The sequence below is a fragment of the Sphaerodactylus townsendi genome, linkage group LG03 (assembly GCF_021028975.2).
Source record: "Sphaerodactylus townsendi isolate TG3544 linkage group LG03, MPM_Stown_v2.3, whole genome shotgun sequence".
NCBI classification, from domain to species: Eukaryota; Metazoa; Chordata; class Lepidosauria; order Squamata; family Sphaerodactylidae; genus Sphaerodactylus; species Sphaerodactylus townsendi.
Genome location: NC_059427.1, coordinates 96,962,155 through 97,084,823, shown reverse-complemented (window position 1 = coordinate 97,084,823; position 122,669 = coordinate 96,962,155). Strand labels below are relative to the sequence as shown.

General features: G+C 42.5%; 4 protein-coding genes across 8 annotated transcripts; all 4 read left to right on the top strand.

Annotated features, from left to right (window-relative positions):
- The first annotated feature begins 1,059 nt into the window (after window positions 1-1,059).
- Window positions 1,060-8,608, top strand: RPL26L1 (ribosomal protein L26 like 1). Its single transcript, XM_048490903.1, has 4 exons — window positions 1,060-1,193; window positions 3,459-3,631; window positions 5,614-5,754; window positions 8,434-8,608. Exons 2-4 carry the CDS (start codon window positions 3,464-3,466, stop codon window positions 8,560-8,562), a joined length of 438 nt encoding a protein of 145 aa, XP_048346860.1. The 5' UTR covers window positions 1,060-1,193; window positions 3,459-3,463; the 3' UTR covers window positions 8,563-8,608.
- A 2,649-nt stretch (window positions 8,609-11,257) lies between these two features.
- Window positions 11,258-23,683, top strand: ATP6V0E1 (ATPase H+ transporting V0 subunit e1). 2 transcript variants are annotated; one of them, XM_048490039.1, is made up of 4 exons: window positions 11,258-11,442; window positions 13,939-13,986; window positions 21,448-21,559; window positions 23,319-23,683. In XM_048490039.1, the coding sequence occupies exons 1-3, from the start codon at window positions 11,339-11,341 to the stop codon at window positions 21,539-21,541; spliced, it is 246 nt and encodes an 81-aa protein (XP_048345996.1). In that variant the 5' UTR covers window positions 11,258-11,338; the 3' UTR covers window positions 21,542-21,559; window positions 23,319-23,683. The 2 variants fall into 2 exon arrangements, with proteins under 2 accessions (XP_048345996.1, XP_048345994.1); XM_048490037.1 differs by having other exon boundaries at window positions 11,260-11,442; window positions 21,448-21,563.
- Window positions 23,684-26,572: 2,889 nt separating this feature from the next.
- Window positions 26,573-82,150, top strand: CREBRF (CREB3 regulatory factor). Its single transcript, XM_048489950.1, has 9 exons — window positions 26,573-26,705; window positions 63,132-63,318; window positions 64,992-65,117; window positions 65,640-66,708; window positions 68,298-68,492; window positions 69,779-69,968; window positions 70,477-70,550; window positions 70,973-71,095; window positions 76,523-82,150. Exons 2-9 carry the CDS (start codon window positions 63,205-63,207, stop codon window positions 76,636-76,638), a joined length of 2,007 nt encoding a protein of 668 aa, XP_048345907.1. The 5' UTR covers window positions 26,573-26,705; window positions 63,132-63,204; the 3' UTR covers window positions 76,639-82,150.
- A 3,735-nt stretch (window positions 82,151-85,885) lies between these two features.
- On the top strand, window positions 85,886-100,135 carry BNIP1 (BCL2 interacting protein 1). 4 transcript variants are annotated; one of them, XM_048491506.1, is made up of 6 exons: window positions 85,886-86,024; window positions 87,401-87,493; window positions 88,480-88,571; window positions 92,922-93,023; window positions 93,694-93,812; window positions 97,628-100,135. In XM_048491506.1, the coding sequence occupies exons 1-6, from the start codon at window positions 85,941-85,943 to the stop codon at window positions 97,822-97,824; spliced, it is 687 nt and encodes a 228-aa protein (XP_048347463.1). In that variant the 5' UTR covers window positions 85,886-85,940; the 3' UTR covers window positions 97,825-100,135. The 4 variants fall into 4 exon arrangements, with proteins under 4 accessions (XP_048347463.1, XP_048347467.1, XP_048347465.1 ...); XM_048491510.1 differs by having other exon boundaries at window positions 85,943-86,053; XM_048491508.1 differs by lacking the exon at window positions 85,886-86,024 and adding an exon at window positions 86,045-86,165.
- The last annotated feature ends 22,534 nt before the right edge of the window (window positions 100,136-122,669 follow it).

The following is a 122,669-nucleotide window of genomic DNA, read 5'->3' as shown; positions in this document are numbered from 1 at the left end:
ATAGCACTTTACTAGAAGAAGAGTTGGAGTTATATCCCTCTTTTCTCTCCTGTAAGGAGACTCAAAGGGGCTTACAATCTCCTTTCCCTTCTCCCCTGCCCGCCCCGCCCCAACAAACACCCTGTGAAGTAGGTGGGGCTGAGAGAGCTCAGAAGAACTGTGACTAGCCCAAGGTCACCCAGCTAGCATGTGTAGGAATGTACAGGCTAATCTGAATTCCCAAGATAAGCCTCCACAGCTCAAGCGGCAGAGCGGGGAATCAAACCCGGTTCCTCCAGATTAGAGTACACCTGCTCTTAACCACTATGCCACTGCTGCTTAAGAAGGTGAATTGTTCAGTGCTTTGTATATCTTACACTCTCACACTTACATTTTTGGATGTTTAAATTGTTATTCTTGATCTTCCACATGCGAGTTGCCAAAACCAGGATGGGAAATTCCTGGAGATTTAGGGGTGGAGGAGGGGAGGGTGGGGTTTGTGGAAAGGAGAATGTCATAGCCTCCACCTTCCAAAGCAGTTGTTTTCTCCAGTGAAACTGATCTCAATAGTCTGAAAATGACTTGTAAGTCTGGGAGATCTGCAGGTCCCTCCTGGAGGCATAGCCAACATGCACATTCTCAGTGTCTCTAATTCACTGGGCTTAAGAAAACTGCATCAAAATGAGAAAAGGAGACAACAACTCGAGTTTAAAGCTAGAGTAGCAGGATCTGGATAGCCCCAGATATTAGAAAGAAGGACTGGCCCTAGTTAGAATTTGGATAGGTGATTTCTAAGGACTATCAGAGTTGTGATATGGAGATTCGCAGTGGCAAACCATCTCTGAGCGTCTCTTGCATGAAAACCCTATGAAATCGCCATAAATCGGCTGGGATTTGATGATACCGAAAAGAAAACAAAAAAACCCGAGAAGCAGCCCAGGACAGCCTTGTTAGGCGGATCAGTCGGTGTTAACCCTCCACCTGCAGGAGGGTATTCATTCATTTTTACTCAGTCGTGTTAACATCCATCCGCGCTGTCAGCCAGCCCGATCGCAAAGAGCAGCACTCGCGCAAAACAACAGCCTGCAGTTCCCACTAAAGGGCGCACGATGGCGATGCGGCGCCTAGACCTCTCGCGAGACTTGAAGTCTCGGGCGTGCGGGCGGAAGCGCGTCATCTCTCTTTCCGGGCGGCCATTGCGGAGGTAGCTGCTGGTAAGAGTGGGGAGAGTTTCGGGCAGTTTGCAATCCGGTGTAATCTGTTCGTCGCATGGTCGATACCCGGCTGTAGCGTGCAGGGGAGCCCAGGGGGGAGTTGGCCTCAATCGGTGCCACCTTCATTTGTGCTGGGGGGAAAGTGCGGTCGACTTTTTCCTGCCGGTCTTGATCTGCATTGGCCTCTTTTCTGGCTTAGGAATTCTGAGCCTTCCGATACTTAGCAGTGAAGTCCTTGATCTCCTAATACTGTGTGAGGTGGAGGGGAATGATTTTTTTAAAGGCTGCTGGTAGAACTTCTTGGCCAGGTTGACTCGGGGTCTCTGCTTTGGGTGGCTTCTTAGTTTAGCAGTCGAGTAATTCCTGTGTCTTTGGCTGCTCGTTCCTTGCATGTACTTCACGGTATGGTTTCCTGTAGCACACTTTATGGCCTTGCTGCTGTATCGAATGAATATTTTGCAACATGCTTTTTCTGACATTCACTTAGATATTGTATTGACTGTCACTGAGCCAGTCAATACAGCGTTTCATTCAAAGTGATTGTATTCCTGATCCCAGGGGAGTAATAGAGAATATAGAGTATCAAAATTTGACATTTCTGAATCGTGTTGGCCTGTGGGGAAAGACAGAAAGCCCTTTTACTGTGCTGCTGATAACCTATCTATAATTAGGATAGGTGCTCGAAAATAGTATTGAATGACGGCTAGACTTCATAATTGCAGAGAGTACCTTGCAATTAGAATGTTTATTAAACTTGGAAAGTAAGGTGGTATTGGTACTGCTAAGCTATTACATGCTTAAAGTCCCCTGTACATCATGGAGCTGATGGAAATTGTAGTCCATGAACATCTGGAGAGCCACAGGTTGCAGACCCCTGTTCTAGATCTGGCCACAAGTTCTGAAATGAAGTCAAAATCCACTCTGGGTAAGATCTGTGAATATTAAGCACATGCATAGATGACATGAAACAGCATGTGTAACTGTGGGATTGCTTAATGATGTACAGGGCACTTTAAGCACATAATAGCTTAGCAATACCAATACGGCCATGGTGGCAGGGACTTATGGGAATTGTATTCCATGAACATCTGGAGAGCTGCAGGTTGCAGACCCCGATCTAGAATTACTGTCGAACATCAGTGTTGTGTAGAGTAGGTGCTCTCAAATTTTAGCAGCCTGATTTCCCCTTCTCCATTCCTGTGCCGTGCACCCCTTTTTCAAAGTGTTTGTAGTGACCTGTGAGCTTCCAGTGGATATTGCCTTCCTCTTGTGAGCTCTGAATAATATAGTGCGAACCAGATGAACTCCACTTTAAAAACTCTTTTGAAGAAAAAAATGGCTATTGGCTACCAATTCAGCTCCCAGTGCTCAGCTTATTCTGCTGGACCACAACTCAGGATGCCCAGATGCAGGTTCTAATTTGTCTCACCCTTTCACAAGAAGAGCTGTTACACTGGAGAAAGCAAAAAGCTTCCTTGTCATTTAAGAACTTCTAGCTACAGACTAGCTGAATAGGGGTAGGAAATGCCTGGAAATGCTTTCTGAATTAGGAAAGAACCAGCATCATATAAAATGGGAGCTTTTGATACTCCATTTAAAACTTTGGTTGACTGCTTGTCAGTGGGTGCAGAGTGGCAACTCACCATAGGATGCGGATTCCTTTGCACTGGGAAATGGAGTGGAAACTTGTTCAGTTTTACACTGAAACTAAGACTGCATTTGCCTAGTGATGCTCCATCAATCAGAGTTCCTATGTTGCTTTCTGGTTCATATTTTGAGATAATGTTAAAGTTGGGTGGCTGTACGTGGTAGCAGCTCAGGGAGCTCCTGCCCCTATTTCTTGAAAACTGGGTGGCCTCTGTTTTCATTTTTGTCAAGTGGGTGAGTCCCAGGTGGATTCTGCATGGGCCAAAAGAAGCAGTGTGAAGAAGCAGTTTACACCATTTTCACACCGCTGCTTTTTGCCCATGCGGAATATGCCACAAACCTGCGGGAGAGCCTTTGAGATTTTAATGAATAGTTGCCATCATGTAACTGACAGATTGCACCTGGTTTGTTTTTTTATTTGCTTGCTTTCAGTATGAAAATGTGTGCATTTTTTCAAGGTTACAAGAACAGTGTTTTCATTAGACATTTGGAAATCATTCCCTTAGTGGCTCAGGTACAAGTGTTGAATGGATGCAAGTGTATAATACCCACTTAACTTCTATACCGGCTTAATTTCTAGGAGATACACACATGGCTTTGTCTTTTGTCTTGCTGCAGGCAAAATGAAGTTCAATCCGTTTGTGACCTCAGACCGCAGCAAGAATCGCAAACGGCACTTTAATGCACCATCTCACATTCGCAGAAAGATCATGTCTTCTCCTCTGTCCAAGGAATTGAGGCAGAAGTACAATGTTCGTTCCATGCCCATTCGAAAGGATGATGAAGTCCAGGTATTTGTTTTGATTATAATATTCCATTAATAATTTATTTAAACGTTATTTATAATCTGCCTTTTCCAGTGAGACTCAATGTGGGTTACGCGAGATAAGTCAATACAGTAAATAGGATGGGACATTCAATAAATAGTGCATCAGATGTGGACTGCAGAAATCTGAGAGCTGAAATGAAACATAAATGATGCAGAATTATAGAGTAAGATCCTACTTACAACAGTAGACATTACAAACTATGCACAGGAGTATAGTCCACAGTCTGTAGCCCTTTATTCAAGCATCTTTCTGAGTCATTGTGCTAAAGTTGGCTCTGTGTTTTTTTTTAAAAAAAAGTCCTTGTAAATCATTCTGTTTTGCATAGTTTGTTGGAAGCTAGGAGAGTGGGAGCCTCTGTAACCTCGTAAGCCAGACCATTCCAAAAGGTGAGTGCCACAACATGGGCAGTTTTTTATTTCCCCCATTTGAAGAGTGACACCTGCTCTGATGAATGAAGCTGCTGTGGTGGAGTACAGAGAAGAGATGGTTCTGCAGAGGTGAGGGACCAAGGCCAGTATGAGCTTGGTATACGATAGCCAGCTCCCTAAATTGAGCTCAGTAACTGATGAGCAGCCAGTGAGTGACGGCAGTACTTTGTGTCCTCCATCATCTTTTTTCCATCAAGTCACAACTGACAAGTCACAAATGACACTCCTTCATCACCATCCTGGTATTCCTTGGTAGTCTCCCATCCAAATGCTGACCGAGACCAACCCTGCTTAGCTCTGAGATCTAATCAAATTGGGATAGCCTAGACTATTCCAGTTAGGGCATGCTCCATCTGGCTCCTGATAATAACTGAGTTGTTGTTCTCTTCACCAACTGGAGCCTCCGAGTTGACTTTTGAGGGGAGACATATGTTGAGTTCATTACAGCAGTCTAGTCTCTAGTAAAATGATGTAGACCCAAGTGATCAGATCAGCCATATCAAGGTAAAGAGCCGTCTTCCAGGCTACAGGAAGTTGGACTAAAAAATGTTTGACAGCTACATTAACTTTCTTTCCCAGCAGTAATGTTATATTCAGTATGACCCCAAGGCTTTTAACTGAGTCATCAGTAAATGTGCTTTTTCATCTTTAAAAAATTATAAAAACCTGCAAGAAAAACAAACTGTACATTTAGGTGGTATTCAAGTCACATAAGCCTAGTGTAACCAGATGTGACCTGTACAACATGAGAAGCTGAAAGTAATAGTTAACTTCTATGAATATATCTGTTATGGCAAAAATAGCCCCGTACTTTAGTTGTGGTATGCTTAAATGAAAGCAAACTCGCTCTAATTTATACCACCATAAATACCGTAAATTCACCATACAGCTTCTTATGTGATGCAGCACCCATCTTTTTGGGTTAGCAGGCTCTTCATTGTTGGGTGAAGTGGTTTTGGCAGATGTCATTCATCCTGTCACACTCTTCAGTGTGTGTGTTTGAAATCTGCTGGAGATTTTGTCAAAAGACTTTCACAGCTGGAATCAACTGGCTGTGGTCTGGTAGTTTTTGCTCCTAATATATCACCTGCATCTATAGCTGGCATCTTCAGAGGCTTGTCAAAGTAAGGTATTTTTTCTTTTCCTTGGCCACTCCATGCCTCTGAAGATGACTGCCATAGATGTTGGCAAAATGTTAGGAGCGAATGTTAGGAGCAGCCATCCCTAATATTTTAAGGTTGACTTCCTGTGAGTGCCTAGAAAGAAAAGTTGCAGGTTGATATGTTGGTTGAATGAATAAAAGTGTAAATCAAGTTTCCCTCAATCTCATTTATTCTAGAAGCCATGTGAAATATGCATATTTTCTGTGGCATCGTACATTTTACTTATACTGCTTGGCATTATATTTTCTGTGATAAGTTCTGTTACAAGGCTTTCATTCTTCACTGTGTCTGTACAGCTCTGGAAATTTCAGTATTGTTGAATGTAACATCTCGTTTGTTTATGTATTTCAAGGTCGTCCGGGGCCATTACAAAGGGCAGCAGATTGGCAAAGTGGTCCAGGTCTATAGAAAGAAGTATGTCATCTACATTGAGCGTGTACAGCGTGAGAAGGCCAATGGCACTACTGTTCATGTGGGCATCCATCCCAGCAAGGTAATATTTGATGCAAAACCGATCTGTTTCCTGGGAGGCTTTCTTATATACCTGAGAGTAATGGAGTAAAATCCAGGTGTCTACAGAAACTTAGTTTAAACACAAATGAAACTGCCTTATACTGGGTCAGACCATTGATTTATCTAGGACGCTATTGTCTACTCAGACTTCCAGTGGCTCTCCTGGGTCTTGGGTAGAGGTCTTTCACATTATCATCTACTTTTTAACAGGAAATGACACTGATTGAATCTTTAGATCCTTTGTATTGTTGAAGGCTTTCACGGTCGGATTCAACTGGTCCTGGTGGGTTTTCCACGTCTAATAGGCCACGTGATCCACCAGACCACGGCCACACAGTGCAGAAAACCCACCAGAACCACTTTAGGTCCTTTGTTTGCCAAGCAGAAGCTCTCTCACTGAGTCATGGCTTCTCCCCAAACTTCTTCATATTTCATTGTGCAATGATTATGTAGTCAACACTCATAGGCTCTTCAAAAGGCATTATAGAAGACCAAAAATTTAATAATCCAGTTATATTTTCAAAAGCATAAAATTGTTATATTTTAAAGAATGCAGTTTATAGGAAAGAAATGGTTTCTGTAAAGCAATAGCTAATACCTCCTTCAGGCTCTGTCTAAAGTATTGATCTCCAAATGTATACTACCAATTTTGCAAATCATGTAATAGTTGGTCAGGAAAATTGATGATATTTTTATTAAAGTTTTCATGGTTTAAAGCAGAGGTAGAAATGCCTATTTGATGTTCATGGAACTACTTGAGATGTAGTAGAAATTTTGGGTTAAAATCAGCTGTAACAGCAACAGTTTTGAGTGAGTATGTGTGCGCTGTAATAGAGTGTTTCTTTCCTATATACATTATTTATTTCCAATCAGCAAAACAAAATTAGTCTGATTTGGGTTTATGCAACCTATGGTACATATTTTTGTGGAAATTCCAGAACTGTGTCTTTAACTTTGTTATAGTTCACACATTGGGCATGTTTATCACAACATTAAAGCATATTACGAACTCTTACATTAACTGAGTAGTTGGCTAAGGATGATACAAAGATCAGCATACTGAATAAGTGTAATGTTCATTTTCTTCAAAGGAGAAGCCACATTTCTTGAACTTAGCTTACTTGCAGCAAAATTCAGTGTGTGTATGTTGGAACTTGCTGTATGTTAACAGCCCCATTCTAGCTTTCTGCTTAGCATTATGGGAGCTTCCCTATCGTGAGATCCTGTGCAGTTGCAATAAGTATGTGAACGTAGGAGCCACATGATCTGGGCCACTAAAGTAGGAAGAGCTCAAACTTTAACCCGCACATAATTTCTTCATGTAGGGTCTTATTGGAATGTTGCCATGGGGAAGCAGCTTCTGTATCACTTCTACTACAGCACCACCAAATTCAAGTAGACTGGTTGAGGCTCCATTCACATGAAGCACCATATGTCATAGAAGATTGGGATCTCTACATGTCAGGAATTCCCCCTCCTCCCCCCAGTTTTAAACCATGAGAACAATTTATGTATTTGTAGCTAGTTTTTGTACTTGCACTAGATCAGAATGAAATTCTTGAAAATATATTTGGCTATTGGCCCATGGTATCATAGCTGTAGTTGTCATAATGCGAAAGACCCTTGTAAGTCTGGCACTTCATCCTACTTCTGTACATCTTGACACTTCTAATAGGCCACGTCTGAACAGCTTTGGCAGTGTTCCAGAAGGAAAGGGATAAATCTATGAGCATTATCATTTTTGTCATCATCGTTGCTCATTTTCAGTGAAACAGAAAGAATGAAGTAGTCTGCATTGTAACTAGTTGCTGTTAATTTTTTATGAGAAGCAGGACGGTGTGTTAGACATAGTAGAAGATTAACTGTTTTAAACAAATCATGATAAGATGTGAAACTCACTTAAGTAGCTTTGAACAGGTCATTCTCTTTCATCCTAATACCCTTGAGGTTGTTAGGGAAAGCAGCATATATGTTATCCTCAGTCCTTGGGGGGAAGTGTAGGAGTTTATTCTTTGACTAGACTTAACAATTTAATATCTTGCCACTGCAAGCTTTTATATTAATATGAAACAAAATTAGTTATGCCAATAAACTAGTGGGATTTGTTAACCAAATAGCAAAATCTATTTTGACCTAACGGCCTGTTGTAAATTGAACGGAGGCTAACCAATGGAAACGTGAGCTGTTTGGAGGGATTTGATTAAGTGAGCTTTGACTCACAAAGGCTTTATACCCTAGAATACTTTGGAGGTCTTTAAGAGGCTACTGGACTCTGATTTGGAGTTTAGTGCCCCCATTGCCTTTTGCTAGTATTTTTCAGGATTCCTGCTGAAAGAAAATAAAAAATATTCAAAGATTTCTTAAAAGACGTGTAGAAAATATGATAATTATTTGATTGTGTGGAATGTAATAATGGATGAGTTGGAAAGCTTTCTGTATCCTTCACTATTAATGAGTCCAAAGCTGGCATTATTTAGGCACAGTACTTCACTTCTTTCTTAGCTGCTTAATTTCTCTAATCAAAATAGATGCAGGAATAAACATTTGATGTGTGTGATGCAGTAAAGTTGATCTTTGGGGATTTTTAAATTTACTTTATAGACTGCCTTTCTTCTGAGACTCATGGTGGAATACAAATGCATACTTTTTGTCTCCATAGGTGGTCATCACAAGACTAAAACTGGATAAAGATCGCAAAAAGATCTTGGAACGCAAAGCAAAGTCTCGCCAAGTTGGAAAGGAGAAGGGAAAATACAAGGAAGAAACAATTGAAAAGATGCAAGAATAAAATAGACTTCTTGGTGATTTTCATTAAAATTCCACTAAAATGAAAAGTGTGTATTCTAAATTTTTGGTGTTTTAGCAGAGAAAGGAACAGCTAGCAGCGTGAATGAGATTAAAACGTGGGCTCCAGAAAAATGGCATAATCTGGAGAAGTCTTTGTATCTCTATTCGAGCATAAGTTAGGCAGAGACTGCCGGATCTCCCATGGTAGGAATGCCAGAGAGTGGAAGCCTCCTTGATCTTACTTCTTTAAGCAGACACCTTCACAGCAGAGGTTGCTGGACAGAAAGCTAAATCTCAGTCACTCTTCTGTAGGGAGGACATCCAAGAGTTATGTCTTATGGAAGTGACAGTCAAGAAGCAGGATCCAGCAAACCAGTTAAAATCTTTATAAATTACTAAGTCTGGACACAATAGTGTTGGGAGTTCTTAATCAGCTCATACAGAAAATTGTTGATCTCGTAAAATATTGTACACATAATGTCACTAAAATTGGCTGCCTTGCAAGATTAGTAGGTGGTGTTTTTTTAAAAGGAACCTGAAGAGAAAGTGTGATTCACGCACATGCACACAGACCCAATGATTGGTTGCAAGTGGTTTTTGACATTTCACACAGTAAAATCCAATTGCAAAGTGCATTGTTCAGTGTTTCAAGTGACCCTACTTAGGTAACAGACATATTATTTGTCCTAGGGAAAAGGTGTGTGTGTGTGTGTGATTAAACATATAGCAGGAATTCTTTTGCAGGAAAGAATGGTCACAACTTCTGCAGAGGAAAATGCCTTCCGAAAAGTCTGAGTATGGAGGAGGCAAGGATAAGTTGCATCAGAGGCTTCATAGAAGTTCACGAACTGCAAATATGCCAGCAAAGGTTTCGATGGGTGCTACGGAGAAGGACCACTCTTACAAACAGACAGAAAACAAAGGAGTATATTTTCTTTGTCTTGATTGCTACCTTTCTGTCTTCAGTGAATTGTATATGGAGAAACGTTCAAGATTGGAATCTCATCAGGCTTTTGAGTCAAAGGGGAAAGATTATTGGTTGAGGCATATGAGTTTTACAAAATGCATAGCACTGGGAAGAGGAATAGAACCCCGCCCCCCCACCCGTCCTCCCATACCTTTGAAAGTTAATGGGCAACAGATTCAGAACAGATAATCAGAAGCAAAGGAAATTCACAAAGTAAACTGTCAGTTGATAGAGTTATGGCCATTAAGCGACTAAGGCAATGAAATATCAGAGTTGGAAGAGACCACAAGGGCCATCAAGTCCAATCCCCTGCAATGCAGGAGCACACAATCAAAGCACTCCTGACAGATGGCCATCTAGCCTCACTTAAAAAAACCTCCAAAGAAGGAGACTCCACCACACTCTGAGGTACCGTTGTGCATTCCACTGCCGAACAGCTCTAACTGTCAGGAAGTTTTCCTGGTGTTTAGGTGGAACATCTTTCACCTTGAGCCCATTACTCCTGGTCCTAGTCTCTGGAGCAGCAGAAAACAAGCTTGCTCCCTCACCAACATGACATCCCCTCAAATATCTAAACATGGCAATCATGTCATCTCTTAACCTCTTCACCAAACATACCCAGCTCACTATCATCGTAGGGCATGGATTGCAGACCTTAGCCCTCCTCTGGACCTGTTTTAGGTTGTCAATATCCTTGAATTGCAGTGCCCAGAACTGTACACAATATTCCAGGTGAGGTCTAACCAATGCAGAATAGAGAGGTACAATTACACCTCTTGATCTAGACACTATACTACTATTGATACAGCCCAGAATTGCATTGGCTGTTTTGACCGCTGCATCACACTGCTGACTCATGTTCAGTTTGTGGTCTACTAAGACTCCCAGATCCCTTTTGCATGCAGTTCTCTATTTTGCCCTCTATCCCATCATCCAAGTCAATTAAAATATTGAATAGCACTAGGCCCAGGACAGAACCCTGTGGCACCCCACTAATCAGTGGAGAGCCAGTGTGGTAAGAGAGGTGGAACTCTATTCTGGAGAACCTCATCTACATAAAGTCTGCTGTGTGGCCTAGGGCTAGTCACAGTTCTTTCAGCCTAGCAATGGCAAACTACCTCTGAACATCTCTTATCAAGAAATCCCCAAGGGGTTGCCGTTTCTTCAGACTTCTTAAACGTGCCTATTATCAATAGCTACTAGCCATAGTCTGGCATTAGACATAAATACACTAGGAGGCAACATAAGATCTCGTGTTTTGTGTACAGGGCAACTGCTTGGCCACTGTTGAAATGGGCTGCTGGACTACATGGCCCACTGTTCTGGTCTTACGTAAAACTTAATTATAGGGCATATTTCCCGGCAAGTTAAAAGAGGGACATCCCGCTCTTAGGAATGGAATTCAGAGCCAGGCATCGGTCCACCTAAAGCCCTCCTCAAGACAGATTCCCAACAGGGGAGAAGGGATAAGACGTGTTTATCGAAAACATATATTTTGCAAAGGTGCAGAACAAGGCCTAGACTCTAGAGAGCATGGAGCCCAGCATTGCACTTGGCGGCATAAACAGGGGCGGAAGGCGTCCTTCGCATCTCGAATAAAGGACGCATGCGCACCCATTCTCGTGTTCGGCTCCGCCCCGACTCCGCTCACTGTCGAAGGGGATTGGTGGGACCCTCCACCCTCTTAGTCACACGGCTGTGTTGTGAGGATACTGATTGGATAAGGTTCCGAGGAGGCGTGGTTTGCAGGGAGGTATACGGAGAGGCCATTGTGGTGGGCCAGAGCTGGCCGAGAGAGAAGGACGCGGCCATGGCGTACAGCGGCCTTGCGGTGCCCATCACGGTCATGACGGTGTTCTGGGGGGTGGTCGGTGGGGTCCTCCCGTGGCTCGTGCCTAAAGGGCCTAACAGAGGGTAAGTGATAGGAGCGGCGGTGGGAAGGAAGGAAGGGAGCGTCACGTCTGCACCGGGAAGGGGGATGGGGTGGGGGCTCCCCCTAAGCCTCCCCCCTAAATCTCCCCCATTTCGCCTGCGGTGGAAATTCTCGAGTGTTCTGCTTTATTTTCTGCCTATTGGGAATCATCAGTCTCCGTCGCCCGGGTTTGCAGACCGTTGAGAACCACCTAAAACCATGTTTTGCGGAACCTTCTGCTGCTGCCATCATTTGTAGTCGAGCTCTGAGCCTTGTTTGTCGATTCCATTTAATCTATAGCCCCCTCCCCTTCCCCTTTCTCACGACTGCGCCAGATTTATCTCTGTGCGGCACTTAAAACTCTGCCTGCGAAATGTTAATTCAAAATCGTAATGCCTGGGATGGTCCTGGGAATAGTTTTCCTAGGATTTGCGTGCATCGTGTGCATTACAGATCCATTGTAGTGTACGCAGTGCGTGCTGGTTACATGCGCTCTGTTTCTTGTGAGCAACGGTTGGGTCGGGTGGTTGATGAAGGGTCTCTCTCAAGTAGGAGTGTTTAAGTTTGGTCATGTGGTTGCCAAAGCTTTGTAGAATCAGACGGAAAGTATCCATGTCTTGTGATGATTTCTCTTTCCTGTCTGCTCAGCGTGTAATTTTTTTCCTTCTGATCATGAGTCCATTAGATGGGTAAAAAAGAGTGGAATTGTCTGACAACTGGATTCTCCACTGTATCTTACTAGTAGTTGTTGTGATCTTCCATGTGGAAATGTTCAATTCAGATCACTTTGTGGTCTGGGGTAACTTCCCCTTTGAAGTATCACCCTCAATGAAGTATCACCCTCAATGTGAGATTCTTTTTCATCCTGTGTCCCTAATCCTGGTGCTAAACCTTACCCCTAGCAGAGTCTGTTCTGATCTTCCTGCTGCAGCTATGAACTAACAACAGGCCTAGTTCATTGTAGAAGTTGTTTCAATTAGAATGAATGTTGTAAATATTGTTTACTTTCTTTGTATATGATCCAGTTGCTTGATCAATATTTTGTACATTCCATGCATTGTTAAAAATAATTATCTTTAAAACTGGGATGCTTTACCACTTGTCTTTAAACTTTCAAATTCTAGGAAAGCTGCCAACTGGACAATTCAAGTGTGTCTGAATCCTTATAAAGGAATTAATTACTATTTAATGTGTGATATTTAAGTAGTATTATGGTAAGAAGGATCTGGGGCAGAACACCATTTATATTTCAAATTATAGGGCAGTAATCTAGCAGTAATCTTGGAATTAACTTCCATAACTGGAGGTCATTGTGAAGGGAATACTAAACAGTATGACCCACGCTTCTGAGACCATTTTTCCATGCAGTGTTGTTAGCTGAATTGAAAAACTGAACTTCTTTACACACTTCATAGCTGGAAATTATTATTCACTTACCTGCCATTTCATTCTCTCCCTTGAAGTTGTTATTCAAGCCTTCACCCTTGTGTAGCTGTACTGACTGTAACCCTAGCTCAGTAGTTCATAGTAAGATGCTTATTTAGATTACCTTTCTGAGAGGGAGAAGGAGATCCCGGACCAACATTTGTAAAGGCTACATGTATAGCCTCTTTGTAGAGCCTCTGTACATTTGTAGAGCCTCTGCCTGAAAACCACTTTTCCCCTTACAGTGTTTAGTGGTTAGTCATTACATGGCCAGTGCATAGGCTTCATGAGCCAGTGGAGGGGAATGGGCCTTAGCAGACTGGGATGTGGTTTCATTGCTGTTGTCTTATAAATGACCCCAGCTGGATACAATTTTGTATGTTAGGTTCTGCCCTGACCTGGATGGTCATCACAACCACTTACGCAGTTTATAATTTACTTTTTTCCTGGCTTGCAAATATTTGGAACTCATTTGAAGACCCAAGTTTTAGGTCTGGAGAGTTCATCAAGTGTGGTTAGCTTGTGTTTCGAGCCTGTTTCTGCAGCTCTCCCCTCCCCACCCCCCAAAAGGAAAAGTTGCAATGTAGAGTATTATGTGCTCAGTACCAAATGCTCCATTTCAGTGGTGTGGTCATAGGATATATGGAGCCACAGAAGGAGTCACAATTATTGCTTCAGAGACTGTGATTGTGGGCTGTGATGGAGAGTTCTGTTTATTACAAACACAGTATTGTACAACCCAAGAAACTGAACTGTGAACCAGGATATGCCCTGCTTAAACATGGGCTCTCTTATGAGTTCACTAGGTGACTTTTGGCCAACTGTTTTTCAGCTTTCATATCTCAGACATGGAGAGAATCCTACTGCCTGCCTTACATAATGTTTGTTAGGGTTACTGAGAATGTATTTGAGCATGTTGAAGTTATAAGTAAATGCTCTTAAAAACAAATATATTGTTCATCCTCAACCTTTACCTGATACATTAAGAAATCATATTCTTTTCTTGTCCCCTGTGCTAGTTTGTAAATATTTATTACATTTTGTCACCACTTTCTCCTTGCTTTTTCCTACAGTATTATCAACACAATGCTTGTGACGTGTTCTGTTTGCTGCTACCTCTTGTAAGTATCAGTATTTCTCCTTTCAGTTGAGACATGGCCAGATTGTGATGTTACAGGGCTAGAATTGTTTGGGGATACATGTGGGAAAAACCACTGATAGTCTTAAATTCACAATTGATTGGCATAACATACATGTACATACTTAGCCTCCAACTTCTTCTCATACTCTTGCTTCTGATAGTCATTAGGCTGCATCCCATGACCTATCAGTAGAAAGTGCAGACAATTGCTGATATTTTCAGTTTTCCCTGCCTCTAGAAGTTGTTTCTGAATTTGGATAGCTTGTTCTTAGAGTAATAGTCACATGGGTCAGGAGGCTGCACTTTATGTGGGAGGAGGGCAAAATCACTCCCTTCTGCCTCTTCTTTGAGCAGAGAACCCATGACAGAACAGAAATTAGAGAACAATCTCACACCTACCCTACCCCCACTGCAAGCTTGTTGATCAACATGGATCCATGTGGTTCTTGTAAAGTCAGAAATTCTGCTTGGGAAAGCTGGGGGGATCTGCAGATTTTGTTCTGGAGCCAACCATTTGTTCCTAGATTACTTGTGATTGTTTGAAGTTGTTCTGTGAAAGGTTTCTTTGGAAGAATTGATTATATGTGTTTGTCCAACAAGATGCAGTAATTGACCGCAGTGCATCTTTCTAATGTTTTGTGGTGTTGATACAGAATTAATTAATTAATGGATGCATTTATAATATGCTGTATTGCCTAATTTTCAAAATTCCCTGAATAGCTTCCTCTTTTTTCCTTAAAAATGTATTTCAGTCATTGCAGGTTCTTGTAGTCTTCCTTTAAAATTGAATCTTTCAGTGTATCACTGTAGAATAATGTAGATCATTGTTCTACAAAATCCAACAGTAAATTTAAAAAATGTAACAAGACCTCTGGCCTAAATTTGCTAGCTAGACTTCTAGGTCATTCAAATAAGTTGCTCAATCAGATTGAACCTTATCTACCAGTTGCAAGCTACAAAACTGAAACTGCATTGTATACCAATATTTCTAATTCTCAACATGGCCTGTCAATGAATATTTAAATTTGGAAATTGGGACCATGGACAGATCTTTGTGCAAATTTTAGAAAAGCTCCAGGTTTACAGAAAAATCTGAAATCTTAAAATAGAAAGAAAGAAGGGAGGCAGAGGTCAAATCCCCTAGCATGGTAGAAGCAGCGCCTGTAGGTATGAAGATGACTGCCTTCTTTGGCTGTTGGTAGGCAGCCACGGTCATCATTTTTGTGTTTAAACCTTGATTTCTGTCAATAAAAGGCAGGGGAAAGGGACAAGACAGGGCCTTTTCCAGGGCAGACTCACTGGAGCCAGGCCCAGCAGGAACCATCAGGTGACTTGCTACCATTCAACTTCTGTGACTCACCCAGGCCTGCCTGCCCACTGCTGTTCAATGCCAGCCATCCCAGGAAAGCCAGTGTGAAATAGTGATTAGGGATCGGAGACCCTAGCTCAAATACTCACTCTGCCATGGAAGCTCACTTGGGTCAGTCACACACTCTCAGCCTAAAATATTTGACAGGATTGTTGTGAGGAGAATAATGGAAGCTTTATTGGGTTCATATTATGGAGAAAGGTAACATATAAATAATATAGCTGAAGATATATAAAAGATAAAAAGTAGGCTTTTTGGTAGATGGGAAGAAGAGAAAAGGAAAAGGATATTGGTGCTGCGGCTAGGAGGGAATTAGGAATAAACGTGGGAAAAGTAGTTGTGGTTTCCCTCAGTGCAGTTGGGTTTGGGCCCAGCAGCTGGCACAAGAGTTTTCACAGCTGCTGGGGAAGAAACTAGGGAAAGATGAGGAAGGCACACATCAAGATGGGTTGGCTGGTGGCTGATAAAGAAACAGAAAAAAGAGAGCCTGTGGGGGACTTTCATGGAAGGAAACAAAGAAATAGTGGGGACTTTGTGCGTCCTTCTTGCATTGTCAGTTTACCTTCACTGTTGCCTACATAAAGTTAGGTTTGAGTATAGTTCACAGTTAACATGTTTAAACAAGATCTGACTTGCTGTAGTCTGAATTTGCCTTAGGGAAGTGACCTTTCTGTTTTCGTTTTGTGCTGGGGCCACCAAGTTTTGTGCAAATACAACTTGCTTGTTTATGGATCAACATGCCAGATCCTGAATGTGACCTAGATGACTTTTAAAATATTTTAAACTGGGATGTCTTGTTTTGTTTTTATTTAAAGCAAATATATGTATTGCTTTTTGCTTTCATTTAAAGCACAGATATATGCATGTAAACAGCTGTTGTTCCTAAACTTTCAGATTCCTGTTGCGTATATTCTTTTGCCATTTTCCTGTTGGATATTTTTCTTTTGAGACCAGGATCCTTTATCCTCCCAAATTTTTTACATTAAAAGCCTTGATAACCAGGCATCAAGTGTTCTGTCTGTCAGAGTGAGGAGATGTATGTTGGTAAGGATTAAGGAGTGGAATGACGATAAGGAGGAGTTCTGAGGTGTGCAAACCCCTGCAACCCTGCTGGGAGAAAGCTTCTCACCTTGTACATAGTTGCAGGTTGGTTTTCCAAAATGAGTATGAAACAAGTGTGGACTGGCTGCAGTGGAGGTGAGAATGTCTGTGGCAGCCCAGCTGTGTGTCCAACCAAACTGCTAGAGCTGAGTGCATCATGAATGAGACTTTCTATTGAAAATGGTCACAGCAAGTCCCTTCAGCACAGAGTGACAAGACTATGGCTTGAATTCAGACTGGAATTTTCACAGGCATCAGGGTCTGTCCATAGGGCATGGATTTCTTGCCTCCCCTGGTGACCTGAAAAACTGCTTTGGATCCAAGTCTGCATCCTGAAAGACAGGCAGAGTCATATGATTGAATCTGTGTGACCTTGGCTTGATTCTAGTTGAGAACACCGCAAGGCCTTATCTAGTGAGCACTGCCACTTAATGAGGTGAGGATCCTGGCTGCATTTTCAAGAGTTAGCCAGCCTATCTTTTTAAGTGCCCAAAGACTAAATGCTATTTTGCTGTGATATCCCTCTTCAGTGACCACTCTGATCTATGTGCATAAATATCTGGACAGTACATCCATTGCTGTATCTAACCTGGCTAGCTAGTTTCATGAATAACTCAATCCTGGAATTTAACACTATTGGCCTAAATGTTTTAATTCAGTCACATGTCTCAGTCATGAAGTCTTGGGCTAGTCAAACATGTTGATAATACTGTTTAAATAATAATACTGTTCCTCCCTCCTGAAAGAGGATTTAAAAATGGAGTTGCTGGACGCCACTCTGCTTATGGTAACCATCATTATGTTTAACCTTAGGTTTACCGCTGCTTTTAATGGTTTTAGCTGTTATATTCTATATGATGGTTTATTGTACACCGCCCAGAGCCCTTCGGGGATGGGGCGGGATAAAAATCGAAAGAAAGAAAGAAAGAAAGAAAGAAAGAAAGAATGAATGAATGAATGAATGAATGAATGAATGAATGAATGAATGAATGAATGAATGAATGAATGAATGAATAAATAAATGAATGAATGAATAAATAAATAAATAAATAAATAAATAAATTTAAGCTGTTGCAAGTAATGCTGTAGGAATAATAAGTCTCAGTACAGTAAAGACAGAGTGAGTCTTCTTGAAAACTTCTAAATATCTTGGCTCTGCTGACTGCTTCATCCTTTTTCATAAATAATCAATCTGTGGAAGTAGCAGCAACAGCATGGAACATGATTTAAGTTGGAGAACTGGGATAAGGTGTCAAAGCTCAAAAGCCCTACAGTAGTTCTCTTACCTCATCTTTTATATGTCTGTAACCACATATTTCATAGGAAGAACCATAGTTGAGTCAGTGATAGGTCAATCAGATTTGCTCCTCTACAGATTCTTTATGGCAGACAACTACTGAGTGTTCTAGTTTTCTGTTCACCTGACTAAATGCTAGTCCTTATTGTAAAACACGTGTAGAATGCAATCATAAGCTATATGATTCCACACACACACATTACTGTGTTTAATAATAAGCCTTTCATCTATAATCCTACTATTTGCTGTAGGTTGGAAATTTAACAGCAGTGAACAATTCAAACTACATGAGAACCCAGGTCAGAGTGCAAACACAGATTTTGTATTCTGAATATGATTTAGTTGGTAGTAGTGCTGTTATAGTCAGCTATAGCCAAACTGTAAATTGTATGTAGGGGTGACATTTTTTCCACAGAAGCTGAGATAAGATCTCAAGTGTTTGTCTCCTCAGTATTCTGTTCTTGGTTTTCAAGGTCTCAGTCTCACGAGGAAGTCAACAAAATCAGAATGGGTACTGATCATTAACAGAATTTCATACTTTCTATACTAATATTCCCACAACATAGCTATATCAATTTCAAAAGCTACTGTGTGGTGACAAATACCCAGGGGATGAATTCTGTATTCAAGGTATTCTTCTGGCTGTATTTCCCCCACAGTTTTGGTCTGAAGTACAGGAAGAATGGTGAAAGGCATAGGAGCACATTGGTGCAAGGAACTCTACAAATGCATAGATCAAACTATTCTTCTGACTGTTTCTGAACATTATTTGTTAAAACTCTGTCATTTAAAAGTTACTGAGTCTGAACTTGAAAGGATCTGTCATATTCTCTGGGCAAGTTATGAGTTATGTGTTTTGAATGCCAGCAACTAGAGAAACTGTGAGAATAATGCTGACAAATAGCATGGGCAGTCTGCTTAATACCTGCAGAAAGAGATAACTGATTGCCTGTAACTGTCCTGTGGTTGCTACCCAAAATACAGTTTAAGAGTACAGTTTAAGAGTACATGTGCTCCAGTTCTAATTTTTGCAGGAAGTAGCTGTCCTTTTATGCATTGATACTCAAAGACTCCGGTGTCAAATGTGGCTCTTTGACATGCCACTTGCAACATGCCTTTTGAGCACAGTTCCTCATGATACCTACCCAGTGAAGTTGGCAGATTTCTAGACTAATTTCATCATCACTGTGAGCCCAAGATATAATTTTTTTCTTTTGAATACACAATACAGCTTGTCTGTGGCAATTACATCAAGATTGTGCTGGGTTAGCATTTGCAGGTGAATAGGGAGATAGCATGGGGAATATCACCATTGAATCCCAGCACATAAAACTTCCAACAGTGTGGAAAAACAGCCCTGGGTTCTTGGAGGTAATTGGATAATGAAAACACAACAGAACACAGTGTTGTGTTTAGGGTGGTGCCCAGGACATGCACAGATAGTGCTTTTTTCTGTTGAAATGTTGGTGGCCACTGCAGAGAGCTTAGCTGCATTGGCCACTGGACCAGGCTAGACTGAGGTGGCACCAGATGCCAGGAGCAAGCTGTGTCTGGTTGTGGCAGCAGCAAATGCTGGGATTGGCTTCTGGGCTTTGACACTGTGGTGATTAATGCCTGGGGCTGCTCCATGTATGGCTGCTGTGACTGCTGATGCCTGGGGCCACCATAGGCCCAGCTGCCATCATGGAGAGTATTGGTTCTGCAGCAGCCCCAGGTGTGTCCACTCCCAAGTCAGGCCAGGCTGAGGTGGCAGATGACATTGGGAGCCCAGCTAGGTCTGGATGCAGCAGTGGCAGGTGCCAGGAGCAAGTCCTGGGCCCATGGTGGCGAACCTATGGCACTCCAGATGTTCATGGACTACAATTCCCATAAGCCCTTGTAGTCCATGAACATCTGGAGTACCATAGGTTCGCCACCATTGTCCTAGGCATACTCACCACAGCAGATGCCTGGGACCACTCTAGGCTCTATGGTAATAGTTGAGTGGGATGGGATTCTTGCAGGGTCCCCCACTGAGCAGTAAGGAGAGAATTGGGTGGTTCCCTCCCCTCATCTGCTGCCCCCTGAGCAATAAAGAGGTTAATTGAATGAATCCCCCTATGAGTCTCCCATCCCCACTGAGCAGTTAGGACGGAAATGGGTGATTCTCACCCCTCCTGCAAATGTCCCCCCCCCCCCCAAGCAGTAAGGAGGTAATTGTTGATTCTCTCCCACTGCAAATATCACTGGTCCCCATTTGTCACTGTCTAATCTAGATACCCCAAATACAGCAATTTGCCTCCAAGCATGAGTTTAAATATGTACAGAACACAGGGAAATACTGCTGGGATTCAAGAAGGGGCTATCTAGTACCACTTTTGCTTTAAAGGCTAGTTTTCACAGAGAAAACTAGAAACTATTATGTTTAGTACTTGCTTTTAGGCCAGCTAATCTCTCTTATCAAAAATTTAAAAGTAATAGAAAAATAAAACATTAAAAAAATTAATCCCATATCTCTTGTTTGTTGCTGCTATGGCCGTTCGTTTAGCTGACCTGCTGCACGCATCCAGGTTTGTGTGGAATTTTCCATGACTGCCTAAGCATTCTGCATTTGTAGCAGCTCTCATTACAAAGCTGCTTTCTCCTTCCAAAGCATTCTAGAAATAGCAGTTAGATATGCCTGTGTGTTTACAACATGTTTTGTATAGCTCAGTTCTAACTCTACAAATTTTGGGGGATCCTTAAATTCTTCTTGTATTTACAGTTGTTAACAAACCAGATATGTTATACAAATATGTTTCCTTTTCCTGTTTTTTTCCCTCACACTGCTCAATGTGTCTTATTCTAGCTTCTGCTGGGTTAGTGTATAAATGCATTGAGAGATCCATAGGTATATTTTGTAAGATGAATATTGTTATTAGCTTTACACTATGGTGATGCTACAGCTCAGTGGTAGAACTTCTCCTTTATATGCAGGTCTACTCCAGTTAAAACAGGCAGGTGATAGACCTTTCCCTGAGACTGTAAAAAGCTGGCACCAGAAAGACTGACCTTGATAGACCAGTGATCTGACTCAGTTTAATGTGTACATAGATAGTGGGTTTTGTGCTTTAGGATCTTTCAAAGATATCTAGTCAGGACATTTAAACCTTTTGGGTATAAATGACAGTGTAAAAGATGGATAAAATAACAGTGTTTTCTTCCTAGTTATTCTCTTCAGTACTAAGGTATAAAACTGCTAGCTGTGTCTACATTCGAAAATTTAATTATAAAATTAATAATCCATACATACACAAAACAAGACCCAACTCTGCAGAAGCTAGAACTAGAACATGTATTATAGCTGTCTTAGTGATTTTATTGCTATGCTGCCTTTTTGAAGGCTTGCTAATGTTAGAAGAAAAGCTAATGATGTCCTGGATCATTGTTATGAAAAATGGAAGAGCCAGTGTTGAACTGAAACATGAGAATCACCTGAAATGAAGTGTGGCCGTTTCTAGTTCTGCTGTTCCTTGCACTTGGAAAGATAGCCAGAAAGGTCTGAGCATCTCTGCTTGTTGTGGAAACGTCATTTTAAAATAATTTATTTTACTGTAAGCTTTATTCAGTTGTAATTGTTCAATCTCTGTTCTTTCAATATTTGTAGCATCTTAGCTGTGAATCTGTTCCCTGAACAATGTGTTTTTGTCTTGTAGTTGGTTGATTGCAATCCTGGCTCAGCTCAACCCTCTATTTGGACCACAGCTAAACCATGACGTGATCTGGTATCTCAACTATCACTGGCACTGACAGTCTGCTTCTTCTACAGTGGGTAAATATTCTTAACTTCTGAGGACTTTTTAATCATCTACCATGTACCAGCAGCTCATACTTTAGCATTTTGAGTTCAGGATGTTTAATTCGAGGGAAGAAACCAATTTTGTTGTTGTTGCAAAAGACTGCGAAAAAGGGGGAAAAATCCTTATGCTGATCTTGCTGTGCCCATTGCTTTATCTGCTGCTTTGATGGGCTTGGAAATCCTCCCCAAAGTTGATGACTGCAATTGCTGGGCATTTACGTAAGAGATCAACTAATTTTAGGTGTAGTTAAAGAGTTTGGAAAGTTGTGATCAGTGGCTGAGATGGCATGAGGAGAACAGGTCTGCAAGAGTAAGGAGATAAGGACCACAGGGCCAGAGGTGGAATTAACAGTAACTGCCAGCACATATACATCCTTTCAGTTAGCATTTTTCAAAACTGAACAGATTAATCCCAAGGATTGCTCTTAAATTGCATTGCTATATTTTTTAGGCCCGCTAGTGGTCTGTGATCTTAATGTTAACCTCTCCTTATAAATCATCTTTTCTGTTTTTTTTTACTTAAGTACTGATGAACTTACAGGTTATACAAGACTACTAGCAACATGGTCCCTTTTGTTTAAAGAACTGCTGAAGAGTTCTTAATTTCAAATTAGCTTAGGAGAACTGTGATGAATGAACTATAGGGCTTACCAGGAATGCAGAACTGGTAGCCTTTTGTCTACAAAACTAGTTTCATTTGTGTGGTTGCTTGAAATGAGTTGCAGTTATTTCTAAGCAAGAGCATGGCAGCGCTGACTGTTACCTTCCATCCAGGTGCTGTCATACTCCTGGAGTAAAAATGAGCATGTCTCATAAATGAAGACTATGATTTATACTGCCTCCATTTCTTAGCAGACAAGACAGGTTTGCAAATAAAGCATCTTGTGCAAGACATGCATAGAATTAGAATATATACTATTTAAACTCTAGCACAGTCTCTGGACATTGCTAGAATGGAAGCATGTCACAACTGAGGCACATCAGTGTGTTGGGCTTGAAATAGAGACACTTTTGTGTGGACAGTTGCAGCAATGGCTAGCATGATCACGTTGATTTCTGTAATGATAGTCAGCAGTTCAAAAAGCCCCTGCCTGCCTTATCTTGTAAATCTAACTTCTCCTTAACTATGATTTCCATTTTTTAAAAAATGATGAATTGCCTTTATATAATGACATATATAGTTTTATTACTTGCTATTAAGCACCCTTGTTTCCGAGATGCAGGCGTATTTTAAGCATGGAAGGCAGCAGAAGTTCACTACAAAGTGAGGCTTCAAGGGCAACAAAGCAATGACCCTGGCTAAATTTATTGCAGTGCTTTTTGTCAAGTAGCAACCTTGACTTGGAAGTGGAAGGGCTGGGGCATGTCTAACAAACCAGGAGACTAGAATTTACTTGGGGAGCACTCTTAGTTGAAAGTAATATTCTGACTCCAGGTACTCAGTTTCCACTCTATCCTAACTTTGTTTAAAAATGCTAGTGGACTTTCGTTGACTGCTTTGTATAGATTTATAACAGCATTATCACAATCTGACCAGGGCTTAGGCAGGAGTGTTGAAAGCAAGCAGTGTATTTAAATCAGTTGGACCTACTGGGTTTAATATGAAACTTTTTCTAGAAGAGCTGTGGTGGCCTGCATATGCTCCTCTCTGCCACCCACCTAATTAGAAGGGATAGGTAAATAACTGAATTTCCTCTGAAAGAAACTAAACCACTTTTTGCTTTGCAGGCTCTGAATCTGTAATGCTCCAATGATCCAAAGGTGCCTTTAATGTACACTGAACCATCCAAGACTACTTTAATGCCTTACTACTTAATCTGTTCCAAAGAAACCTGCTTAAAGCACCTCCTGTTTTTTACATCTCTGAAAGTGCCTGTCAAATACTATGTACCTCTTCAGTATACTTTTGTACATTGTTATGAAGAAACATCCCATCTTTTCCCCTTCTTGAACAAGGGCAGCTGAAATGAAACACTGTCTTACTCCAGATGTTTGCCTTCAAATCTTGAGACTGTTGTATCCTAAAAATACATGGTTGCTTATGAAGATGGGAGATTATATTTCAAATTGGAATAAAAATTGTTCCTCCTCAATGTCATCTGGCTTTTTAAATAATTTATAAATAGTATGTAAACTTACTATTGTTTGGAAAGGATGTGTCCATTTAGAATAACACAGGCTTATCCACTGGAATGTGGCAATGAAATCCTAAAGTTACATGACAAGTATGGAGGAACAGGTATATGATGATTGAGCTGGGAAAAGATGTTAGAGTCTGAATTTAACTAGTTGGCCAAGTTGTCAACTGGCCTTGATGGATTACTTACTGGTTTTCCTTTTGTTGGGCTAAGCTCCTTTAATTCCAACTTCTGTGGTAATTGGTCAATAACTGGCAGGGAGGGAAACCTTGAGCCTGTATCCTAACTTCTGGTTGACTTCAGGAAGGAACTGCCAGGTTGTAGGGAAGTTCATAAATATGGCAGCAATTCTGTATCAAGATTCTGATATCAAGGGTAGCTCCTGTAATATTGTGCTATGATGTTCTGACTTGTATCCATTCCCAGGAAGGCAAATATAGAGGCTATAAGTAAAGATTAGCTAGCAAGTAGCCTTTTGTCTGTCCGTCCCCTCCACCCTGCAGTGTTCTGTCTTATTTCTACTTTCCTATAGTATCTGTTCTTTCTGGGATGTATGTTTGGTTAACAAGGTTCTGTTACACCCAGGGGTGTGGATTTCTGGAGATAGTTTGAAAAATTAGCTATGTTTTGCCTAATTCTGTTTAGATGGAGATGAAGCTGGTGCTAATAGACAGTACTGGCAAGGGGTCACAAACACTGAGGGAGGGGGGATAGGAAGATGTACACACACCTTTTTCACATAAACACACGCACACACATATCTGGCTTGCAAAGGGGGCCAAGATCAAAATAATTCATTTTGCTGGTGGCAGCCTGTACTGATGAAGTCCCAAACCATGAGGGGAAGTCCTCACTGTCTGTAAATTTGAAAAGTATTAAAACCTGATCTCCTTGATTCTCAGCCAACTTGGTGAAGTGAAAAGATAAACCCTGTGAGGTGGAATAGAGTGAGGCTGGCTGATAGGTGCTGATCGCCAAATGGGTTTATGACAGCTATGACTCATTCGTTCTAATCCTGCATGGAGTAATTCAGTGACTACTTAGCTTGGTGCTGTCCCTTTGAAGCTTTACCACACCCAGCATCATACTTGTGCTGCAAGAGGTGCCTGCTGTTACAATTTCCAGCATCTGTTTAGTTACTTCTAATGAGACCTGCTGGCTAATATTTAAACTAATATGGAAAATTGCACTTGCAGAAATGTGTATAGAACAGTAGTGTCAATAGCAATGTAATGATGCTGTCAATATAAAATAAGTAAATATACATCAGTTGACATCTCAGTCTGTGGATATAGTTGAGATTACCTAAATGTTTGAACTACTGTGCTTCAAGAACTATTCCTCAAGCTTGGTGTTAATGATTTATTACATTTATATCTAGACTAGAACTTTCATGAAATAATGCATGCTGGTCAACTGTTCTTAAGATACATAAACCATGAATGAATAATAGCCATTTCTGCTGTAATATTGTGAGCCTACAGATTAACCCTTAAAATAACAATATGTGTGTCTTTGGGTACACCCTGTTCAGGATAAAGATGACAGGAGATTTGTGAATTCATCTGCCATTTCCTGGACCGTCTGTTCTAGAATGCTCCACTTGGGTCCAAGTGCTATAACATTATGGCCACTCAGGCCCACGCCTTGGACTATGAAGTCAACACCACAGCAACACGTGTCCTCTTCTGCACTAGGCAGTAGGACCCAAGTGGAGCATTCTAGAACAAAGGCGGTAGAGGAAATGGTGGCTGAATTCACAAATCTCCTGTCATGAACAGGATACAGAAATGCCATTCTGTTGTACTTTTTAATTATGGTTGCAAACAGAATTACTTGAAGACATGCATTGAGGGCGTGAACAGATTCTGGTAAAAAGCATTGATCAAGGAGATACAGGATACTGGATTGTTGAAAGCTCATGCATGCATGCAGGTCACTGACTATGATGCTACCCTTGGATTTCTCAGAGGTCCCATTTTCCCTGTTACATCTTGCGGGCGGGGGGGGGGCGGGGGGAACAGTCCTGTATCACATTAAAGGCTAATAGATTTGTTATGGCATACATTCAAAGAGTTTGACAGCACTAACAGAGCTATCCCTTGGTACAAAAGCCACATGGATGACTAATGGTCTGCCTCAAGGCACAACTATTTGCTCTACCATGATATTTAGTTCCAATTCTCACACCAAATGTGCCTGTTTTCACAAAGAACAAACACAAAAAGGCTAATTAGAAAAGCATCTCTGGTTTATCTCTCTAGTTACAGTTAAGAGTCTCTAGACAGCAATCTACGCTCACCAAGCCCTACGGCTCTTGAAGCACAGTGACGGCATTGTGGGACAAGGTATTGTCATGACCCCTTCGTGGCACGCGATGAATCAAGCCACAAGAGCAGTGCTGAGGATCTTCTTGTATATTTTAAGGGGCTGAGTTTCTAACTTGAGCAGCCAGAAGAGCTGCTCTGAAATGACCTACTTGAACGGCAAAGCAGCCGGGAACTCCAGCACCGATTAGGGCCAATTGAAAAGTGCCGCCCCCCCGCCCTTACCAGCGCTTACTTTCTCTTCCCTCCTCCCCCACCGCTGAATCCCCGTCAGCTGAGACGAGAACATTCTCTTCCTCCTCTCTTCCCCCGCCCTTCGCTTTTCAAGCGGTCACGTGAGAGGGGAGAGCGCATCCTGGGGACGTCGATTGGCTCGCGGTTTCTCGGTCTCTGATTGGTGGCGGCGGCGGCTTCCTAGCTTTCTACCGTCTCTTGGCTTCGGTCTTCCCTCTCCTCCGCCCCTACTTAAAAAAAAGAGTGCCCACGTGATGAGGGCGAATCACGCGATTTCCGGGAACCCGTCAGGAAGGGACATAAACAAAACAAACCCCAGAGCGGCATGGAGGGGCCAGGGCCGGGCTGCAGCCACAGCAGAAGCGGGCCCCCGAATTGAGAGTCCCCCTCGTCCCCCGACTGGTTTGGGGCGTCAGGTAAGAGGCCAAGGGGGCGGGGAGAGAACCGCTGAAGCTCCCTAAGGGGGGCAAGCAAGAGAGCAAGAGCTTGAGTGGGGGTCCGCTGCATGGGGGTCAGGGGGCGAGAGAGTCCCGCAGTCCCTGGAACAGCTGGCGCGGTGGGCTCCCTGCCTGGGACTGGTGCAGGCTGCAGTCCTCGCCCAGGAAGGAGAGGGGCCGGTGGGCGCTCTCCCATGGTGTCGGTGGGGACGGTTGCCTCGCCTCTCTGGGAGCACGGCTGAGGGTGGAAGTTCCGGCAATCGCACAAGGAGAGCAGAAGTTGTACGAAGTATAAGCCAGAGCTGCTGGTTCTTCTGCAGCATGGATTGCTTAGGAAGGGGGCGTGGAAGGAGTTGCAGCCGGGGCTGTCGGCAAGGTGTGAAGACGGAGGCAGACGGAGCCGTTTAAGAAGGAATTGTGTTTTGCTTTTTTCATTGAGTGGTCGGCGCTCAGAAACTGCTGGTTTTCTTTGGCCATTTGGCTGGACAGAGGAAGGGAAGGGATGTGGAAGAAAGGGGCGTGTGCCTGTCTGTCGGCTGGATTTGCTTTCCTTTCGCCTTGTACTGCAGAGGAGCATGGGAAAAAGGGGATCTTGGAAGTTTGGGGTTTTCTCTGTGTCTGCGGAACGTGTGGAAAGCACCAATTAAGCACAACTTTTAGTATACTGAGGAGATTCGACATCAGTGCTTCGCCTGGTGTCCTAGTTTAGCCTTCTGTCTCGGAAGTTGGGGCTTGCAGCAAGTTGGGCGGGTGCGTGAAAAAGAAGCGGCTGTTTGCACCGTGCGCTCTTTGGACACCATAGGCATCTGCATTTTGTTGTTGTAGTTTGTTAGCAGCTGTTTTTCGGTGTGTAGAGGAGAATTTAAAATATGAGGCGTGTGCAGTGGGATCTTATTTCTGCTCAGATGCTTCCTTCTCAGGATACTGTGGTTTATGTGCTCCGGGCGAGTGTTGCCTGGCTCTTGTTTGTTGTAAAGCAAATCGTTAGTGATGCAACGCGGCTGAATAGGTGGAAAGATGTCGAGAGAGGCAGTCTTTCGAAGATCTTTCGCTGCATCGGATTGTTTTATGGCTGAAGGCTTTCATTTTGTCGCACGTTCCGAGAGCGAACTAAAACACCTGCTGGGTCCCTGCTCTCGTATGTTAAGCAGTAGGAAATAAGCGAAGGACCGGAGTAAGTGGAATGAGCACCCAGCAGGAGAGAGGAGATGGTAGGAGAAGAAAATCGATATGCCCGTTCAGTAGAGTCTTATGATCTGCTCTGGGTCGAGTGCGAGAGGAATCCTTAGGAGTCGTTTCACTGGCTGAATCAAGGAGGTATTGTGTTGAGAGGGGATATCAGTCTCGCCAGGTGCCCTTCTCATGTTCAGGGGACACCAGGGGGTTCTGTAAATTTCCTCGCGTCTTTGCCCGCATGACAGATCACATCTAGATTTTCCCTTTTTAAAATGTGTTTAAAGAAAGTCGAAAAGATCCTTCTAATCAAGCCTCTCTTTCCCGGCCCTCTTGTGCGCCCTTGGCGGGCGGGATGGGCGTGGGCACAACGACCCAACTGAGTTCGGAACCTCCAGAAAGTGATTTGTTTACATGTCGCCTCAACCGAGCTTGGGAGAGGGAGCGGAATGGAAAGAGCGACAGCGAATGCGTTCAATAGCAGCGGGTGTAGGAGTTGAAACAGCCAATGTGATGAGGGAAGGGGCGGGATTAAGAAATACCTTAGTTCGGATGTGCTTCAGCGCTGGTGGTGGGGCAGCCATGTTGAATAGGAGGTGTGTCAGTGGGTCAGGCAAGTGGGGGGTGGGAGTGGCAACATCCAAGCCCCGGAGAGGGGGCGTTGAAAGGAAACTGAGGGGGGGCGGCGGTGTGAAAATATGAAACAGGTTTCTTCATCTATAAAGCATGGAAGTGTGAGCAACGCTGAAGAACTAGAAATTATGCTTTAAAGAAATACAATATAAAGATATCAATATGGTAGTATGGCTTAGATAGATCTCTCCCACTGCTCTTAGGTTAGGCTAATTGCATTCCTTAGCAAATTACCCAGACAGGGAGCCCCTCAGCCCATAGGGCTAATTTACTGTTAGATATTGGAAGATAACCCTTTCCGCTATGCAGAGATAGCCATAAACAACCTGAATGTCTAAACACCCCGTCCTTGCCTTCCTGGCCTTCCTGGCCTCTCAGGAACTTGATGACCTTACTGTTGTTACAAGAAGTACCATAAACACGGTGATAGCTGGAGAAGCCAGGATGCAATAGATAACTGTTCTCACATTCACTTGGGTTAGAAATGCGCTGCTTGGGAACTTGCACCAAATGTTTGACGTGGGATAATTTGTTGCAACCCTAAATCTTTTGCAATGTATGTGACTCTGCTTTGATGTACCCTAAAGAGACCCTTTAAAAACCCTGGACCTTCCACCAATTCGAGTCATCTCTCATTTTATGTGGGATCTGTGCTGGCTTAGAAATAAACTCTGCTTTTATTCTGAGTAAGACTATTTGTCTGTGATTGGGAACCTTTGCCTCTTCCCTCTGGCTTGCGTGGGAGAAGAGTTCCCTTGCCCTTGGCCTAGGAGGCTGTAACGGAAACTCTAGATAGAGAGGCAGCTCTATTATATTCATAATAACAATAATTCTAATCTGACCCTTGCCAACAAAATTGGTGCCGCGGATCGATTTTAAATACAGCCCTCTGGCTCTGCCCCTTCCTCTGGCCTGGTCAGGGAGCTACTTCCTCTGCCTGTTTCGGCTCAGGGCTCACCAGGTCCTAGGCCTGGGTGTCTTTGTCCCTTTGTGCTGTACTGATCCGAGCAGCCAGCTGATTTCAGGTGATACCGGCTTCCTATTTTTTCCTCTTCCCTTTCTTCGGGACAACGCTCCAGTTTTCTGCAAGAACACCTCTCCGGACGACAGATGCCAGGTGCAGTAGAGATCTGTGTTTGTTTTGTTTCTGTCTGGTCTGAATAAAGCTTACGTCTTGTTTTGTGTTGTGGCGTACCTGAAGGCCACCTTTTAAGATAAAAGCCCAGACGTCTGAGGTCCCGTGCTAGTTTGTTTTACAGACGGGTTAGTGACATTGGTACCTGATTACTCTGTAACAGGCTGATAAGAACTGTGGAAAAACCCCCCCCCCTTCCTCTGATTCCGGTTCATGGTTTGGCCTGCAAGCTGCGATGAGGAAGCAAAATTCCCCTTTAGTCTGATGACTCAGCTCTTGCCTGTATTTTGCATAATTCGAAGCTCAAATGCAAGAACAAGGAACAAGCGGTGCGAGAAACTGATTGATTGGTGTGTGAAGGAATGGCTCTCTTTTTATTTGGACGGAGGTGGCCCTCATGGCTTCTCGAGGGGACCCTGGATCTCGCCACCACCATTCAATTCTCTACCAGGTCCTTATGACTCCTCGAACGCCTCCCAGCAAGCGCAGCTTTGAAAGCCACTTTTATGGAAGTCCGTTTGTGCCCCGCAACTATACTTCAGGCCCTGATGGCTCATCCCTTTGGTGGTTTACAGATCTCTCCGCCGCCAGGGACTGGCTCTCCCTTCCGCTGCTCGGCTCCTGCCCTGCCTCCCTCCCTGATGAGCTATACCTCCCATTCCTCGCCTTATGCCCTTAATTCCCACTCCGGCCACTCCCCAGCTCAGGATCTGGCACCAGCTCAGGACTGGGCTCAGGATCTGGCCCAGCCCCATTTGGGCGCACTCAAGGGGCAGGCGGCCAGGAAGCTTGGGACGCCATGCAGCAGCGGCGGTTCCGCTGCTGAAATTGAGAAGTTAGCTAGAATTATTAGGGCAGCTGAGGGACTGGCAGACAGTCCTACTGGCACTCTCAAGGCCAGAGCGCAGGAAGCACTCAGCTGGACCGGTATGTGCCGGCACTTTCCCTCTGAGGGACCAGGTTGTGCTGATCAACAAGCCGCACCCCGCACTCCTGTGTGCTTTACGCTCCGCTTTTGACCTCAGATCTCTATAATTGAGGAACCAACAGCCTCCCATTACTCTACTGATCCCTCAGGTATGACCAATCTTGTCCTGCTCCATTTTCAGTACGTACTCTACTTGGGCAGATGTGCAACAACTTCTTCAGGTTCTCCTGACCCATGAGGAGATTAGTCTAGTTATGCGTGCAGCCACCACTGCTGCAACCACCCATTCCAGCGATATAGGGTCCGGGATGCCATCACCACATTTTTCGGCCTCTATTTTTTCCCACGAAAATGACTTCAGTGGGATGCTACATAATGATGCTGACCGAGCTAGCAGCTACCTACCGATTCACATTCTCACTGGTTTAGAAAACGGCATCCCCGCCAAAACAATCTGTCAGCTCTTCATAGCCTGATGCAGGAAAGCGATGAGTCCTCTCTGCCTTCATGGAAAGGATTAGGCCACTTGCCGCAACATTATTCACCCTGGACCCCATGCACAGGGACAACCGAACTACCTTAATGGGATCTTTATAGGAGGTTCATGCCCGACATACGGAAGCGCATTGAATAGGCTGAGGCGGGACTTCCAAGCGATCCCGGAATTGCTGGATGTGGGCCATGAGAGTTTACCAGGAAAGGGAAATGAAGCGAAAAGCAAGAGGAGAAGAGACTTGCAGCCCTGAGACATGGGGAACAGCTATCGCATTAACGGAACTTATCGACGCCCCAGGCCCGCTTCCCCTCGCCCTCGAGGGTTCCCTACAGCCAGAACAGGCAAGGTGGACGGGGTGGGGGCCGAGGGAAGCCCCGCCATGATGAATGTTCGGTCTGTTTCCAAACAGGCCACTGGAGAAAATTTTGCCCGCAGCGGCAGGGAAGGGGGGGGGAAATGGCCCAGCCTGCCTACTCTCATCCCACGGACCAGCTTTGACGTGCGGTAGCTTCCCTCGATTCTATGCGTATATTCATTCACAAGAAGCGTAGGGGAGGTTATGTGAACGCACAGAGTCAGCTATGTTCCCAGAGGCGGCTTGTTCACCCAGTCCCCCAGTTACCAACCTGGCGCTAACAGTGATGTGGGCCGACAGGTCCGTGACTCTCCTCCGGCCCAAGTCACTGCCTCAATTTAACCAGAGAGGAGCCTCGTCGCCCCGTTACTGTTGGGGTCAGAAGATCCCAATGCTTGCTGGACACTGGAGCAGCCTATTCTGTGCTCAACGGAAAACCCCGATCCCTGCAACTGGCAATACTGTCCGGTGGTGGGGGCTAGGGCATACCCAGATCAGTTCCTACCCTGGTCCCCACCGCCGCCCTGGGGACCACTGTCACTTCTCACTCTTTTCTGAGCATTGAGGACTGTCCTATTTCTCTGTTGGGGCGGGATCTGTTGGGCAGACTGAATGCAACTATCTCTTCGCGGAATGGGGACTGCCACGTCTTTGAGGTGTCCCCTGAAGTGGATGGAATTTTTTTCTCTAATTGCCGCCGCCCCCGAGATTCCTGTCCCCCCGCAGGTCCTCTCAGCTGTAAACCCTGTGGTATGGGACATAGCCCATATCCAGCATGCTTCTTTTGTCCCCCCTGTTTTTGTTGCCTTGAAGCCCGGCTCTCTCCGTCCGCCTCCGATAGTATCCCATTGCACAGCATGTGGATTGGGCTACAGCCGGGTGATTGATCGCCTCCCGCTAAATGGCATCTTGGAGGAGTGCGCCTCTCCCTTTAACACTCCGATCATTGGAGTGCCAAAGAAGGACGGCACTTTTCGCATGGTCCATGACCTCCGCAGCATCAACCAAATTACGGTGGATCTCCATGCAGTCGTCCAAAATCCTTACACTTTGCTCACTTTAATCCCCGCTGATCATGCATATTTTACTTGCCTTGATTTGAAAGATGCATTTTTTCTGTGCCTCTGGATCCTGCTTGTAGAGATATTTTTGCTTTTGAGTGGTCTTACACTGATGTGAAAACGCAACCATAAGACCAGTTTGCCTCAAGGGTTCAAGAATAGCCCCACTCTTTGGTCTGCTCTTGAACACAGGCTTTGGTTTGGGATCCCCCCCGGAGGGGCTTAACCTTCCAGTATGTTGATGATCTTCCTTTCTGCTGCTGATGCCCTTACATGCACGCAGGCCACTATTTCTCTCCTTAATTTTGGCACGGAGGGGTTCCGGTCTCGCGAGGCAAAAGCCCAAATCACTCAGGGAAACGGTGCTCTATCTTGCATATCAATTAAAAGGAGAGAGCCTTGACAGCATCTAGGAAAGATGCGATAACCAAAATAAAGCGACCCGGAGACCAGGAAGGATTTAAGGAAGTTCTTGGAGAAATTGCAGGTTACACCCAGAAACTGGATCCCAGACTATGCTACCTTAACAAACCTCTGTATGAGATGCTGCCGGGGCCTGAACTCGCGCCAGAATGCCGGGAAACCTCGCTTTAGAGATTAATCGCTTTCAGGCAGTAAAGCAGGCTCTTATCAGTGCCCCGGCACTGGGCCTCCCTGACTCCACGAAAGAGTTTTTCCTGTTCCTGCATGAACAGAAGGGAATAGCAAAAGGGAGTCCTGACCCAGGAGTTTGTTGACACTCAGAGACCTGCGCAGCATACCACGTATCAAAACAACTCTTGATTTGGTAGAAGCTAAGGATACCGATGCGCCCAAGGTGTCACGGCTGTAGCCAAGCTGCTTGTCTTGTTAGTAGAGGATGCTTTGAAATTTACGCTGGGGACCTGACTGTCTATGTTCCCCATGGCGTTTTGGCAACGTTTTAGCACCTAAAAGGGTGGACCCAGTGGCCATCGGTTAACGCAGCAACGTATATGGCGAAAAAAATACTCAGGCCATCCTAATTGACAGCTCCAGGGGTAAAGTGCTGGCAGTCTCCACCTCAGGCTAAACCCAGCGCCACGCTTCTGCCTGATGAGAGTCCTTCCTTCTGTACATGATTGTATTGAAACAATAGACATGATATTACTTAGCTCCGTGCAGATTTGGCGGATCAGGCCACTAGAAAACCCAGAGGTAGAATTTTGGACAGTTTATGGGAGCAGCTATATGGTGGAGGGGAAGCCGGGTTTCTGGTTTTGCAGTTGTCACCCAGAACTTCAGTCATAGAAGCCAGAACACCCCCCCCTACATATCTCCGCGCACGGTAGCTGCTGAACTCATGGTTGGTAATGTGTTTCTATTGGTCCTGGCAACAGGCCAGCGGGCAAATATATACACAGACTCCAGATATGCCTTTCGGCCGCACATGCGCTTGTGGTGTCCTTTGGAAACAAAGGGGTTTCACAAATCCTCTAAAGCGATCAAAAATCCAAACATGCTCCTCGCTTGTGAAGGCCTTCTGGAGTGCCACGCTACTTTAGACGACTCTAGCTTAATCCCAGTAATTGTACACCGTAAGGGACATGCAGCAGTGACTCTATCCTGGCTCGGGTAATAGAAGGCGCATACAATCAAAATGCAGCAGCAGCAAAGCGTGTTACTCGCGCCACCACGCCGCAGCGGAATCCAGGTTTACTACACTACTAAGGAAGCTGTTGCAAAAGCCCCTCATTGAAAGGTTACAAAGACTCCAGGGAAAAACTTTTTGGGAGGAAATGGAGGAAAGCGGGATGAAGGTGAGCATTTCAGAAAGGGCAGCCCAGCAAGATGCGGCGGGAACAACATGCCGCCCATATAAAATGTTTCAACATGAGCAGGAAAGCTCTCGGTCCAGCAGTGACTGTAGGACCCAATATACACAATAAAAGAAAAACAAATTCGCTTGAGAAAACAAATTGGAAGGGAGTGGACTGACACTCCAGGGAGGGAGGCCACGGATGGTGGGGAAACAGAGCAAGGAAGGCCCCTTGTGCCTGAAGGCTGGTATTTCAGATCTTGAAAAACCCTCTGCTGTTGGTGGCAACCTACATTGGGCAATTGTCAGGGTCTGATAAATTGGTTTGATCTATATTTTTATTGGGAGCCACAAAGTCAGAGCACAGGCAGAAGCAATGAGTACAAAACTGTGTTATCTGCCAACGGGATACGCTTCTCTCCAACCGGTCCTGTGGTTTGGTGGAAGGTATTTAGGGGACAACACCCTGGCTCCAGCTGGCAGTGTGACTTCAATTTGAACTGCCTCGAGCTGCAAGGGGATAATAGTGGTGCAACCCTCTTGGTGCTTTGTAGATACCTATGTCGGGCTGGGCCCCTCAGCTCTACCCCTTCGCAGAACGTGCAAAGCCAAAGAGGTGGTCAAGGTACTCCTAAAGGACATTGTCCCGCCTCATGTGGTTCCCGCTGTGTGGAGGGCATATAGGATCTCGACAATGGCGCTTGCCTTCATGGGTTGGCTCAGGGTAGTACAGGGAGGTCAGCAGAACTCCTTTCAGGGATCCCTCTGGAAGCTTCAAGCAGCTCCTGGCTGCCCTAACTTCTGGGATGGTCGAGAATGAACAGGTCCGTGGAAGGTTTCTCTGATCAAGATTATGCAGGAGACCTCCTTTGCTACGGCCTGCCTGACGCTTTCCCCTGGCGTCTCTCTTGGCGACGTAGTAAGAACCAGCCCCCCCGAGGAAAAAATGGAAACTCCAGCTCCCTTTTGAAATCATGTATGGGAGACCCTACCCTTTCTATCTCTCGGCCCGACTCCATCCTGGCTATCGGGACGGCCAGGGTGGGTGATACGCGAATCCGTCGGTCATATTTCTGCCTAGCTGCCTCCTCAGCCTCTCACAGCTGCACCGCGGGATTCTGAACTCAAAATCCAACCAGAAGGGGACCTGACTGCCCCACTGCATCCTTTCGCCGGGAGACTGGGTCTCCATCAAAGGCTACAAGAAAGGAGCCTCTCATTCCGGGTGTGGGAAGGTCCCTTCCAAGTCCTCCTTGCCACTCAAGCTTCGGTGAAAGTCGGGGTAAAGACCTGGGTCCATCATTACACTAGCTTCGAAAACACGCTGACGCTAATTCACCCTCTTTGTAGGAAGCTTAGAGAAACAGCCTGCTCGCCTTGACGCAGGACATTCCTGGCTCGGCTGAATTGGGATCTGATTTCGCGATGCTTTTCCTCAAGCAGAGAAAAGCCAGCCCACTGTGAAACAATTCTCCGCACCCGGTGAAGCTGAAGAGGATCTAAACTGACGCAGGCCCTAACCTTGCCGTGGAAACGTAACTACACCCAGAAATCCACTCTGTTGGAGTATTTTCCCGATACAGCCTTCTCCAGTCTTCAGTAGAGTGCATAAGTCCGGTTCTTCCTTTTCCTCGAGGGGCCCGTGTCCTGTGACACTGAACTATATATTTTTGTGTTCGAATCAACAGCCCACGGAACTCTCCCTCGTTGAAGACATCGCTGAAAGGACCACCAACCCAGGCTGAGGCAGAACCTGCATTGTCACTTAAAGTTTTTTTTCTTTTGTGTTTTGATCCAGTTTCCTTAGCTGTCTTATGTATATGCTCCCTACCCCTTCTGAACTCCCCCCAAGCTTTCACAGTTATTGGATTGCACCCTACTTTAGCCTCCTGCCTGTCAGCCTTCGTCCCCACTCTCATTCTTTTTACAAGTATATGGTGGTATTGCTGTAGAAAACATCACTGTAGAATACTTTTAACAATCTTTTGAGCTGCCTCCCCAGTAGCCTTCCACAGTGGGGTCCTAAGATTGTTCTCTCTACCCTCTTAACGGGAATTGGGATCTACTTACTGGGATCAGCTCTCTCGAGATAGAGGATCGCTGCCACGTGACATAAATATAACCCTTGGACTTCCCTGAGTTATACTCCTGTGGGTTTGTGTGTACCCTCGTAACCGCCCCCACACCTCTTTCTGTCCCTAGTAAAAGAACTCCATCTCACCGCTAATGCAGCCTGGACACCTTTGGAGTATCCTCAAGACCCCTATTGTCTTTAGGTTTGCCTTGGACTCCTTATTACATGGAGCTAGCTCCTCTGGAACAATTTCTTACGGAACCTTCTGCAGAGTTTGGCTGACTTTGGGAATCTCTCAGACTGCTGGTTGTGCTATAAAACCCAGATGGCCTTACTTCAGGTACTCTTGGGCACATTATAATCACATAGCCAAGACCCTATTATGGTGGTTTTGCATTCTTTTCAGAAGGGCTTTCAGCTGGATGTATAATGCATCATCATGTGGATGGCCCCTGAAGGTCCCTAAACAGGTGGAAATGGGCCAATGTTCCTGAGGAATGGAAGTGCTTGACACCATTCAACCGCCTCGGGGTCTGATGGTGGCAGAGAGATCTATACCACCTCCATCCTGACTGGACAAGGTCCGGCTGCTCTCTATCTGTTTGGCAGAGACAGGGAGGTGAAGATTTGACTATGGGCTCTCTGTCACATCACCTATGTGATACCATTCTTACATTTACTAACTTCTCGGAAAGTGGATCCCAGAAAAGGGGAAATCTCTGTCATAGCTCCCCCAGGAAAACCACAAACAGTGGGTATCTCACAGTCTCAGACCCCTACCATATACGATCCACATTTCTGTAATTCCTCTGAGGTCTACGGCCAAGACATATAATGACTTACTCAGAAAGATAATGCAGTTACTGGGTCTCGGGAAGCGTACAGCCAATGTCCTGCATCCTACCCCTGGATGGGTCACCGCCCTTCAGACATGTGTAGCCCCCACTGCCAACAAGCAGATAGATCCAACTCTGCCACAACAGCTAGTTTCCAAAGTTTCCTAGAGAAAGGAGAGCCTCATTGCTGCTTTGCCGAGAAAGGTTTGTTCTCTTTATCTGTGGTACCAGGTGGGATTGTATGTAATACACCATGATTGGTCTGGTCTCTGTTCTTTTGGCACCGCTGTCTTAGGACTTAGAAAAAGGGAGACTTCTATCTCACCTAGGAGAGTGTTGAACCTAGGGTGGACGAGCAATTCCCAGAGAAATAGTATGCACAACCCACTGGTAGGCTAAACTCCATCCTGGTGTGGGCAACCTTTTTCCGCATGTGACTTTGTTTCCACGTGATTTGGGGTAATATTAGAATTGGAAATGGCAGTGAGGAATATGTCTGCCATCATTGATACAGTGATTCCAGGCCACAGCCCAGGCCCTTTCCTCGGCTCCGAAACTGAACTGCATTCTATCGCTGATATGGTTTTTTTACAAAATCGCTGCAGCTATAGATGTCCTGAGTGCGCAACAAGGAGGAACATGCCATCGTTGGGGAACAATGTTGCCTGTACATAAATATGGAGGGGAATGTTACTACTAATATTAATGATTTACAGGATATTGTGCATCCCTTTGAGCTGCAGGTGGCCCAGACAGACCTCTGGAATCATGCCTCTGGATTGGCTTCGCCAACCGCTTCGGCCTGGCTAAGGGGAATGTTTGTACCAATCATACTCATAATTGTGGCATTGGGGTTGTTTGCCTTTGTTGTTGCATCCAATGTGCTACCCCTTGCTGCCTCTTTCTTGCTGCACGCCCGCTACAACTGCATTAAGGCCAGTTCCACCGGGTCTAAATGGTCGTCCCCTGATTGCAGTAATATCCACTCAGGCCTCCAGCCTCACTCCTATAAACCAATCGCCCTCTCCACCTCCATGTGGCTCCTGGTCGCGGGCAACTTCTTACCCCTACCCTCGTCAGCTTTCGCAACACTGAACTCTGGTTCGCTTAGTGTGTCTCCCCTCAGGTTCCTTCCTTCCAGGCGACAATATCACCAAGGGGGGATTTTGTGAGCAGACGCTTGAAGAACTAGAAATTATGCTTCTAAAGAAATACAATATAAAAGATATCAATATGGTAGTATGGCTTAGATAGATCTCTCCCACTGCTCTTTTAGGTTGTGGGCTAATTGTATTCCTAGCAAATTACCCAGACAGGGAGCCCCTCAGCCCATAGGGCTAATTTACTGTTAGATATTGGAAGATAACTCCTTTCCGCTATGCAGAGATAGCCATAAACAACTCCGAATGTCTAAACACTCCGCCCCTTTCTTTTCCTCTCCTGGCCTCTCAGGAACTTGATGACCTTTTACTGTTGTTACAAGAAGTACCATAAACACGGGTGATAGCTGGAGAAGCCAGGATGCAATAGATAACTGTTCCTACATTCAATTTTTGCTAGAAATGCTTGCTTGGGAACTTGCACCAAATGTTTGACGTTGGATAATTTGCTGCAACCCTAAATCTTTTGCAATGTATGTGACTCCTGCTTTGATGTACCCTAAAAGAGACTTCCTTTAAAAACCCCTGACCTTTCCTCGTAGTTCACACAAGCAGCTCTCATTTTAGGTGGGATCTGTGCTGGCTTAGAAATAAACTCTGCTTTTATCTCCTGAGTAAGACTATTTGTCTGTGATTGGGAACCTTTGCCTCTTTCTTCCCTCTGGCTTGAGGGGAGAAGAGTTCCCTGCCCTTTGGCCTAGGAGGGGCTGTAACGGAACCTCTAGGATAGAGAGGCAGCTCTCTATTATATTCATAATAACAATAATTCTAATCTGACCCTTGCCAACAGAAGCATTGGGCAGTTCTCCGTTTGGGCAGCATGAAGGAAACTTCTGTCCGTGTTGTTTGATCCAGTTATACTTTTGTGGCAGTGCTATAAAACAAAAGAAGAACCTTGCCAAAGTAGGGAAGATCAGACAGATGAACGCTGTGGGGTCCAGTTGTATTAAGTCAGTTTCTGCACTTGTTGTTTCCTCCTTGGGTTGATAGAGAGCACATTCTATATCTAGTGGCAGTTTCGATTTCTCTCTCCTTTGTCGGTCTTTAGGCATAGATTTTCTACATGTGAAAGGACTTCGCCTTTATGCCAACTGCAAACAATTCCTCATATTTGTGATGTGAGAAACGTTTGTCTATCTGCAAGATTTCCTTCTGTCAAGGGAGTTGCAATCCCTTCTCTTTTGCTTTGTGCTTTCTTGCTTGTACTTGGGGGAGTGGCAAGTGTGCCGTAGTTTGGCTGAGTTTACTACGGTGACATAATCTTCTAAGAACAAGAACAGCTCCTAAAGAAAAAGAACAGCTCCTAAAGAAAAAGTAATTAGCTGCAGCTCTTGGATGTGATGGTTTCTTCGGCTGGTGTCACTCTGGCATCGTTCTAGAAATACTTGATTCTAGCAGAGTGCTGCTCGAAGTGGCAGATTCTTCTCCTGAATATCTCTCTCAATTTGCGTCAAAGACTTGTTTTTTTTTCTATTCAGTTCGTTGAGGTGAGACGTGTAACCCCCATCTCCTTTTAAATGGCTTATGGCAGGTCTTTGACAAATTTCTTTGCCCTTCAGACCTGTGACTTATTTTGGCACATTTTTTGACCATAGTTTCTACTCATTATGCACTAATAAAACTGCTAATCCAAACCTTACATTTCTCAGTTTTAAGCTAAGGACAAAGCTGCTAAATAAATATGGGGTAAACCTTGAATGTTATCACCACATCACAAAAGCTAATATCTAAAATCTGATATTGGTGATGGAAAGTGCTGTCAAGTGACAGCAACCCAGAAGGGTTTTCAAGGGAAGATACTTTCAGAGGTGGTTTGCTGTTGCCTGCCTCTGCATCGTAACTCCAGCCTTCCTTGGTGATCCTGCTTAGCTTCCCAAATCTGAGGAGATTGAGATAGTGTGGCAACCAGGCCATACCTAATATTACTTTCCCCTAATTTCTCATATCTTAATTTTTGCTTTACAAATTTCCATTTAATTTAATATTGAAGCTAATACAGAAATAAATTAGGAAATAAATTGATCTACCACCACTGAATCTTGTAAATGTAATATCGAAATTAAGTACTGACAAAAATTTCATTCACATGCATTTTATGTCCTACAGCAAAACTTATTCTGATGTGATAAGATAAGTCTTCCAAAGATGATTGCCATGATGCCTAGAAATTTTTCATTGTAGTACCTAGTATTTTCAACAGTACTATAAATAATTATGCAAAATACTAAGCAACACAATGAAATTTCTAGGTGCCCTGCCACATAGGATTTCTCAAGCCCTGATTTATTGTAAATGTTTGTGTAGAGTAGATTTCTTATGAACTGTGTCAAATGTTATATAACATATTGCATTTAAAATAAAAAGGCGTGTTGGAATCCATTCACATTTTTACATAAGCACATCTTAGAAACTGAATATAAGAAATATCATCAGAAAAACAACATTGTCTAGGTACTTCATTGTTTCTCAGAGTTGCTGCTGCTTTCCTCTAGATCTAGCCTAATTTTAAGTTGCTGCTTTGTTAATTCACGTCTTTTTCTCTGTCATGTCAGACAGTCATTTCTACATGACATACTGCAATTTCTAAAACTGAAAGAAAGGGTGTAGGGCAGGTCTGTTGCTGTTTGTTGTGAGACTCTGCATTACTTGGTTCCTTGCTGTGATCTTTCCTTCCTGCTTTCATTATCAGTACTTGCAATTGAATGTGCTGTTTAGTCTTGCCCTTTCTTGGTGTGTCATATGAAAGCACACCAGCTTGTGATGTATCGAGAGAGACAGAGAGAGCACGCCTGCCTGCCTGCACAGGACACATGTGAATAGGTAAACAGGAAAATGGATTCATTTATCACGACTACAAACCATTATAAGTATGCTGTGTGAAATCAGCCCGAGTCAAGCTGTTGGAGTCAAGGGTGAACAGCCTCCAACTGCCTTTGACATTGTTGTCTGACATGGTAGAAAGTTAGTGTCTTTCTTCCAGCTTCTTGTGTCCTAGCTGCAAAGATTTGAAGAGCTTTCAGTTCATATATACAAAACACAGAATGTGAACTTTCAGTACCCCTACACCAACAATAAAAAACAGCTTGTAATAGTTATTAGTGCACAAACTTTTTGATGGGTTGTCTGCCATAAGTATGGCTATATGATGCCACAGTTTTATTTCAATCGATTTTACCAGTTCATGCTCCAAAACCGTGCCTCCGATCATATCGCACCACCAGCCACCAATCTGTAAGAGTCTTGTTAACCACTAGTGAGCAGACTACTAGCTATTTTCAAACCTAACTCCGCTAGCAATGTATACGAAGCATGGGTCTCAAGGTTCTGTGTGAACTGGAATTACACTGCTTCTCTTTATCATGTTTTAACACTGCAGACACTCACTGCAAGGCACAAGGATTTTTGCAAGTATTAGGTAAGTCACTGGCTCATTGGTACTTCTTCATGTCAGTGCAAGAGGGACTATTGACAGGCTGCAGATTATAGACATGAAATGGCTTCTCTTGTACCTTATTAATAGTGCATTGTGAAGAATTTTCCATCTGAATTGCAGCTCTTGACATGTACTCTGTTATCACTTTCCGCTTATGAAAGGGCCCACTGCAGGTTGCAGACCCCTGGTCTAGGAAAATGAGTACAGACTGTCTTTATTCCAACAAGTCTACTTAGATGCATGGCAAGATGATTACGGCACAATCACCCAACTCTGTTATCCAGCATTATTCCCAATACACGGGTGCTGGCAAGAGGCTGTAATGACTGCCCAATAGTAGAACATATCTTGAACTCCTGGTTTGACCATGAGTGTGTTATAATATTCCAGTAGAATTCCTGAGGTACAAGCTCAAAAATGACAATACAAAATGCTAATTAAATAAAAAAGAAATGCTCAACGGGCACTCTGGATCTAAAGACTCCTCTTTCTTCTGTCATATGGCTTCAGGTGCATTTCAGGTAGAAGCTTCCAAGATATTTTACCTCCTATTGATTTAGGAAATCTTCCTCCTTGGCCCCCAGTCACAATAACAAGTAAAGAGGCTAATTCAAGTTAGGAAATTCAGTTCAAGTTAGGGAAAGTTCCAGGGTGTGACATGATTCCTCTAGAATTGATAAAACAAACATTGAGGGGTGTGGGTAAACGGCGCTACCCATCCTTTTTACAACTGTTAACCAAATAACATGAATCCCCGCTGATTGGGGCCTAGCCATCATTCTCTCAGTATTCAAAAAGGAGGATAAATCTAACCTCTGTAATTATAACCCAGCTTGTATGCTCAGTATGCAGGAAAGGGAATTCCCAGCAATTTGTGCTGGAATTTTTAGGACTGAAGTAGATCAATTCGAGACCGGATAAGCCCCACCCATGCTGTTAATACTATCAACCACATCTTGCATAACAAGTTCTACCACCTAAACACTTACTGATTGGTTCCCCACCCTGGGACATGCTGACACACAGGCCCAAAGATTCCTTCTTTATCTCTGGACACAGTAACAGACTTCCTCTGTGATACAGCTCTGAAGATGCCAGCCACAGATGGAGGTGAAACATTAGGAACAAGATCCACCAGACCACAGCCACACAGCCCGGAAAACCCACCACAACCAGACTAATATTAAATTTCCAAAAGAACAAGATTCTAATCTTTACCTGGAGATATGTTAAACATACATGGCAGATCAGCAGACACGACATAAAACAGGTGAATGTCATTGAATACTTAGGCATAGCATTTCAATTGCCAGGTTTACAGAGGGCTTCGATGACCCAGGTCACTGAGAGTGCTTCAAGTATTCTGAGATTTTTCTACTCGAAGGGGAGCGTACATATTCCCCATGTATTTATGCCAAATAAAGGCTAAAGAAAGAAAGAAATATTCCCCATGTAATTTAAATCTTCCAAGGCAAAGTGACACCCCAACTCCCGTATGGTTCACAGATCTGTTTGTGCAAAGACGTCTATTCCTTGGAAGCAGTTTTTCGTGTTCTTTGCTGGGCACCAAATGCAAATCTTAGAAAAAAATCTGGACAAGTGTCACTTGAAACCGTGAAGGATATCACGCTTATGCGCCGCTTCCTCGCGACAGAACGGCTATCGGGCGCTTCGCTAATTCGAAGAGCTGGGACTGTCCATCGACGGCCTATGGAAGAGGCTGGCAGCCACGCGGAGCCAAAACAAGACGACTGGCGAAATTTCTTTGGTGCCTGCGCCACGAGGCCTGGGGATACCACCTCTCGCCCTGCAGCGCCGCTCGGTTTTATGAGGGGCGTCCCGCCCTCCTCGCGCACGCCGACGGTACGCTCCGGGACAAGGTGAGTGCCGGGGAAGCGGCATGAAGCCGCCGCCGCCGGGCTGGCAGAGGGTTACGCCCAGCGCGCTTTCAAAAGAGCGCTTGAAGCTTCGAACGCTGCGGCTTCAGGCCGGCTCGGCGGCGCTGAAGGCGCTGCGTTGCAGCTGCGCCCCCCGTGCGAATGGCGGCCTGGAGACGGTGTTTTTACCGTCTCCAGGCCGCCATGATTTGCCCGTGCGGAAACGGCCTATATGTTTTTGGCTCAAGCCAAACCTTACCCCATCCGGATTCACATCTTTAATTCTTTTGGATAGCTAGCATTCAGGTTGGGTGCATGTGGTTGAGAATAAAATCCAACTTCTTGACTTCTCCCTCTTAGCAGGATGCCATCTTGGGTTCTTGGGAGCCAAATAAATACATAAATCCCTCCCCTTGCATGCCATCCCTCCCCTTCCCTTGCATGGCACCCCTCCCTCTCCCTCTGCTAGGGTGGGTGGGCCATGTCCAGATGCCGGGATCCCTCCCCGCATGCATGGCTGAGAAGAAGCTTTGGTGGAAGGACATTGTTCCACATCTCTCACCCCAGTCTATGTTCCCAGGAAGATCTGGAAAATTCTATGCATATCTCCTCCTCACACACTGTTCCAGTGAGACCACCTCTAAAGTGGCCAAGTTCTATACTGAGACTTTTCACTATAAGAAAGCAGACATTCAAAATATTTTAATAACTTTTATGTAGAGTTAATTGCACCACAATAAGGTTAAGAATTGTAATCTCTGTATATTTACATGTTTATGTAAATTGTGCTGTTGATGTTGCATGATCTCTTGATCATAGTAAATGTTGATCGATCAAACACTTATATCACACTGGTTCTGGTGGGTTTTCCGGGCTGTGTGGCCGTGGTCTAGTGGGTTTTGTCCCTAACATTTCGCCTGCATCTGTGGCTGGCATCTTTAGAGGTGTATCACAGAGAAAAGTCTGTTTCACACTGTGTCTAAGTGAGAACGGAAAGTTTAGTGGGGTATATTGTCCATGTCCCAGGGTGGGGAACCGATCATTCAGTGTTTGTGTGGAACTTGCTATGCAAAGGTGTGATTGAGTGCATTGTATTGCGGGTGGGGTTATCAGTCTATTTTTTAAGTACTGGGAGCCAGTCTTTGCTAATTTTTAACGTCTCTTCTTTCTTATTGAAGTTGTCCTGGTGTTTGTGAATTTCAAGGGCCTCCCTGTGCAGTCTGACATAGTAAGCCTCTGAATTGTCCAGAATTTCAGTGTTCTCAAATAAAATATTATGTCCAGTTTTGTTTAACACATGTTCTGCAACTGCAGATTTTTCAGGATACAAGGTCGAAAATCTTTCGTGGTTCCTTAATAATGGGTCTGAATGCTGCGCTGTGGTTCTTATGTAGACCTTTCCACAGAAGCCAAATGCAGAGTGATGCAACATACTCCTGCAGAAGTGAGGGGGGGTCTCTCTTGTCCTTTGCTGAGTGTAGCATTTGGCTAATATTTTCCTGGTGGGCTTGAAGATGGCCTGCAGGTGCAATGCTTTTTTCACTAGCTTCCCATTTTGATTCAGTGATTCCCTTGATGTATGGCAGAAATATTTTTCCTGTGATGGGCTGTTTCTCCTCAGTCCACTGGGGTTTTCTTGGTCTTAAATCTCTTCTGGTTTCGGTAGTGGAGTAGCCATTAGCCTGCAGAGCCCAGTCTAGATGATTGATTTCATCAGGGAGGAGATGAGGTTCACAAATTCATTTTTCACGATCTGTCAGAGTTTTGATTATGCCTCTTTTCTGTTGTGGATGATGATTGGAGTTTTTATGTAAATACTGGTCTGTGTGTGTTGGTTTTCTGTATACTGTGTGGCCCAATTGGTGGTTGGGTCTCATCATCCACAACAGTGCAATTGAGTTGGGGGGGGGGGGGCACTTCAGCAGCTGGAGGTGGTGCAGCAAAGGCTTTGCTGCGCCACCTCCAAAGGGGCTTTGGGCAGTGCAGAGGGGAGGGAACACAAAAAACCCTCCCTCCACCAAAATTGCCCCATGGGTTAGATTGGTCTGCAGGTCTGGTAACCAGCATTCCTGGGCTGCAACACTAGCTTGCTTGTTTGTTCGTTTAATTTAGTATACCGTCCACCCCCGAAGGGCTCCGTGATAGTTGAAGCCTACTAACATTTCCACCCCTGGGAATGCCCCCCCCCCCCGCCCCCAGCCGGACATCTGAATGGACACCAGCACTATTTTGTGGCAGCCTGACTTCTGGATTGTGGAACTGAGGGGCTGCTGGCCATCAGAACTTTTGCGTCCTCTGCTGGCAGGGGCCAGTGGAGGGGGCAGACACATTCATGTGGCCCTCCACTGCTCCCTATGTGCATTTCCCACTCCATCTGAATTGAGTTACCCATCTTTTTTACTGCTTATAGGGAACTTTATTGGCCTTTATTTGTTGCAAGTATTTTCAGCCTGAGTTAAATTTGTGAGTTTGGTAGATCTTAGTCTATGAAAGGCTTTAATTGGATCTAGAAGGAAATTGGCAACCATAGTTAGGCAACTGACTGACTATGTTTCTAGATTTCCTTGCTTGTTTGTTAGGAGGAGTATGTGAAAAGACTTTATTTTGGCAGTTGATGGCCTGGAGATCCTGTTGAGGACCAGCTGCTTTACCATTGGAACGGGTTAGTGGGAAACGTAAAGCAAATAAAATTGCAGGAATATATAAATCCATCATATACTTGCATTTAGAATACTACTTCTGCACTCAAAATCAACTCATGGTGCATAGTTTGTGGGACTGTACCACCTCAGGATTCAGGTGGTACACGTGAGGGAATGTTCAACCACATGGGCATTCCTTATATGTTGGGATCAAGCCTGTTGAAGAAAAGCCTGAGGGAAGCCTGATAACTTTTCAATTTATTATTAATCCTAATCTATGGAGTGTTAGAATTCTTTTAAAAATAAAACAGGTAGGTTTGCTTTAAAATTCCCCTTTCAAAAGCACTGAAGAAAAGCAATTGATAGATAACTAGAAGATGAGAAAACCCCCACAAATAAATAATGTTTCTCTGCTCTGAATTCCTCATGAAATAGTGCTTCACATTATTTTAGAAGAACAGGAGTCAACTACTCTTTTGCATGCCATTAAACATATAATTTGGTTCCTGAGCTTCTGTTTTGTCTTCTTGTGTCCCTCCCATTTTCTCTCCATTCTTCCTCGCTCCCTTGCACCTCACAGTTTTCATCTTTGGATTGTGTATGTTCCTTTTCTGCAAATTGGCCTTATTTCAACCCTTTAGACTTCTGCCCTGGGCTACCATCTGTGATATGCCAGGAATATTTCAGTTGCAGGTGATAGTCTTGGACAGATAAGACATAAAATCATTCACCAACGGGAGCAAAGGAGCCGGCAGTTGTGTGGAACAGCCCGTTAATGTTTCTTGTAACGGTTCTTGGGAGTTTCCCCACAGCCCGTCGTGTCACAGGAGAGGACACTGGGCTTTTTCCCCAAGCCAACGCTCCCCAAGAGGTCTGGCAGCTCGTGGGTGATGGCCCTCTCAATCTTCTCCAGGAAACAGCCTCCCATGTAAGAACACTGCTGAGCAAGAAGCTTGAAGGAGCTGATGGGGTTGATCCCAAAGAAGTCCTTGTAAGCCTCACGGTTGGGGAGGTCAAATTTCAACTGTCCCACCAGTGGCAAGAATATCTTAGACCACTGCTATACAACACTGAAAGATGCTTATCGGTCTTTACCACGAGCAGCTGTAGGCCATTCTGATCATTGCATGATTCACCTTGTACCTGCTTACAAACAAAGATTTAAAGCCACAAAACCAATAACTAAATCAGTGAGAACTTGGACTGAAGAGGCAAAGTTAAAGCTGCAGGCTTGCCTTGACTGTACAGACTGGAATATTTTTAAAGACACCTCTGCAGATTTGGATGAACTCACAGATACTGTAACATCATATGGCAGCTTCTGTGAAGATTCTTTGTGACAAACCAGGAATCCGCGCTATATAGTAACAACAAACCTTTGGTTCAAGAAGCTAAACTTAAGGTGTTACGCTGCTCCAAAGAAGAGAGGCCTAAAGGTGAAAGGGTGATAGAATGCTGTATAATCAGGCCAGAAATGTATTATTAACAAAGGAGATCAGAGCAGCAAAAAGAAACTACTCTGAAAAGCTAAAAAATCAGCCACCAAACGTAAACAGCAAACATGTGGAAAACTCTCAAAAATATCACCGGTTACAGTGCAAACCACCTTCCCAAGCTGAAGGAAATCAGCAATTTCGGCAGACGACCTGGAATGTGTTCTGCAGTGTAATTGTAGGTTTGAAAACAATCTACAGTCACCTTTCTCCACAACCTCTCTATCATCTCAGACGCACCAACAATAGCCAAACTTCCTGCCAACTGAACTCCATTTCATTGGGTTTACAACCCCTGGTGATCTCAGAAAAGGAAGTGCAAGTGATCTATTTCTTACAGACAGAAGCCTGGAAAAGCACTCCAGGCCCAGACAAGATAACAATCTTCTTTGCCGTTAAAAGCTCTGTGCTGTCCAATTGGCAATTCCCATTTTCACCCAAATCTTCAAATAAATCAATACTAGATGTGCCGTTCCTTTCTGCTTCAAACACTCCACCGCCTATCGCCCCAGCGCCGGGTTAGCTCTCCATCAAGGAACTGAACGCATCACAGACCAGTTGCTCTAACATCTGTAGTTATGAAAAAACTTTTGAAAGGCTAGCGCATGTACCATTTGAAAACCATCAATGGTAGATCCAATTGTTGGACCCCTCGCAATTCTGCATACCGAAAGCAAACAGATCGACAGACGATGCGTTGTTATTATGGTTTTGCACTATATCCTACAGCATCTTGAATCGCCAAAGACCTAAAAGTGCAAGGGTCCTCTTTGTTGACTCTTAGTTCAGCACTTCAATACTATCAGACCGATGGTATTCTTCTAACTAAACTAAAATCAGCTAGCAGCACCTGATATACTGGTGGCGGATCGCCAAGCTTCTCCTAACAGATAATAGGAAACAGTGCAGGTGCAGCTGTAAAAAAACATCTGTATCAATGAGCACAGGGGCCCCCTAAGGCCGTGTGTGTAATTTCTACCACTTCTCTTCTCTCTGTATACTAATGACTGCATCTCAAACGATCCATCTGTTAGGCCACTGAAATTTGTAGATGATATAATAGTGATTGGTCTCATTCATTACAACGATGAAACTACATACAGACAGGGAAATGGAATAACTAGGCCTCGTAGCTCACTGGAACAATCTAGAACTGAACACACTTAAAACCGTAGCAATGGTGGTAGATTTCAGGAGAAACCCTCCCATCCTACCTCCTCTCACAATACACGACAGCGCCAGTATCAATAGTAGAGACCTTTAAATTTCTAGGGTTCCATCATATCTCATGACCCAAATGGTCACCTAATATCAAAATAAGCCATCATAAAAGCAATAACAAAGAATGCGTTCTTTCTTGGCGCTAACTCAGGAAGCCTTCTAAACTGCCTAAGGAGCTGCCGATACAGTTCTACAGAGGAATCATTGAGTCTGTCATCTGCACCTCTATAACTGTGTGGTTTGGTTCTTGCAACTCCAACAAGATCATTACAGACTCCCCGTAGATATCAATCAGAACTGCAGAAAAAACAATTGCTGCTAACCCGGCTCTCCATTGAGGACTCGTATACCGTGCATCGGCCAAAAAAAGGGCTGTGAAAATATTTTGGTACTGACCCCTCGCATCCTGGATAATATGAACTGTTTTAACTCTTTACCCTCTAAACGTCAAGCTATAGAGCACTGTACACCAAGACAACTAGATTATAAGAATAGCTTTTTTCCCCATCGCTATCACTCTGTTAAACAAATAATTCCTTCAGATATCGTTAAACAACCATTATTATATACTTATTATATAATTGTCGCAAATTACTTTTTACATTATTCCTATTACCTATCCTCCTCCCACTTATGACTGGTAAAGGATTATAGCCTGTGCAAAGGATATTTTATTTTATTTTATTTTATTTTTATGATTTTACATTTTATGCTTTTCTATTACTACTGATTTGTTTCCTGATTGCCATTGTGAATTCTATATGACAATTGGCTGCTCTGTACCCCGGCGACGGCGCCGTACCCTATGATTCTTGACAAAATGCATTTTTCTTTTATGGTAATAATGAGAGCATATGCACCGGTCTTATATAATTTCCTTTGTGCGTCCTCAAATCGCCGCTTTGGCCAATAAAGATTCTATTCTATTCTATTCTATTCTATTCTATTCTATTCTATTCTATTCTATTCTATTCTAGTCCAGGCTAACCTGATCTTGGCAGATCTCAGAAGCTAAGCAGCATCAGCTTAAGATAGTAATTGGATGGAAGACCACCAAGGAAGTTGCTCGCAGTTGTGAAGGCAATGGCAGACCACCTCCGTTAATCTCTTGAAAACCCTATGGGGTGGCCATAAATCGGCTGCAGCTTGATGGCACTTTGCAAACACATACTACATATACCAGTTCAGTAGTCAGAACCGTTGGGACATTACTACACAAATTGCCACATTTCATTAATTGAGAAATTCCTAAAAATATGGCAATACAACCTTGTGGCATATTTTTAAGAGTTCAGTTGATGAAATGCAGCAGTTGACAGAAGCAAGTTTATGCATGAATGTAACGGAAATGCTGTTCTAGCTTGTTCATGTACAAGCACAACATGGCAGATGGAAAACTTGTTTCCAGACAGCAAATGAGAAATGTAACTAAATACTTTTCATTCCAGACACAAATCCCTGCACATAAAGAACTTCAATTTCAGTGAATAAGAATTCTAGACTAGTCATTGTTCTCATGTACTAAGGTTGGGGTTTTTTTTGTGCAACAGTTTTTTTTATAAAGAAACATTCAGCCATGCAGTATTTCATGCACAATGTGGCATGGTATAGTCTAGATACAGGTTTACTACTTAATCTACTCTGCTTGTACTAAAAATGGGGTGTTTCTGATAACATACTCCAGTGTTTGATGCAGTATGACCAAGCTGCTTTTATGCCATAACCCCCCAATCCACTTACCTGTATGTTTTCAGGATTTCCTTTGCAATGCTGGGGGCTAGAGTACTTCATAATAAAAATAGGCCACCTAACAAAAATGTTCAGGGATACAGATTAAACTTCATATTGTCGAAGACTTTCATTGACAGAAAACTGGCTGTTGTGGGTTTTTCAGGCTGTTTGGCTATGTTCTGGTAGCTTTGGCTTGTAATGTTTCACCCAAATCTGTTGCTGGCATCTTCAGAGGCATGTCCCAGTAAGATGGTTTCATTTTCATCCCAGTGCAGTCCTACATTGGGGACTGTGACTGTGCAGGCCAGCCAAATGGCAGATTTTTTTTGGTCAAGACTAGCAACAGGAGGGGGTTCCTCTCCTTCCAGAACGCTGATGACGTCTTCCATCCTAAATTGTCATGTGTTTTGGAGAGCTGTGCTCCCTCTCCCTCCAGTTTCTTTTTAGTTGCCAATGTGAGCAGTCACATCTAGCAGCATTAGTGATCCATTTCTTCTTCCTGTGAGATTTTAAACATTTTTGCGAGGTTTTTGCTTTTTCTGCTGGTCTAGCGGAATTTATTTTCTACCCCCTTCTACTGACCCTCCATGGAGTGTTTAAGGCGACGTGCTCAGTTGCCAGACAAGCATGATCTCTGTTTAATGTGCCTGGGGAAAACTCAAAATGTGGCAAAATATGCTATTTGCGAGAAGTTTACCTCCAAAGCCTGCTCCAACAGAGCCTTCAGACTTAAGGCTGCTATTTGGCAAAGAGTCTTCTTCGTTACTGGTCCCTAACCCCTGTGCAGCTCTCATCAGCTCAGTTGGTGCTGATCCTGGAGCATCTTCAGGCCTCCTCTGTTCCATCAGTTCTCCCCTGAGCTGGAGGACATCTTGTGGGTGTTTCCCACCATCCAGTCGGTAGGCAGTAAATGAATTTTTTCTCCCTCTTCCTGTTGGACTGTCCATCCCCTCTCCTTCTATCCTTTCCTTCTCTGCCCAGTCTGTCCCTCTTGTCTAACTCCTGTCAGGAGGTCTCCCTTGCCTCCTTATCTGCTCTTCGAAGGAAATTCTTCCATTTTGCCTAAACATGCAGAGGGGCTCTGACTCAGACCTACTGTCCAAGGAGGACATGGATTGCCCCCTGGAAGCTGGCAGACCCTGAAATGCCATGGGCATGCCACCAGCTGCTGTCCTGTCGACTCCAAATGCTTCAATGGCTGCTTTACCACCCATGCCCATGAAAGACCAGACATGCTGCAAAATAGCCACCGCCAGCGTTTCTAGCTGTTCCCTCACTTCCGAGGGCCTCGGCAGATGTCCAGAGGGCCACAACATGAGCGAGGAGTCTTGAGACTCTCAACACCATGCTTTTCAATCAGCTCTTCACTCGGGTGATGTACTCACCCGGTTTTCCCTCTCCTGCCTCCGGGAAACACTTAAAGAGCAAGTCAATTATCTGATTATGCAGTTTTCCTGGTCTTGATTCCAGACCACAAAACCTCTCCCCCTCCCCCCTCTAGAAGAGCTTCTAGCCCAATCAGGGGGGAGGATAACATAATCCCAGAGGGGCTGATTCAGCAGGGGGGCAAGTCTTGGCTACTAAATCTCCTCAAAGAGAAAACATTTAAGCCCATCCAGGGCACCATCACCAGTGTCTGAGGGAGACTCTGAACTCAGAGAAGAGGGATAATTGATGAGGAAGGGGAGACACTCCCAGGTTACAGAGGAGGAGACACATTTCTTTAGATCAGAAAACTACCAATACTCTCATCAAAGTGCATGATGGCTTTGCATATGCAGGGTCACGATGAGGGAGAGGACCTCAGATCCAGACACAAAATCTAAAACTACAGAAGATAAGTAATCCCACCCCCAAGGCTCTTCCAAGAAAAAAGTGTTTCCCTTTCTTCTCTTTTTTGAGAATAGGCTGAGATCTGAGTGGAAGAAACCCATGGCAAATAGGCAGTTCTCTAATACAGTTTAACAGTTGTATGTATCACCCCCTTGTGCAGGTCCCACTAGTGGATGCTCTTGTGGCCACCCTCCAATCCTTTGGCCTGGTCTCTGAGGACAGAGGTGGCACATTAAAGATAGCCTGGATCACCGTGCTGACCTTGCCACCAGAAAGTCTCATGAAGTCCTTACTATGGCAATCAGTGACCTCCACTGCATCCATAGTTAGCTGGGCTTCTATTGTATGGACATGAAAGATCCTTCAGCTCCTTCCAGAGGGAGACAGTTGCCTGCATGAAGGGACCAGTTGTCTGCTACAAGCAGCGGCCTTCTCAGCAGATGCTACCCTGGACATACTCATCTTCGCGACCAGGACCATGGCTTCCACCGCGGCCACCAGTTGTCTCCTTTGGCTCCAGGCATGGCAAGCAGACCTTTTATTCTAAGAATATTGGCTCAGCTTACCCCTTCCAAGAGGGGGAGCTGTTCAGGAAAGCTCTGGGCAGCATCCTGGTTGAGACAAAGGACAAGTCTTAAGTGATGTGGATAGAAGACCTTTCAGTCAGCGGTCCTTTCGTTCTCAGCACACCCTCCCCAGATTTCACCAGGATTTCAAAAGAGCTTCCTGGAATCAGCCATGGCAACAGTTTCAAAAGGGACCCTTTGGCCAAATGTTCCCTACAGAGCTGACAAAACCATTAATGACAACAATTCCAGCAAGGTATGAAGCCAGTGGCCTTCTAGCGGGAGGAAGGCTATCAACCATTCGCTCTCAGATGGATCCAGTCTCAGGCTGACAGTAGGGCCATTGAGATAGTGTCCTCAGCTCAGGATTCCACCCAACCGTATATTGATCTCTTCCTCTATCACAGAACCCAGACAAAAGAACTCAAACCTTGCGTGCAGTTCAATCTTTCACTAATGCTATTGTTTTTTATTGTTCTGATTTTTCTGTTCCTCATTCTCAGCATATTTGGATGAGTTCATGTTAACCCCTTTCCTCATCTTTTCTCACCAAGTTTAAAGTTAAGGTTAAATTCTTAGTCATTTACAGGCTACTGCTTTCAGAGTTCCTAAACTGAGGAAAGGGGGTGTTCCCACTCCAACAGGAAGAGGAAGAAAAAGGTCTTTTCCTGCCTCCACTCAGATGAGAAAGACCCTTCACAGGTGAGTACCCTTGGGAACCACAAAAATCTTCAATCGGTGACTATCAGGTCTGCATCAGTAGACAAGCAAAAGGAGTGTTCTAAAGATTCTAAGAGCGCCAAGAAGTTGACTCCTTTGGATAGACCCACTGAAGCTGATGTTATCGTTCCACCTAAAACTCCTTCACTCCAATCAGAGTCATTGGAACTGTACCTCTCCAATCCAGAGCTAGAACTGTACCTACCCCTGGTATTGGTGCTTTGGATCCATCAGTTCCAACCTTGAATCCCGGCAATTCAACCCTCTCTGCCCCACAAGTAATGGCAGCAGTGGATGTCTGAATGTGTGAACTTTTAAGGACTTTCTACTACGTCTACACTGACCTCGGAACAGAGCCCTTACCCTGGTCAGACACTGGAGTTGCACCAAAAAGAAGGGGAAGTAGAACACTCTGCATATGGAGGATTCAACAGCCAGGCTGACACCTCACCTGATGAAAAGGGGGTGATCCTTCACAGATTTCCCCCAGTGAGGATCTTAGGTTGTGTAGTCAGCAGGTCCTTGACACAGATATTTCTACCTCAGACCCGAGGTTCAGGGATGAGATCTTAAAGCAGATTGTACAATGACTGTCCTGGGTCATGGCCATATTTTGGATGGCTTGGTTGATCTTGCAGCTCCTATCCTGTAGAAGCCTTCCTTCACGCCTGCAACTTGTAGAAAGAGAATTTTTAAAGAATCACATTAAAGTAGTGGGGCAGTATAGTTACCTTACCTTGCCACCCACCTTTCTCCGTCCTCCATTGTGACTGAGGATTTACAAGCCAAACAGAGACCTGGCCAACAATTTATGCTGGCAGAGAAAGGGAGCTTTCACAATGGGAAGGAAGGTCTATTCTGCTGCAGCCCTCAGTTTTAGGATTGCAAATTTTCAGACAAAATCCTCTGTCCTCATATGCCCCAAGGAGATTTTTTTCCCTCCTAAACTATAACGACCTCTTCCTTCAGCCGCTGAGCAGCTCTTTCAGTATGGTTCTTTATTAAAATGTAGCATGTGAGCAGTTTTAATTGAAAATCTAATTGTTTTCCCACCTTTAAACCAAAAATAAATGTACAGTAGAGTGGGCTCCTTATACTCAGATTCCAAGGCACCACCCAGAAAGCAGGAGAGTGACTCTTTTCCTTATCAGAAATTAAAACAAGTACCAGAGGCTTTTTAATAGAGAAAAGATGAACTAGAATAATTTATTTAAAAATAACAAAGAAGCTTGGCAAAGTAACTAAAATAAAATCAGGTTATGTTTATTAGGCAGTATTTACATAAAATTATGGCTTACTTGCTTTAACACTTTCCGTTTATAGTTTAGTTGCAAGATGTTACAAGTATCTGCTTTTGAACTCGGTGCTTTCCAAAAGATGTTAATTTTTTAAATAACATATACTTAAATTCAGGTTTTTGAGACTATTTATATTGTTTTTCTTAGAACTCCTTCCTACCTCTGTTTGGTGTGTGATTTCTGTTTACCCTCAGGTAAAACTATCAGCAGACTTAACACTGATTAAGGGAAACCTTTAACCAGATCTGTCCATCTACACGCTGACAAAAATAATAGGATTTCCCCTTATGAGCCCTCTCAGAAGAAATCCTCTGCCACTCCAATACTAACTGTAATTAATCCTCCTAGCTTATTTGCTTCAGTGTATCTCCCCAGAGATTATAAATATCACGTGTGGTTTCAGTGTTAGACTGTTGTTTGGGAGACTCAGATCAGACTAGCCTTTTCTGTCTGAATTTTCCCTCACACAGTGATAAGTTTTAGCCAAGAGAATGGAGCAGTTTGCTCTCTCACTCTCTCAGTCACCACAGTTCTAGCAGCACTAACTGAAATACTGGCCCTCTACTCACCATCCAATTGGAAACTGCTGAGGTTAACTCTTTGTTTTCAGGAGCCCTGGAATCTGTCACAGGAGGCTACCAGCTCGCGCTGTGGGAGAGATTTTCCCCACTTCTTGAATGTATGCCTGCTGACTTGCACTCCAGTGTTGGCCAGATCCAATGTGAGGTGATACATGCTTCCAAGCAAGAGATCAATGTGGGCCACCTTGTGGCAGAGTCTGCAGTCAGGGCCTGTGTTACTGCAATGGCTCTTAGATGGCGTATGTGGCTCAGAACCACAGCTCTACCTACTGAAACCAGGACAAAGGTTGAGGACTTACCCTTTGAGAGGCCCACTCTTTTTTCCTCTACAATCGACAGATTCCTGGCGGTGATGAAGAAGAGCCATCAAACTGCCAAATTTGTGGGAGTCACACCATCTTCTGTCCCATAGTGTCAGCAGAAAAAGCAGGGCTTTATTACCTGTTTTATAGAGGTCCACATTTCCCACCCTTTCGGGTCCAACGTCAGTATCCCAATTACAGGCAGTACCAGCCAGCCTCCTTTCAGAGGGAAAAGGTAGGATCTAGGCCCAAATAAGGGGCCATAATCCCTCTCCCAAGGATCAACAGCCTCAGGAGTCACATTTCTGACTATCACTACAGGTCCTACTCGTAGGGCCTTGTTTCAGGGATAGGTTGTCCTATTTCATTCCTGTCCGGGAAAGTGTGTGCCAGGATGTATGGGTTCTGCAGACTGTGCATTTTGGTTACTGTTTAGAGTTTGTTTGGATTCCACAGTGTTTTGACATTAGTGCAGCATGTGACAGCCTGTTCCTGGAATTGTCAACCCAGATTCAGGAGTTACTCCAGAAAGGGACAATTCAGGAAATTGACCTAGTTCAACATGGTGTGGGTTTCTATTCTACTGGTTTTCTCATTGAAAAGAAGGATGGGGGTACTTATCCCATCCTGGGTTTAACAAAACTGAATAAATACTTGTTTCTAAATTTAAAATGATCTCCCTTCCTATGGTTTTGGAGCTCCTAACTGAGGGCACATGGTTTGTGGTTATTGATTTCAAAGACGCTTATTTCCACATCTCAATTAATCTTCAACGTAGAAGGTTCTTAAGCTTTTGTTGTGGATACAGAGCCTTCCCATACATGGTCCTTCTCTTTGGTTTAGCTGCAGCACCCAGGGTACTCAAAGTGCATGACTTTCCTAGTAGCTTATTTACACACTTTAGGATGCTCTATTTACCCATACTTTGATGATTGGTTGGCCATAGCCTAGTTAGAGGATCCTCTACACCTTCACACTCTACATACTTTAGATACCTGTTAAGAGCTTGGTCTTCTGGTCAACTGGGACAAGTCTCAACTGACACCCACTCAGAAGATTGATTTTATAGGTTTGGTCCTTGTATCCAGGGGAGCTAGGGCTTTGCTTCCTCCCACTAGGGGTTCTACTATTCAGACTACTATCCATTCTTTCAGAAGGCTGAAATGACAATCAGTCAGATCAATCCAAAAGTTATGAGGTGTAATGGTTTCAACCACAGCTGTGGTAAGCCAGGTACCTTTTCATATGACACCACTTCAGAAGTTTCTTAGGTCCTTTGACCCCTTTTCACATTCTCAGCATAAACATGTTTCCATTCCCAGGTAGTAATACAGAGTCTTCACTGGTGGGACAGATCTCTTCCAAGGTCACCCATTTGGGTACTGGCACTCTGATGTTGTGCTTACCACTGATGCTTCCAATAGTGGGTGGGGCACTCATTGCTTAAAGTGGTTAATCCAGAGTCATTAGAAGGGTGACCAGGATAACTTGCATATCAACATCTTAGGCCCCTTCCACACATGCAGAATAATGCACTTTCAGTCCACTTTCAATGCACTTTGCATCTGCGCGGAATAGCAAAATCCACTTGCAAACAATTGTGAAAGGGGATTGAAAGTGCATTATTCTGTATGTGCGGAAGGGGCCTTAGAACTGCACGCAATAAGGTGTGCCATAACCTTCTCAAATATTCTGCAGAAAAAGATGATGTTGGTCCAGTGCAACAGTTCAAGTGCAGTCTACTACATCAGCTGACAGAGGAGAGCAGGCTGCTTTTCCCTGTGCAGGGAAACTGTTGCAGCATGGCAGATTGCTCTGGACAAGGGACTGTTGCTATGTGCAACCCATATTGCCGAAGTTCAGTACATTAGCAGACAGTCTCAGCAGACAATTCCTCGCCAATCACAAGTGTTCCATTCAGGACAAATATCTGACTCCCATTTTTTGAAGATGGAGAGTACCTGATGTGAACCTCTTTGCCACAAGGGAACACAGAAAGGCAGAGAGGTTTTGCACACTAGCAGGGAGGCATCCCCTATCTTTAGGGTACACCTTTCAGATACCTTGGTTAGGGTCCCTGTTCTACATCTCCCCCATATTCCCACTGCTGTCAAGGGTGCTGGCAAAGATCATATCAGAGCCGACAGAGTGTACTTCTGACCGAAGCAGATCTGGTTTGCGGAGTTAGCAGAGCAGGTGGAACAGGACTTATCCTTCCCTCTCCCCCTCCCAAAGCATAGATGTGGGTGAAACAGTAGGTGATAAAGCTACCAGACCACAGTCACACAGCCAAAAAAACCCACAACACCCAGAACTTTGTTGACTGTGGTGATCACATCGGGTTTAAAATAGTTTTGTCAAAGGTAACTGACTGTAAAACCAGCTGCGTTTTTCAAACATGTTTATATAACATGGGAAAAGCAAAGGATTCCTGAATAACTAATGAGTCTGTTAGCATAATTTTTTTGTATAAAAGACACACTTATAATCAGAAACAGTTTTCATAATTTGACACCATGGTCTGGAATGCCAAAATGGTTTTTGCTGTCGATAGAGTGGTTGATTCTTTTGTGCCATTGAAGTCTGGCGTGACTCTAAAATGTTCTGTACATAAGGCAGCAGACAGAAACAGGGATTTTTACAGACACCTCTCTCACAGTTTGTAAAGCCAACTTCTGGAAGACAGTAGTGAAGGTAGTAAGAATTTAACAGATAGAGACTAGAGAGGCTAGAGTTTCATTGGTATCCTGTAAGGTTCAAAGTGTTGTATTTGAAGTTTTCTTATACAGTGCCACCTAGTCCAAAAAAGACATAGGGGATTTCCCAAGAATCAGGCAAGAAGCTGCAATTGTTGCTTTCCTATCAGTCTAGGAGGGAAAAGGAAGAGAAACGAAACAAGCCAGCAAAAGGGGTTCTGTTTCCCTAGATGGTGATTTTACCTGGATGTAGCAGTTGGACTGACAGGGGTAGCCAACCTATGGCACTCCAGATGTTCCATGCTGGCAGGGGCTGATGGGAATTGTAGTCCATTAACATCTGGAGCGCCATAGATTGGCCACCCCTGGACTAGGATGTTGCTGCAAAGTTAAGTCGATGGATTCAGGTAGAATGTTGGGCAAAATCTGTGCTACAAGGTTGACAGGGAACGCATGCATCTAGGTGCATTGGTATCTAGATGTAAGAAGGATAAGGCTTCTGTGTCTGCTAGCAGTGTGCAGCAGAGAAAATTTTGACAAGCCTTTTCATCTCTGCATGAGGAACAGAACCTGCCAGAATTCCTTCGAAAGCTCTTCCTGACCATCAAGGAACATACCTTTAAAAGCTCTCATGCCAGTTGCCAAACTCTAAATAAGAACTCTCAATTTAAAATGTAGTTTGGAACTTCTCTGAGAGGAAGGGAAAGATAATGTGTGCATTCATTTTATACAGTTTTCTACATTTTGACTTTATCTATAATACTATAAAACTGAGTTTAAAAATCTGGAAAGTTTATTCCAATTACTGACATGCATCCTATGGAAAAATGATTACAAATGAAATCTGTGAGTCCTCCTGCCTCTCACAGATTTTATATTGACAGAAATATTGGGCTGGAACAAAGATTACAACAGAAAATATAGGGGATCCCATGAATTAGCAAGAAGGGAGGTGTTTTCCATAGAGAAGAGCAACTGTGTAAAGTTCTACCTTAACGTTCCAGTATCCTTTGCTGTGCCTTTAACTATGGCTCTCAGGCTTGTAGGTCAGAAATCTGTTCCTCCTTTACTCGTGGATTAATTTGTACCAATGGCAAATGTGATTGTTCTAGAAACTGTAAAGCCACCCTATGTCTTCAGTAGAAACTGCTAAATTGCATACAATTAATTTAGTTCATAACTTCTGTTTAGAATTGAAATTGCCCATTTGTCCCAGCTTGAATCCTTCCCTTCAAGCCATTGAGCTTCAGATAGTCTTCAGTGTTCTGCATAGGCAGATGTTCTTGAGGGAGAACAGTCCTTAAGTGAATACTTTGGTAAAATTCATGATCCTAAGAATATTGCAGGAATGTGGTAGTTGTATAAAATTATGCTTGAGAATGACCATTACATGAAGTGATCATATTGGTGATGCAAGATGAAATGCTGCAGGGTAGAGGATTTTGTATGGCTGAGGTTCAAGAGATGAATGGCAATCCACAAACTAGTCAAAGCATTTATAATGAGCTCAGCTGCAAAGCTGATAAAATAGTTGTCGGGGTGAAAATCAGGCCCACTCTCCATTTGTGACTCCATGTTCTTGTCTGCTGCTTGGGTCATATTTTGGGACCCACTTTAATTCATGTATGTCTTGAAAGCTCACAACATCAATGTTTAACCATTCCTTGAAAAGAAGAATAACAAGACCTGCCCAGGCTGTGTAGCTGAGTAGAAATAGAATATTAAAATGGAAGGTGTGTCAGCCTTCATTTATAAACATGCCATCTTTATACCAGCATAGAAAGTTGTCTTAAAATGGCCCAATGGTATTCTCTACCCCAAGGTCTCATCATGAAAAGGTAAAGGATTAAAGGGACTTATTTAATTGGCTCAGCTTAATTAGAGCTCTTGCTTTTAGAGTAACTAATAAGCAAATGCATTGTTGCAACCCATTGTGAAACTCCACAGCTTTGAGTGGGTTATTCCGTAGATGTAGATGTTATTTTGCATTATCCTGCTGTTCATGGTGTTTTGAAGGGTTGTACTGTTGCTGCCTTGAGGCAATCTGCCAAAAAAGTCGAACATCAATTTTGTTGGAATAAAATTGAAAGCTAGAAATTTTGGATCCAGCATTAATGCTTTAGTTCAAATGGAGGATGTATGCAGAGATCCTGGAAAAATTGACTTACTGAAAACATGAAACATTATTCACTGGCATTTCTTCTTTGGTAATGAGTGCAAATTTTTGCGGGAAATGTTCATATCAACAAATACAAAACCTTTAATGGCATATAAAGAGTGGTAAATGTTCATATCAGGAAACCTCTCCTGTCATAGTAATACTGATATTTGAGGCATTTTCCATACTTAATTCATACTTCCAAAAGCTTTATTATTATACTAGCACTAAAGCCCATTTAAATTAAAATAAAATGGGCTCAAGAAGAGGGGAGGAAGGGCAAGGGACCCCTCTCTTCCCTCCAGGAGAGTGGCCCATATTGTTTGGGGCAGGGGAGGCCCCTGGGTTGGTGGAAGGTGGGTGGGGACGGAATGTCATGAGTCCTGCACACCCATTGGCTGAGGGTTCATCATTGGACATTCTATCCCTTAGGCAATTATGTATAAGGATAGTGTTTTTAAAATATGAAAACTAAGAGCTGGTTCCTCCCTTCCCTGCTGTGATTCTGCAGGAGTTACTGTGTTTGTTTTTTATTACCTCTGAAAGCAGATAATTGTGATACATTTCTTTTTAGTATATGTGCTGCCGAAGCGAGCACTGTAATTGTGTTACATTTCTGCATTGTGAATAACTGAATCCATCTATTGCATCTGATGCAGAGTTGTGGCAAAATTACTGGCTGGCTGCTGAGACAAACCCAGCATTATGAATCATGCAGAGACCCGGGGTTGGGACAGCGTCTTTCCTGTGGGTGGATACTTTGATTCACAAGAGGATTTAATTTTCTCATGGCACATTGAGAATTTCTGTTTTAAGGCGTACTTTCTCTTAAGAGCACAATTGCTTATTCCTATGTTAGAAAGCATATTGAAATGTTAAGATACCATTTTAAACTGTCATACCAAACTTTTTAGTTCTAGATGGAAATTTACCCTGAGATATAGCACTCACTTGAATAAATACTTCAGGTGATTATGTTTGTAGTTCAGGTGACTTAAGGATTAAGTTACTATATTTCTGACATAACGTTTCTCAGAGAGTTCTGTATTGGCATGCTGGGAAAGAAAGCTGTACAGTAGAGGCTAAGATAAAGGATTTATTGAAAATATTGCCTTGGCGTTTTTGGAGTGGTTAGGAAAATTAATCCTTAATTAAACTCAAATATTTGTTGTTGGATTAACAGGGCCATTGATAGAAGCACACTTAAGTGTTTTACTGTCAGTTGAAGGAAGGTTAACCCTTGAGGATGAAAGTAAAACACAAAATTCTGTGTACAGTTCAGCTTCCAAACACATGAAGCTGATCAGGTGACTGCTGAAATCTGAGTGTGGTGAATATTTTGTCAACACCTTTCTGTGGATAGCAAATGGATAGCAAAAAGATGGAAGAGTGTGGATATTGCAGGGAAAGTTCAAAGAGCAAATTCAAGTATACCTGTGAATCCCCTGTTCTCTTGTCAATTTGCTCAAGTTACAGAGAATGTCTAGCCAGTGATCTAAAGCCTTGAAATATGACTGTAATATATAGTGTGAGGAACAAGGCTGGAAAATTAATTCACCATAACTGTTGATGCCTGGGAGAAGGCAGACTGAGTTGTACCATGACTTATTTACTCAAAAAGAGGATGACCTGTCTAAAAAAAAACTCCACAATTTTTTAAAAAATTACAGTACATTCTTGTAACTTAGATGTGAATGTAAAACAACACTTTCTTTTTCTTGATAGCACACCTAGAAAAAAGTAGTCTCCTTTTGGGTAAATCTCTCTGTCTTATTGAAGCAGCTTGCACCTTAATGAAGTTGTTCAAATATTCTTCAAAGTACCAAATATATTCTTTTGTTAACTAAGCTGACACAATTTTGTCATTTATCACTTGTCGAAAATGATTATGCTTCAGCTTCTCACACTGTGGGATTTCCAGCCACTGAATTTTCCTGTTCAGATAATGCCTGGTGTTTGTTGACTTGCTGGTGTGCCTTGGTTCATTCAGACGTCCATCTCAGGGGACTTTTTCTCACTAAGCTACAGCAGTAGTTACTTCATGTCATCTTAACCATGATATAGTTTTGTATCAGAAATGCAACCTGCAAATTTCCAAAACTGACAATCTCAACTTGTTTCAGCGGAATCCTATACAATAGGTGATATGAGCTTCTCTCATTCAGAAATGTTCAAACAAACATTTGAAATGCAATTGTCAATAAATATTTTGTTTTTATTTCAAAGTCCCCAAAGAAAGAAGAATCCCATGTAGTCAACGTGAAGCTTTTTAAAGAGAAAATCTGTGACTCTCCATTGCATGAGTTATATGCTACCTACTAACCCTGAAGAAAAGCTGGAAAGGAAGTTACAGGCAAGGAAAACGAAAAGTTTGGAATTGGACTTGGAGGATCCAGGCCTGGAAATGCCTCAGGTAACTTTACCAATATTTCTGTTTATTTATCAGAAGGAGGGGGAAACATAAAGCTCCATCTAAATGGCCAGGAAGCTGGCTGCACTGCAGCCATGCCATCCCACTTCTTCCAAAGAGGCTTCCCAGCAGTGTGGGGAGGCCTGCAAAAAGAAAAAGCCTCCCTGCCATCTCTATTGGGCTCTTTAGTCCTATGCTGCCCTTTAGCTGCCAGGGTTACGCAACCAATGGCCAGGAGGGAACAGACTAAATTTGGCTCCTCCCCAAGCCATGCCCCTAGACCACCCTCACTGTGCTCACAGAAGTGCAGGGACATTGTCACAGCATGGTGTGCTGTGTCCAACTACTGGGGAGGTGGTGGTAGCCGCACACCAGTAGTTTACCCTTCCTCCAGGGTAAGTGTTTCAGGGAGGGCAAGTCTGCTGGAGTGGCCTCACACAGCTCCCACGGGCGGATTCTCCTCCCGCTTTGGCTGGGTCCATTAGTACTTGGGTGAATATATAATGAACAGACCATAATAATGATGTGCAGTAAATTTAATCATAACAAATTATCCTGTTTGTTTCTTGGGACTCGGATACAGCAAATATCAGACCAGTTGCCAGATAGAGAATGAGAGTAGAATTGGGAAGTAATCCCCTTGGTCTCATCCCTAGAGTATTACTTAATATACAAATAGTAGGCAAGGGGAAGAAAAAGAAAGAAGAAAGAACTGATAAAACTAGACGTTATTTTTGCACATTCATCTGCGTCTGTCAGCTAACAAGAATTTATGGGGGAGTCTGACTTTGTCTGCGGAGGAAGAGAGGGACCAAAGCTGGAGACAGAAATATCCACAGCAGAAAGGAAGTTAAACAGCGGTGTGATTTTAAAGAAAAGTCTCCACTTTGGAGGGAGCGGAACTGGTGTGACTTTGCAAGACATGGCAAGCAAAGCTAAGTAAGTGTAGAGGTGATGCCATCATGGTTTCAGATCAGCTAAAGGGTTTGTGTATCTGCAATGCAGGCGCCCCGCCCCCAGCATTTTCACCAGCAAAGGGGGAAAAACTATATAGTCATTGGACAATGTACTGTTAGGTAGCAGTTGCACTCAGAAGTCAAGTTCTTTAGAAGATCATGTAGATCAGGGATGGCCAATTTTTATATTATTTGGGTCTGGAAGTGCATGTTGTGTTACCTTACAACCTGAGCCCCTTGTGAACAGTGAGGCTTCTCAGCAGTAGTGGAATCACCTTGCACTATAGAAATGTAAACCACATGTAAACTACATACAATGTAAACTACATACAAAACTGAAAGACCTAACATGAAAGTGTGCAATATCTCTGTCACAACTGGTAAAAAACTTTTCCTTGTTAGTGAAAATGTTCAAACTTTTGACTACATTTTTTACTAAGAATTGGGAATGCCAGTTGCTAACTAGGTTAACTTTGCAAATAGCTGTCAAGCAACTGGCGTGTCCTTCCCTCAGTCAACCAAATAAGTGCAGAACATAGTAATAGGTGACTAAACCCAAATATAGCACCTAGAGAAGGCATGTCATAAATGGCTGATGTTTAAAGAAGAGAAAACCTAACACGTAGAGGAAAATGTCAACTATTTCTGTTCCATGGAATAGAAATCCTTTTTCAAAAATTCCTGGCTTGAAAAAACAATACTAATAAACTTCTGTTGTAGCCTAGTGTGAGTGGAATGGACCCTCCTTTTGGGGATGCCTTTCGAAGCCACATGTTTTCAGAACAGACTTTGATGAGCACAGATCTCTTGGCAAGCAGTTCTGATCCAGATTTCATGTATGAATTGGTAAGTTGACTTTCATTTTCTTCTTAATAAGCATAGGTTGGCCTTTCTGAAATGAGTGGGTGTATGGCTTGCAGAAATCTGTTCATCAAAGGGTAGTTTAATTTGCTTTTTGTATTAAATTTAATCACTAATTGAGGAAGCATGAACTCATCAGCCCAGCAACAGTGACCTCTTGCCAATGAAAGGCTGAGAAATCTGGCCAAGAGATAAACAAACAAAAAAGCTTTTGGCTTACCTTTTACTGAAGTGCTGTTTTGCTGGCTGGGCTAATTTGAAAATGTTGTTTTCTTGCCCTGCTACACATGAGGAAATATGCAAGGAAAAACTGCCTTTTCAGTTGTGATGTTTCATCTTGGATCCTAAATAGAATGCACAAATGGACCTGGTTTTTTCCAACTGAGTGGTTTTCCTTTTTAGGTATAAATAGAATTAAAGGCATAGAGGTCACTTGAAAATTGGCCTATAATGTGTCTGGGGAAGGTAAGGAGAAACTAATTTACCTTATTTGTTGTAATTTCCTAGGACAGAGAAATGGATTACCAGCAAAGTTCCAGGGATAACCTCCTTTCTGCAGAGGACTGTAAAGAACTTGAGAGCCTGGAATCTTTTACAGACATTCTGGATACTGAAATGTCTCTCCCTTCAAAGTGGGAACAGTGGGACACTTACTGTGAAGATTTGACAAAGTACACCAAATTAACCAACTGTGACATCTGGGGAACAAAAGAGGTAGACTATCTGGGCCTGGATGATTTTTCAAGCCCATACCAGGATGAAGAGGTGATCAGTAAAACTCCAACTCTGGCGCAGCTCAACAGTGAGGACTCTCAGCCTGTCTCAGATCCACTGTGTTACTCAGAATTGCTGTTCAATGTAAAACAAAGCCAGTTAACTTCTCTACCAGCAAAGAAGATCACGACGAGAGCTGCAGCCCCAGTTTGTTCGTCCAAGACTGCTCAGGCTGAGGCACCTTTATCGGAATTTGCTCAAAAAGCAAGCAAGGCCAATTCAAGCACGCAAATTGTAGTGAAGACCAATGTGTACAGCAATGAGAAGGTGAACATTCATGTTGAATGTAAAGATTATGTTAAGAAGGCAAAAGTAAAAATAAATCCAGTACCCCAGAGTAGGTCTGCAATGAGCCAGGCTTATGCTGATGCTGCAAAAGAAAATACTTGCTACTGTGGAGCTGTAGCAAAGAAACAAGAATGGAAAGGGACTGACTCCCCTCAGAGTCACAACGCTCCTATTTTGCCTTTTAAAGAGACTCAGGCTCTGCTCCTCACTCCACCCCAGGAAACTCCAGGACTAATCGCTGAGGAGAGCAATCTCTCTGCCAGCACATCTGTTTCAGATCCATCACAGAAAAAGGAAGAACACAACTATTCTCTCTTTGTCACAGACGGCTTGGCTGAGCAGGCAAGCAAAGCCGATCCTGAGGAGGAGGAGGAAGATGAGGAGGAAGATGTAGAAGATGAAGACCATGATGAAGGGTTTGGAAGTGAGCACGAACTGTCTGAAAACGATGAAGAGGAGGAGGATTATGAGGATGACAAAGATGATGATATCAGTGACACTTTTTCTGAACCAGGTAACTAAGTTTATTGTCTATAACTGGGCTGCACCCTCACTAAGCTAGCACTGTGCAGGGTGGGGGGGAGGTTTTTAGTTGAGACAAGACTAATGACTTACATGGCACATCTTGCTGAAGAACTTTAAATCACTGCAGTCACAACTGAACAAACATTATCACTGTTGAGAGCCAGTTTTATGGCTGAAGGGAAAAGCTTGTGATGGGAGGATGCTGACTACTTTTGTCCTGTAGTCTAACTTCAGAGTCTTGTTTAGAACTGACTCAAATGGAAAGCTGATAATGGAATCCATTAGAACTCCCATTCTGGTATGCTTCTTGGCCTTTTGGAAAGATTTAAACCTTTCTAATAATTTGATAGATTTGGCCCTATCTGACTTCATTGTCATTGGCCTTCTTGAAAAAGTGAAGACCTTGCTGAAGCTTTCCCAAATGTGACAGAAATAATCTTACTGAAGGGAGAAGCCGTGAAATCCCACAAGATAATCCACCACTGCCTGTTACAGTGATGGTTAAAATTCATTGTTTCTTCCTGAGCCTTAAAATAAATTAGCTTGTTTAGCATAAACAGTGTTTAATTCTCCTTTCATTGCATGATGGTTATAAAGAACAATAAGGCTCTCTCATGAGCTGTCATTCGCTATCTAAAAGTAAGGGTTTAATTTGAATATATTTTGCACTGTCATACTAGGGCTTTTGTGCAAAAAGCATGTTGCATCTCTGTATGAAGCCATTAGCCAGTTTCTAATGTGGACCTAGATATATCTATGTTTAAAGTGTTTCTGAGGTAGTAATGTAACTGACATCTTAGTCTTCCAAATTTGAATAATGCAGAAGCAAAGATGGTGTGTCGGTTAAAGGAATGGAATATAGAAATTGAATACACATTTAATTAATGTGTCTCCAGTTTACAGTTTTCTCTGTAGTTCAAGCCCTGCTAGAAATTCGCTTTTTTCTTTTTTTCTGAAAGCTGAAGCAATAAATTGCAAACTGAAGATAGAAAGAGGAGCTAGTCGAGTTAAGCTGGCCACAGTTTCAGCTCGGGTAGAGGAGAACAGTTGAAGGTCAGTCCTTGGAGGACACTAGTTTAAGATCAGTTGCTTTATTAGGCAAGTTCTTTTCCATATGCTAACAACTATCCATGAGCTGTCAATATTAACAAAGATTTGGACAACAGAAATAATTAAGCTTGGGATTTGTTTGAAATTGCAGGAAGTGGAGAACACTTGACATTCTATCCCACAGCTAGGAATCTTAGTTGTGGGATTTGAGTACTTTATCTTCCCTTTGAGTACTTTATCTTCCCTTTTTCACTGCCTTTCAGTTGCACTGAGCTTTCTCTGTCTTCCTCAGACTGGGGTTTTTGTTTGGTTAATTTAGAGTCATATTTTTATGCATGCTTGTAAAGTCACCCAAGTATGCCCAAATTTATTGCTTTTGTGATCACAACTGGCCAGGCTCTTTACTAGTTGGAATGACTGACAAGTTTCCTTTTTCCCATTTCCCCCTACTTTGAAGAGATTATCCTCATTTCAACTTTGTTCCTTTTCCCATGGGAGAAGTTAATCTACAACTTCATTACTTTTTAGGATATGAAAATGACTCTGTAGAGGACTTGAAAGAAATGACTGCAATATCTTGTCGGAAAAGAGGCAAACGACGATATTTCTGGGAGTATAGTGAGCAACTGACACCATCACAGCAGGAGAGAATGTTGAGGCCATCTGAGTGGAATCGGGACACATTACCAAGTAACATGTATCAGAAGAATGGACTACATCACGGTAAATGTAATTTCCAGCCAATCTGTTTTCCAGATTGTGTCCCACAGCAATGAAGAAGGCAACCTGCTTTCCCCTTGGAGAGATAAGGAGGCATTGATGAATGTGGTTTGTGAAGATTAATTGATGATTTTTCTATATTTCTTGGGTTTTGGTGATTATGCAAACTATAGACAAGATGAACTACAGTCGATATGTATCAGTCCTTTTTCCTGACTATCCAACTTGCATCCACAGCACTCCTGTTCTGGATAATCAGACATGACTGATATATAAGTATGTGTTTAAGAAGCCTTAGGTTTCTAGTTGGCTTTATGATATCAGATCATGAGCCAGCTGACAATAGGTCTACCTCAATGATATTTTTGGTTGACTATGGGTATTGTACTCAATCTTTGCATAACCTTGTCTAAGAGGCAGATTCCTTATTTATAGATTTTGAAAATTATCTTCCAACTATAGCCAGCTGTCCCTCCTGACAGAGCTCATGTAGGTGGCTAACTAATTATCTAAACTTCAAACACAGTACCAAGTTACCTATACTCAGATATTTGGTCATTGACCGAAAATAAAGCCTCCTCCTCCTCCTCCTCCTCCTCCTCCTCCTCCTTCTACTTCTTCTACTACTACTTCTACTACTTCTTCTTCTTTTTCTTCTCCTTCTCCTTCTCCTCCTCCTCCTCCTCCTCCTCCTTTTTCTTCTTCTCCTTCTTTTTCTTCTCCTTCTTCTCCTTCTTCTTCTTCTTTCTTATTGCTTCTTGCTACTTATCTTAAAGAATTTTTTTTGAAATAGGGTTATTTGTTGGCTCTACTCAATATGCCACATCTTTGAACTACATCTTCACTTCTCTCATTAGCTGGACATTTTTGCCATTCTCAAATGTTTCTCCCATATGGATCATAATACCTACTATAGCTGCTGATATTAATTATATTGTTTTTAATTTAGCAGAGGACATCGTAGTCTGTAGTTTCTTTTTTTTTTGTGACCTCTCTGTTCTTCGTTTGACATGTCCCAGTTTTTAACTCAGGGGACATGGACAGCTCTGATTCTGGCTTGCAGAAGTGTCTTCAATGGTCTTTATAAATGACACTCTGTCATTTCTCCTTAGCGCTCAGGATCATTGCTAATAAAGCTCTCTGAAGTCTGCAAAAGCTTCCCAGTTGCATTACATCATATACTGTGCTAGAAAATTAACAGGAAAGAACCAAAAGAGGCTATGTTTAAAAAGTAGTCCTAGGATTTGAATGGAGCTTCAGATAACATGTTTTGGTATGCATTTAAATAGGGAAATACGCTGTTAAGAAGTCACGAAGGACTGATGTAGAAGACTTGACTCCCAACCCTAAAAAACTGCTACAAATTGGGAATGAACTGAGGAAACTGAATAAAGTTATCAGTGACTTGACACCAGTCAGCGAACTTCCCTTAACAGCTAGACCAAGGTCAAGGAAAGAAAAAAACAAGTTAGCCTCCAGGTAATTATTTTTTCATTTATTTTACACACTGGCTGTAAAAGTATGCTCTATACAAGTAAGAATCTCTCTTCCATTAGCATTTTCAGGCTGGTAGCTTAGAAGAAACAACACCAGCTACTTTATATAATAACATAGAGAGCTTGTTCTTATACCTGGAAATATGCAATATGTGAAACTGGTCCCCCCCCCCCCCCCAATATGACAAACATTTGATTGGATTCTGCAGAAAGCTGACAGATCTCCAACTATGATACAGGCCGAAATCTTTTAATTGCACTGCTTAGTGAATTTCTGAACATTGCAATACATTGTAGAACTAATGTTGCCATGAATGTCTGTACAGGAACAGGATAGTTCCTTCAGTGAAGGAATAGTGGTTTCACTCAGAGTTGTGAATAGTAGACCATAGAATTTAAAACTTAGTTGCACTGATAACTGCTACAATACAGACCTCATGCATGCTCTTACATGAGTAGGTAATTTTTTTCAATGCTTTACAATATTACAGGGCCTGCCGACTAAAAAAGAAAGCCCAGTATGAAGCCAACAAAGTGAAACTGTGGGGTCTCAACACAGAATATGGTAAGCAGTATATTAAAAATACAAATATGGGTCAACTAGTGTGTGTGCCATTCCTTAAATAGCCACTGGTGGATTGAGTCAGTTTATCAGAGCTTGAAATTCAGCAGTTTGCTATAGTGATGGGTTGTACTAGACTAGACAGTCAAGATTTGCAAGAATGACTTGAGCCTATGAGTTTGCAAGCCAACAATCTAAATCCATGGTTGGTTGGTTTCTTTGTACATAAAGCAACGTTATGGTGCTTATAAGTCAAAATGAAACTTTACGGAGCTAATTGTGTTTTGGGCCCCTCTCTGAGAGGAAAGCTGGGTATAAATAGCTCATTATTGTAGGCGTGGCGCATACACTTAGGGAGATGTATTCTTTCCTCCTAAAAGGTTGCAGCGTGGGAGGCTCATGCTGTCACTTTCCTTCTTCTGCAGATAACTTGTTGTTTGTGATCAATTCAATCAAGCAAGAAATTGTGAATAGGGTGCAGAGTCCTAAAGATGACAGAGGAACCAATATGGGACAGAAGTTTGATGTGCTTAGTAAAGATACTTTAGGTAAGTGAGTATCAAATGCAGTGTTTGATGGAAGAAGCTGGGGAAGGGAGCAGATGAAAGAAGCTGCTGCCTGCAAGTCTCAGAAAGTCAGTAATGAGAGCTTGGGGATCCATGTAGACAGCAAGCCAAGCGACACAGGAGGCGATGTGGGTGAGAGGAAAGCCAGGAAGATGGACAGTTTTCCCATACTTTCTATCCTCAATGCAGCCTTTCACACTGTATACCATATATACTTGTGTATAAGCTGACCCGTGTATAAGCCGAAGCACCTAATTTTATTACCAAAACCTGGGAAAACTTATTGACTTGTGTATAAGTCGAGGGTGGGAAGCCAGGAGGCAGAGGGAGCTCCTTATTTGGGCAGTGACTCCCCCTGATGTCACTGCCGAAATAAGGAGCTCCCTCTGCCTCCCAGCTGAGTTTGAGAAAGCCCAGCCGGCAGGCAGAGGGAGCTCCTTATTTGGGCAGTGACATCAGGGGGAGTCCCTGCCCAAATACGGAGCTGCCTGCCGGCTGGCTGGGCTTCCTCAAACTCAGCCGGGAGGCAGAGGGAGCTCCTTATTTGAGCAGTGACATTGGGGTTCCCCCTTCACCCTCCGAGGAGGGCAGCAACAAGTGGCTTGGGCAGCCACAGGGAGGTCCTCCCGGGCCACGCCTCCAGCCTTGGCAGAGGCCTGAAGAGCTGGCTGGTAATCGGTGACTCGTGTATAAGCCGAGGGGGCATTTTTCAGCCTTAAAACAGGGCTGAAAAACTCGGCTTATATGCGAGTATATACGGTAGCTTTTTTTCCATATGGATACAACCAGCCCTCATTATTGTACTTTCAGGATTCACAACTGCTTAGTGAGGAGACAGGAGAAATCAATTTTACCAATCTCTTACACTGAAGCTAAATAAAGCTCAGACCAATGCTGCTTCAGGTACTGTACTTTTAGCCCCCTTCAGTCTGCAGATGATGAAATGGAAGACAAAATGTATTGTTCTAATCCAGGGGCCCTTGACATGGTGCCCATGGGTGCTCTGGTACCTACAAGTAAGTTTAGAAAGTGTGCAAGGCTAGGTAAAGCTTTTGCCCATCAGGGCTTCTGACTGGCATTGCTTTAGCAGCAACTATCTTCACTGTATGACTGAAGATAAGCTGTTATGTAAGCAAGGAAATATTTTAAATCAATATGTTCTTTTTAAAAGGTGTCCTGGTAGGCAGAGGTTCCACCTAAAATGGTGAAGAATTACTGTTAAAGTTGTGCATAAACTCAATCCCTGACATGTAGTTTACTCCACCTCAAGTGGCAGCCATTTTGTGGTTTTGCCCCCTATGTTGTGTCAGAATTCCAAAGGTGATGTCAGGCTCAAAACGCTGAGGACCCCGATCTAATCTCACACCTGCTTTGGGGTATATTGATACCTAAAATATACCTAATGGATGCCTGTTAGCAAACAAGTGTTCCATTGCTGAATGGTTTTTATAGTCAGCAACCTTTTCCTGCTGCTGCATCCAGCCTTGTAGTTTTCACCTTGACTTCAGTGCATATTCATCTTTTTTCTCTCCAGCACTTTGAAGTCTTTGTACATGGTTCATGAATTAATCTTTTCTCTGCCCTGAAGTTTTCCCAAGGCTAAGAATACCCTGATTGATGCTGGGACAGTGGGTTTTCAGTTGAAACATAGTATTGCAAATTATCTGACCTCTTGTGAAATCTCTGATACCATGCTTTGATTAATAGAGCCCAAAATTAGCACTGAGTCTTTGTTGCCGCATGGTAACAGCAGAGCCTTTCCAGTTGGGTTCATGCAGGAATGTGCAACTCTTACTAACTTGTTGCACACTGGCCAATTAGATTTTCTCAGCAAGAATGACTGTTATCCTGGAAATTCAGGTTCCAGGATTCAGTAGGCCAAATGGAATTTCTGAGTAAAAGATAATCTTCTCTCAATCAAATAAACCCATCATAGCTGTGATTAATGAATGGAGTGTTACATCAACATAGCAGCACCTGTTGCATCCATAATTACCAGTATCAATATTGTTCGTCCTTTTCTGTCTAAAAAGAACTAGCAGTACATTTTTACTTTGTTTTTAAGCATAAAATTACAGAGAAACACCAGCAAGGTTATTGTCAAGAAGTTCCTCTAAGCTGGGGGAAGATGGTGCTTCAGCTGGTTTGAGCTCTTTACTGAAAGGGCAATTTGCTGGCATAGGAGCAGATGGGGCTTGACTCCAGCCTCTCCAGGGACTCTGGGGACCTTCAGTTTGACAGTTGAATTAGTTGGGGATTGGGACTAGACCCACTAATTCTGGATACATTCAGGATCGGTATGTGTGTGCTAGCATCTCGGCTTTCATAAGCACCCCCCCCCCACACACACACACACAACTCTTTCTGTGGTTTCATTTTTTCCGTGGGTTTTTTTCTATTATTTTAAGTTCTTTTTAAATTTTTGGTCTTCTTTTAAGATCTGTCTACTCTTTTTTTTCTTAAATATTTTTTTCATTTTTGTAATTTGCTGTGGAAAAAAATTAAAAATTATATGGAAAAAAAGACAAGGGGAACTCCATGGTTGCCAGAACTCTAGCCCTGACCCAAAGTTGGGAACCAGAGCCTATCTCCAGGCCTGTAAAGTACCAAGTTTTTATCACCTTTCTTTGCAGTGCTACTGAAGTTTAATGACCTGTTTGGTTGTTATCTCCCTTCCCCCCAAACTTACTAGGTCTACCTTTTCTAGCATGGCAGCCTATGAGACAGTATACCCAGACAAATCCAGCATTATAGCTATTGGCTGTGCTGCACATTATGGTTACCACGCAGGAATGGGAAGTTGTACTGTTGGTGATAAATTAAAGCTAGCAGTAATGACCCACTAAGACATTTTAATCTTCATCCAATGGTCTGAAAATGCCTTGAACTAGAAGGAGTAGTTGGTTTTTATACCCTGTTTTTCTCTATGGTAGAAAGTCTCAGAGCAGCTTATAATCACCTTCCCTTCCTCTCCCCATAACAGGCACCTTGTGAGGTAGGCGGGGCTGAGGCTGTTTCCGCACAGCCCAATAACAGCGCCCTAGGGATGGTAAAAACACCGTCCCTGGGGTGCCGTTCACACAGCAGGTGCTGCTGCATTGCAGCAGCGCCATGCTCGTGCCGCTAAGCGGTGCAAAAACGCCGCTTTTGAACCTCACTCGGGGAGCGAGGTTTTTCAAAAGCGGTGTCTTCCACTCGCTATCTTGCGAACAGCAGCAGGTGGAAGGCGACGTTTTCCCCCGCCAGCCCCAAACGCCTCCTTACCTCCTCCTGGCTTCCATCGCTCTGTGGAGGCCAGGGGACACACCTCCTGGCCTCCATCCCTGCAGCCATCACTCTGGCCATAGGGGCATGTCAAATATGGACCGAAAAATCACGTGACGCACGTTTGCTGCACAGTGGCTTATGTATATTACAAATATAATTTACAGTGTATAACCATACATAAAATGCAATTGCTATTAACAAATCTTTACTTTCATTACAGATATCTCCGATGGGAGAACTTCAGTAACACCGATGCAGCCAAACATCCTCCTTCAATGTTGTCAACACATTCACCTCAATAAAGGCTTGTGACTTTATTTGTTGTCTCCTTTCATACGAATTATACTTCAAGTCAGTGACTGAATAATTGTCTTTGAGTTCATGAATTATTTTCTTCCAGGTGTAAACACAATCACCACTTTCATGAATGGATACAGTATTACCATAACTGCATCTCCCTCCAGAGTAACGTTAGGCAGGCTGGTTAAAGGAGCCATGCATCCACATCGGAATAAACATTGCAGAAGCTACACGTGTTTGTTAGCTTTTCGATTGCCTTCATCAGTGCTCCATTCCTTAAAAATATTAGTAGTGACTTAAGATAATTCCATGTTCATTGTATCCATTCATGAAAGTGGTGATTTTGTTTACACCTAGAAGAAAATAATTCATGAACTCAAAGACAATTATTCAGTCACCGACTTGTATAATACGTATGAAAGGAGACAACAAATAAAGTCATAAGCCTTTATAACATTGAAGGAGGATGTTTGGCTGCATCGGTGTTACTGAAGTTCTCCCATCGGAGGTATCTGTAATGAAAGTAAAGATTTGTTAATAACAATTGCATTTTATGTATGGTTATACACTGTAAATTATATTTGTAATATACATAAGCCCCTGTGCAGCAAACGTGCGTCACGTGATTTTTCGGTCCGTATTTGGCTAGCTGTCAGGCATAGTTACTCCATTCATAGGGTCATGTCCCCTGGCCTCCACAGAGCGATGGAAGCCAGGGGAAGTAAGGAGTCATTTGTGGGGCTGCGCAGCCATGCGGAGCCTGCTCTGTCAGCTGCTCCGCCAGCGGGGCCATTCATGTGAACGATCCCGGGGCTTGCATTGGCATGAACCATGCAGCCCCGCTGCTCTGGCTGTGTGGAAACAGCCTGAGAGAGTTCTGAGAGAACTGTGGCCAGGGTCACCCAGCAGGCTTCATGTGGAGGATTGGGGAATCCAATCTGGTCCTTTAACTTAAAAGTCTGCTGTTTATGTGAAGGGTGTGGGGAATCAAATCCAGTTCTTAAGATCAGAGTCTGCTGCTCTTAACCACTACACCTTGCTGGCTTAAAAAATGATTGTAGTTAGTGTATTTTGTTAAATCCTTCACCTTTTAAAAAGTTTTTAATAGATAGAAATTAACAAAACAGAAAAAAAGAAACTGGAATCAAATCATAGCTATAGTTAGTTCTAAAGACTAAGAGACAAAACCAAATTTATAGACGTCAAAAAGAATTACTAATTACTAATGATGGTTATTCTTAATATAAATTCTAATAATCCAAAACATATTAAAAAAACCCAGAATGCCTTCTATTATTACTTTCTAATTTTTTTCACAAAATAAAAGTTGTATTAACAGTAATGGCTGTGATTACTGTTTTACAAAATAAAAGTTGTAAAATCAGTAATGGCTTGATTTAATATATTCTTATGTTCAGATGAGAACTTCTCAGTATGCATTCTTTTTACATTTTGCCTAATCCTCTTTGGCAGTATTGCTGCCTGTCTAAATATTACATATAGAGTCTCTTTTGTTATTAGTTCAGCTTCCTGATCTTTTACTTTAGCGAAATGTGTATGTATAGTGTCTACTAGTCCTGTTCACCTACTTGATAAACATATGGGGTCTCACATAATCTTTGGTGGGCCAGGCTAGTCTAATGCTGGGAAAATTGACTCCTAAGGTTGTAGAACATGGGATTCCAACCTGTCATCAGTTCCAAATTTGGTGAAGCTGCTGAATACCAAGGGATCTAGAAACTATTTGGTATGCACTGACAAATCTTGACTAGTTTGGTTGGGGATGACAGAACCTAATATCTTAGTAACATATTAAAGATGCACCTTTGCTGATTCTTTCAGGACCACCTGTAGCTGGGCAAACATCTGAATTTGTGAACCAGGTTTTAGAGAAAACAGCGGAAGGAGATCCTACAGGGGGCCTCGTAGGGCTTCGAATACCTACATCAAAAGTTTAGCAGACATTAGTTTATCCATTTTCATTTGTCAGAACTCTGCCTGTGTCATGTACTACATTGTAAATTAATTCTGGTCTGCATGTGAGTTCAGCATCATTTAAAATACAGTTTAAGTTGAATCATTTTTTCCTTTTTAGAACAATGTAGTAAAATGTGTGATATAAAATGCTTAATGGCATGATATAAAAATGCTTAATGGCATTTTGGAGCATAAACCTTGTAGTTTTAAGTCTGCTTCTGGCATAAATGTGGTGGCTACATATTCATTTTAAAATTAAGTTTATCTAGGACCAGATTATATAACTTACGTAGGAGCAGTACATGATTTTGCAAATAAAATTCCTGCAAAATGCCAAACATTATGATAGGTTTATGCTCTAACTAAAATAAAAACGTAAACTCTCATTAAGGGTTTTGTTTTTAGAATTATTGCTCTTTTGTTCTAAATCAAACAGTAAGTTTTCTTTGCAACCATAACTTGTACATAGCACACCTGGCAATAAAGCTAGTGTGCCATATAAAAAATATAATTTTCTGAGCTTGATACGGTATTTAAATGTCTGTGCAAGTAAGAAAAAAATGTATACTCTTTGTGCCTTGTATTAAGGGGAGGTTGGGTGGGTGGGGAGAAATATAACTATAAGCTGGTAAAAGACTTTTGTATAATGAGAAACCCTTGTGGGGGACAAGATGTATAGATGGTCTCATGGGTTTTAATGTATTTGTTCCAGCTCTTACAAATTTTTGAATGTATATAGGAATATGTTGAAAATGTAGATATGCCACAGAGTCTATGTATTGTATAAAAGATGGCTCTAGAATACTCAATTTCGGTACTTGGCCGGAAGAAAACAAATACTTGCACATTAATGCGATTGTTTATTTTTGTACCAAAGACAAATGCAACTGATATGGCGAACTGCCAGTTTAAGTAAAGTTTTGCACAGCTTACATGATACTGTACTGAATGTATAAAAAGAAAAAATATTAAAGGTCAGGGTTAGGGATCTTACTGAACTGTGAATTTCTCTCTCTCTGGGTCCAATTATCTACAGAAGGAGCATTCATACATAACTATTATTTTGCTGTTCCTCTAGTTTGCTTCATAGTAGAGAAGTTGGCCATCTAGAAGTCTGTAAATCCTTTTTTTCTGCATTTACAGTAGAAAATTTTAATATATTTGGATTTTAGTAAGCTATTGGTAAAATATATTTGAACTTTGAGAATTTAAAAAAAGTTTAGCTTGTAGTATACTTCCAAACAACCAAAATAAGAATTATTTTTATTGTGATGTGTATATATGTAAAGAGAGAAGAGCTACCAATATTGAATTCCTTAGTTGCCACTTTTCCAGTTGTTGTATTATTGTGCATGTGATGTTTCCAAGGATTAACACAGGCTAAAAAAAGAATTTATAGATTTTATATTTTTGTACAGATATTTCAACTAGCTTCTTCAAACTTCTACGTGACAATGTTAACTCAGTAGTTTCTATCAGTGGAGAAATACAAACGTGCGTGCAATTCCGCTCACAAGAGTCTGCTTTGTTAGTCAGTGTTAAAGAACCAATGAAAAGCTTTACCTCTTAATGAGAGAATAATTTATGTGAAGACAAAATCATTCTCTGGTTTCATGAATGCCTTTCTTCCCCTTTATTTTATAGACTACATAACACTGTTTTATGAAGAATACCAAATAAGTCTTTTGTTGCTCTAAGCAAATGCAAAAAGCTCATGAAGGTTTTTCCCCTATCCTTTAAATACGTTTTGTTGTGCAGTTCCTTGCATCTAAATGAGAGCTGGGAATCTCTGTGTTGCTGTGTGAAAACAGTGCATTTTACCTTAAAAAGAAAAGTTGAAATATTGGGAAAAAGCCAATACACCACTACAGAGTTGTAGCACCAGAAGCCTTTTCTCCCATATTCACCTCTCTGCTTCATATTGTTGTCTTACCCTTTAAAAAACCTACATGCAACAACCCTAAAACGTATCCAAAATACTGATGAAACTTCAGCAGAAATGTCATGACAGATCATAAATCTTTTTCAAATGCAATTGAAGGAACTGCAAGCCTGAAATTGTGCTGGCATATCAAAGATTTATCTGGCAACGCTTGGGTTGGAGACCTATGTCTTCTTACATCCATCTATCCTGGCACGTTTTAGCAGAGTTCAGTTTGACTGAACAGCGTTTAAATGTTGAGAGTCCAACACTCAGTCAGGATTTGGCTGCCACACATACTGACAGACAGCAAGAGCTTAGGCTTCTCAGAGCTGATTCTGCGGCTTTTTTTGTTGTGCATGTCTGAAAACCAGAATATGATTTTGATCTAGCATTGAATAAAAAAGACTTTGAATCTTTTTAGTGGATTCCATACCCTTGCATTTCAGTGTTTTCTATGTATTAAGTTATAGTCAAAAAGCTTTTAAATAGTTAAGCTTTTTAATGGTGACACTTTATTTTGTATCTATTTATATATGTATATCTTAGAAAAGCACTTTGTTTAAAAAAGAAAAAAAAGATATTGCATTTTATATGATTCCTGCCATTTGCTGCTAACTCTGGGCTGGTCAGAATGCTGCAGCGATACTTGATCTAAATAAAACCTGGCAGTAAAATGTAGAGTAAAGTTAAGACCTTTGGTGGTTTAACTTTATTGTAAAGATGACATAGGCAAGCTGTGCAGCTTTACATTTTAACCAGGGGACTCTGTGGCATTTAAACCGTCTAGAAATGGTTGTACTTTTAATGCCAGTAACAATCTGCTTCCTCTAGTGTCATTAAATATATGTTTGGTGTATACTCATCACAAAGATTTTTAAAAACCAAATGTTCATGTTTTTGTTTGGGAAATTGTGGCATGCATTTTTGGATGATTATCTTTAGAGGAGTTCTCTAAAGGTTTTTGGTGTTCATACATGGTATGTGGATCTTATTGAAGTCTTGGGTCACTTTCTGAGTGTAGGCATCGTGACTATTCTAATGTCATCCAAAAGCAATTATACACTTTATTTTTTAAAAAAATTCTAAACCTCTCTCATACACTGGATTCTTTGGAATTTTTCCATGTTAAGGCATGCTTTTACTAAAAATTTCTTGGTCAAATTGAGTGCCACACTTCTATTTTTGAATCGATATGAGAAACGGCTTATTCTGTACCATGTATGGTTCTTGTCCTTTACACATTTTCTCCATTGACAGATTATGATGTGGCTTTATATTGTGCCTTACTTGTATATTAGAAATAAGTTTATTTTCATTCCCCAGGACTCCTTAAACCCTTGAATCCTTTTGGAAGCAAAGGACAATAAAAGTATCATGAAGGAACTTCAAATACATTTGATTTAACATTGTATTGATAGTTTGTACTGGCATAGGGTGACCACTTTTTCAGTTTTGAACGATAGGATTTTATAGTAATTCCACTACATCTCCTTACAAAAGCTTCTCTGCCTTTTTTGATTTTATCAAGCACCTCTTGATATTATTCACTTTCTGGGGCTCATTAGTACTAGTCTTCTTGCTGGTTAAGAACTGGCTCTTTCTACTCCAGTATCAATGCAAACAGCGACTCTAAAAGAATCGGGCACAGATCTAATTAAGTTCACTAGTTTGGTCAGTGATTTCTTTCTAAACTCAAACTGAGGTCTAGTGGGAAAATTTCTGTAAGATTAAAGGTCGTCTTAAATAATCTTAAAGCAACAGACATTTCTCAAATACCGTACTGTTTGGGTTTCATTTCAAAGTCTATATTCTGATGTTTGCCTTCATTAATAAATCTGCTTGTTTATTCACAAATGTCAATAACTGATGTATTGTTTCTCTTTAAGTCTTTTAAATACGGCTAGCTTTCAAAATGGTAAAAGCCTCCTACCTGTTTTTGATGGGTTATATTATATCTTGCCTTCAGAAAAAAAAAATAGCATAGCCAGTCTATTTCTTGACTTATTTAGCAGTCTTCCTAGAATTCTGTTGAGGCACCTTTAAAGTATATAATACAGACAGTCAGGCTCTGAGACCTGAACTTCACATCTGTAATCATGATTTTAGCTGTAGCTGTCAAATCATGTAGTTTAGTATGCCACCAAATGGAAGCCTATATTTTGAATAGCTGAAATCTGCACAGAAGTGCAGTTCTCTTTTTATTTTTTTACCTGAGGGATTGTGCAAAGTACATTTCAATCAGTTACTAATACAATGGCTGATTCTTTCCTTTTTTATTATTGCATTTAAGGGCATTACCATGTTGAGAGCGCAACACTTAAAATATTTCCAATATAAATGGGATGCTTTGTCAACATCACGGAAATGGCACTTTAGCATATACTTCCTTCACAGCATTCTAAGCTTGATTGGATTTTGTACTGATATGTGTGCTTTATGGTCTGTCTTATTTTTCCCCTGTTGGTCTAATGTGGTAGAAAGGTGTTTGCGCAATGTTATGCTTAGCCTGTTAAGACATTCATGAACTTCCACAAGAGCATATTGATCATGCACTTTTCCTCCCTGATCTTCAACAACAGCATCTTAGAAGCAAGACTTGTTTGATCTTAATTTACTTCCATGTGAGACATTTAGGATTCGTAGCCTTAGTCTGTCTTCAACTAAAACCAGAACTAACAAATACAGTTCTGTTATGGAATTAGACCAGTAGTTCTAATTTAACATTGTCTTTAGGAAGCCAGCTGATGTGGACCATGAAGGCTCTTGTAGGCCATAGCTGATTTAATTTTGGCTTTTAATCTTAAGCAGACATGCCATGCCTTTTATAATGTAAAGTTTTAACTAGATGTCTACTGCTACTAGACATTTACTTAGTATCAGCCACATCCAGATATAAAAGACTTGAAAGAAATGGGATATTCTGAATTGGTTAGGCTTTAAGAATAACTTCATTCCCAGTGGTATTCTGTGGATTGAAGAATTGAAAACCAGCCTGTGATTCTGCAATATATTTCACAAATGGAGTTTTTGACCAATTGTCCTGCTTTTTATTGGGAATAAACTCATATTTGAGATTAAAAACTCTAAGGCTACCATCCTAAACATGCATAACTGAAGTATGTTATCCTGCAGTCATTGGGACTGGCTTCTAAGTGAACAGGTTGAGGATTGGGGTATAAGGCTGATAGCATATGCAAGCACAGAAAAGTTTTTGAAAGGCAAAAAAAGTATTTAACAAATATGGTCACCTTCCTATGCTTGGAATCATGTTTGTAATGCTATTAATGTTCTGTAGTCCATTTCCAACTGGAGCTCAGACAAATGTACTGAAGGTCTTGTCTCTGTTTAGAAAATTTACCCTGTTAAAAAGCATGATCTGTTTGAAACTTTTATAATGTTTTAATGTTGTGTAATTTTTTTTCTTTTTTTTAAAAAAAGAGGCACAATAAAAACATTGATTTGTTTACTCTGTCACCCTTGAGCCCGAGCACTTCCATTCAAATACAAACTCATCAATGTATGCAACATCCTTTGTAATTGAAAATAAATTGTGAAGAGAAGTTCTGACATTCTGATGCCTTCTGTGTGTTTTGTCTGTGGTACATAACTGGAAATGCAGCTACCATGAAGATCCCCTTTAGTAGCAGTAACAATTTTTGTACACATATATATAGAAATGTAGCAGTAGCCACAGCATAAGAAATACTGTTCCTGTTGAATCCCTTTCCCAGTCACTGGATGCAAGCAAACTGTTGGTTTCAGTTTTATACTTAGCATATATGAAAATCAAATCTACAGGAACAGTACTTGCCAAACGCTGATCTATTTGCTCTTACTGAACTGATCTCTTTGTGGGCTTTCTTTAAAAAAGTGGGAGAGCTGAAAATATAGATTTCATTTACACTATTTTAACCGAGTGAGGGATGGACAATAGGTTCTGCCTTGGAAAATTTATAATTAGTTTTGCTACTAGACTTAAAATATGTGCCTAGTATCAAGAGCTGTAGCAAGTGCTATTTTTTTAATCCTGTAGCTATTTCATGCCTTTTCCCATTTATAGTTGACAAAAGGGGGTCCACATCTCTTGTCCTGGAAGGATTAGCATCCTGCAAATGCTTCTACATGTTGAATTTTAATTTTTCATGAGCAATTAACAGAAATAACCAGCAACAGTTTTCTAGAGTGCATTGTATTTGTTCACACAACAGGCTTTATTGATAGTAAGGATATATAGCAGCAAATTGTTAAGGAGGCAATACATTGGAGTTTTCCATAGAAGAATCACACACTAGGATGACAAGCCCATGGATGAAAAGAAGTACATTATATGACCCTTTATCCTCTCCCACCTGATACTTCAGTCAATTAAAGTTTACTGAATCTTAGGTCCTGAGTGGTCAATGAAAGTAGTTAAATTATTCACTAATTTTGGAACAGTCGTTTTGAAACATTCTGTCCCATTGAAAGTTGAGTCCATTGAAAATTAAACCAAGAAAACCACTGCCTTGGCAACATCGATTCTAGTGTACTCTGCCCAGAGATCTGCCCATTTTGTAGCTTCCCTTAAGAAATGCAGTTTCCTCACATTAAACATTACTTTATTACACATAATATATTTGCTCTTATACCCTTGTATTATTGTTTATGTTGGCAGAGGTACATGTAACGAAGATAACAAGTATTTTTTTCAAGTCACAACAGTGCTTCTTAGGGGAAAATAAGGTTATAATATCTGCCCTAGCCTCCTCCTGTAGAAGTACAAAGGCTATATAGTAGGGTGCACCAGTGATCCATTATAAACTAGCACGAAAACCCATTTTAAATTAAAATAAAATTGGCTCTAGACAGGGCCTCTCCTCAAGGAGTGTGCCCCCACAGCAGCCTCTGCTCCAGCCCCAGCCGGACTTACCTGAGGCCACTGCTCCTCGTCCTTGCCAGGTGGGTTCTGATTTGTGTGTGTGTGGGGGGATGGTGGGTAGGGAATAGGGAGACATGTACCATGACTGACAGGAGAGTGGCTTGTTGCCATTGCCCTGCTGGCCCCAGTGGGAGCCCCTGTGCCAGGGCTGCAATAGCACCATGGCTGCACTGGCACCCCTAGGTTGCACTTCAGTGCCATCAAGTAACTCATGACAACCCTATGAATTAATGACCTCCAAAACATCCTATTAATAGCCTTTCTCAGGTCTTTCTTATAAACTGAGGGTCATGGCATCCTTGACTGAGTCAACCATCTCATGTTGGATCTTCCTCTATTTCTGCTGCCTTCAACTTTTCCTATATTTATTGTCTTTTCCAGTGACTCTTGTTTTCTCACAAAGAGACAAAAGTATGATAGCCTCAGTTTAGCTGTTTTAGCTTCTAGGGACAGTTGAAGTTTGATTTGATCTAGAACCCACTTCTTAGCTGTCCATAGTATTCATAAAACTCTCCTCCAATACCACACTTTCTTCCTGTCAGCTTTCATCACTGCCCAACTTTCACACACCTACATAGTAATAGGGAATACTGTGGCATGAATTATCTCGGTCACGAGTGACTCATCCTTACAATACTGAATTTTTTTTGTAGCCACCATTTCCATTCCCTGAATATTTCTGACCATTAGAAAGGTTCCCAAGTAATAGCCCCTGATAATCTGTTTTCTTGCTTGGAAATAAATCCAAAAGACTTCAAGGGAACTTACTTCCAAGAACCTATAAGAACCTGTGGGCTTAAAAAAATATGCCTGACTATTTCAAGTGTGGCTCCAATTGCTTCCTGTGCTGGTTTAAAATTGTTTTAAGCACTGTCTAACAATGCATTTGCTCATGATTTCAAACACACATGATTTTAAATATAGTTGTATGATGCAATATGGCTGCATAGTAGAGAAATACAACTACTGCATTCTGTTGAGATTCTTAGGCCCTTTCCGCATGGAGGCGGAAGGGCTTGGGTCGGCGTTTCTGACCCCGACCTGACGACGCTGGGACCGTCCACATGGACGGTCCCAGAAAGAACCGGGAAGACAGCGCTGCTGGGCGCCGTCGCCCGGTCGACTCACCTGCTCTCCGGTGCGTCGCTGGGGCCTGGGGATACGCCTCCCCTGCCCTGCACGCCTGCTTCTGTGTCGCAGAGCAGGGGGGCGTATCCCCAGGCCCCGGCGACGTGCCGGAGGGCCGGAGAGCAGGTGAGTGAAGGTGGGGGGGGGGGGGAGCGCTGGGAAGCCGCTGCCGTGCGGTGCGCTTCCCAGCGCACTCTGAAAACGCCAGCTCGGCCCCCTGTGCGAATGGCGGCCAGGGGAGGCGTTTTTGCTGTCCCCAGGCCGCCATATTCCGCCCATGCGGGGTATTTAGTATTGGGCCCAATGGGCTGCGCCATGGTTTTGGCAGGCATAACTGTGCACCTGCAAAAGTGGGCATTCCCAGCACAAAAGGACTCAGGGGGCAGACTTATGTCAGTCTTATCCCTGGGGCCTGAGGAAGTAAAGAAGACGTTTCACACTTCTGCTATTCCACAAACTGTAAAATAGACTTGTTCAGGGGGGCATTTTTATATAAAAAATGTACATCAAGGGTGTAACAGAATGGTTCAGGAAGACATCTTTATAAAGCTAACAGGCCTACCGTATATATACCATCTTTTCATATATATTCTCTTGTTCAAACTGCATTGTTTTCTGCTTTTGTAACTTGATTTTCTGAATTGCTTGACATCTGATAATCTTTTGCCCTGCTTCTAAATTTTGTAATCTTAGTGTCACTGCTCTGTTTATTAAACCTTCACTTTATTCAATCATACGGTTTTTCACCACATATTCTGCCTGAACTCAATGAAAAAGGCAGGCTAAAAATAAAGCAAATTAAAAAAATGTATAAAATCTCAATGTTCAATCCATCTCCCTTATGGAGCATTGTAATTGTTACTTGGCTTGATTCTTAACAAGAGGACTCCTCACAGATTTTAATGAGAAATTTAATTATTAAATCTTAAATGTTTTAAAAAGTGAAGACCTTATAAATTATAATATAATCACTAATTTTATCTTTTTATAACATCAATTTTAATCGCAACTATTACCATTTTATCCTACAAATCTTTCTGTCTACTTGTATATTTTAATTTTATGCCAATAGAGGTATTAGTACTTGCACTTGTAGCACGAGGACTCACTTGACCTTGCGAGTCCAATAGCGTCCCGCCACCCCTAAGCATTGCACTCCAGGTTACACGAGATTGGACCAGGAAGAAGGAAGGCCCCGCCCCTTTTATCCTCGACCCATCTTCCCTTCGGAAAAGGACACCATTGGCTTCGGCTCTTGTGGGCGTGTCGAAAGGCGCTCTCCGCTCTTTTCGCTTGCCGTAGCTAGTTCCAAGATGGCGGCCGCCGCGGACGTGCCAGTTCGAATTTGCAACCAGGAGATTGTCAAATTTGACCTCGAGATTAAAGCAGCAGTGCAGGTGGGCCCACCCTTGCTCTTCCCTCTTCGGTCAGTAAATGACACGTGGCTCGCGACTCCCGGGATCGTTGCAGCGTGACGGACGATCCTCCTTGAAACATCTGCCAGGAGAGGGTAAAGGAGGAACGTCCCTTTTGCCCCGGTTCGTCTTTTTCGGTCGGCTCCTCTTCTCAGCTGTTGGCGGCAGATCATGAGAGGCACCTCCGCCCCCTTCGGTGTTCGTTAAACACTGCTCTGCCCTGCTAAGAAAAGATGCGCTGGGCGTGAAATCCCCCCTTCAGAGCACCTCTTTGGGATGCTGATGTGGCAGCTGTGCTTGCAGCTTGGCGGTGAAGGGTCGCGTCCGCTTTTACCACTCCCCTCCACGTGTTGTTGGATACGAAAATCACACGCGGCCCTGAGATGTTTTATGTATGCTTCTGCCCCTTGTTTGAGTTTTCTCCGTCTGCCCGCTCCTGTGGTTAGCAAGGACAGACCAAACGCTGCTGCACTGTATCTTTTCAGTGCAGTACATTTATTTCTGAAAAAAATTGCCCTATGGATTTGTAACAGGGCATTCTCTGGCATGACTACAACTTTTTGGCCTTGGGGAATGAGTTACTTCTACTGAAACTGACAGTTTTGCGTAAGACTGTGTGCTAAATTGTAGCTTCTTTTAATACAGAAATAATGAGCAACCAGTACACATGCTACTAAAACCATTCAGGGGGGAACACTGATATGCTGCTTACAGTGCAGTCTAAGCAGAGTTTTTCTCTACTGAGTCCATTGAAGTCAATATGTGTGAACTGCTGTGTAGTTATTTGATTCTAAAAAGTGATCAGCTATACAATTTCATAGTAAATGTAAATTCACTGATTTTATATGCTTACATGTATATCAGAATGTCACCTACTACATGGAGGCATATTCTTTGTACAAGTTTTTAAACATAAGAACAAGCTTTAGCAGTAATTCTACATTGCTTGTAGAAAACACTAGTGTGCTCTGACTGTCAACCACCGTAGGTAGAGAGTGGACTAAATGCAGTGATTCTTTGCCTAGGAGGGCAGAAAGATAAAAATCACCCAGACAGACCTCCCAACAGCCAAGTCAAATAAACACAATATTCTAGTAGGTCTCCATGGATTTTCATTGTAATCTATTTCAGGTAGAAAATGGAACTTTAGGGATGATTGCTGTTTTTTAACAAACATTTTATTTTCATTAATGGAATAACAATTGTTGTTTTTTAAATGTTCTGTTGGTTCAGTGAACATTCTTTCAGAGAGTGAAGCTACATTTTGAGAATCAGTCATTTTGAGAATAATAATAATCAGTCTATCTAAAATAACTTCAGTACAAAAATATGTTTGTTCCGTATGTTGCTTGTTTCAGGATATCCGGGACTGCATGGGCCCTGTGAGTAAACTTACAGAACTGAATGCCAAGGTGAAGGAAAAATTTCAGCAATTGCGGCTTAGAATACAGGTGAGGAATATTGCTAAAACAAGGTAAATGAGAATTTTAGTTATAGTTGGCCATAGTGAAAGCCAGCAATATTCCATTTGAAGTATACCAGCGTATCTCACAAGGATATCAACAATAACATATCTTACACATTTCACATTAATCAACAGTATACACTTTATCTTTTTTATTAAAACTGATTGAAATTCTACAGTTTGTGACCTTACACCAAGCAAATCTCACAGACCTGCTTATGAAAGTATATTACCTCAAAACAGCCACATGGAAATAAGTCTTTTTGGCTGAATTAAAACAGCATACTAAATACTAATAATCATATTGTACAATAAGTAAATGTTGCTTCTAACATTCACTTTACACAGAACCCAGTGTAAATAAATAAATATGATTTATATAAAATGTATTTATTTATTCCAGGTTTAGTGTGAAAATCTTGTATTCCCTAGCCAGTAACTACTCAGTGTTTCAATTAAAATGTATTTTAAAGCATTGTAATAATTAATTAGATGATAGATAACAATTTATTAGAAAAATGCAGGCAGTACTGACATAGGTAAATGCAGCTAAAATATATGAGCTTACACGTCATTCAATTTAAGAATGAACTAAAATGTCTAAGCTTCTTATCCAAAGACTTTGCAAAGCAGAGGAAGCAGCTGTTACTGAATTCCGGATGAGAAATTCATACATCTTAATATGCTGACAGCTTCTATAGTGTCTGCTTACATGTGAAAGATGCATCTATTGAATCACCTGATTCCACCCATTTGAAGCATGACATTCCTTTGAGCACGTGTATAATACTTGATATGCAACACAAGAAACGATTCTTGAGCTAGGATTTATTTTGGCAGACAACCAGCCAAAGAACAAAACTGATTTTCTGTGACTGAATAGCACTATTCAGGTCAACTCCTTTGAGAAGTGATACAGAAGTGATTCAAGATATTAATAATAATCCAAGTTTTTAATCTGGGTATGTTTAGGAGCTTGAACAGATGGCTAAGGAACAAGATAAAGAATCAGAAAAGCAGACTATGCTTCTAGAAGTAGAGAACCATAAAAAGCAAATGCTCAGGTAAGTTGAATGGCGAGTATTGTTTGTTGTCCAAAAACCATCAGAACTATAACAGGCTGCATTGTAAACTGACACAAGATAGTAAATCTTGTGAACACAGAAGTGCAAACTCTAAATATACTATTTAATAAATCCAACATAGTAGTAAAAATTCACACCAGTAAGTTCAACATATATTTTGCAAAAACACAAATTAAATGCGAGTAGACATTCAAAAGTCCAAACTGTTATATCCACAACAATGATATGAAATAGTGCTGGTATTGACAGGACCCTGAAATTGTGTGCCCGTTTTATAGTTCATATAGCCTCCCACTTCTTCAGATTTCCATTTATGTCCTGCTTGCAAGTAGATGTAATTCTCCTTTCCAAATTTATTGAGGATATCCATCATTTTCACTGTAATTTTTTCATCAATGTACAAAGAAGTACAGCTAGACACGAAGAGACAGTCTCATAGATTTTTCTAAAAGTCATTCATTATACAGAGCACAGTACAGTTTTATCAAAACAAAACTATGTCCCCATGAAATTATGTTATTTATTTATTTGTTTCTTAGATTTTTATACCGCCCTATCCCCGAGGGGCTCCTGGCGGTGTACAACACAAAATCAATACTGTACCAAACAGGGGAGCAAACTATACAAATACACAATAACAAATTACAAAGGCTCCATCTAAAATAGGCATTAAAACTTACTAAAATTCCATTAAACAGCGGTTAATACAATAAAATAAAAGGCGTCCAGTAAACCCATATTTAAAACCCTCGCCCAAAAAGAGGGGAACGGCTAACACCCTCCATAGGAGGGCTACCCAGATGTAAAGAGCAGAGAGGGGGCACCATACTCAGCGGCTGGACTCTCCAAAGGCCTGGTGGAACAACTCAGTCTTGCAGGCTCTGCGGAACTCACCAAGATCCTGCAGGGCCCGGACAGCTGGAGGAAGAGTGTTCCACCAGGCCGGGGCCAGAGCCTTAAAGGCCCTGGCCCGCGTGGAGGCCAGCCGCATCGTTGAGGGGCTGGGAACCACCAGCAAATTGGCCTCTGCCAAGCGCAGAGGCCGAGTAGGGACATATGGTGTTTCAGCAGATTCATAAGCAGAGCTAATGTCACCATTGGACTGGTACACTAACCTTATGTTTGTAGCCATTGCTTTGTTTCTGCCAAGAAACTCCTGTAGATGAGTAGTGTTTAAAAATGGCTCATAAGTGAAACACACTTTGATCTGCTGTTTTCAGTTTGCTATGATTTTTTCAAAATTAACACCCTGTCTCAGATTTCTTGTGGTTATCTTTCTGTACAAAATTTGATAGTTTGTAAACTCTATCTCCTTTTGGCTGGTCTAGATGCATGTTAATGAAAATCTTCATAGTAATTGTTAACAAAAAAAATTATAGAAATAGTGTGAAGATGCTCTCCCTCAGAGCCATGCCCCTTTCATCCTATTTAAGGGGAACAATTTTATTCTTTCATTGCTGTTCCTAAAACATTTTTCCCGCACTTTAGTACTGGGTATATGTAACATGTAGAATATCTATTTTATATTTGCCTTTATTGTTTTGAATTAGCCATAAGCTTATATAACTCCCATTCCAATGAATGAGACTCAGAAGTGCTTGATTATCAACTGGATTGTGCCCTTGTTTTTTATTCCACATACTGCACACACAAAAAATATGACAAAAATGACAAAAATTAACGACAAAATTATAAAACATGTACAAAAGCAAGACCTGCTGAGGAAGAGTCAGCATGGCTTTTGCAGAGGCAAGTCCTGTCTTACAAACTTACTAGAGTTCTTTGAGCATGTAAACAGGCATGTGGATAAGGGGGAACCAGTGGACATTGTCGACTTGGATTTCCAAAAGGCTTTTGAGAAAGTTCCTCACCAGAGACAATTGAGAAAACTCAGCAATGGAGGAATAAGAGGGGAAGTCCTCCTATGGATTAAAAACTGGTTGAGAAACAGGAAGCAAAGGGTGGGTGTAAATGGGAAGAACTCACAATTCTTTGAGCATGTAAACAGGCATGTGGATAAGGGGGAACCAGTGGACATTGTTGACTTGGATTTCCAAAAGGCTTTTGAGAAAGTTCCTCACCAGAGACAATTGAGAAAACTCAGCAATGAAGGAATAAGAGGGGAAGTCCTCCTATGGATTAAAAACTGGTTGAGAAACAGGAAGCAAAGGGTGGGTGTAAATGGGAAGTTCTCACAATGGAGAGATGTAAGGAGTGGTGTCCCCCAAGGATCCTTTTTGGGACCAGTGCTCTTTAACCTATTCATAAATGACCTGGAAATAGGAGTGGGTAGCGTGGTGGCAAAGTTTGCAGATGATACCAAATTATGTAGGGTGGTGAGAACCACAAAGGATTGCAAAGAGCTCCAAGCGGACCTTGATAAATTCTATGAGTGGGCTGAGAAATGGCAAATGCAGTTCAATATAGCAAAATGTAAAGTGATGCATCCAGGGGCAAATAATCCAAACTTCACATACACGCTACAGGGGTCAGTGCTATCAGTCACAGACCAGGAAACCAATTTGGGCATCTTAATTGATAGTTCCATGCGAATGTCAACTCAATGCATGGCAGCTGTGAAAAAGGCAAATTCTATGCTGGGGATAATTAGGAAAGGAATTGATAATAAAATGGCAAAGATTGTCATGCCCTTATATAAAGCAGTGGTGCGACCACACTTGGAGTATTGTGTTCAGTTCTGGTCGCCACATCTCAAAAAGGATATTGAGGAGATAGAAAAAGCACAGAGAAGGGCAACGAGGATGATTGAAGGATTGGAGCACCTTCCTTAAGAGGAGAGGCTGCAGCGTTTGGGACTCTTTAGTTTGGAGAGGAGATGATTGATATGATTGGGGGATATGATTGAAGTCTACAAAATTATGCATGGGGTAGAAAAAGTTGATAGAGAGAAATTGTTCTCTCTTTCTCACAATACTAGAACCAGGGGGCATCCATTGAAAATGCTGGGGGGAAGAATTAGGACTAATAAAAGGAAACACTTCTTCACGCAACGCGTGATTGATGTTTGGAATATCCTGCCACAGGAGGTGGTGATGGCCACTAACCTGGATAGTTTTAAAAAGGGCCTGGATAGATTTATGGAGGAGAAGTCGATGTATGGCTACTAATCTTGATCCTCCTTGATCTGAGATTGCAAATGCCTTAGCAGACCAGGTGCTCGGGAGCAGCATCAGCAGAAGGCCATTGCTTTCACCTCCTGCATGTGAGCTCCCAAAGGTATCTGGTGGGCCACTGCGAGTAGCAGAGTTCTGGACTAGATGGACTCTGGTCTGATCCAGCAGGCTTGTTCTTATGCTCTTATGACCAGTAAGAGAAATGCACTATATACCAATTAATACAGTGTTGTTGCAGTGCATGCGGTCATGAAAATTGATTATCATGTGAAATAATAATGAATTCTGCCTGCATGTATCTTCAGTTATCTCAGTTGCTCCGTGGCTAGTACACTCTTTGAAGGTGTTTCTGTCCAAATCACAGTATATTTAGGACACAATATAATGCTGGAAACTTGGCAGAAGATGTGAACAGAAGGTTTATGTTTCACCAGAAGTCATTATATTAAGGAATTTTTAAAATAAAATGTACTATTGCTAGTATATGACCTCCTATAAATTATCTAAAAAGAAAGGAGGATCACATAAATGTTGGAAATGTAGAGAGGTGACAAGTATTTTATATCATGAATAATGAACCTGTAAAAGAGCAAAACTATATTGATTACAAATCCATAGAGAAATCTCAAAAATATTTCAAGAAAAGATGTGAATATGCAAAGTGATAAAAATATGTGGAGTTATTTAGATCTTTATCCACAGCAGTGGAAATTATCTGGACAAGAAACTGGAAATTACCAGATATTCTGATTTATACATGAATGGCAAATCATAGTTCTAGAATTTTTAAAATTGGCAAAATAAAAAAACCCTATTAATGAATTTAAACTAGACTGGGTAAAATCTATTGTACAGAATTATAATAATGATTGTGTAGGTATTGGCTGTGAAAAGTGAGGGGAATAAAAGGTTTTTTGAGCTGGATGGAAGTTAGTTTTAAAATAAGTGAGATATTTGATTTAATTTAAGTGAGGGTTAGTGATGTGAGCAGCAAGTCTTTTATGACTTATAAAATATGTAAACTCGATACTTGGTGGTGGTTTTGTTCACGAGGTAAGTTATCTGTTTTGGGAGTATTGGAGATGGATTGTATTTTGGATATGATTAAAACAGTATATAGTTTATGCATTTGTTGTGATTAAATAATAGTAACCTTTAAAATGTTTTAAAAATCGCAGTATATTAATGGTTTCAGCAATCAGGCAGCATGGAGGAAAGCGAATCTAGCTTGCAAAATTGCCATTGACAATGCTGAGAAAGATGAATTATTGCGAGGAGGAGACCCTCTAAGGCAAAGGTAATAATAATCTTCATTACATTTCACTTGGCGAGTTCAGAGCAGCTTACATAATTCTCTCCTCTTCCATTTTTTTCCTGAACTACCTAATGAAGTCAAAGCGACTAACTCAGTGTGCTGTAGTGACTGAGCGGGGATTTGAAACCTGATCTCTTTGGTCTTAGTCCAACACCCTATATCTTGACTCTCATAACAATATTTATTACTTATATAACGTTAAACTTGGAGCTGATTGTACAGAAGGCAGTTTTAGAAAAATGAGGCTTACTTCTACAAGTACAATGTTAGGGGGTAATGGGGAACATAATCATTCCTTTGTGGCTGGACAACTTGGTTCCCAAATGTTGTACCTTCAAACTTTCCAGACTGTTTGCTGTCAAGCTCTACTTCATAGGTTCGTCCTTCGTCCTGTTTCCTCAGCTGCTTGGATTTTCCTTTTCCCTCTATCATCGTTTGTAGAACTGTTTTGACAAACTTGCAGAGACCCAAGCAGCTGATGTTCGTCCTTACCATTCCCAGCTCTTGCTCTCTGCATGCTGCTTTGATTAGTCCCACTTTTGTGTTCCCCGGGGCTTTTGGAGTATTTTCACTAATTGGAGTATTTTCACTAATTTCACTAATTGGGAATATAGATTTATTTTGTGCTAGCTTATTTTCTGCTTACTTTTAGAAAAGCTACTAAGGAAAGCTTGGCTGAGGGGGCCAGTAACATCACTGAGAGCTTGATGGGTATTAGCAGGATGATGTCTCAGCAAGTCCGGCAAAGTGAGGAGGCTATGCAGACCCTAGGTAAGTAAACCATCATCTTTATCTATTGAGTGGCAAATTGCCATTGTATCGATAAGGCCAGGGCAATGTGTTGATAAGAGGAATGACATTTAGTTTGTAGGGTATACTTCAAAGGCACAGGAAACAGAACAATTGGGCATGACCATGGTATAGTCTGGGAAACCCAACACGGAGTACAGGCACTTTTTGTAGATAAAATCTTAACATCTATTGTGCTCACTTCCAACCTGTGTGAAGTTAAATCATCTTAATTTTGGGGGGGAGAGGGGGGGAAGAGTTAAAGACCCTCATGGGGTAAATTCATCCTATATTCTGTGTCTTGTATTAGCTTGACTTAAATTATGCTAAGTTGGTTAGTCATGTTTAGTGGGTTTGTGCTGCAGCTGGCATGGCTGCATAAGCTCCCCAAAAGAATCCAGAATTATGCAATTGTTCAAAGATCTAATAATTTTAAAACCTATGCTATTTTGGTGAGAGCTGGATAATTATTCTTAACTTTAGGAGCTGGTAATAGGGTCATTGTTCACTTAGCTGTCTGAGCTGCAGTTTGTCACCACTCCTTTCATTTGGAGTAAAGTGTTAGTCCGATTGCAGTACTTTGTTCCACTCTGAATGTTACAATCCAAATGTGGAGTAAGAAATGTTAGTAATTATATTAGGTATGAATACTGACTAGAAACACAGCTTGTCAGCTCCGTGCTATTATGTCAATCTTGTAGTAGTAATACATTTTTTCAAATAGTATATACTTTGATATTGGGGTATGAAGTGTTAAACGTATGAATACCACATCAGTTATGAAAGGTGCACACATTTCAAATGTGGCTTTTCTCTTAAAACACGCACAGCAATAGTATGTGGAAAAGACTGATGGGAATATGTATGAATACTTGAATTTGTGTTATTGGTCAGGCACAATCTAACCCAGTTCTTTCTACTCAAACTCAGCTCAGGCTGAGGTCTTAGCCCTGTTACATGAAATTGTTTCAAAGAATTGAAACCCTAGGAATGTCTGCATTCATATCATATGATCTACGATTGAACTTTGTCCCCTCATATTTAACATTCTAAACGAACATGCAGTTTTCATAGTTGACGTGGTACACCACCATGTGTTTTATATTTCTGTGTCTCTTTGCAAGTGCCGGGCACCTTGTGGATGCGGGGTTTCAAACTTAGTCCTGTAGGTCTTCAGAATTAGACTTCAATCTGTGTTTTGTATAAATGGCAATATGTGTTTTTTAAAATTAATGGAGAAAAGTGCCTGCTTCTGATTTAGAGATGCCCCAGATTATTGCTGTGTTTGGTAACACACTGTCTGAAATACAGATACATCTGACATAATGATAGTCAAACTTTAGGCACCCATTTGCCACATCATCTAAGGAACTCCTATGTAATGTATACAAGCACGTAGGCTTATACAGTCAGTGGAACGTTCAGAGCTCGAAAGGTTAATTTGGAACTCCACATGATTGGCTGTGAGAGCTACACAGCATTATAAAGCCTAAGGACAGGGAGTTCTGAAACAAAAAGGAATTCTGTTGTAAGAGTCAGAGTGAACAGTAACTCTGTTCTCTGGAAGCGGAGGGCCAGTTCAGAGTGGGCTGTACTTCTCTGTATTAAGTGCCAGAATGGGCAGAGTTCAGTAAAGGATTCTTCTTATAAAAAAAAAAAATATATATATATATGAGGGAAAAAAAAATATATATATATATATATGAGGGAAAATTGAAAGAGAACTATGAACTCTTAAAAATCCTCTCCACTTTACTAAAAAAATTTGCTCTGACAATAAAAAGTTGCTCAGTCAAAGCTATTCTATCAAAAATTTTGGAGGGAAAATGTTCCTTCAAGGCACAGGCAGTTGGCAGGTACTTGTGTGTGTAAGAGGCAAACTCTCTCTCTCTCTCTCTCTCTCTCTCTCTCTCTCTCTCTCTGTGTGTGTGTGTGTGTGTGTGTGTGTGTGTGTGTGTGTGTGTGTGTGTGTGTGTGTGTATGTGTGTGTGTGTGTGACTGAGGAGACATGGGATACCACGTTATACCCTGCATGTCAGTCAGACCGCCAAGGATTCTGGGATGGGAGAGTTTTAGGATGCATACTCAGTTTGCTCAGCATGCCCTCCAGGCAAGTAAGGCCTTGTCATCACCCATTTTGAATTAGTAAACAAAGGAAAATATGTTTGTTAATAATCACTGGGTTATATAGAAAATCCACTTTGCAACAATAAATCCAAAGTATTCGTAAGTTAGATTGGAGAGGGGTTTGTACAATAGAATTGTCATAGCTTAAGTGTTAGAAATTAGTGCAAATATATGTGCATATGAAGCCTCACCAGGAAATTCAGGACTGGTTGGAATAGGTAAGACACCAGAATTTACTATTTTTGTTATTTTTATCCATGCCTCCATCTTGCTTCATTATGAATAATAAACCAGATGATTCAATTCTTACATCCTAATGCACGTCGTTTTAACTCTTTTTCTAACTTATGTAATCTTAGGGGCTGTAGGCAAATTGTAACACATTTTAGGGCCATATGATTGCCAAATGACAATTAATGGCATAAACCATCCCCCCAAATCTTAAAACTCCGACAGTGCCTGTCATGAAATTCCAGTCCAAATGTTTCAGCATTTTTCCAAAAGATTCGTAGTCCTGAGTGTCAGAATTTGTGCTGATAGTTTCTCTTAGCATGAAAATGTACATTAAATCTGCTGACAACATTAACTGTTTGTGTATCATTTAGCAGTCAACTATGTGCCCTTGCTTTGTGAGGGGAGATGGAAAAAATGCGTCAACTAATGCAGTTTTCTGTTTTCTTCAACCTCCTGGACTGAAAACTGCCTTCAGATATTAATCCCTCAAATCAGCAACCTAAAAGATCTTTTGCAGGCCAACTATTCATAAATTGACCAATTTTTTAGATGCTCACTTGAAACATTTTGACTTGAGGATTTTTTTAATTTTCACATAAGCGTATGAAAGTGTCCAGCAATAACCTTCTCCAGCAGAAGTGGGGGGAGGGTACCTTCGGATGCTTCACTGATGGGAAGCTGAGACGGAAAGGTTTAAAACAGAAGCTCTTCACAGGATTTCCTCTTAGATGCACTTTCTCAAGGAGGGAAGGGGTGGGGCTAAAACAGAGAAATGTGTACTTTTTAATTGAGAGGCATGATACTCAACTTTAAATTAGAAACAAGAGAAAGGGAGTGATGTTCACCAGTTTCCCACAGTAAACTGCCCCATTTCTCCCAGGGGTCTGCCAACCTCAGAGGAAGCAGGAACATTTGCTTCTGTGAGCACCCTTCTGCTTGAATGAGATAGGATCTACCCTTGTGTTTTGTAGAACAACTAGCAAACTATTGATACTCAGTATACTTTGGTCAATTATTTCTTTTCTATTTAGTCACTTGACATTATTCCACCTCATTTTACTGTTCTGATTTGGCTCAGGTGAGATTTTTAATGTTGACAAGTAGATGTGGTTGTCATAACCAAATTCAATCATTGTTTTTACCTACTCTCTTTTTTGTCCTGTAAGAATGGGCCAGCAAAATGTCATTTGAGCCCTAAGGTGGCCCTCAGGAGGAAACAAAAGTACACTCAGCTGAAGTATTTTCAGCTTTCCTTGGCTTGAGAAGTTCTGAAGCTTACTACCTTGCCTTTGGGCCAATTTGTCTGTTGTGCTGTATGTTGTATTTCTCTGTACGGCATTCAAACATAATTCTCAAAGTCTGTTTGTTTGTTTGCTTGCTTGTTTGCCAGATTATCTGAAATACTTTGAGCTGAAATTGTATGTATTCTCTTTCAGTGAATTCTTCACGAACTATCCTAGATGCAAACGAGGAATTTAAATCCATGTCTGGAACAATACAGCTGGGACGAAAACTCATTACAAAATACAATCGCAGAGAATTGACAGATAAACTGCTCATCTTTCTTGCACTTGCTTTGTTTTTGGCCACAGTGCTTTACATCCTGAAGAAGAGACTGTTTCCCTTTTTGTGAAATTCTCAAGGAAGGGAGAAAGCATGAATGCGAGGCAAATGAAATGAGATAATTTATGATAAGTAACTGACACTATTCTGACAGAGAAAAGGTCGAAGGAGACTGGACTTTGTACTGTATAAATGAACAGTAAGCTTACTTTGCATGAGCGCAATGATCTGCAGGTACAGCCAAAACAAGGAAGGAAGAATGATCTTCAGAGAGAACGAGCTGGTCAGGTGCTCTGAAGAGTGGTGGCATCAGTTATAACCTGGATGGTGGGTGGCATGTTCATCCCATGTGGGCATGGATCATATGTTCCACTTCCTTCTTCTGTTCAGAAGATATGCTGATCTAAATCAAGCAAGGCATGCGGGGAGTGGGAAGAGACTGCAGTAGATGCATTGAGGCACATTCCTGCACCAACCTCTGCTTGGATCCAGATAGAGCAGGGAGTCTTATGTTAAGTAAAAATAAATACGTACTTAAAATGGATTAAAGAGGGAAGAGAAATGTGCATCATCTTACTGTTTCTTTTATACAGTCTTTTAAATTTTGCTTCAGTTAATTCCAGAAGTGAAAGACCAGCATGATGAGCTGCAAAATCAAAATCTAATTGGTATTGGCAGGAATATGTCCTTGTTCTTTCATTTTTGTTTTGAAAATTGAGTTTGGGAAGTTTCTTTTGCTTCATTCTAATTTTTGCTTTGATGGCCTAATGCTGAGTAGGAAAGTGTAATTCTTAGAATGCTATTGAAACTTTCTCATTCCTTTTCTATTAGCCTTCCAATATAAGATGAGGTGCAAATCAGTGAGTGGCATGCACTCTCTACACCCATAGGTGCAATTCTTCATCAGTGCACAGCTAAATGCACAGGAGTGGATCCCCATGACAACCATAGAGCCTCTTTCCCCCCTCCATCTTCCTCATTGACTCTTGGCAGAGAATGCACTTTGTCAGGCATGCGGCAGTATTCAAGGCTGCTCCGATCCAAGCAATCTGGCTACTTTCACTTGAAATATAAACAGCATGCCCTGATATAAGAGCCTGGAAAGACTAGGGCCCCTGGATCCTTCTATAAGAGGCAAGGAAAGTCCTCTCATTACAGGTAGTAATCAAACATATTGCCACACAAAGCATAGTGGGCACCTGCTTGAGGAATGGAAGTAGAAAAAGGTGGACAAAACACATATCGCATCACACAATCATTCCACAGTGCGCCACAGAGAGAGGTCCATCTTACTGTGACATACCTCTGAAGATGCCAGCCATAGATGTGGACAAAACTTTAGGAGCAAAAACTACAGACCATGACCACATAGTCTGGGAAACTCACAACAGCTAGTTGATCCTAGTCGTGAAAACCTTCCAGAAGACATCAATGTGTGGTTTTTATTTCAAAGTATTTGAAATAATATTAAAGTATTGTTATAACTCTTGAACCCAGATTTCTTTTCATACAATAATTGCTGAAAGTTACCCATGGATTTTTATGATCCCATTCCTTAGGCTATCTCTCTGAAACTGAGCCCTGATGTTTCCATCTTGGATCAGCACTGGACATAGAGCAAAGCCTGTTACTTGGAGGGAACCCTCACTTTCCTGAAGCAGGTGTGCCAGAATTAAAGTCCATTGCCAACCAGTACACCACACTGGCTCTGGCACTGCCTTTTGAGATCCAGTTTCCATATGTATGGTTCTAGGTTTTGCTGTGCCCCTTTTCAGTGTGATACCTTTACCTTTCTGTGACTTTTATGGACTCTTGGAAATTGTTACATCTGATTATATGAGTACTACATTGCTTCATGAAGATTGAATGCTTTGTGCTTAATTCTGTGTGCATTTTATACCATCAGTCTATTGCAATTCTGCAAGTGCTAATTAGAGGTTCTAGTCTTAATGAAAAGGTTGAAATCCAAGCAGCTAATAAGCTTCTTACCAATTCTGAAGCCAATAATGTATGTGGTTGCATGTGAGAGAGACAGAACACACATGTATTGTGTAGGAAGGCCTGATACACGCTTAGTGGCACATGGGACACCTTTCTGGAATGCACTAACAGCCACAGTGACCTAATGTTGCACTGATCTACTTGGCTTAGTTGAGGCACAACAGCTCTCTTCCTATTTCCTCCTCTCCTCCTTGCTCCTTCTCACTTACCTGGATGAAGGCAGAGGACTGAACTGCAAATTCACAGAGCTCAGTTGCTAACCGTAGAATATACATTCAGGAGCTCTACCAGATAATTTTTATCACCCAGATAATGGGTTTCTTTTTCTAAATGTTACTAAGTTTTTGCTTAACTGCTTATCGTCTCTCATTGTTTAAAATGAAGGAAAGTTTCAATAAATTATTTTTTAAATATTAGAAGGGAGTCTGTTTTACATGATATTCAGAGTTAATCTAATGCCTAATGTTTCAAAATGTGCACAGTGAAGATTGCCTAACATTGATTATTTATACATTCGTAATTGCAGTCAAGGGAGCTATAGAGTAGAAAGGGGTGGTTTTTCCAGGTTAAAAATCTGTTTATGAGTGCCTTGGGGCAGGTGCAGTTCTGTTCTGGATTCATTACTCTGGAGCCTGAAAGTTTGATTTCATGTTTGTTGTCTCAGGATAACACTTCACGGCTGGGTTTAACATAGTTATCACATCCCAGCTGAGAGCACATAAGAAAAACAGTCATGTCTTAAAGCAAAATTCCTGTAGATGGCAACATGCACTGGATTTACAGTAACACTGGAAGCTGTTGGTTATCTTGCAGATTCAGTTCTTTACCAGCCTAATCTCATTTGTCATTAGCAACTGGTGCATTAAGTAGGCATTGATTATTCCTGTTTTATTGACTGAAGAGCTGAGACCAACAAGTTCTATCTGGACTGTATATTTTACAGACTCTATTTTACAGTGCAGAATTCAGCGCTATGGCAATGCATAGGCATGCATTTCTGCCAAGATAGTGTGATGCAAGGGACTGGAGCGTAAGGTGTGGGTATGTGAAACTCAAGATGAAACTCTACTTAGCTATGAAGTCCCTAGACATGGCCAGGAGCCATCTCTCAGCCTAGCCCTACATCATAGAGTTGCAGTGAAGCCAGGAACTTGTGTTTTGTGTCTTGGAGATGGATAGTTTCTTCATTTCCAGTCAGTCAATCCAGGTGTGTTGGTGACAACAGTTGAATTTTACAAAGTGTGGTGAGCTTGGGTGGGGACTGCTGAGTAGGGTTTGTAAGTGGTGAAATCCTCAGCCTCTTAGTTTCTCGCTATTCCTATTAGAGAAGAAACCATTTGCAGATTTGGTCAAACTAAACTATTTATATGGAAATCTGAATCCAGCTTTTCTTGGCACACTTCTCATAGAGTCTTGAGGACAAGGCCAGGAGGTTCATTGATAAGCTATGGTTTGAAACCATTTCTCTCCAAACCAAGTGTGATTCTCTAGTTGCTGGATAACATTCAGTTCCCTATATGGAGCTGTCACAGAATTCTGGTAGGGACACTCATTTAATAAAATTAATGTACTGTGTATTGTCAAAGGGTTTCATGGCCGGATTCAACTGGTTCTGGTGGGTTTGCCAGGCTGTGTGGCCGTGGTCTGGTGGATCTTGTGTAACAGAATTCCCTCTGTGATACACCTCTGAAGATGCCAGCCACAGATGCAGGCGAAACGTTAGGAGCAAGATCCACCAGACCACTGCCACACAGCCCGGAAAACCCACCAGAACCAAATGTACTATGTGTTTCCTTTCTGCTAGGTGCCACAGAGTTATATATATGCTGGCAAAAACTAACACCCTTTTGCCATAAATAAGATGGCCCGGCTTAGATCCTTACGCTGGCAAAATACATTTCCACCAAATATATGGTTGGCATAAGCAGAGCACGCTGTATTCTGCCTCTGGCTAAATTGATCTAAAAGACAATGGAACGACTTATGCAGAGAAAGAATATAAATAACGTTTAAATGAGCTTGAAGACAGGGAGAATGTGCTTACCAGAGGGAAATGCTTTCCACAATGAGTAGCTGTCCCCAAATGGGAGGGTGAGTTCATCGCTGCCCTGTTTCTAAAAATGCCACTGTCAAATGTGTGCGGTGGCTGTCGCCTGCCAAGTGGTCCAGGCGTGTGTGCCAGCTGGGAGAAGACTGGACAAGGCTGGCTGGAATCCTTGGGAGCTGAGAATAGCCTAGCTGCAGATGTAAACTTGCCCATGAATTATGCACAACCCACTGAAAACAGAGAGAGAGAGGAAGCCAGGTGGGCCACTCTTGTGTCCTCTGCTGTTTACTTTCATTAACTGTCAGCCCCAAGTGGCCTGGATCCAAAGTCCATTGACAGAGCCACAGCCCTTGGAGACTTGCCAAAGCCCATGCATGTTTTTGAAAGAGCATATAGTGTGTAGGCTTCTTTAGCCTGACTTTTGGTATATGAGATGAAAATACAGTTGTCCTTTCCACATTGTGACTTTCCACACTGCAGTTTAGGCTTATTGCAAGTGGCGCCGGACATCCCACCACCACACGAGCACCCCCCCCCCAAAAGGGCTCCGGTACCACAAGGGGGGCTGCTGATGAAAAGCTCCCCACATCCGCCATTATCAAGGGGCCGACGCTGCCACCACTGCCACCATCCTCTGTCTCCAGAGCAGACCCAGAGAAGCCCAATAGCTGCCACTGCACAGAGGCCACCAGAAAAACCTGCAGCCTTGCCACTTGATTCCACCCAGAGGCAGTCGCCTTGTCAAAAAAATGTCAGGTGGTTTTCCAGATCGCGGGGTGGGGGTGCATTGCGCCTCCAACCCTAGCGATGTGGAAGGGACAACTGTAATGGTAGATTTAGGTTAGAGCATTTGGCAGGACTGATTAGCATTCCTGCTTGATTCCATTCTTGTTGCTTGGAAATGAACCTTGTAGTGCTGGGGCAAGATTACTTTCAGGTAAGTATGCTCAGAATTAAATCCTGCTGATTGCAATAGAACTTAACAGTCAAAGAACTGTGTTCAGGATTACAGTCTTAATCCTTTCCAGGCCTCCATTTTATTTTCACCTTTTCCAGTGTCTATTTTCATAAATCTGTTCTAGAAGTGCTACAAAATACCAGCCATTTCTACTGGTATACTCAAAGCAAGAGAGCAACTCAAAGCAAGAGAGCAACAATCCCTGTAGCAAGGCACAGCAGAGCCAAAGTTAAGTGCCTTTGTGTCTGTTGGGAAAATTAAGCCCATGCCCCACCAAAACCTTGGGACTTAACACTTAGCTTTAGCTTGGCTGCACCTAGACTCTGGGAATTTGGGTTCTCGCCTTACTTGCTCTTAGTTAACCTATTAGATATTTGGAAAAGTTTGTTCATCTTTTTTTTCCCTGCACACAAAACACCAACTTTTGATGCACAGTGAGACAACAGAAATGTTTTAGTTAGATAACTTGTGTACACAGGTTGTCCTGAATGCACAGATCATTCATTACTGATCTGTGGGACTAGAGTTAACATGTGTGTGGGATGCATGCACCCAAGGATCTGAGTTGGCACAGATAGTTTTAGTAGAGCCTGTTACCTGTTGGGAAGAAGAAGATGGGGATTTGGCTTCTCTGTCCCACTGACATCACTCATCTTCTGTTAGGAGATTTGCACAACCCCAGGTACTGGATATTGGGTTTTTTTAACCTTCTCAGGTGCCTTTTTTGCTTATTGGAAAGCCAAGCTTAGCATATGAACTTCCGTCACTGAATTGAAATGAATGTATGTATAAGCTCTGCAGATAGGTAAGGTAAAGGTAATTCCCTGTGCAAGCACATGGTCTTTACTGACCCATGGGGCTGCATCACATCACATCACAATGTTTACTAGGGAGACTTTGTTTATGGGTGGTTTGCCATTGGTTTCTGGGGTGGTTTCTGGGGTGGTTTCATCTATACTCTGCAGATCCTTTGAGCAAGCAATTGCAGAACCACAGCCAAATAGTTCAGTGATATCTAGACATTCAAAAGCACCCCCTTACTCACTAAATTAGAATATGAAAAACAGTCTAAGGTAGGCTGCCCAGCTAAATAAAAAAAAAAATTCTAGTCAGCTGTACTGGGACTAGAGTTAACATGAATTTTAAATGTAAAAGATGTGTTCTGTTACTATCTGAAAGTTCTACAGCTTTGTCTAGAGACAGTCAGCTTTTTTATAATTTAATAATTCAACTGACCTGTATCGAGCATCGCTTTTACATTAGCCACTTTGGCAGTAAAGTAGTTCTGGGAAGTCCAGAGCTTTGTGCTTATTGTGCAACACATCCAGGTTTTTTTAACGGAACAGAAAGGTTCTGTTAATGTGGTTCGTGCTTTAAATCGGTCTTTCTTTGGCCTCTGCAGCTCAGGTTACCTTGAGATATTTGTCATGCTTCTAAGCCTTCAGATATGTTTATTCAAGAAACAGCCAATGGGCAGAGTTATGGGAAATGTTTTTCTTGACTAACTTTGATCGCTGCTGGTTCTACCATTTGTCATTTCTCAAAGAATTAATAGAATAAAGGTAATGGGAAGATATCCACACATATTTTGTGAAAATGGGATCAGCTAATTTAGAGTTGAGTCCATTTCTGATTCTTTTATTCAGATTTTCCATAAACATTTCAGTGTTTAAACTTGCCTGAATATCCGTGGAAAGTGAATGTTATGTTCAAGTATGTGCTGAGTTCATATTAGGTTGCCTTGCATGCAGAACAAATTCAATTAAAGATCGAATAGGAGGACAGTACAGTGTGTCTTGGACATTTCCTGCAATTAAGTTTTTCATGGCTATTTATTAAGGGTTATATGTGTGGGGGGGGAGGGGGGGAAGAAATCACACACGTTCATTTGTCCAAATGGTCTGATAATCAAGTAGGGTGTGTGGATAAGTGAAATTACAGATCCCACTTAAGGGGCATTTAAGTTCCCTGCAAAAAAGAAAAAAATCACTGTTCTGAGCTAGTTCCATAGAAAAACTGGCCTCTGGTTTGAACTGGAAATTGCTGTGCTATAATTTTCTTTCACTAACATTGGGTGGGTGTGGGCATATTGCTTGGGTCTGATCACAAAAAAAATGAGTCACAGAAGGCAAACCACCGAGAGAACTGGCTTTACTGATGCTTTTTCAAAGCTTAATTTAAGTTTTGCTGGTTCTTGTAGCTGATATCCAAATAAATTGTTTGTGCACAGAGGGATAAACTACAACTACATCATTTATGGGTACAGCTTTTTTCCCAGCTAAAGAGAACATCTGCTTTTCTAAAAATGAATAGTGGCTTATTGTAGTAGGAATGGAAACAACAGTATAAAAAATAACAACAGTTCCATGTGCTCACACCATTATCTCCTGCACATGTCTATTTGCATGTAAGGCAAATCAGGAGACAGATGGAAACTGACCTTGGATCCAACCTACTGTGCAATCAAGCTACAATAATTTCTGATTTTTGTTACAACTGGGTACGTTAAAATCTGGCTGTTCGGGTGCCTTGTAGTATGGTTTTCATTGGCCAGGCAGCAAGAGGAGCCATATCAGAAGGTATGTACCCAGTGGTGGGATTCAAATAATTTAACAACCGATTCCGGTGGTGGGATTCAAATAATTTAATAACTGGTTGTTTACAAGCACAATTTTGACAACCGGTTGTGCTGAAGTGGTGTGAACCTGCTGAATCCCACCACTGTATGTACCTGATAGAAAGATTAATCAACCAGAAGCTCTACCTATGGTCCTGCCAAACAGGACTGTCCTGATACTTTCCATCAATCTTTGGGCCACCTCCTTGGCTTTGGGAGAGTTTTCTGTTTCTGTGTAAGCATACACCCCTGTTGGCATGATGGTACATGTTTCATTATCTGAGCCTGAACAAACCTTTGCTTGAATGTATCTGCTGGCAAGTGGTATGGATTAGGTGGCTGGAGGTAAAAGCCTGGGCTTTGCCTCCATGCTGAGGACTTGAAAAGAAACCCAGAGCTCCATCCATTGTACAGCACTTTTTGCTAGGTCTTTCAGACTTGTGAGCACCTGGAAGGACTTTTAAGACCAGTATTGGCAGATGCTTTATTGAACCCCCTCTTTCCTCGCAGCAGTTTCAACAGAATGGGAGAATTGTGTAGCATTCCTAAAACTGGAATCACCCTTTTGAAATCAGTCCTGCTTCCAAAAATTGTATTTTATGACCCTTCTGAAGAATGACCTTGGCAACCAGACCAGAAGACACCAAATGCCAACATTTATGATTCACTTGATTATGTCTGTAATTGGAATATTTTTAACACGAAGTCTGAAACTGCAAACTCAAACCAATTCAGTGTCCTGCAACAATACACAGGTTGTTTATTTTAAGAGCCGTTTGTGCCATGAGGAATGCAACTGACAGTTTCTCTGGGGCAACTTGGTCATGCAGATGGAATGATTTGGTGATGCAGGTGAGATGTTTCTTGCCTCCACCCCACCCCCACCCCCACTGGCCTCCCTTTATTTTTAGATGTGGGATGTGATACTGATCAAGTATGACTGTTGTCGGCTTTTCTAATGGCACACCAGAAGCCTGTTCTCATCCCAGTTATCTCCACCTTTTAAACTCCGCCGGGCCCAGATTGCAGGCTGCCGTGCTGAGAGCCAGTCATTTTTTTGCCCTGTATTCAGTGTCACTTTCTGCATGAAAGGAAAATGTCATTCTGAGCCTTTCAAGGTGATAATGCAGCATGTATCCCTCTGTTCCTGTGATAAGCGCAGGGAGGGCAGGCAGAGAGACTGTCTCCACAGGGATCAGAGCACACCAGGCTCCACAGATAGACCCATGTGAATATATATCTATAGAATAAGATGAAAGCATTTCACTTCCTTCTTTTCACCGGTATCGCATGCAGCGATGCCGACCCTTTCAGAGGTCTGGGTTTTCTGGGTCCCAAAATCTCTGCTGCTCTGCATTCTAATCCAAGCTGAAACAGCTGGCAAATGGAAATGAAACTGGCATGTGTTCCTTGGAATTGGGATTCGTTTGGCATGTCTCTTCTATAACCAGTGAGATTAAAAAATTCATATCCCTCGATTCATTGAGCAGTAACAATACCAGGGCACCTTCCACAGGGCTAGTTTTCTTGTGTGAAGGCTTATGGTACCTTTTGCAATAAGCTATTCATTTACAAGCATACAGGTTGAGCAGCTCGGAAGCAAGCATACAGAGAGAGAGGCAGAGCTCACCCTGACACCTTCAGTCCAGCATCCTTTGAAAGTTGCTCCTCATAGCAGAAATTGTCTCAGCAACCTTTTCTAGCCAGCTCCAAAATCATTTTTTTCCCTTTCCCACATTCCAAGTGCACAAACTTTTTCCTCCAGTCCTGCTGAAGCTGATGAGGGTGTGACAAAATTCCAGCAGTTTGTAGTGGTTAACATCTACTGGCCTTCAAAAGTAATTAATTGAAACCCTAAACCCTATTGTCTACCACGGAGTGCCAGGTCTATGTATGCATGACCAACAAACATGCTTACAGTGAGACATCTTTTCCATTGGAAAGAATTCTTTGCAACAGAGAATGGAAAAATATTAACTGGAGAGAAAAGAGACAGCTACAGTTTTCGTCAGGTTCAGACTGTGTGGTGATGTCTTTTATTGGTTGAATTTGGTTGGGCTGCCTAGCTTTAAAAAGGCACCTTCTCTGTATCAGCTGCTACTCTACCAGTGTAATTCTCTGAGGAATATAGAGCACTGCTCAGTTTCCCAGAAGAAAACTTCAGCAAAAGTTATGCCGTGTTACTGGCCCTCCGGGCTTCAATGTTTGTAGTTCAGAACTCCTGTAGGGGAGGGGGGAGGGAAATTCCAACTATACCTTCCCACTTCAACCTGCCTCTTTCCCTCCCAACAGTGCTGCCATAAGCACCTCCCTGCCCTTCTCCTTCCTTCTCCCTCATTAGCTCTATTGTAAAAAATAAATTAAAATAAATTAAAATGACTCTTCAGTCTTTTCTACTTTCCTTGTCCAAAGCAACCCACAACTCACTTAGACAAACTAAAGATGAGAAATAGAAGCCCCTCTGCAATAGATGCTGCTCCTGGGGGAGGGGGAGGGACCAGCACAACAACAGAAAGCTCACCTTGCCTGCACTCTTCAGATTATTGCTGCCCAACCTATTAAATCACAACATTTCTGTGGTGATTTTGTTTTGGTTCAGGTTTTTTGTTTTGTTTTTTGTTTTCTTTTTTGTGAGGACAGAAGAATGAATTGCTTCATGCTTCAGACAGAAGCCCTTGGTTCTTACGCATATACAAGAATTCCTTCAGATCTAGCAAGGCAAAATTGACAGGTAAGATCACCACTTCAGATTGCCCAACTAAATGTCTTTCACACTTGCTCTTTGTTTGGGCAAAGCTGCAGCTGACTGGATGATCTTGCCAATCCCGGTGGCACTTGCTTGACTCCTGAAGATTACAGTTCTCTCCTCTGTCAGTTCAAATGTCCTAGATCTCTCTGAACTTCAGACTTCTAGTTCAGACTTAGCGCTAACTAGGCCTTGCAGACATACACTGTATGCTTGTGCAAGTCATCTCAGTATTTGCTACACATGTAGTAATTATCAAAGGCTCGATGAATCTGCTTACAGTAAAGGCTGGGAAAGTTATATTATGAAGGCTCCCTTCTTCATAAATGTTCCTCCCAGAGGCAAAGAAAAATAAATTAAGGGCTTTCTATTTGTAAACAAGCTAAATCAAAGATAGCTGAGATGCCAGTGCTCTCTGTCACTCTGAAGCCAGCCTAGGGAAGAATGATGAAAGCAGAAAGGCCGTGTAGTCTTACACTGTGCTATAACTTTCTTCAGTGCTGGAACCTGGGAAAGCATAAAACCCATGAAAAACAACATTGTTCCATTGGTTCGCAGTTTTGTCAGTTGAATCACCTCACACAACTGAAAGGGTCAATGGTATAATTTGGGGGGGGGACATTTGAACTAGGTGCTATTTGCCTGGGTCAAGGGGGGTGAATTTTGGCCACCTGCCCCCTCCCCCGCCCCAGGTCAGTAAGGCAACTGGAGACAGTGTTGTGTGAGAATACAGGGGCCGGTGAGAGGAACGGCAGGCATGTAAGCAATCAAGGAGGCTCCCTGGTGGAGGGCAGGAGCCTTCCTGGCCGAGGTGGATGTGGGATTCCAGGGTGATGCCGAAAAGTCAACACAGATGCACCAAGCACCTGCGAGGCCCATTTTCCAGCCACCTGGGCCACTCTACCGCCACCAGCATGCCTTACAAAAGAATGCCCATGTCTACAAAGATTTGCTGTAAAGCAAGTTCCTAAGGAAAGCAGATAGTATCCGTGTCCTGCTCCTCCTGAATCTCATCTACCAGCTGCCACCTTGGGCTGCTGCAGCTCAGCCCACTTCTTTCCCAGGTGCAGAGGAACCCCATGCCTCTGTCCAGCTGCTAAAGTCCATGGCAGCACCCCAGCTCGCTGCTGCACTTCGCCCCGCCATCACTCTGTGCCAGGGAAGAGAGCAGGCAGCCGAAGCTCGAGTGGAGGGCGGGCTGGTGGCAGGGTTAGAGGCTGGCCTGACCGGGCCTGGCCTAGCTGCTGAGCATTTTCTGGAGATAGCCCCTGCTTTCCACCCTCACGACCTTCCTCCAGCTTCCATGGGCACATCCTCCCAGCCGTGTGGATACCTGCTTGCTCAGCACAACTTTTGTTGGGTGCCAGCTTCTCGGCCAGAAAAGTAATCTCTTGAGGGCTCTGCCTGTCTCTACATGAGGAGGATGTTTGATTCTTGCCTTATGCCCCTCTGCTTTGTCTAGGCCAGTGGTGGCGAACCTATGGTACGCGTGCCAGAGGTGGCACTCAGAGCTCTCCTTGTGGGCACGCATGCCGTCGCCTCAGTTTGGGCACTTGGCAGTGGCACAGTGCCAAGGGGGTAAAGGGTGCATGATGCACTGGGCACACGCCCCTGTGGGGGCAAGGCGAAGGCATTCTGGGAACATGGTGGGGGTGTTTCAGGGCATTCTGGGGGCATTCCAGGGCAGGGTAGGAGCAAACAGGAGCATAAGTACATAAGAACATAAGAACAAGCCAGCTGGATCAGACCAAAGTCCATCTAGTCCAGCTCTCTGCTACTCGCAGTGGCCCACCAGGTGCCTTTGGGAGCTCACATGTTGGATGTGAACGCAATGGCCTTCTGCGGCTGTTGCTCCCGATCACCTGGTCTGTTAAGGCATTTGCAATCTCAGATCAAAGAGGATCAAGATTGGTAGCCATAAATCGACTTCTCCTCCATAAATCTGTCCAAGCCCCTTTTAAAGCTATCCAGGTTAGTGGCCATAACCACCTCCTGTGGCAGCATATTCCAAACACCAATCACACGTTGCGTGAAGAAGTGTTTCCTTTTATTAGTCCTAATTCTTCCCCAGCATTTTCAATGAATGCCCCCTGGTTCTAGTATTGTGAGAAAGAGAGAAAAATTTCTCTCTGTCAACATTTTCTACCCCATGCATAATTTTGTAGACTTCAATCATATCCCCCTCAGCCTCCTCTCCAAACTAAAGAGTCCCAAGCGGCTGCAGCCTCTCCTCATAGGAAGGTGCTCCAGTCCCTCAATCATCCTTGTTGCCCTTCTCTGCACTTTTTCTATCTCCTCAATATCCTTTTTGAGATCACGGCGACCAGAACTGGACACAGTACTCCAAGTGCGATTAAGCGCCATAAGCACTATATAAGGGCATGACAATAATCTTTGCAGTTTTATTATCAATTCCTTTTCTAATGATCCCCAGCATAGAGTTTGCCTTTTTCACAGCTGCCATGCATTGAGTTGACATTCCCATGGAACTATCAACTTAAGGCCTTCAAATCCCGCTTTCCTGGTCTGTGACTGATAGCACTGACCCTGTGGCGTGTATGTGAAGTTTGGATTTTTTTGCCCTATGTGCATCACTTTACATTTGCTACTTTGAACTGCATTTGCCATTTCTGAGCCCACTCACCTAATTTATCAAGGTCCGCTTGGAGCTCTTCGCAATCCTTGTGGTTCTCACCACCCTACATAATTGGTATCATCTGCAAACTTGGCCATACGCTACCCTACTTCCAGGTCATTTATGAATAGGTTAAAGAGCACTGGTCCCAAAACGGATCCTTGGGGACACCACTCCCGACATCTCTCCATTGTGAGAACTTCCCATTTACACCCACTCTTTGGTGCACCATGTTTCTCCAACCAGTTTTAATCCCGCGGAGGACTTCCCTCTTATTCCTTCATTGCTGAGTTTCTCAACAGTCTCTGGTGAGGAACTTTGTCAAAAGCCTTTTGGAAATCCAAGTAGACAATGTCCACGGTTCACCCCTCGTCCACATGCCTGTTTACCCTCAAAAGAACTCTAGTAAGTTTGTAAGACAGATTTGCCTCTGCCAAAAAGCCATGCTGACTCTTTCTCAGCAGGTCTTGCTTTTCTACATGTTTTATAATTTTATCTTTAATGATAGATTCTACTAATTTACCAGGAACAGATGTCAAACTGACTGGCCTGTAATTTCAGAGGTCCCCCCCTAGATCCTTCCTATAAAGATTGGTGTGACATTGGCCATCTTCCAGTCTTCTGGGATGGAGCCTGATTTCAGGGGATAAGTTGCATATTAAAGTGAGGAAGATCAGCAATTTCGTAGCTTGAAATCTTTAAGAACTCTTGGGTGAATGCAATCTGGGCCAGGGATTTGGTAACATTTAGTTTATCAATGGCTGCCAGAACTTCTTCCTTGTCTACCACTATCTTAGCTAGTTCCTCGGATTCGCCTCCTAAGAAGCTTGGTTCGGAGTGCAGGAATTTTTCCTCACCTCCTCTTGAGTGAAGACAGATGCAAAAGAATTCATTTAGCTTTTCTGCAATCTCCTGCCATCTTTTAGCACACCCTTTGTTCCTTTGTCATCTAACGGGCCTACGGCTTCCCTTGCTGGCTTCCTGCTTTTGATGTACTTGAAGAACTGTTTGTTGCTGGTCTTGATGTTTTGCAGCCATCGTTCCTCATAATCCTTTTTTGCCTCCCTTACAGCTAACTTGCTTCTCTTTTTGCGACCATTTGTGTTCCGTCTCATATTCTTCCTCAGTCAAACTGGACTTCCATTTTTTCTAAAAGACATTTTCTTTTTTCGATAATTTCCTCAACCTCTCTTGTTAACCATGGTGGCTTTCTTTTTGGACTGGGTGCTGCCTTTTCTAACCTGTGGAACACATTTCCAGCTGAGCTTTTATTACTGTGTTTTTAAATAACCTCAAGCATCCTGGACAGTTTTGACTCTCTTGATTTTCCTTTTCGCTTCCTCAAGCACTATCCCCTCATCTTTGAGAAATTTCCCTTTCTGAAGGCGAATGTAACTACATTAGTAGTTGCCACTTGTTACGCATGCTGAGATACTGAATCTGACAGCATTGTGGTGGCTGTTCCCTATCGGCTCAACAATACTGACTTCCGTGCCAGGTCCTGGGTCCCACATAGAATTAGATCTAGGATCACCTCTCCCTGGTTGGTTCCACAACCATCTGCTCTAGCCACAGTCATTTAGCTTAACCAGGAATGTTCTCTCCTTACTATGACCTGAACATGCATTGTTCCAGTTTATATGGGGATAGTTAAAATCACCCATTACCACTACATTTTTGGTTTTGTTGGCCTCTCTAATTTCTTTTTCCATCTCAGAATCCTCTTGTGCACTTTGGTCTGGGGGATGATAATATATTCCTAATATTAAACTGTCCTTCACACCTGGTATTGATATCCACAGTGATTCTGTAGGGGAACCAGCTCCCCTTTGTCTATTTTATGTGATACTATGCTCTCTTTGATGTAAAGGGCAACTCCACCCCCAATGCGCCCTGTCCTATCCTTCCTATAGAGCCTGTAGCCTGGTATAACAGCATCCCACTGGTTCTCCTCATTCCACCATGTCTCTGTAATGCCCACTATATCAAAGTCCTCCTTCAAAACTCTGTGCGCTGACTCCACCCATTTTAGGTCTAATGCTTCTACTATTAGCATAGAGACACCTGTATACCCTGTCTCTGTCCTTAACCTGGGATTTATGTGCTTTACCCTCCAAGTCTTTTGTAGACACTATCCCTTGTCACATGCACATTGCTATGTTCCTCGCTGGCTGTATGTGGTTGATTTAGAAAAAAACCTTCCTCTCTGTCTGCATCCCCATAGATACTGTATTCAACGAAGTCACCTCAGCTCCTGTCGGCTTTCCCCAGTGATCAGTTTAAAAGCTGTTCTGCCACCTTTTTTAATGTTGAGCCAGCAGCCTGGTTCCTCTTTGGTTAAAGATGAAGCCCGTCCCTTTTGTACAGGCCTACCTTGTCCCAAAGGTTCCCCAGTTCCTGACAAATCTGAAACCCTCTGCCTTACACCCCCTTCTCATCCACCCATTGAGCCCCTGTATCTCCGCTTGCGCTAGCTTCGCCCTGCTTGCGTGGAACGAGGTAGCATTTCTGAGAATGCCACCTTGGAGGCCTAGACTTCAACCTGTTTCCTAGCAGCCTAAATTTAGCTTCCAGAACCTCCCGCTACATTTCCCAATGTCATTGGTGCCAATGTGGGACCATAACTGCTGACTCCACCCCGGCACTGTCTAAAAGCCTACCTAGGCGAAGCGTGACATCCGCAACCTTCGCACCAGGCAGGCAAGTCACCATGCGGTCATCACGCCTCTCACAAACCCAACTCTCTACATTTCTAATGATCGAATCACCCACTACAAGGAGCCCCCCACCTCCCCGAGGGGTATCCTCAGTGCGAGAGGATAGCTGATCACCAGTTAAGGAAGGGATCCCATCTAAGGGAGCATCTTCCCCCACCTCAGACTGGCACCCTCCATCCCCAAGGCCTTCATTCTCCATGACATCTGAAGAGATGTCACCTTGGGAGTGGGACCCGGCTGTTAGGTCCCTGAAAGCCTCGTCTGTCACCCTCTCTGCCTCTTTCAGCTTCTCCAGGTCTGCCACCTTGGCTTCAAGAGAACGCACGCGTTCCTTGAGTGCCAGGAGCTCATTGCAGCATGACAGGGGCGCAGGGCACATGTGTGCGCCAGGCGCAGTTTCCCCTTGCTCCGCCCCTGGACGGTCTCTAAAAGGTTCGCCATCACTGGTCTAGGCCTTGCTGGGTAGCCAAAGAAAAGGGCTGAGTGGCCACAGCGAGCTCTCCTGGTCCTGTTTTTAAGTCTGGATCAGACTTGAATCTTGACAAAAAAGAAAAAGTGTATGCAGGTAACCTCCCCCCCCCCCGCCCCAATCTTTCAGTAATGCTATCACCATTACAATTCAAGTGGGGGGGGGGATTGAGTGAGCGAGCACTTTGACACCAGCCATAAGCTTCAAGGAGGGGCGCAATTTCAGTGCTTGCCCAAGGGGCCATTTTCAGTAGATACGCCCCTGGTATGGGTCCTTGTTTAGAGGAGGTAGAATAGTGTCTGGCCTCTTTGGCCAATGGAGATTAGGTAAAGCAGGAGACAGGGAGGAAGTTCGTTGGCAGCTCTATGTGTTCCTATGAGGGTTTCACACTTTTGCAAAATTTTCATTATCAGTACATTAAATCTAGTGAGCAAAGGAGTGTTCCCACTCCCAGACACATCTTTGGAATGCCCCCACCTTGCCAGTGGAACTGATGCCAGCACAGGAGCACTTATGTGGCTCTCATGGTTATGTCCAGGCATCTCAGAGGGTTGCAGTAGCTGCCCGCTGTCATATTTGACCCTCTGGCCCAGGGTAAGTGTCCCAGGAAGGGCAAATCCACTTGCACAGCTCTGCACCGCTGACAAGGGTTGATTCCCGCAGCAGTAGCATAGTGGTTAAGAGCAGGTGTAGTCTAATCTGGAGGAACCGGGTTTGATTCCCCGCTCTGCTGCCTGAGCTGTGGAGGCTTATTTGGGGAATTCAGATTAGTCTGTACACTCCAACACATGCCAGCTGGGTGACCTTGGGCTAGTCACAGTTCTTCTGAGCTCTCTCAGCCCCACCTACCTCACAGGGTGTTTGTTATGAGGGGAGAAGGAAAAGGAGTTTGTAAGCCCCTTTGAGTCCCCTATAGGAGAGAAAGGAGGGTATAAATCCAACTCTTCTTCTTCCCCATCTGGATTGGGCTGTAAGATCCAATAGCCAGTTCATGGACAATTGGAGGCCTTTGATAAAATATCTAGACGAAACAGAAAAATAAATTAATGGATGATTAGTGGTTTTGAAGATTTAAGAGCTGTTAACATAAGACCCAACAGGGAAAAGTGAAATGTTAAAAATTAATAATGATGCTAAAGGTTTTATTTTATTTTGATATTTATGACCATGTTGAAAATTTACAGTTTGAGGATTAATATTCAATACAGAAGAAATTGGAAGTCTCTATGAAATACATACTTTATAATGTGGTCAATTTTAGTCTTTGTGTATGGGATTTTGAATTTAAAGTACAAATTTAAAAAACTGTTTCCAAAAAAAAGTGAGCAAGCTCCTGGGTTCACCAGAACTCTTCTTCAAGCTAGATTTCAAGTGAAGAGAGATGAGTAATGTTGCTGGGCAGGAGGGAAACCCATCGGTATTAATGTTAAGATGGGGTAGAGGAGGCATTTTTCAAACACACTGACTGTGCATGTAGCAGGAAGATCTACCATTGCAGCAGGACCTGATAGGACAAAGAAACAGAGGCACCATAATTAAATATGAATAACTTCAAAGGAAGAGTGGTCATTGCAGGGACAACATAAATCAATTTTGCAACACTTCTTCTCCACTCCACTTTGTGACAAATGGCAGACGAGGGCTTCTATTGTATGCAACCATATCTCTCCCCCCCTTCCTTTTCCCCATTTTTGTTTTGATTCTGCTTGACATCAAGTCTGACAAAAAGTACTGATGACTTCATAAGCCTGCACGCTGCTTTATTAATTGGTTTTCTGGTCCTAATAAAGGTAGAGCTTTGCCATTCCTGGGGGTGAAAGTAGAAATTACCTTTGCAAAAGCATTTGTAAAAGAAACAATAGAGAGAGTGAAAAACCCCAGCCAAATACATATTCATTTTAAAATAAATAACAGAACGTTCCTCACTGTTGAGGCCAGATAAAGTGGCTAAGCTACTCTCTCTCTCTCTCTCTCTCTCTCTCTCTCTCTCTCTCTCTCTCTCTCTCTCTCTCCGGGGGGGGGGGGGGGCAGCTAAAAGCCAGCAGACATTAACAATCCTTTCTCCATCGGCCCACAATCCTCCATCTTGACACACGGGTTATTTTTCAAGTGTCACTGTAACAATAACCAGACATGTTTATTGCTCATTGAAATATTGGAATGCAGCTCCTCCTCAGAGATACCTTGTCTGGGACTCAAAAGGGGAAGAAAGTTTCTCTAAATAAACAAAGCTGCTTTACATTTGGCATGAACCCTGTGCTGTACAGACGTTCCATACTTTGTCCCATTTGCTGGCTCGCCTGGGCTCCAGATGTGGCTGGCAGCAAATGGCAGCATGGTCCTCCATTTAGGGAGGCTAAGACAATGTTATACTCATGTGGCTACTGGCTGGTCAATCTAAGTGAGGTGGAATCAGGGGGTGGATTGGCAGAGCAGAAAGTTGTGAGTCAAGGAAGATTTCCTTGGAGCCCGTCCCACTGAATTTAGCGGGTGTACTGTTTGAAATGTGCACACTGAAGGATAGCAGTCACAGCTACTTAGTCAAAAAGCTCAGTTGAGTACCCACTGTCAGGGTTCTGGACCCACTGCAATAGCTGCATAGGTGGTAGAAGCTCAGGTCACATGCTCTGTTATTTTACCTGCAAAACTGGTTTGTCCTTAAGTTATTCCTTACTCTTTTATTTACCTAGCTATGTTCGGGTAGAACAACTGAAGAACATTTTTTTCCTGCATCATTTGAACATAAAATGCATTTTTTTTTTTGCAAGGGAGGGACTTATTTTTTTGCAAGGGGGGGAATTGGGTGGGTAAGGTTGGGTGGTTCAGTAGGTGGATTTGTAGCACTTCAACTTTGGGGAGGCACCACCAGATTTTTTAAAAAGAGAGATTCTGGTCCTAAAAATAAGATCTTTTTCTTCAAAGCTGTCATATCACTATTTTTGAAAGCTCTTTAAAAAATTGAACAAATGATTCCTAAAAGTGGGGCAGTGCACCTGCTGGCCCAATTCTGATGGCATCCCAGCCTTGCTTGTGTCTTTGGGGTATCAGGTTTATGAAAGGCTTGGTTTTGCTCTCCTGTGTTAAATGGATTACTTGTACAAGTTATCTATATTGCTTTTCTGAAGTCTTTCCTGCTTGTGATTTATTTGGAGTCTGCCTCTGCCCTGTATGAATTTCAGCAATGGAAAAGAGGCTGAGCAAGTTACCTTGGGAATTCAGTTATATTGTTTGAAAGGGAAACCAAGGCACAAAGCACAGGGGCTTTACTTTCAATTCTGTGACAAATCCAAAACCTAATTCCTACCTGTGATTGATGACATCCTATTTTGGTGTCCAGGGAAACAAATGTCAGTGCATGAGATCAGCTGAAGCATTGTGCTTACTTTGGAAAAAAACCACAAGTCTCATTTTTCAATCTTTGCCTGTGATTCTGATTTGACATCTTTAATTTTATGTGTCACATTTACATTCCATCTTTCCAAGTTGTCTCCCATCCAGGTCTCAGATCCAGGCCAGCTTTCTGTATCAGAGGCCTTCAGACCAGGTCTGCCTGTTGTCAAGATGTTGTCTAATACCCAGCAAGACTGCTTTGCAGGCTTTCAGCCGCTAGGTGGCAGAGCAATATCAAGTTCAACCCCAGTCTTTCTGACTGGCAGGCTTGTTTAGAGCAGCTATTCCTTTCAGAATGTTTGGAGCTGCAGTTCTCTGCTCCTTGCCCAGTTGACCTTGTTGCAGCAATAACTGAATGAAACCCCTTTGGAATCAGGCTGTGGCCTAAACTGCAAAAAAGCAAGGAAAAAGTGTCCCTCCTGCACACTTGAGGTGTACAGGTCCTCAGCCCAGTGTGGTTCCTGAATCTGAATAGCAGATGGTTCGCAGTCCATAATTACTCTATTCTGTTTCCCATGTGGCAGCTCAGTTCAGCTATAGATAAATGGGTGCCTTATTTCACTCAGACAAACAGTACATGAAACCAATCAAAAAGAGAAAATTTCCTTACTCAGGTTCACTTCACCTAAGAAAATTATTGAACTATTGCTGAGGCCCTGTTGAAGCAGCTGCTTCGTGGGCATCATGACCTTTCAAATGACAAAAGTCCAGAGAAGGATAGACAGCCAGGGACTAAGCTAAGCTGAATCCTGCTGGGACACTTAGTTTCATTATCCAGGAAAGACAGCTCACTTGTAACTGACAGAATGGAAATGAAGTAAAAGATTAACCAGATTAATTAATGCATCCCCATTAAAATGCTCATCTAGACCCTAAATTGACTGGGCCACATGCACATCACAATCGGAGCCACAGTTTGTGGCAGGCAACTAGTTTTATGACAGCAGAATAAGAGTAGGTACAATATGTGTAACTGAAAATGGGCTATATTCATATATAGGTTTAGCTTTCCCTTCAGGTTTTTTTTACTGGCTGTGCCCCTGTTCATGTAAAAACAATGTGATATATGTAAACTAGGCATAGGTGTAGCTTTTCCTGTTTGTCTCTCTGCCAGGAAAATCTTCAGATGTTCATTTAACTTGTCCCACTACTGCTAAAGTGGTACTGTAAAAAAATGTGGCAGCACATATTTACTGTGTGGCCAGGCGGAGGGGCGGGTGTGTGTGTGTGTGTGTGTGTGTGTGTGTGTGTGTTAATTCTTCTATTCTATCTCAAGCTGATAGTTTTACAATCGAATTCTCTGTTGTGTCATAGATTACACTGCAGGTCACAGCAAACTATGTCACAGCAGCCTTAGTTTATTCCCCAACCATAATAAATGTAATTATAATTTTTAACATTTGAGTTTTAACAGTACCAAAGTCTTCCTCTCACTGTATTATTTCTGAATAATGATTATCTATATATTAGTGACTAGAGGCAGTGTGCTTTGTCCTCTCATCCTCTGTTGTATTCTCACAGTAACTCTGTGAAGTAGATCAGACTGGGAGAGAATGACTATCCCAATAAGCTTCATCATGGGAGTAGTGAGAGCAGGACCGGACCAGAGTCTCCCTAGTCTAATGCTGCAGTCAATGCACCACACTAGTTCCAGCACTGTGTTAGAACAGCAGTTCCCTGACATGGTGCTCATGACCACCACAGTGCCCACCAATGGGCTTCCAAGTATCCATTTGCTGTGTCTCTTCTCCTCTCCAAAACCAAGAGCCAGTTTTAGTTCCCTTACGTCACTGGGCTAGAGGATGCTTCAGAAGAACCCAGGAAACATCATGTTTGGGCTCATCTATACAGATATTGCTGCCTCCATTACAGGAGGATGCATTGCTTGCAACCTCCCAATGTTTTGTGCTGGTTCCCATGTTAGTCAGTGTGTGTTGGTGCCCATTCCCTTGTTCTCCAAATTCCCAAAGTGCCCACAATCTGAAGAGGACTGGTGACCCCTGCATGGCTTGGATGTGAAGACCCAAATCCAAATCTTGAATGGGCAAGATTAAGAGAAATGTAAAAATGTTCTGAAATATTAGACAGGAACCTTCTTCTTATATATAAATGACCTCTGCGGGCAGTAATATTGATGGTTAAATCTTCTCCAGGGCCTTGTTCTTCCCAAAATGTTATGCAGGTGACCTTACTCCTTCCTACTGTGTTTTTTTCTGTGTCACACAAACAAAAGGCCCTCCAGCTATTAAATTCCTTGTCTGTCTTGCAAAATGGTGTTGAGCTCACTGGTTAAATGGTGAAAAGCAGAAAATATTTATATCTGCATCTTTTATTTTGGCTTTTCCATTCATCCTTTTAAAAACTGAGCTGTTACGTTACATGGAAAAAGGATGCTACTGCTTTCCTCTGAAGGAACATTGAGCATTAAGAACAGGATCCCACTAGCAAACTAGAGCACCGCATCATCACCGGCTTGTGCCTGACATTGTTAGTTTGCACTTTCTGCTGTTTTATCTGGTTAATTGCATAACATCTGCTAGGAAGTCCTGGGATGTTTGCATCTCTCTGGGGATCTCATAGTGACCTTCAATGAGTTTGAATTGTTAGATCAATAAACCGTTAACACCTGTAAACTGACATAAACTTGACCTCTACTCTCAGCTGATCCATCACCAGGAGGACTGCTTTGAAAGGCTCAGAAATGGTAGCCTTGGTAAAGGCAGTGAAATAGCTCTGTCAGTGTGATAAAACAAAATAACCAGCTGCTCTGAGTAATTGGTTTTCAAGTGCAATGGTTTATCATTAATTGGATGTTGTCAGTGGGGTAGCACATTGCTTTTTACGGGAACAAAATTTGTGCAATACGTTAAGGGCTGCTGAGACCCCCCCATACCCCACCCCCATGACCCTGATCTGAAACAAAAATGACAAAACAAATCACTTGACTTTCTATTCCCTTGAATAGCATAATAATAATTACTTAGGGAGGAGCCCCAATTAATTGTGAGACATCTTACTCTCTCAACCAGTACCTCACTGCAAAAATAAAATATCTTTCTACTAATCGAAAAAAATCAGGGGCTAGGCATTCACAGCGTCATTGCAGGCTTCATAAACATTACGGAGCTTCTATTTGTTTGGTTTTTTAACCCAAAACTACAACTGTTTGCCTAACAAAGAGGTCATTCCATGGGAACAAAAAAACCTGTATTTTGCTTTCTTATTCTCTCCTTTTGTGTGTTTACAAGGTGACCATTTTTGTTTTATCCAAGACTAAGTCAAAGTATTTAGCAGTTGCAAAATGAGCCTTTGCAAAATGAGCAAGAGTGATTAGTGTTGGACTAGGATCTAGGAGACCTAGATTCCAATTCTCACTATTTATTTGTTTGTTTGTTTGTTTGTTTGTTTAGTGTAGGTGCTGCCTCTCTAGAGCCCAGTTCTAGGGGATCTCATAATTAAAACAACAAACCTAAACAAATCAATCATAAAAGCAGCATTAAAATGGAGCAGACTGAAATTATGCTCATCAATCGTGTTCTGGGTAGAAGCAGACCATTAAAACAGCTGAACAAGATGGAGTCCATCAGTTAAAAGCTTGGGTGGTCCATAAAGGAACGCAAGGTAGGCGCCAGGTAAGCACAGTGGCGTATTTGCCTAGGGACAAGGGATACCCCTTGCCCCCGGGCGCCACTCTCCTGGTCACGTGGGGGGTGCAAAATTGCCCCCTTACATGACCAGGAAGACGGCAGTGGGGGTATGGAGCTGGGTGCCCTTGACCCCACCTATGTCGATGACACATGGGCAGAGTCGAGGGCGCTCGAAGACGACGAGGCAGCAGGACTTCCTGCTGCCGTTGTCTCCAAGCACCCTCAACCCCGCCCATGTCATCATCAACATGGACATGGGCTGGGTCGAGGGTGCCTGGCTCTGCCCCCCCAGGGGGGCACCTGGAGACAATGTGTCTCTGGGCGCCATTTACCCCCGGTATGCCTCTGGGTGAACATCTACAGGGAGGACATTCCTAAGGCAAGGCTCAATTGCTGAAAGAAAATGCATCTGTTCACCACCACTTTCTTCATCTCTACAGACAGGGTCATAGACAACCAGGCTTGAAAAAAGAATCTTCCCTTGTAGGCAGGACAGTATGTGAGCAAGGAAGTGATGAGGATAACATGAGAAAAAGAGAACCAAATATTGTATTGTGCACTGAGTTCCTTGGAGGAAGTAGATGATAAAATACTCCAGAAAGATAGGAACTGCCTGATTACAGTGTTTACATTTCTCATCCTCTGAAATCAGAGGGAATTGTCTAGTTGCAATTGTAATGAGATCTGTGAATTTGAGTCTCCCTGCCCCTTCTAAAGGTATGGTTTTATGGTGGTCATTCTAAGATACAGGGAAACATCACAATATATTCTCAAAATATAATTGTTTCAGATGTGAATGTTTTCCTAAAGGATTTTGTGTCCCTTAACTTTTATGAAGGAAATGTCCTTTTTGATAATCTGAATTTAATGAGAGGGTTTTTTCTGGTCATGTGATCCTTCCTGATAGCTGCTTTCTAGCCTTAATTTGCTTCAATTGGCCAGTAGAAAGGAAAACTCACACCAAGGAGGCCATAGGAAAAATGGTGGAAAATTGGAAAAATTGACTTGCCTAATGTATTTGCAAAAGGATGATGTTCTTAAAATGGCATAACCATTGAAGCCAGTAGGATCAAAAAATGGGAAATAATATTGTAAGTGGGAACTGACTGCTGCATGTTCTCTCCAGTTCTTGATACCTGCCCCTCAGTTTCACTTATCCATGATATCAACAGAAAAAAATTACTGAAGAACACTTTCTTTAAAACACGCACACATGAACAGAAGTTGGATTGCCTTGGAAGAAAAAATTATTGAAATCTCAGCTGTTCCTTAATGTGTCAATGGATGTTACCAGGTGCTGAGTGATGCCTGTGCGCATCTCCTAGCAGAAATGGGACTTCACAGCAGCAGCAGGACTGGATATTTAGTAACAGAAGATGTCTTGACCAGATCATGCAAAGTTCTTGTGTCTCTCAACAGTGTGTTCCATCCAGAAAGGTTCCAACATATGGAGGGGTTAGCAAAGCAGGGCTTGTTGTTAGGTAGTGAACAATCAGAGATGAGAGTGAGGAAATTTCATACATTTGTTAATTATGATTTGACATGGCAGAAAATGAAGAAGGATTTAGAAAGACGGTCAAATTTGAAACTCTCTTTATTTGGAAGAATTGCAGCAATTATAACTTATGTATTACCGAAGACTAACTTTTTGTTCCAGAACATCCTGACAATAATTTGAGATCAATGCC

Excerpts from the sequence above, each read along its gene's own strand:
- RPL26L1 (XM_048490903.1), top strand. The coding sequence starts at position 3,464 with ATGAAGTTCAATCCGTTTGTGACCTCAGACCGCAGCAAGAATCGCAAA. Across the intron at positions 3,632-5,613 it reads GAAAGGATGATGAAGTCCAG|GTCGTCCGGGGCCATTACAA; the intron begins GTATTTGTTTTG and ends ATGTATTTCAAG. Across the intron at positions 5,755-8,433 it reads TGGGCATCCATCCCAGCAAG|GTGGTCATCACAAGACTAAA; the intron begins GTAATATTTGAT and ends TTGTCTCCATAG.
- BNIP1 (XM_048491506.1), top strand. The coding sequence starts at position 85,941 with ATGGCGGCCGCCGCGGACGTGCCAGTTCGAATTTGCAACCAGGAGATT. Across the intron at positions 86,025-87,400 it reads AGATTAAAGCAGCAGTGCAG|GATATCCGGGACTGCATGGG; the intron begins GTGGGCCCACCC and ends TGCTTGTTTCAG. Across the intron at positions 93,024-93,693 it reads GGAGACCCTCTAAGGCAAAG|AAAAGCTACTAAGGAAAGCT; the intron begins GTAATAATAATC and ends GCTTACTTTTAG.
- ATP6V0E1 (XM_048490039.1), top strand. The coding sequence starts at position 11,339 with ATGGCGTACAGCGGCCTTGCGGTGCCCATCACGGTCATGACGGTGTTC. Across the intron at positions 11,443-13,938 it reads CCTAAAGGGCCTAACAGAGG|TATTATCAACACAATGCTTG; the intron begins GTAAGTGATAGG and ends TTTTTCCTACAG. Across the intron at positions 13,987-21,447 it reads TCTGTTTGCTGCTACCTCTT|TTGGTTGATTGCAATCCTGG; the intron begins GTAAGTATCAGT and ends TTTGTCTTGTAG.
- CREBRF (XM_048489950.1), top strand. The coding sequence starts at position 63,205 with ATGAGTTATATGCTACCTACTAACCCTGAAGAAAAGCTGGAAAGGAAG. Across the intron at positions 65,118-65,639 it reads CAGATTTCATGTATGAATTG|GACAGAGAAATGGATTACCA; the intron begins GTAAGTTGACTT and ends GTAATTTCCTAG. Across the intron at positions 68,493-69,778 it reads GAAGAATGGACTACATCACG|GGAAATACGCTGTTAAGAAG; the intron begins GTAAATGTAATT and ends GCATTTAAATAG.